At 41.9% G+C, this 122,349-nt stretch overlaps 7 protein-coding genes across 14 annotated transcripts in view; 4 read left to right on the forward strand and 3 right to left on the reverse strand.

Annotated features, from left to right (window-relative positions):
* The window catches only part of dock8 (dedicator of cytokinesis 8), a 49,786-nt gene extending 13,613 nt beyond the window's left edge, over window positions 1-36,173 (reverse strand). Inside the window, exons 1-36 of one of the 4 annotated variants that reach the window (XR_012956156.1) lie at window positions 35,996-36,173; window positions 28,485-28,584; window positions 24,504-24,679; window positions 24,187-24,258; window positions 23,543-23,651; window positions 20,052-20,261; window positions 19,048-19,133; window positions 18,317-18,383; window positions 14,536-14,685; window positions 14,204-14,284; window positions 13,944-14,106; window positions 13,708-13,844; window positions 13,380-13,473; window positions 12,717-12,879; window positions 11,887-12,004; window positions 11,373-11,443; window positions 11,014-11,158; window positions 10,644-10,745; window positions 10,351-10,446; window positions 9,871-10,105; window positions 9,182-9,346; window positions 8,872-9,047; window positions 8,287-8,379; window positions 7,281-7,376; window positions 6,550-6,699; window positions 6,144-6,257; window positions 5,837-5,992; window positions 5,224-5,363; window positions 4,842-5,005; window positions 3,997-4,148; window positions 2,553-2,735; window positions 2,191-2,317; window positions 1,618-1,705; window positions 1,378-1,474; window positions 752-886; window positions 357-509 (exon numbers count right to left, since the gene is read on the reverse strand). Coding sequence is in view for 3 of the 4 variants with exons in the window: in XM_076099728.1 (XP_075955843.1) it covers window positions 357-509; window positions 752-886; window positions 1,378-1,474; window positions 1,618-1,705; window positions 2,191-2,317; window positions 2,553-2,735; window positions 3,997-4,148; window positions 4,842-5,005; window positions 5,224-5,363; window positions 5,837-5,992; window positions 6,144-6,257; window positions 6,550-6,699; window positions 7,281-7,376; window positions 8,287-8,379; window positions 8,872-9,047; window positions 9,182-9,346; window positions 9,871-10,105; window positions 10,351-10,446; window positions 10,644-10,745; window positions 11,014-11,158; window positions 11,373-11,443; window positions 11,887-12,004; window positions 12,717-12,879; window positions 13,380-13,473; window positions 13,708-13,844; window positions 13,944-14,106; window positions 14,204-14,284; window positions 14,536-14,685; window positions 18,317-18,383; window positions 19,048-19,133; window positions 20,052-20,261; window positions 23,543-23,651; window positions 24,187-24,258; window positions 24,504-24,679; window positions 28,485-28,584; window positions 35,996-36,048 (4,617 nt within the window). In the remaining variant the exon portion in view is untranslated. Of the gene's footprint in view, window positions 1-356; window positions 510-751; window positions 887-1,377; window positions 1,475-1,617; window positions 1,706-2,190; window positions 2,318-2,552; window positions 2,736-3,996; window positions 4,149-4,841; window positions 5,006-5,223; window positions 5,364-5,836; window positions 5,993-6,143; window positions 6,258-6,549; window positions 6,700-7,280; window positions 7,377-8,286; window positions 8,380-8,871; window positions 9,048-9,181; window positions 9,347-9,870; window positions 10,106-10,350; window positions 10,447-10,643; window positions 10,746-11,013; window positions 11,159-11,372; window positions 11,444-11,886; window positions 12,005-12,716; window positions 12,880-13,379; window positions 13,474-13,707; window positions 13,845-13,943; window positions 14,107-14,203; window positions 14,285-14,535; window positions 14,686-18,316; window positions 18,384-19,047; window positions 19,134-20,051; window positions 20,262-23,542; window positions 23,652-24,186; window positions 24,259-24,503; window positions 24,680-26,469; window positions 26,503-26,533; window positions 26,826-28,484; window positions 28,585-35,995 lie in introns of those variants that run through there. The other 3 variants (XM_076099728.1, XM_076099731.1, XM_076099730.1) reach the window with 3 other exon arrangements.
* Window positions 36,174-37,288: 1,115 nt separating this feature from the next.
* LOC142957749 (zinc finger C2HC domain-containing protein 1A-like) lies at window positions 37,289-39,967 on the forward strand. 2 transcript variants are annotated; one of them, XR_012956157.1, is made up of 4 exons: window positions 37,289-37,364; window positions 38,191-38,332; window positions 38,743-39,189; window positions 39,486-39,967. XR_012956157.1 is itself a non-coding variant. In XM_076099738.1 (3 exons), the coding sequence occupies exons 1-3, from the start codon at window positions 37,338-37,340 to the stop codon at window positions 38,976-38,978; spliced, it is 405 nt and encodes a 134-aa protein (XP_075955853.1). In that variant the 5' UTR covers window positions 37,289-37,337; the 3' UTR covers window positions 38,979-39,967. The 2 variants fall into 2 exon arrangements, 1 of the variants encoding a protein (XP_075955853.1); XM_076099738.1 differs by having other exon boundaries at window positions 38,743-39,967.
* Window positions 39,968-42,654: 2,687 nt separating this feature from the next.
* LOC142957685 (uncharacterized) lies at window positions 42,655-46,755 on the reverse strand. Its single transcript, XM_076099635.1, has 3 exons — window positions 46,549-46,755; window positions 45,603-46,001; window positions 42,655-43,956 (listed from the first exon to the last, which is right to left on the reverse strand). Exons 1-3 carry the CDS (start codon window positions 46,753-46,755, stop codon window positions 43,618-43,620), a joined length of 945 nt encoding a protein of 314 aa, XP_075955750.1. The 3' UTR covers window positions 42,655-43,617.
* A 16,712-nt stretch (window positions 46,756-63,467) lies between these two features.
* cbwd (COBW domain containing) lies at window positions 63,468-76,433 on the forward strand. 4 transcript variants are annotated; one of them, XM_076099230.1, is made up of 16 exons: window positions 63,468-63,612; window positions 63,911-64,046; window positions 64,203-64,289; window positions 64,635-64,731; window positions 65,114-65,205; window positions 67,167-67,226; window positions 67,634-67,671; window positions 68,902-68,948; window positions 69,665-69,751; window positions 69,986-70,030; window positions 70,585-70,641; window positions 72,929-72,980; window positions 74,739-74,807; window positions 74,896-74,961; window positions 75,104-75,230; window positions 75,790-76,433. In XM_076099230.1, exons 2-16 carry the CDS (start codon window positions 63,932-63,934, stop codon window positions 75,861-75,863), a joined length of 1,113 nt encoding a protein of 370 aa, XP_075955345.1. In that variant the 5' UTR covers window positions 63,468-63,612; window positions 63,911-63,931; the 3' UTR covers window positions 75,864-76,433. The 4 variants fall into 4 exon arrangements, with proteins under 4 accessions (XP_075955345.1, XP_075955347.1, XP_075955348.1 ...); XM_076099232.1 differs by lacking the exon at window positions 63,468-63,612 and adding an exon at window positions 63,640-63,775; XM_076099233.1 differs by lacking the exon at window positions 63,468-63,612 and adding an exon at window positions 63,647-63,738.
* A 1,760-nt stretch (window positions 76,434-78,193) lies between these two features.
* On the forward strand, window positions 78,194-79,385 carry foxd5 (forkhead box D5). The gene has a single exon (XM_076099575.1). The coding sequence runs from the start codon at window positions 78,194-78,196 to the stop codon at window positions 79,223-79,225; it is 1,032 nt and encodes a 343-aa protein (XP_075955690.1). The 3' UTR covers window positions 79,226-79,385.
* Window positions 79,386-81,013: 1,628 nt separating this feature from the next.
* pgm5 (phosphoglucomutase 5) lies at window positions 81,014-106,494 on the forward strand. Its single transcript, XM_076099577.1, has 11 exons — window positions 81,014-81,346; window positions 83,193-83,355; window positions 83,530-83,676; window positions 83,771-83,896; window positions 84,002-84,192; window positions 85,246-85,400; window positions 94,095-94,210; window positions 97,678-97,813; window positions 98,491-98,674; window positions 102,611-102,748; window positions 104,889-106,494. Exons 1-11 carry the CDS (start codon window positions 81,089-81,091, stop codon window positions 104,976-104,978), a joined length of 1,704 nt encoding a protein of 567 aa, XP_075955692.1. The 5' UTR covers window positions 81,014-81,088; the 3' UTR covers window positions 104,979-106,494.
* A 1,350-nt stretch (window positions 106,495-107,844) lies between these two features.
* Window positions 107,845-108,873, reverse strand: LOC142957288 (transmembrane protein 252-like). The gene is made up of 2 exons (XM_076098988.1): window positions 108,608-108,873; window positions 107,845-108,073 (listed from the first exon to the last, which is right to left on the reverse strand). Exons 1-2 carry the CDS (start codon window positions 108,871-108,873, stop codon window positions 107,845-107,847), a joined length of 495 nt encoding a protein of 164 aa, XP_075955103.1.
* Window positions 108,874-122,349: the final 13,476 nt, after the last annotated feature.

The raw sequence follows: 122,349 nt of genomic DNA on the forward strand, positions 1-122,349 counted from the left end.
ACTTTCTGCGGCACGCTCAGAATAGACACAGAAGAGACATTAAAGCAGAGCAGGAGAGGAAAAGTGGAGAAGACAGGCTGAGATGTGTGTGACAGACTCCCCGCTTCGATGTGTGTTCAAGAGCACATGTATCATAAGCAATTCTGAACCTTCATGTGCACTTAAATTATATTTGATCCGACATAAATGCAATTTCTTCCGCAAGCTTAGACGTTAGATAAGGTTTTATCTGACAGGGAGGTAACACATGGCTGACATTTGCTTTGTGTGTTTCTTTGTGTCTGTGCATCCTGACAACCCATTGGAGCACATACACAGGATCATCTCGTCTTTTGTGAGTGTGATTGTGCCCTTACGCTGGCATTGCTGTAGCTGTATCTCATGATGAGGTAGAGGGTGGCACAGGCCTGGCTCCTGTTCTCATCGACAGGGCTGCTGCAGTACTGAAGCACCTTCTGGCACAGGTCCGCACATTGCTCCGCCTCCTCCTCAAACATCAGGTCCCCAAACTTCACACACATATACAGACAAATTAAAAACAGGTATACACCGACACACGCGGATATCTACATCAATAATTCGGGCTCGTATCAACAGTTTGCCACCCCCACGAGTAAATAAGAACATTTTAATTTAGACATAGATAGTGTTTCGTATAAACGCACCAACACACACGCCTCCTCCTGAACTTCAAGTGCAACACACACACACACACACACACACGTACACACACACGTCAAAAGGAAACTACCTTGACAACGAGCGCTCTGAGTGTGCTGAAGGTGTGAGAGAGAAAAGTGGTACTCTGGTTGCAGGTGAGGGAGTGAAGTAACACCTTCAACACTCCGCCAACCACGCTGTCCTTACACTCAGCCAATGGCACTGCCTGGACAGGGGACATTAAAAATGAGCAAATCAACAAGCAGTCTACACAGATATGTTTCAAGCGGAGTCTGAAAGACTGTGTCACATGTGTGGATGGTACATTATGCCGTCTTTGTGCTCACTTATTAAACTCATTTAATGTTATGTTTTTTTATCTGCATTCAACCCGTTTTATACTCTGTTAAAGGATGATTCACTGAGTGATAAACACTCTGGTTTGGACAGACTTAATGTTTCGCAGCCATTCTCAAGAAAGCTGATCAGGGTTTGGTTAAACACCTAATCAGGAACTTTGTTTGTATTATATTTTTAATAGGGATAGCTGATGAAAGAAAATCTCAGGTCCCCCTGCAGATGCAAAATATTAAGAAAAACTTACAATATAGTGCAATCTATTACCAAATGCCAAATTTGCCAATGGTCTACATAACATTTTTCATGTTTTAATTTTCTGTACAGTGTTGGGATATTGCTTATAGGTTAGAGTCTGACCTGAACAATGGTTTCCAGCAGATCCAGCACTATAAGGTTAGACTCTGTGGCTAAGTTTCCACTGATCAGAGCCTCCTGGTCCAACTCTGCTTTAGTCCTGATGAACCACGGCGAGAGTAAGGCAGATATTTAGAGAGGAAAGCACAAAAACACTGAGAAAGCGAGCGAGAAAGACTGACAGTCGCTGATAAAACGGGAAATCTTGAAAATTTGAAGGCAGGCGCTCAAGTAATAACTTACTTATCCTGTCTGTCATTGGTCTGTCTCCACTGAGTGAGGTCTTTCCTCCATCGGAGGTTCTCTCTGTGACCCATCGTCCTATCAATTCCTGTGAGGGGTTCAAAAGCAACTCATCATGTAAAGATATCAGGTGGTGAGAAAACTATTATGCATGTTTACTTGAATACAGGTTATATACTAAACTGTATCATAACAATCCATAAAAAGATTAACTATGTTTTATGACAAAAACATGTATTTCAGTGCAACAATTAAATTAGATGATTTTTGTGAAAATAAAAAAATGAAAATGAAAATTTAGAGCTGCATTTACCCAAATAATCAAACATTTCCCTGGTCTCCTTACACACCAGAGTATACTCGTATCTGAAATGCTGCTTAACACAGAGTACACATAGGTTTCCTGACTAACATGCTAACCTAAGCATATACTGCGTAACCTGCAATTGGTTCCGACAGTGACTTGCTGACCGCACATTTACAAAACACTGATAACGTTCACTAGTTTGTCACTCGGTAGTTCCAGTTCTAAACTCTGAAATATTACAGAAAAGCAATTCCAAGATAAAACACCTCCAACTCGTTTCATCATCTCCCCGCGGGCTCCCATTCCCCTCAGCAGGGCTTCTTCCAGCTGCAGCTTGGCCTGCTGAGACTTCTGTAAGGCCTGGGTGCTCACTTTGTCACCGCTCTGCTTACCCTGCAAACACACATTCACCAGCTACAATTTGAATATTTTTAACACTTTGCATTTATCCTTAAGCTCTGTATGATTAATACACACGAGGCCCTAACGTCCCTGATGCAAAGTAGGGCTGTGCGATGATTAAATATGGTGATTTATTATCTAACAATGGAATAATATGATAAAATCATACAATCATACTGCTGCAACTGCACCGACACAAAACAAGTTGATAACTGAGCAAACTGACCCCGTACTCAAAGCAGGACACGCAGATAGTGAGCAGCTCCAGCAGCTTGTTGAGCTGCGAGAGAGGCATATCTATAGTCCAGCGCTGAATCAGACTCCTGTCGGCGTTCTTCATCACCCACAGGAAACACGCCAACAGGTGGCGACTTGTGTCTGCTGCCAGGGTGGCTACGGATTTACCTTGCTGGGAAGAGGAGAGGAGAGAGACACGCGGCATGATACGGCATAATGTAGCTCTCACTGAACACTAAGAGCACACACAAACCTCTATACATGCATCTGCAGTGTGTGTGTGCAGCCAGATCGACAAGTTACTTTGCAGAAAAGAAATGAAAGAACTGAATTCCAGTGTGTTCAGAGGTAAATAAAAAAGAATCTGTGTAAACGTCCTTTAATGGTGTTCTATGTGTATTATAACAGAATGCTTTGATCCAAAATGCTTTACAGCACGATGGATTCATATATTTCTATCATAGAAGACCCTCACTAAAACACATTGATAACACTGTCAGTGGTGGTCTCCTGCTCTGCCCATTGCACCATACAGCATTTATAACAAGTGTATCCAACAAACTAACGGTGTATCATTCACAAGCTTCTCTAAACCGCAAACATGGCCGGCCACTTCTTTCCACACGGGCTTTAGTGAAGTACGGTTCTCTTCCCCCATCTTAATAGGTGTTAAATCTGCTGCAGATTAATTTACCTTCATTCGCGTGATGAATGATTCGCTGCTATAGGAGGCTACTGCTGCAGCACTGTGTGGCAGGTTTGATGAATGTAGCCATTAACCTCCTAGAGCTCTGCTGTCCCACCTAGAACCTGGTTTCCAGGTCTCTGTTTCACAGCAGAGCTGAGAGAAGCTCACCAGGACCGACATCAAATATTAAATTAATATTAAATGTTTATTTGAAAATAAAGCTTCATGTGAAAAAAACAAATCTGTCGCTGACGTTGTTTGAGGGGAAACTGCCTGAAAATGTGGAACAAGCGCCATGTTTGGATTTGTGATGGATTCCAGGCCGATTGGCTCAGTTGTGTGAAAATCGGTTTTTCCTCAACAGTATTTCATGTAACAACGTACAAGGGACTGATTCATCTCCAGGAGAGCAGCAGAGAGAATGGCAGCGTTCAGTTTTAGTGCCTGTGTTGTTGCTGTAGCTGTACTTGATGGATGTGTTTGTCAGGAAGGACGGCCCTGTTCACTTATGATGGCAATTCCTTCCCATAAACCATCTCCCGCAGACGTGTGTGCGCGTGTGTGATTTTTTTCAGGATGGATGAAGTGTGTGTGTGGCTCTGACAGCCAATCAATCAGCTCACCTGTTAGGAGGCAGTATACTCAGACACACAATCACAGGCACTTTTGAACTTTTAAAGATGATAAAACGCAGACTACGATCAGTTACCATTTCATCATTAAGGAATCATTTCAGATTTTTTACCATGGATGCCATGGAAACGAGTGCATTCCGTCCCAGCGTGTTGAAGGGGTTCCCGGCAATCGCCATGGCAACAGACTGATTGATGGGCGGGACATTTTCAAGGTCATCCTCAGGTCCGCCAGTCTTGTTTTTCCCGCCGCGCGTGTCAGAAACTACGGAGACAAACAGGGTTCACATATGTGGGAGAAGGGAGGGCTGGAGCATAACAGGGTTTAAATGACAGCGTTTACTGTGCGGAACTTAACAGTACAGAGTCCTCATCAAAGTTAAAATAGACGTAAGAATCAAGCACCAACACATACTGGATGAACTAGAACATACCACACAATACATAACAAAGAAATATGGTTAAAATACTGCTAGACAAAATAAAACGTAAGCCGTGAGAGGCAAGTGAAGAAAAAAAATGAGCTGATCCATTCTCTAAGTGACATACATTGTACATGAATGTTTTTAGTCCTATTTAGAACATGTGGTAGTGGTTTCTATTGTTCTCACTTGCCTCTCAGGGCTTTCGTAAACAGTGGGTAAGACACTTTGATAAACTAGGTTTAAGTGGCAAAAGACCAATTCCACCGTGTCTACAGTGTAGATACAATAGAGAAAGCAAGTTGACCACCTCACCAACTCAGAAGGGTCGGTGAGTTTGTGAACAACTACGCACACAATATTGTAGTCTTATTGTTGCAAAATGCATTTTCTGTGTGTTAATGTACCATGAATAACTATGTACAGTATATGTATAAGCGTGAAATGACATTAACTTTATGGATCAACAAGGACTTCACCGATAAATTGAATAGTATGTGATTTATGTCTCAGAGCGCTTGTGTGTGTATATATACCAGTAAAGTCCAGATAGTTGGTGGAGTCAATGATAATCCCCACCAGGGAGAGGTAGAGGGCAGCCATCTTGGCTCTGGTTTCAGGTTTACTACAGCGGTTGTCGAGATCGTGGGAACACAGCAGGCTGTAGATGGCATTGATGGCCTTTCTCTGGACTTTTCCCCTGTGAACACAAAGTTCAGTTGAAATTTTTGGCATGTTTGGATGCGGTTTTATTTATTAAAATGTGTCCACATCAAAGTAAATATTCACATGTATGTTTATAAGTCTGAGTCTGTGATTTTCTATTTAATTTGTGCCTCGAAAGAAATCAGAGAGAATAGCTTTGTGAAAACAAGGCAATAAGGAGGTAAAGACTTGAAGGTGTCTAAGTTTCAATACCCCTCTGACTCCATGTCTAGGGCGGCACTGAGCTCTGTGAGCAGCAGACCGGTGAGGTAGTGCTGCTGCTTGAATTCCTGAGAAAGCTCAAACAGCCCCAAGATCCTCTGCTGCTCCTGGTAACTACACGAGCTGGAGCTCTGAATGGAGAGATGAAATGAAGCAGCGACAGACACGATGAGAGGCGCGGGAGCAATATATAATATGGGTACGATTTTTCCTTAATGCAAAGTAAAGCACTTTTCAAACAGCTCTTTTTAAACTGAATCCCATTTAATCTCATCTGCTCAATTTAATGACTCCCTCAACTCCCCTTTTGAATTCTCCTTAGCACTCATTATACTTTCCTAGATGTTTTTCTCTTAAATGGCAAATGTAAAAGCACGAGGGCCCAAACATTTACGCTGCTCCTTTATTGCAGCCATGATGATAACCCTCATCCAAACCAAGGGTCTAAATATAAACCCTTACAGACTGTGAGTAAATAAACTGGACCTGCCACGCATGTCACTTTATCAGATTGTTGCATTTACAATCAGTGATGAAACAATCACCTGAATCCCTGAATTACAAATACACATAAGTGCAAATTCCAAATGACAAGTGGGCAGACCTGTGAGGAGATGGAGGGACAAGGTGAGGCAGGAGCAGAGGCAGGGCTGCTGAAGAAGAGGCTCAGGCTGAGGTAGTGCTCATGACTGCACAGGATTCGCAGGAACTCCAGACGCATGCTGATCAGTGTTGGCATTGACACACTCTTCGCTGACATCTAGAAGGGAAATGGAGCAAAAGGAATATCTAAAATAACTCAATAATACACAGACGCCTCTCTCAGAATGTAACATAAAACAATTCCCTGAATTCATGTATTTTAAAACACATATTAAAAAGGTGTTGGTTTGTAATCGATGTTGTTCTACCTGGTTGCAGTAGTTTTTCACCAGCTGAAAGACAAATCCTCGGTCCATGAGAGACAGCAGGTCATAGAGGAAGAAGGCCAGGCTGATGTTGACTTTCTCCGCTTGCTCTACTTCCTAAAAACAACAACAATCAACAATCCGTAAGCGGCACTGAGCGGATCTTGCCAAGCATCTGGCAGTGAAAGCTGAGCTTTTGATACCACAGAGGTAAATATAATTAGCACTTCTAGCTCCCTGTTGTTTGGAGCACACTGGCAACATGTAAAGGGAGGCTGAGACTGCTTCTACCAAAGCCCAGGAGAACAGGAGGAACACAGACGCAGTGAAGAGCGTTACACTCGTCTGACTCACTGAAATATTGGTGAGCAAAATGTATTGCCACCATCATCATCATCACATTCCTCACCTTTTGTTGTTTGACGAGGATGGTGCCAATCTCGGCAGTCACCACGGAGACAATGGTGGTGATGTCATCTTTAAAGCGGTCAGAGAAGCGGCTCCTCCGGGGGACACTGTACTTGTCGAGATGAGACGCATGCTGAGCCATGCTTTTCACCTGTTGGAGCAAACACGCATCAACACACACGTAACAAATGTGAATCAGGAAAATCATGGAAATGCTGAAAGCAAGAGTGATGAGTGTGCATGTAAATCAAGTAACCCGACGAATGCAAAGCCGATTTGATAAAAAAACGTGACTTGATAATTACAAAGCAATCTTTGATTATTCATCATCATCTTGCGTCCTAATTTTTCATTAAAATAAAAAAGTTGCCTTTTTAACATTAAAGTGAGCATTTTGAGTGAAGTTATTGAAGAAAGAAATGAACTGAAGGGATGAGAGTGATTGTGAGTGATGACACACTTCCAAAAATCCAAAAAGGTGATAAATTGCCAAGTGACTTGACAAATTACAGACTAGAGTGATTTAAAAAATGCCCTTTTGTTCCCCACACAATAAAAACATAATTTATCTTTTACTGTGTGTGGCCACAAGGTCATGTATTGTTTTATAATTTGTATTGCTTCATCCATTCATTATGAACACCCTAAGCAGTCCTCACTTTTTCTCTGCGAGCTGTGTGTCAAACAAAGAAACCCCCTCTGTGATTTTATTTTGTTTAAAAGCACACTGACCAGCAGCTCAAAGAAGAACCAGGCATATTTGTACGCATTCTCTCTGCAGACCCCGGTGCTGACGACCATCTGCAGGGCCAGCTCCTCATGAAACTGCTGCAAGACAGAAAATACAAAAACTGTGGTGAGAAACAACCTAATGGAATAAAGCATTACATAGAGCATCTGCAAGTATTATACCAAATATCAATGTTAATAACATTTAAAATACTGGTTGAGCTTTGAAGAGGAACAAACGTTAAACCATAATCCGCCACAGTATTGGGGTTCTCAGTGTCACACTCCCACCCTGTGGTAAGCAGAGGGAACTGACTCTTCATAATAAACTGTGCAGTGGGATGTTTAAGGTCCGACACATGCAGACTCCTAACAGTAAGACGTAGAATTCCTAAACATAACCGGTTATGCTATGGATACCGATATTTAATAAAATTATTTCAAGGTCAATAAAGTGTCTCCACATTGGGAATGGATGTTATCATTTTAAACAGCAACTATTTAAACACTTCAGCCTAAAATTCAACATATTAACATATTTAATGACAACCATAAAATATGTAATTAGAAGAAAAGCATGTGTCAATTTAAATCATATATCTGGACTCAAACATCACCAGTTCTCTGCTATAACTTGGCTATATTAGACTACAGTAGAGATGTGTTATGCTTTATTAATAACTACATTAAATATTAAATCCACTTAAGAGTTGAACTGACTGATATTTCATATCATGGCAATCATTACCTACACCTCCTCTTTAGTTTTCTCATATCAGGACATCTCGCTGTGCATCACTGCTAACATATTGTTGCATAACTCAAATTTGAATATGTCTCAGTTGGATAGAATATATTAATTTATATTTAATAATGTCTAATCAACATGCAAATGTCTGCAACAAGTTGCTCAGAACTTTATTCATGAAGCTGCAGTGTATCGTCTCACGTGTCGTGACGGTGGGAAAAAGTTAAAGAAAGGGAGAACTTTTTTTTTTTTTTTTTTAACCTTTCTGTTGGAGGGCCTGGTGCTTCCTGAGGAGTTCTGGTGGTTGTTTAAGTCCACAATGGTGGACATGCGGCTGCCTGGGTTGTTGTGGCCCTGGAGACAGAAACACACAGGTTCCATCACATTGAACGTGATGGATGCATTCATTAGAGTGGGCTTCTAGTGGCCTATTAGAATACCTAATGTACTGTGGGGATGAATAGCAAATGACATGTTTTGTGTGTATGTGCAAGCCTGCTGGGATATTTATGTGTGTGTGTGTGTGTGTGTGTGTGTGTGTGTGTGTGTGTGTGTGTGTGTGTGTGTGTGTATAGTTTGTTAAATAAATAAAACAATGCATTGGCCAAGTGAAATATGGACTTTCAGTGAAGATTTATATGACACACTTTTTAAGTCACTGCTAATTTCCCTCTATGTGTAGATGGTAATTATTTAGCAGTCTTTTTCAGAAAACTTCCCAAAACTTTATTCATCTGGCACTCAAACATTTTCTTTGAATTCACTTCAAATCATGGTTCTGTGAGGTGGGGTGAATTCTCTGACAGAAAGATTTCAGGAGCTTTGGTTTGAGGATCCTCTCTGTACCTTGGCAGAGAGGATGTTTTTGACCTCAGCATCTTCAGCAGACGTGTGTGGAGCGGGGATGTCAGGGTTGCTGCTGCTGCGGATTCTGGAATGGAGAAGCATGGAGCCGACCGTGGATGCTGTGGCCCGACCCATGGTGCTGTAACGGCTCTCTGCTGATGGTATACTCCCTGAATCTGAACACAGGTTCATGGGCACACAAAAAAAGATGACTTCTTCATTCTTAAAATAATCACAGCAAATATAATCAAAAGGAAAAAAAAATACAAAAAGTAAGCAAGTTAATATTTATAAATCATCATGTCAGTACCTGTATTCTGTATGTCTCGAGGGGGATCAGGCAGACGAAACACCCAGTAAAGGTAGGTCGCCAAGAGGCTGTTCCTACCCTGCTGGTCCCTGATCAGCTCCTGACTGTTATGAAGACTGTTGACAATAGACACCACTGATTCGAAGGCTATCTGGGCCAGATTGGCTGTAGGACACAGACATAAACAAGCACCCAAAAATGTTACAATACTTACAATATCCAAAGTATTATCATGAAAAAAAAAAACCTGCTAACCTCCTTGTTCTTAAAAAACTAACGACATTAAGCTGTGTATTACAGTCAATAAGGGCTAAAATGATGTGTTGATTAAGTAGTTATCAACAGAAAGTTGATCAACAGAAAATCTATCTTTAACAATTTTGTTCTAATTTTCATTAAATTGAGAAGACTTTAAACAGCTCATCGTCTTGCTCTCAAACATTTACGTTTTCAGTCTGCAAATCTGTACCACAGTGGTGTTTAACTAGGGCTGCAACCAACTACCATTATCATTATTGATTCATCTGTTTATTATTTAGTAATGAAGTACTTGAAAAATCCCATTAGGAGTCTAAGGGTGACCATTTCAGATGTCTCAAAACAGAGAAGAGCAGCAAATCTTCACATTGTAGAAGCTGGAGCAAGGGAATGTTTAACATCCCTGCTTGATAAATGAGCCAACTCCTCACCGGTCTGGCCGGCGATGACCATGGGCTGCATGATGAGGGTGAAGAGTTTATCCAGCACCAGATGGAGGAAGAGAACCAGAGGCTCTAAACTGGAGGAGGACAGGGAGACGATGCTGAGCTTCAGCTCGTGCTCCAGCTTGTTCTCTGGAATCTTCTCCTCCCTGACCCGCAGTGGGAATGTAGCGCCACCCTCCAGGGCATGACAGAGGGTGAAGAAACGCTCCAGGTGGTTGTCCTGGTACAGAAAATAGATGATTTGTTACAGGGCGGTACTTGTGAGGGAAGCACAAGCACTTGTTTCTGTCTTTTCTCTCTTTACACAGAGAAACTGTAAAAAGACAGTATGCCCGTGATGCCTCAGGGTGTGTGTGTGCATTGATGTTTAGACTAGGTGTGTGCATGACAGACTAAAATTGGAAGAGAGGGTGAGCAAAAAAAAGAAAGACAGTCGTTGTGTTGTTGTGTGCAACCACTACTCACCTGTGTGTGTACAGATGACACGGCCTGGACCTCGAGGTTGAAGATTCCTTTGTGACTCTCCATCCACTTGACCGGAGGAGTCTGGGGAGGAAGTTTCTACACAACAGAGACACAGGAACCATAACTGTGTGAACTGTCCTCCATGTCTGTGTTCAGTCTTTAATGTGTCCATAGCCTTCCAAGAATACTCGATGGCTTCTTTACATACAGTAGCATGATATAGACATGCAGAATGTATGTCTAAAATGTAAACATAAATATATAATATATATATATATAATAGATGTGTTTACCTCAGGCGCGTGCAGTGAATAGTTGACAGGTAGTCGCTCCAAGACAATGGGCAGACAGAACTGACCAGTCTGTAGCCGGTCATTATTCACTATGGGCAGCCACTAGACAACAACAACAAGTGAACAATTAGTACGTCAGCTGTGTGCACTTTAATATTAAATACAAGTTCATTTTCTGATGTTAAATTAATTGTTAAATGTGTGGGTCTGTGTTCTAACAAGTCTCTAGACATGTAAACCATCGTGTACAGGATGTTATTAGGCAGAGCAGTACTTTGAGGTAAATGCTAATATTAGCATGCTAGCACTTTTTTTTTCTTCTGTGTGTACATTTAGAAATATGGTCGGGAAGTAAAGGACAAAATCTCACAGAGTATCCAATGAGCGTCTCACAGCTGCCACTCTGGTTCTGTTTCTGCTGGCAGCTGATGTGGTAGAAGGTGAACAGCAAGTGATGTCTCTCTGTAAGACGGGCTGGAAGAGCCAGCTTCACTTCCTCATAGAAGTCTGGGGACCTGAAGATAAATCAAAAATAAATAGGGAGTTGTAGAGGAGGCCAAACAGAGGAAAACAGGGATGAGTGAGGGTGGAGGGGGAGAGAAGAGAGAACAGGGGAAACCAAAAGCCAGAGTGTGACAGCGAGTCAGGGAGAAACAGAATGACTGTTTATATTACTAAAAGAATCTATCACAAACAGTATAATGTGCCTCAATAATGTGAATAACTTGCTTGTTATGGTAGGTAACAGGGGTGTAGACTTCCTGTAAAAATTCAGCACCACTTGATTTCCCAAAAATGACCTGAGAATGGACAGGGGGGGGAAAAAACACAAATTAGAGGTACAAGATAAACATTTGAAAACATCTTTTCACAAAAAGAGGACTGAGGATTTGTTCCCCATCACTTGCATTGAAAGCACGTTAGGAGGGCATCTCAAAATAGCATGAAAAGGAGGAATAATTACAGCAATCAAACCTTTTCTCAACGTTCATAAAGACACCTGACTATTGTTATTAGACTGACAGGAACAAATGTGAACCTGTCCTTTCAAGAGGGATGGTAAGTCTGAAGGGGGGTATTTGCTGGGTGTTAACTTCAGTGTGTGTATTTATTGTTGTTATAATAATACAATTACAAAATGCACACACTTTCATGAGTAAATCCAGTTGAACCATCAGCACCAATCAATGCTACTGTTCTAACAGTGCAGTGAGATCACAGATCTACAAACAGCAGCACTCACAGGCAAAGAGCAGGTCGCGTCCTCTCCGCTCATAAACTGCATTTTGATGGTGATGTTTCTCGCTGATGTAAGCCTGTTGACAAAGTTTAGCCTCTGCGGGTAGACATAGAGCAGGTTCCTACATTGACATAGGGAGAGAAAAAGGCAACTTTTGTACTTAATACATGAAAGCAATCATGCAAATCCTTCTGTATATAAAATGAAGCAGTTCCAATATACATCCCTAGATGGCACTATCTGTGCAGCAACATCTTGGTCATGACAAAACCAGTAATTCACCGGGACCTGTGGTTTTAACACTAGACTGTAATCTGTAATACAGGGAAATACCGCAGATTCCTCTGAACAAATGCTCAGAGAACGTCAGAGTGTAATTACGGTGCACTCAACTTGTTCACACATGACGTTAATTATGTTTCGTTACAAGCGAAAGCATTTCAGAATCGAGTGTTGTTTAAAACCTCCGCTCACACAGGCTGCCCCCTTATTGTTGCCACTATGAGGCAATTATACAGGTAGCCTGGATGGAACGGCTTAAAAATAGACGCAACACTAGAAAGAGCAAAGCGGAGTCAGCTCTTAGGTGACGAGTACAGCATGACTGTTCATGTTGCCTCTGGTCTTTCAGACCGTCAGTGAGAGGAAACAAACTTGTTTACAACTCAAGCTGTGAATCATTTGTTTAAGGGAAACAGTTTCACTTCACTCCGACGAAGAAAATGTAATAAACATGAGTATCTGTGGATACAGAAATGCCATATCTAAAAGTGAATCAGCTGTCTAATGAGTGTGTGACCATTCAGTTATATATATCATGCCTTCTAGCCCACCTGTAAATGTTGTGAGGGACATACACCTCGCTGGATGAGAACTCCAGCACTTCTTTGATTGGCCGGATGTTCTTCTCAGCCACGGGTATCAGAGGGATGAGCTCAGTGGACAAACATGCCAGTGGCGTGTCGTGGACTGGAGACATGTCCAGTTTTATGGAACCTGGAAGACACAAGATAAGTCAGTTTCGGCATGTGTCACATGATATCACGTCACGTCATTTTAATTCTTTGCAATCAAAACACAAACAAGACACACACTGACAAAAAAAAAATCAAACCGAAATGTAGAGGGATGGTTTGATTTTGGGGAAGTCTGCTTCTGCCCTTTCTTGCCGAGAGTCAGTTAAAAAGAGCAATACCAGTCTGTTCAGTATGGCGCTACAGGCAGCAGCCGGTTAGCTTAGCTTAGCATAAAGACCAGAAACAGGGGCAAACAGCAAGCCTGTCTCTGGCCAAAGGTAACAAAAGTCTTTGGCCAGTCTTTGTGCTAAGCTAAGCTAACCGGCTGCAGCTTCATGTGTAAACAGTCGGACATGAGACCGGTATCAATCTCCTCAACTCTCTGCAAGAAAGCAGATAAAGCTAATTCCCCTAATGTAGAAGTATTACCTCAATTTAAAAAATGAAAAATTAGTGTTTAGATGTGATGAGAGAGATGACCTGATATTGTCTTGACTCTCCTCTGTGGAGTGGAGGTTTTCTTGATCTCAGACAAGAACTTGAGCAAATCCTCATCACTCAAACGATCTCCCTCCTGACACACACACACACACACGCCAAAAAAACACATTAAATACATACATACGTAAATGTTAGACATTGTTTTAACAGTGAAGTTATTATGGTGGAAACATTTCCTACACCCTGATGGAATGTCATGTTTGATCAAAGAATGAGACAAGGCCGCCGACGAGGTCGTCTGTCTGTGACACAGTATGTTGTATCTCAAGGAAATAAAAGTCTCCTTGTGTGTGGGCAGCTCTCCGACCTGTTTGAAGATGGTGCTGATAGTGATGGTGGCAGGTTTGAAGGCAGACACGTTACAAAATTGATCATCGATGGTATTGTAACGTTCAGAATTCCTCCTGGGAAGCTGTGCCCTCCGGTCAATGCTGCTGGATTTACCTGGAAAAATAAATATGCACTATAAACAAACAATCTATGGAAATGCACACCATAGTCATCCCCATTCATTAGGACGAACACGCACACACACACACGCACCTCCTTTTAGGCTGTCGGAGTCGGTGACGTCGCGGTCTAGCGTAGCAGTGGAGATGACTTCCATGATATTAACAGTTGCCCAGGCGAACGGCATGCGATAGCGGCCGAGCCTCTGGCAGAACGTCTCCGCCTGACCTCGCAGCTTCTCAAGCTTGTCCTTGTTCTGAAAGACCAAAAGATAAGTTAAGTTATTTATTGTTTTTAAAAGAATGCAGTAAAAAGAATGCCTTAAACTTTAGGAGCAATGCGCCACACATTACCTTTCCAGAGTCACATTCCCTCAGTGTCATGTAGGGGTCAGCACAGTCTCCGATCTCTCCCTGCTGGAGAACCTTTTCAATCTAAAACACACACGTGAAGTTCATGAGCCATTAGAGCAGCTCAGAATAATCAAACTCCAAAATATACAAGTCAGATATCGAGGAGCAAGAAATACAAAGGCAGCCTTGAACTGAATTACAGGGTATAGAAAACCAATCTGGGAGTTTAGGACTAAGTTATTTAAAGCCAGGAAGAAAATAGCCGAAGATCCTTTTACTTCTGCTACATGTTGTTAGGATTTTTTCGTAGGTGCTATGGATTTCTTTATTACCTTGATGACCAGGTAGATATCTGGGGACGGGTAGGTGATGGAGAAGATTGCCGATCGGGCCAGGGTAGACTGATCCACGTGTGGAGTGTGAGGTTTCAAGAAGTTTTTTAACTGTTCCGAGTTCAGATCGAAGTAGAAGTTCTCTGATATCTGGAGGGAGACACGGGAGCCAGAAACAGGTCACATTATGAGGACTCCAGGACACTGGTTTCATGTAAACCTAAGACTGATCCTGGAATACCATCTGTTCAGTCAGCTCCACCGTTTCTCTACTCGCCTTCTTTTATTTGTTTAAATACATTTTTTTTCATCATCCATTTATTTTTGTATGAAACGTTCAATTTTGAAAAATCTTGACAAGCACAGAGAAAAACAAAAAACGGTGAAGAATGTGTGCAATTAGGGAGTGATCTTTTCTTTACCATGTAATGATACACAGTAAAATCCGGCCTACGGGGCTTTACATAGTCTTCTACTCGCCTTGGGGCTAGGAACACAGCCATATGTCCTGGTCTGGCCTGGCCTGGTGTGGATCATGTGATCCTTTTCACTGGAAAGCCATGAAACACTCTCCTTCATTCTGCTCGTCCCGAAGGACCTCCGTTTTACTGACCACACCAAAGCAGACTGCTAGGTCAGCCAAACCTGCCCGAGTTGTTAACTGGAATCCTCAAAACAGTAACCGTGATCAGATTTCAGACTTGGCAAAAGTATTCTAGGTTTTATATCTGAATTTAGTTAATAGTGGTCCGACAAGCCAGAAAGCCAAACTCCAGCGTAGAGTCAGTGATGGAAATGACCCCGGTCACGTCAACACGAGGCACACTTACCACAAGAGTGAGAGTTCTCAAAAGCCTGCTGTGGAGGAGTCCACCTCGTACCGTCATGTGACTTCTTGGAATCCCAGAAATGGCTTCTCAATAATCAAAGCCAGCTGAGTTAAACTGCATATTAATGCTTCATATTCTCATGAAACGGAACTGAGTGCAAGTGTTTCACATTCATACGTAACTCTAACCACATTCACTTGTGAAAATAAACCTTCAAAACATCAAATTTGGATTGAGTGAGAAACGAGGAATGCGACAGCCCTTTGTAGCATGACGTGTTTGTCAGACCACACTGACTGACACACACTGATTTAACATGTTCTAATGCGGCACACTTATGATCACTCCAGTGTTGCCGCGTTAACTACTGTGTGGCAAGATGCTGCGTGTTGTTCGACCCCTTTAACAACCCTTTTTTAAAGCACCAGTTGAATGCCAATTTTTGGGACAAACATCAGCTCCTTTCCCACAAACATTCTTCAAAGCAGCTCCATGAATCTGCAGTTATTCTGCTTCCTGAGGTTACGGCGTCAGTGAGGGAGAAATGTCTTGTCAACCAAACAAACAGACAGACTGAAACACGTAGCTAACTGATAGCAGAGTATCCACTGCCGATATGAAAGAAACGCTGTGGCTCTGATCACTCATTATGTCGTCGGGCTGCAGTCACAGTCCAGCAAAACTAGGCTTGTCTGGTCTTGTAGGAGAATAACAGGAAGAAGATTACTAATGCCTGCAGTAAACCTGGAGAGAAGCTGACATTTCTCCACCCTTTTTACTGTGACGACATATCTGTTTGCATGTCTACTCGAGAACAATTTGTCTTTTTTTTATCCATGAATCTGATATCATAAGCAGGCCCCCTTTGTTGGGTCAAATCCTGCGTCACTACCTTGGCTGATGGACCAGAGAGGCATGATTAATAACTAAAGTATTATATGGAATTATACGAACATCTGCTGCACATTCCACAGATGTGAAACAACAAAAATGATTGAAAACAAAAAAAAAAAAAGCATGCAAACAGAGACAGAGCAGCACAATCCCAATGGGATACAGATACGAAAGCGAGGGATGCAAGGAAACAGAGAGAAAATAAGGCAGAGAGGCAAATACAATATTACACTCTTGAGGAGACAGAGTGTACTGAAGAGAGTTGCAGAAAGGGTAAATGGGTCAGTGGCAAATGCTTCACAGTTCCAACACAATTAAAACTAAGTGATAAAGCAAGCTTCACTCAGACAGAGACACGTTTCATAGCTCTTTAACAGCCTGGATCCGTCTCTGCTCAATGTAATAGGCAGGATGTTGTAAAGACCTCCTTCATTTTAACACGTGATCAAATTATTCATCTTAAGTGAACGACAATGTAACACTTCAGCTCTGCTCTTATGGAGGCAGAACTGAAAATATTCATGTACAGTGCTCTCTTTGACATATTAGGCAAAATGTTCCATACAGTGGAAAGCTCATCCTGCTCGTGTTGTCCCAACATCGGCTTATATAAAGTCCATTTTCAAAAATATGGGGCATTCACCCATCTCACTCCGAGGACCATCTTAAAAGCCGTCCATCCTGCAGACAAGCCAGAAAGCAGCTGGGCAGCGCTGAGAAGAGGGCTAGGCCGATGGCTAAAACCCTTTCCCATCTGAGAGATCCATGAGCACTTAAGTGCCAACTAAATCCTTCCAGTCCCTTCACCCCAAAAAAAAAAAAAACTATCCAGCTGTGTAAATCCACAGAAAACATGCAAACAGCCGTGGCTCAAAATGGGTGACTGGGAAAATGCGGCGCAGTATTTGTAGTTATAGAACCAAAACATGACGACCCCCAGGGGCGCAAATATGTGAGGATGATGAGACGTAAAACCTTGTAGATTACACTGATCCCTCGATGTTGACTGCCAAAAGAAACTAGCAGACCTCCCTGCATGCAACAGCTACCGTGAAACAAGGGTGGAAGCACAATCAATTAGACAAACAGAACATCCCAGTTTGATGCCATTTATACAACACCTAATAAGTTTAATTCAATCAAAAGGTATGAGAGGTATTGACTCAATTCGGTCATTTTTGGGGCCATCAAAGTCACTAACTCAACTTCCTGTTTATGAGGGTTTCCTTGTGATCAGCGTTCCTCTCTGTCAAAGACGTGTTTTTCTCATATGTCATCATGATGTTTGAGATGCCTCCTCGAGCTGCATTTCAACAAATTGCAGCTCAGACAAAGAGACCGACAGTTAACATGTTATGCTTTGGTAAATGGACTGCATTTCTATAACTCTTTCATCCACAGCGCTTCACAATTTGCCCCTCATACACCCATACACCCATGCACACACACACAATTGGGGTTCCATGTCTTGCACTACAAATCTACGATTTACTGCCGAAAGATGAACCTATGTTGCCTTTGAACCTCCTTTGTGAAAATGGCAACTGTCTAGAGATCTAGAGACCGACAGCATTTTGTGTTTCTCAGCTGATTATGACTTAAAATAATGTCCCACTTATGTTACAAGCAGTAATGATGTAAACAAACATTGCATATCATGGGTTTTTCACAGTTTAAGAAGGCAAATTTGATAATGATAGCAGGTTTTTGATATTTTTGATACCATTTGGTTACAATTTTACATGGACTGTGCTTTAATAAGAATCACCTTTGTTGGGATTTCCCATTGTTGCCGTCACAATAACTGATGCATCGATCACAAACACCATCAACTGTGTAATATAGCAAGGTGAAGAGTCTCAAAAACAGAGAACCTGTGATCACAGGAAGGCCAAACACTCACACACTAGCATTTACTGCCGGGCTATTGTTCTGTAAGAGGTTTGTAATTTTGTCCTATCCCTGTATTGTTTGTGACAGGGTGAACATACCGCACAAGTTTCCAGGACATAAGTCATGACATGCTTTTAGTCAACCATGAAGCAATGTGTTCTTACCTTTTTCTTCTCTTTCAGGTCGTACAAGGCCATGGTGGCAAATATGGGCTCAATGTCAACCTCAAACCTATGAAGCCGAGGAGGAAAAGGACATTACTCAGTAACTAAAAGCAAGAGAGACAGATATTTAACATACTCAACATTGATTCTCTGGTTATTCCTATTCTATTGTTTCCTTTTCTATTCCCGTAGATTATTGTTGTATAACATTTAGCACAGTAAGTGATAATAGGTCTGAACTGAGGGTTAAAGGATAAGGGATGAAGTTGCCAAACCTCTGCAAGAGGAGAAGTGAGTTCAACTAAAACATTTGCAAGGACGAGTGAGATCAAGGGTGAAATGCAGAGCAACTGTGTGTGTTTGTGTGCATGAATGATAGAAATGAAGAGAAAGGAGACAAAATCCCAGAGAGAGGGAGGGACGGGGGTTTTCAGGAGAAGAACGGCAGCCACTGTACAGCTCAGCCCTCCTCCACTCTCCCATACTGCGCTGTCCGTCACATCTACCGCAAGCCTTTCTGAAACAACGACTCAGACTTTTAAGTCATGATCAGATGTGACGGACAAGAATGTACTGTATGTTGAATGCTTCGCAAAAGGTCATTTTCATAAACTAGGGGGTGTAGGAGTAATTTCCCTTTAACACTGCTAACTGATGGTTCCTTGTCCAACTTAGGGCAGCTGTTTAAATCCCCCCCCCCTCCTACAGTATTATGAAAATGTATGACATACTTGATGCCCTGGCATCGGATCAGGATGCGGTCTCCAGTGTGTTCTTTGGGGCAGTCAGGGATGGGCCGGATCTCCACTGCGTCTTCCTGGAGCACAACAGCAGAGAACGTTTTCAAACCATGCAAAACGAAATGGACCAGTTGTTACATTCGGAGGAGATTTAGTTCAGATCTTAAACAAGAGTCACTGGTGTTTATGAATTTGGGGGGGAGGTGAAAATAAATTTTAAAAAAAAACACAGAATGGAAAACTTTTAAAGTGTTAACAAGGTATAGAAGTAAATCGATTTACAGGCAAGAGAGGTGTAAACTGATGCTCTTTAAATATATATTTTCCTCTTAATAGTGGTGACATTAGAGTCGTGTCTGCAACTTCCCAAAACAAACACAAATATTGTTCAAAGGCTTTTTGTACTTTTCATGTGTACTTTAAAGTCCATTTATATAGTGAACACAGCGGGAGGAGGGGTGCAAATACATGTCAGAATAGATGCATCTGCAGATTATTAATTCGATGAATCAGTTAGTTGATAAAATGCCAGAAAATTGAGACGGTGGTGTCTTAAAATAGCTTGTTTTGTCTGACCAACATCAAGATATCCAGTGATCCAGTATCACAATAAGCAAAACTTCAACTCTGTAAAGAATTAAAAAAATACTTTCAAAGAAGGTTTTCTATTTACAAAATGAAGTACTATGGTAAAGAGATTATTGTAATGTTGTTAACATGTCTGGCATGTTTTATAGATATTGATTGACTGTATATAAAGAAACCAGAGACAGCCTCGTATGACCTGATGAGCCGAAAACATAAAGCATGGTGTACATTGGAGAGGAGTTGTATGACTTGAACAAGTTTGTATTGACGCTCACATTAGTCCGCATCTTGGTGCGTATGCCTTCTTAACAGTGACAGACCAACCTTTACACACATGGTTCCCCTATGCACGCATGCACTGGTAATAATATTACAGCACGAGAGGACCAACTCTCTCCATGTCTCACCTCGTCGGCTGGTGGGTACAGAGCAAACAGCTCGGGGTGTCTGTTCCCCTGCCGTGCCTCCTGGTTGAAGCGGTCTAGCTCCTCGTGGCTGCTGAAGGCCAGCAGCCCCTCCACTCTCTGGTCCGGGGTCAAACACCGCAAGTTAAAGTCGGAGGAGGTCAGCGTGCGGTTGGAGTCATTACTCAGCCCCGCTAGTGTTGGAGACTTGACCTGGGGGCAAAGACAGAGAGGGTAAGGGGTTAGAGGTGGGGGAGGACCAAGAGAATAGGGTGAGGGGAATGAAATGTGAGCGGGAGGAGAAAAAACAAAGGCTGAGCAAAAGAGAGAAGCTGAGAGACATTAATGAAATCGGGTGCAGGGTAAGGGATACCATATTAATGGATATTTGGACAACGCCCGTTCTTCCTCCATGTAACTTTATTATTATGGGGTTTGAGTAAACAGGAAAGAAAGGCATCCATACTCGACAACCCCATTGACCTGTTGCCCCACGGCTAAATCTACCTAAACTAAAATGTGTGACCACAAATGATCAACCGTATACGTCCACAGCATTTTATGAACCGTCGACAACATCGAGGACATTGGAAACGCAGCCGCCGTGTTCTCAGCAGACACGACAAACAGCTAACAGGCATTTACGCAGTCTAGACAGTTTCTGTTTTGGCCCGGAGACAATGACAGTCTCCCGTGTGTTTCTGCCTGATCAGGACTTACTTAATGTAGACAACACACAACACATCGCTCATGCTCATGTTCACTGTATGCTACACAGAGTGGAGGGACATATGTACGTGACGATAACGTTCAGCAGCTGCTGCCTTCTGCGTTATAAACACGCAGGTTTCTTGCTGTATTTTCACAGTTAGATACATGTGTGTGCATCTAATGTGGGATATAAGGTCATTGAATTTTGTCATACAATAGGGTGGTATGACTTACTCGTCACTAGTGGTATTGATGCATTGTACATTAGCTGATGGAGTTGTGTAATCAGAGCTCTCCCAGCAGGTTGATGGCATGCCTGGCTCACTGACGCAGAGCAACAAATAGCCATGGAAAACAAGCTTGCAAAGATGCTGCATATTTTTGACATCCAAAGGCCCTGCCAGCAACAACACAGGCCTGTTGGAAAAGAAATGAATTAACTAAGTGAGCATAGCAGTGTGATATGTAAATGTATCTCTCAGATGCCCTGAAGTACGGTGAATCAAGCCGGAGATATGCACAAAAGATCTCTTCTGCTGTAAAATATTTATGTTGCCCTTTGGCTTCTGAGAGCTCCACCTTGTTTTCTGCTGTGTTGTTTAAAATACACAGAATTCGTACCTTTAGTGAGTGTCAATGTATTGATACCACCAACCTCAAGCACCTTATACAAATACATCCAAACTCTGACATTAATATAAACCATCCTAGCTTTAAAATCATCTGTCCTTTGGGACTCTGGGGAAAGGGAAGCAAAAGCAACAAATACTTTCTTTTGAGCCTGCGGCTTAAAGTCAAGCACAAAACCACATTATCTCAAGTGATATTTAACATATCCAGAGCTAGAGAGAACCTTTTACTTCTGTTTAGAAACAGATTACCATTAAACTGTGTTAACGTTAACTGATTGGAGCCTCAGAGGTCTCTCAGGCCGGCACTGGCACCATATAGAATTAGTCAGACTGCGCTACAGGGTAGGGCATAACCTCACTGCTCCCATTCTACATCCTTCTTGTCTCTTTCATTCCCATCATCCATGAGTCTCACATCCCAGCTCTCAAACCACTGGCAAGGACGGACCGAGCTTCCACCCTGGCGAAGCTTCACCCTGTTGGGGCTCCGAGGGACCATCACAATAGGGCCGTTCTTTCCCTCTCTTCCCCCTCCCTGTCACTCTCTTTCTGGCATGTAGCTCATGGGAAGCCCGCAGCGGTAATAAGGGCCTTTTGGTTGGGGTGATTAACCAGAATTGGCAAGGATGGGGTGACAGGGGGGGGGGGCTGGTGAGACTGGCTGGTGGTGAGGGACGGCTGGGAGTGGCGCTGACTGGGACTTGGATTGGCTGGGACTGCCTGATGCTGGGAGCTAGGGATTTGGCCCCGGTGAGACAAAAGAGCTGGAGAGAGGGAAGTGAGAGAGAGGATGGGAACTTGGCTCCAAATAAAGCCAGTCGACTACTGAGGCAGGGATCCGTGATGAAAGTAAAAGACTGAGGCATGCAGACGTAAGCTACCGATTCGAAAAAAAGTGTAGAGTAGAACACAAACAAAAAGAAAAGCACATATTCAACCACAACATCTCCTCGACTGTCAAGCTAAACACACAGAGGTTACAGGAGTTAGAATGAATAATATTCAGGTTTAGTTCTGTGCAAGCCAGGCAGAGTCAACTTGAAAGAGTCGCTGCAGGGGAAAGAGTGGCGGGAATAACAAAACACCGTTGTGTGCACTATTAAAGCGCCCCCAGCCCAGTCTCCCACTCCTCCCTCACATTTCACATCCAGGATCCAGATCGTCTCTCAAGCCTCGATCAGTACAGACTACTGCTCTCACTTAATGACGTTCCTCTCACAAACGACACTTAAACTATGTGCAACATATTTGCATTCAAGGACAAAGCTTATTTTGTAGTTCTGCTTCGGAGTTTGACATTATTTGCTTTCTTGCATATTTTTGGATTAGAAGATCTGTACCGGCCTTATGTTTGTGAGCAAAGTAAAGAGCAGGGAGGACGTTATTCTGGCATGGCTTCCACATACCAGCACCTCTGAAGATCACTTGTCACATGTTTTTTTTTTGCTGTGTAACGTTTTCATTTTATTTCTTTTTTTTGTATGTGGTATGCGTCCTATCCATTAGGCTACCGGGGCACACCACACTGTATTGTGTTTGTTTAATCAGTACACAAACAAGAGAAGATAAAGAAGAAGAAAAAATGCTAATTTGTGATCTTTAAATTTTGGATAGAGCCAGGCTACTAGAATTTCTGCTAAATTAAGATAATCTGCCAAAATACAACAATCCTCTACTGGCTCGAGCTTCACATAAGAGTGACTCATGAGAGTGTTATAAGGGCAAACGTTCTCAGAATGCAAATATGAGTATTTCCCAAAATGTCAGACTATTCCTTTTACATTTAGAGTCTTCAAATGTATAAAGTAAATACAACCTATTAAAGTATACGAAGCTGTATCGGGACTGGGATAGTTCCATTACATCTATTTCTCACTTTAATGGGACCTAAACAGGAGGCCTAGCTTAACTGTGTCAACAACAAGCAACCGTAGAATATGATCTGAGAAAACAGTAGACTGACACAGCAGCAGCAAGACAGGTCTTAAGAATGGTGAAAGACAGGACTGGAACAATTCTTCACTTCTTTCCCCCTTCAAGTCAGTGCGTCTACGCTGCACGCCACGCTGCACAAGACCGGCTCTGAAGAAGGCTTTGTGAATACTTCTCTTTTATTGGTCTGTGTATGTCGGCTGTGTTTGTGTTTCTTACTGGCTTCTGCTGGTTGTCTGGCTCGACGTCGGACTCAAAGGTCTGTTTCCGAAGGAGTTTGTGTAGGCCTTCCCGCTCCGAGTACGCACTCCAGCCATCGCCCTGGCACCTACACACACACACCAGGTTAACGACAAGGACACACACACATAAAAGTAAACTAACCCCTTCTAATCAAACCAGATCAGACAACAAAAACAGAAGCCTTACGCAACAAAGTGGATGTGAGTGTGCGTGTGAGTGTGTGTGTGTGTGTGTGTGTGGGAGGGAGAGATAAAGAGAGCACTACAATGTATCAGATAGGATCTCCTAGTGTTTAATGTTTACCCGGCTCTCTCAGGCCTCCTTTTTCCTGTTTCACTGACATGTTCAACTTCTCAGACAGTTGGCACCTGTTGCTCAGTGTGACGGCTAAGATACCAGCGAGGGCATTCTTTCTGTTATTTTGAGGATCTTTAGTTAAAATACTGCAGCTTGGAGTACATCTAGTATTCCATTTCTAAATTGTGAACTCCAAAGACAGATTCAGTTTTGTCATTTTAAGGTATCTGTCAAGGTATCCGTGTGAAAACATGAGCTACATGAGCTCTACCGCTCCGAGCGTGCTGGATATTGTATCCGTTGTTCTGTGGGAGACAGTTTACCTTCTAGAGACCAAAAGCCACGGCTGAATGTAGCTCTTCACGCAGTCTCTCACATGTGGATCCAACTCCAGTCTACAACGAGAGGGATGAGGAGGATGAGACGACACACATTCTCGAGCCCACAAGCACGCAAACATTCACAGACAACTGGAAACTTTACATTCCTCCTCTATCTTAATCTGTACTTCATGGTCAAGGTGCAGAACAAGTGAATGCTCTGAATAAGCCGAGACAGCACGTGTTGGCGGAATAACTTTAGAGTGACAACGTCGGAGGTATTTTAAAACATGAGGATTGTCAGATTTCCTGTGACTCACCCATCTTCGGGGACAGAGTGTCTAACAGTGCGACACTCCTTCTCCACCTGCTCCACCTTCAGGTCATCATCGGGGAAGTCCCCAAGTTCCTGCATCAGGGCCGAGTCTCCACTTCTTAACTGTGATATCAGGTATTCCTCCAGGTCCAAGGGCTCCACCGCTTCATACGAGTGAGGCTGCAGAGTGAAGGGATGGAGGAAGGGGAGAATTAGGGCCACACAGCAACAAATATCACAATATGAGGACATTTAAGGATCCTTATAGAGTAGAGTGGAGAACTTCTTACGAGTAAATATTAACTGTACTGAAGAAAAAGAAAAGAATGGAAGAGAGGTGGGACCAGACATGTTGAATCATGACTATTTTCCAATACCTCATACCTGTAGTGGGATAATAGACTGGAGCACAAACTAAAATAGAAACTGGAACAAACTGGTCTGTATAAGACAGCAAGGACATCTTTTCTGTGAACCTATTTTTAGACAAAAACTCTTATCAACCTCCAGAGCTCCAGCAGATCAAAGGCAAAGCTGTAATCACTTTTATGTACAGTGCAAACGGGCTGAAATTTCCATTTGGGTCTTGGAATCAGTACATATTGTTCAAACCATCAGTGCACACAGTGGGACAAATTCCCACTGGCACTCCAAGGGGAAGAACAGACACACTTTTCATCATTAGAGAGAGCTGAAAGGAAAAAAAACAAGCACAAGCGATGAGATAACAGCCGGGCCGGCTCCACAGACGGGAGCTGGGAACCTTCATGGAGCAGGTGCTTCTGTGAAAAGTGGCAGCAGACCGGGCACACCTCCAATCTGATTACAGTCGGCAGGCTGTGCAGCTGATTTAGGGAAAAGCTTGGATTTAAATCACAATATCCTCCTGAAAGATTCCTAGATTATCAAGAATTTGTCAAAGTCTCTTAAGATATACAAAGCGAAGTGTTCAGAGAGAAAATGTGCCTTAGCTCTACCCAAAAAGAATATTTAAGCTTTTAATGGTGCACACTGTCCCACACAGGAAGTGTTTGCATGACAAACAGGTAGTGTGTGTGAATGTGAGAGAAGAACGTGTGTGTACAGGAGAAAGAGAGAAGCCAGCCACCGTCATACCAACTAACAGATAATATGTAAACACAGAGGACTAATCACTGCTGTACGCAGAGCAAATTCCATTTGCCTTCAGACATGTTTTTGCACATCAATTCACCCGAAGGGATATTTTTCTCTGCGCCACATGGGTGAGTATCAGCGTGCAACGCAAGTAAGCAGGAACACACGGACGGCCAGATGGAACCACTGCATCATCATCATGCCGAATGACGGGTCTATAATGCAGATGAAACCTTCGACGCCTCCTTTCTATAGAGGAGGCGTGATCTTTAACAGCGCCTCTTACAGTGGCAGCCTTCTCCATTATGTGCACGTCTCCGGCTCTCTGCCTCAAAGTTCAAACAATCACTGTAGCGTGGCCTCTTCTTCTCGTCTAGTATGGAGGCTGACGAAAACAAATGAATGCAAATCTATGCATGCGTCTGATCAACGCCTGCTCTGTGGAGTCATGAGAGTAGGTCGTAAGAAACAACAGCCAGACTAGTTTCTTTTCCGCTTACTCATTTTTTTTTTTGTATTTTAAAAGCGGCGCCTTTGCAACTACTGTATTTATTATTTTATTACCTGCTTCCTTCTACAACGGGCATACTTCTGTGCAGACACATGCAACGATAAATGAATAAAACAAGCTTTACACATTTTTTAAATCAATAAATCACTATTGGAGCCTTATTTGCGTAAAATATATCCATTTAAAAAAACATCTTGCACATCAACCAACACCACTGTTCTCAATGTGTATCGGCCAAGATGAGCAGGAACACAGACATGTAAAGAAGTCATGACAAGCACTGTCCCTCCAAAATACTGCCCCATGTGACCTAAATAACCATGTTCAAGACAATCAACTTTACCAATAATCTCATTCTCAAGTATCTCTAAACGGCAGCCGTGTTCATAAGGAGATTGGAGACTTACCCTGCGCAAATCTGAAAACTGAACCAGAAAAAAGGAAGCGAACAAAATGGCGCTCTCCGGAAATGGGAACCTACAGTGTGCACCTACTGACGCTGAATACTTTTTGCTAAAACTAAGCCACAACGCGGTGCCGGGATCCTCTTTAAATTGATGCTCATATTCCTAGAAGCTCAGAACTCTGGGAGATCTGGGAGGAAACAATCGGCGATACCAAAAGAGGAAGAGGTGTTTCTAGCTTTTAGTATAAGTTGAGCCTGACTGAAGTTTTGACAGCAGTTCGAGGCAAAGCTTCTTGCAGTGGAAACCGCAAGACATTAGAGGAAGTGACATCAAGCAAGGCGTCCCTCCATCAACCGGTGTTTCAACAGACAGGAACACAAACTACAGACACAGACACACACACACACACACACGTGTGCATGCTGCTTATGCACACATACAAAAGGAGCTGCACACATGCGGCTTTTCCTCTTAATCTCTCAATTTGTATATGAAACCGGCAACATCGATTAGTCGACGTTCCTCATATTTAGGCAGTAAAAATAGCAGGAGAGTAATAGAGGGAGAATTATGATAATTGACAAAGTGATCCTCCTCCTCCTCCTCCTCCTCCTCCTCCTCCTCTCAACAAACATCTCTCCCTCACCCGTGTGCTAGACGCGACTGCTGAATAATGGGAAACTATCATCCCGGAGATTATAGTATTAAAACCGCTCTCCCGCATCCCAAATCCAGCCATATTAAAGATTTGCCATTGTAAGCTGCAAGGTAAGCAGGCCCCGTCCAGTGCCCGTCGGTAGCCAAGGCACTGACCCACATCCCAAGCAGGTTAGAGATTAACCGGGTTGCATGCCACAAGCCGGGGTGGGATGGACGGTCCAAGTACTCCTCCTCAAGCCCCGTCAGCTGACGAGCTCAAGGATCATCACTGGCTAAGTATCGAAAGGGCCTCGGCTCAGTTAGCCATGCACACAGATACGTCAGGAGACTTAGCGCCTGAGAGCTTTAGGAAACTTAAAATGAGAGAGATGTAGGGCGGCAGAGAGAGAGAGAGAGAGAGAGAGAGAGGAAATGACAGGAATAGAAAAGAAAGGCAGGAAGACTGACAGCAGAAGAGATGACTCTGGGAGGCAGAGACAGAAGTTCAGAGGGTACCACTGAGAGACTAGCAGAGTAGTGGGAACAAATCCCTGCAAAGGATTACAGTGCATCATTCTGTCGGCTTGAGAGAGAGAGAGAGAGAGAGAGAGAGAGAGAGAGAGAGAGAGAGAGAGAGAGAGAGAGAGAGAGAGAGAGAGAGAGAGAGAGAGAGAATCACTCAACAACTGTCTGCTAGGCTTCAACTGAAGAGGCAAGAAAACAACCCGTCTGACGGTGTTCATTATATAAATCTCTGCAGAAACTAAGAGGTACTAGGTTACAGGCAGTGTCAGCCCACTTTTAAGCCACGGCTAAGTCCTCATCTCATCTATTGTAAGAGGAAGAAATATTCTTTCTTATATAAACTCGGCTCTTTTGTAGAAATGCACAATGCAGACAGATGTTTTTTTTTTTGCAAAAGCAGTAAGTTACGTTGTGGCATAAATGTCGATGATTCACATTATGATCGTCGAGACTACACAGCACACCGAGTCAGACATTCTCAGCACTAATGGCAGTAAAGTGGATGTGAAGAAGATTTGCTTACAGCCCTTTGGTGGTGTGAGCGTAAACACTAAAGAGTGTGTGAGTGCAGTATTAGAGGAAACCACAGCGCTGACCACCAAGTCACAGAGTTTCTCATCAACTAGCATCAATTCACTAGCATTAAATGGAGCAGCATTGTATTAACAGTTTTGCATCTTTTTTCTAGGTGGCTGTGAATGATTGAATATACATATCCGGGATAATGTGACAAATACCTGCCGGGTGAAAATAACTGAGTTCTTTCTTTTCATAGAGGGGAGCTCACCACATTCAGGCACACTGCGGCCGAAGCGTTGGAGTTGGTTCGGCTGTGTTGAGAGCTGTAGGTCCCGCTGAAGTTTCGTCTGATCTCAGCAGAAGAGTGCCTGGAACGAAACATGGACACACATGGAGATTCATAAGGTAAAGAGGTAGAGGATCAAATTTACAACACTATTATATCATATCTGTGGACTATTTGATTTAATATTTCTAAAGAAACGGACAACAAAATATCTACGACCTCATAGCTTTTTGTACTATTCCACCAACATGCATGCACACAGTGTATCTTAATGAGAGATGCAACAGCAACTCCACCATTGTTCCCACTCAGGATTAGTTTGAATTGGTCAGTCACGGTGATTCCATTCAAACGATTGTTTGCTCTCTGCAGAAGCGCTTCTCTGCTGGCTGTGTGAAGGCTTTGTCTGGCTGGCAGTGGAGTAAATAGGGTGTTATGATTTAAGGGTCAGACTGAGCAGGAAATCAACATGACATAGGAATGGAGTAGTATTCAAATATATTGGACTGTTGGAGATGGTGTGTATGAGCCTGTAGCCCTCAGAGGAGGACAAGAACAAAGCTAGTCCCAATTTGTTGCCCACATTTCATCTCTACGCGACCCTGTTTCTTTGCAATTAATCTAGCATATCATTTGAGCCCTATAACTGCACAATGACTGCTTTATTCTCTGCGGTTCAACTACGAAAGGCCAGTTTTGTGTGCACAAGCATGTGTATTTACTATTTGTGTCCATTTGTGCGTTGTGTTAAAACAAATCCCTCATATTTGTATGCATTTCTGTGTGTGCCAGTGTCTAAAACAGTTTGTTGTAACATTGCCACACAGGGGAGAGTTAGAGGGCAGAGACTTAAGTAAATGGGTCACATTCCCGACTGCTCCCCCTGTGGTAAATCTCATGGGTTAATCAAGTCCCCACAGCCATTGTTACGACAGCCCTGTTACTAATTACCACCACAAACTAATAAACGCCACTGCAATGGAGGACTGCCCGCATGTCAAAAGCACTGAGGCTGCAGAGTCATGAAGCATGTTGAAAAAGTCTGTGAGCTCTATGCAAACATCTGAAAACAAATGTTCTGCAGCAACACCCAATCGCCAAAGCAGTTCACTTTCTAAGAATATAAAAAGCTGCTTTACATTTCACGTGCGTTTCTGATGCTTTACAGTTCAATCTGAAAGGGGCACACCGAGTCTGGCAACACTTTCCCCGCCCCCTCCTGTCAATCACAAAACATGCCGAGTCAGTGCAACAACTGTATGCCAGGAAAGGTTGAGGCATGGGTGGGAGAGCCGTGTACAAATTTACACAAAGAGCAAAGTCCAGCAGCGCAGCACCGTTTTACTTCAATTATGTCATTTAAACACCCACAACGATGCAAGAATGAAAGTGAATTCGTGGCCTCAAATGGCATGAAATAAAAACTGATCTGGTGAAGCATATTACATCACACATAAGCATGCTGACTTCCACAATGAACACACACACAGAAGTGTGTTTGGCCAGTGGCTACATTATCAAATTTTACTCTTTTATCACTTGCAACAACAGTTCTGTTACGCAACTCCAGCTTGTGTCACTGTTCACCTTCTGCACATTGTCCTCAACATACCCAATACTTAACCCTTAAATGACTCATAGAGCAGACTGAAACAGGGGGGGGGCAGGTATTTACTGCACAAACACCTGAAGGCCGCTCTGTGCAAACAACACTAAGCAGGTGTTTATTGGAGCAGTACGTATTATGCATCGGCACATGGAAATCGGTTGTTGAGGGCTCTCACATACGCAGCCCACCTTTCACCTGCACATCAACAACCTCAAGTCTCATCAAAACGCCCGCTTTTTACGCTAATGTCTCAAAAGGACTGTGCTGAGCAATCACATAAGTCTGTGGAGCTTAAAGGGGCTGTAGTTAAGAAACTAAAGCTCCAGAAAGCTTCAGGTCAACACACGGAACGACAGTCCTCACTGCCTCACCTCAGCAGGTGTCTGGAGAGGAGTAGCCGACAGGCCGGAGTTAGGACTTCTGCCTCGGACATCTCCTGTTTGCTCCGATTGGTTTTTAGCGTGTTTCACTTTGACGTAAGAGAGGCTACTGCTGAGATTCACGTGATTCCGATGTTATATACGGCTGCAAGCTTGAGGGCAGACGGGTGCATTGAGCTTGTGCCCGAGGCCATTTAAACCCCGTAAAAGCTTCTCATAACTTGGCTTCAAAGGAAACATGCCCTACCCTGTGTGCAGACTGAGCCCACAGCCACTTCCCCACTAACGTAGTGCCCTCCCTCTATATCCTTCACTGCCACTGGAGGGACAAAGCCATAACCAACCCATACTATTACCAAACTTACACTTTGTGTTCGGGATTTTTTGCATTTACACACATTCACACTCTTGTCTGCTTACTTGCGAAACCCCTGACACACATTCAGGATCGGTCTTTAAAAAATACCAGTCAGCTCTCGCTAGCAGACATTATTTCATACCGCGAGCAGACACACAGCATCTGTCAGTCTCTTTATCGGGCCCCTGTCTTGGCATCGTCTGTTACATAAAACCAAAGCTGCTTTTGTCAGGAAGACAAAAAAGCAGCGCTTTGGATTTTGGTGAAATTACAGCAAGAGCAGCTTGTGTCATCAACCGAGTATAAAGCAACGTCCTGATAATGCATTTTTCTGTGAAACCACCAAGCCTGAACATGTTACGAATTCTTGTCACGGATCAAATATTTGAACGTCAACAATACCTGTAAAAGCTTTTAGCTGAGAGGACGCAGAGACCGAGGTCATTGTTGAATGAAAGGTCGAGAAGACTGAATAGGGAAGGCTCAGTGAAGCATAGAAACTCCATCTTGTTCTAATCACATCTGACTCGGTCTGTAAAAACAGCTGTTATTGAAGTTGAGAGCAGCTTCTGTGGTTTGTTTGCCTCATCGGGTAACAGGGCCTCAGATCTCTGACAATGACCGCAGTGGCATTCCCCGAGAGGCACATTCATCAACACCACTCTTTCAGTGTGATGATGTTGTCCCAGAATAACACACGAGCAGACCCAGCATCAGAGAGTCAGCGTCGGCTGCTCTCTCTCCATTGAGCAATGCATAAAAGACTCTCGAGCATCTTACACGCGCGATTCAAAATGAAAGGCTAAGCTGAACACCTACAGCACAGTAATAAGAATTTGAATTCAGATCATACTGTTCGGTTAAGGTTGTCTTAACCAGTCTTTTACCGGCAGTGCAGCCACTATAATCACAACATCATCTTGGTCCTGTTGAAGGATATTCTTTATTACAACATAGAACAATAATGCAGTGTTGGAATCACTAAAATACACTTCAAAGAGTAATCCGCGGGTGCACGTTGTCCGGTTTCCTGTGTGCGTGTAAACACAGTGAATGTCACGACATGCTGCGAGGCCCTGAGATAAATCAATTGCAAAATCTCAATAACAGCTCCCTCGTTGGGATCGGACATTTGAATTGATATTGAGAGAGAATCCTCCAAGCTGATCACAAAAGCCTGATGCCAGAAATGTTTGTCTCTTTTCATGAGATATGATTGGAATAGGTAATGGACACTGATGAAGCTGGCTCTCTTCCAAAACCTGCTACCGGGGAATTACAACTGACCTCAGACTCCAGCTATAAATCAGGGCTGATGAAACATCAGGCGCTACTTTTAGCACTATTATCCTGTTTGTCAGTAAAAAAACAACTTCGTAAAAGAATATCATAATTCATATCAGGCTCATCAATCACTACAGCATTAATATGTCATGTCATAACACAGTAGTACGATAAGTACTCACGAATGGAGTTGAACATCTTTGGATGATCACGTATATCATTCATTAATACACAACAAAGGTATGTTGGAAGTAGAATATAATAACATGTTCGATTAACCAGACCAGGAATCTATTAATAGTTTCCTCCACGGATTGATGGTTGTGATGTCGTCATAACCACAGACCTCATGCCCGCTGTCACACTGTGCTAATTAGATCATCTTGCATAGAAAAGACACTTGATCTCATTCAGAGAATGACAAAAGGCCACGAAAATGTTTCCATCAATAAAATGAAATAACATTTGACAAAGCAGCTTTGTGAGTGACCCCATTACTTCAACTCTTTATGAGCTATCAAACTCACCTCTAATCTGTCAGTAATGCTGTTGGACCTCAATCTGTGCAGTCATTTAATGTGAATACCACCAGCTGCCAAACAGCTGTTTCATGTTCCGTTAGACAGTGTAGTTAGTACATTGCAGCATGCTGAAGGAGCACTTCCTAAAAGATGAGAGTGATGTTTGAGAGGTGAAAACCTTTTATCATGCCCTCCCTATAGAAAGACACTGGCCCCTTTTTGTCACGTCATGCTGTCTATGGCAGGCCTGCACTTGCTGTGTGTGCATATGGTGCGTTCCTGTCAGCATTTCTGGGCAAGCATTCCTCAGATTGAATCCTGCTCTAAAACTGCAGTTGCAAAGCTTCTCGTAGCTACATTTCTGATTAATAACCCCCCCCCCCTCCCTCAGATAGCCAAATCTATAATTTGACTCATGATTATCTGTATTCACTCCTCATGACGTGACTCCCACCAGGCATGGTGCTCACACAGGCAGTCCACTATTATCCCTATTATCATCAAGTCAAGGGTGGGTGGCTCCCTCAGCTTGCATGTTATAGCCTAAAAAAAGACACCTCCACCCCCGACAAGACCTCTCTCCCTCAGCTGAGCCAAAAAGAAACAAAGGAAAGGTGGTGTGTGGTGTACATGACAAGAGCAGGAAAGCGGACCAAAGGGATGCCCCCACCGTGTGTCTCATACTATCATATGTCTCCAGACTTAATGGGTCTCGCTGCTATCAGCATCATCACGACTCAGCTTCCTGTCAGAGGGAGGCACGCGTAAACACAGCAGTCATTTGGCTCCAAGACAGAAAGAAAAGTGACTTTAAACAGGAGTCCTAGTAGAGTTTAAATGCTTTAACTATAACGGGGCAAGTCATTTATCTAAAGGTTTCTTTTCCCCCCTACCCCCGCCCCCCCCCACCCCATCACTCAAAAGGCCCACCAACAGCCACGAGGGTTAACAGATGTCATTAAGCAGAGCCCACAGGAAATACAGATGTAACTCAATCCGGGTCCGCCTGCCGCTAAGGAGGATTGAACGACGGCTGCCCCCACGTCCACAGCTGTCCCCACACCTGTTACCATATGCTAGTAAGTAACATCATCAAGTGTTGCTATCATATTGTCACACCTCTTTTTCTTTCCTCTTTTCATGTGCTTATTAAGAAACAGACGTTTCCTGATTTAAAACTGCCATGAACAAAAAAAAAAAAAAAAAAAAAGTGAAGTGAAACCCGGAGCGACACACTGTCGTGTCCACAGTGTGCAGGATTTCCTTCACACTCCATCCTGATAAGAGAGATCGAGAGAGGAACTGCTCATATAGAAAACATACGGTGGATATAAGAACATTACTTATTAATTCAACCCTGAAATAACAAATCCACAAATATGAGGCGTATTAAGTTTGTTAAGAGGTTTTCCGGCCTGTAACATATTGTTTCAAATTGTGTCCACTGTTCCTCTTTGTCAGAGCGGTTTGTTTGTGTCTGGCTTTATCTAGGTTGTTTCAATTCATAAACTAAGTCTGCAGTTTGTTCGACCAATGCGCGTTGTATCAAGGTTTCTACAACGTACACATATCGGGGCGTCCTATTGGCCGAGGTGTTTAAGACGCTGAGCATGTAATCACGATGTCAGCGGGTCTGGTCATGAGACTTTTGTTGCATATCATCCCTCCCCCCTCATATTTTCTCACCTTTCAACTGTCCACTAACATACTTAGTGCTTAAACTAAATCACACTGATTGTCTGATCTATTTTTGTACAGCTTACACTACCTAAAATGACCCGCCTTAGAGTCAGAGTCCATTTCCAGGAGGTATTGACATTATTCTGTGAGCCCAACATGTGCTGTTACATTACAACACCACAAAATGATAAGAAATGGGGATATTTTCAGATAGTTGAATACTACATAATATATTTTCAAAAGGTTGCTGTGTCAATATAAAATGATTTCACATTAAAAAAACAACAACAGAGTTTCCTCACTACAACAACAGTTTGAGAAATCACCATCAACGAGTATGAATGGTCTCTTGCATCATCTCTTACTGGCTGTTTAACACTTTGCAACCACACATTCCACAACCCCGTGCTCTGCTACAGCATCCATCAACCGGCCCCTCTGCTGGCTCATCACTGGGTCCAGACTTGTGACCCAAGATCCCTCAGCAGCTGAGCTCAGCTCTGCACAGCACAGCACGGATCCGTGATTTCTCCTGGCTGATGAAAACAAGGGAACGGTACATGCACTGTGGTGGTGGTGGTGGTAGAGGATTTCACACTCGCATGAAAAAAATTGCTTTTTGAATAGTTGGAGACTGCCGTCGCACAAAACATAGAATCCTAAGACGTCATTTTGACAACGAATCAAGAAAATACTTAGCAGATTGATCGATAAGTTGAGAAAATCGCTACTTGCTGCTCTACTTTAAACCACTTTCAGAGACATTTTGCATGACTTTTGCATCCTTGGTGATTCATTAAATTCCATAACGTCAGAAAATATTTCATGAATATTTGTTGTCATCCAAGTTACAAAAGGTTTAGATGGTACAGCTGCAGAAACAAGGAAACTGATTTAAAGAGAGGATCAAACCCCACATCAAATCTACAATGTGAATAAGGTTAAACTGCTGCAAGATCACACACGTTCATCAAGTACTCACTCTGTTCTCCCTGGAGAAGCTTTACAGTAGGCCCATACATTCCTGTGCTGCCAACCATAGGAAGTATATAAGTGTATTTGTTTTAATGAGTCGCACCACAGCGGAGGCAAGGTACACAATAGACTTCCATGTACATACTTCCTCCACACCTGGCCAGTGTCACAGCAGGAACTATGACCACATCCCTCCTCATATACAGCAGCTCTAAGGGGCCAGTCAGACCTCACACACTACAGGAAATGATCATATTGGACATCATAAATATAGAGTCAGCATCCTCGTGGGGAGGAAGTGAAACTGGTCAAATACAGATGTGTCAATGTATAAGCTTCAGCATTGAGTGTTAGGCTAACTGTGTGTAAATGACTGCTCACACGGCTATAGTCACTATAACCAGAAGTTAGCCATGTCCTGTAATAATTCTTGGGAGAAAGTTGGAGAAAAAGTTTTTTTTTTTATCCCCCAGGCTAGCTTTTTAAACTAACCTGCAGCATTAACATTCATAACATGTGGCTGCCTGCTCCGTTGTTGAATCCTCTCCAACTGTCAAGACGGAGCTCCCTCCCTCTCCCTCTCTTCCTCCCCCCGTCCCTCATGGGAGGCAACACGAGTTCGCATCCACTCCTTAAACTAAACCCGATACCAAAACAACCTGAGCTAACACACGGCACAATGTTACCTGTTGATTTTCAGAGCGAAAGCCCGTCGCTCTGCGCTGTTCAGAGAAGCCATGAGCGAGTCTGAAGTCCAGTTCAGCGGCGTTGGCTTCGGTGTTTCCTGCGGTTTATCTCCGCCTCGCTGTCACCCACGCGCCGCTACGTCTCCTCGCTACAGCTCAACTGTCATGTCAACACTCATCTTGGCTGTGGCGGCTTTCCTGGGTGTCAACTTCCGCATTTGATTTGAGCCATCCCGTAGAGAGAGGAGAGAGAGCGCGCGCGCGCCAGAGAGAGCGAGAGAGAGAGAGGCGCGAGGGGTGGGAGGGGATGATGGGACAATCTGGATAAAACGCGCGCGCTCCCTCGCTGCCGACATAAGCTTTTGTGTTTACAAGCAGTCTCCGTTTTCTCCCCCCTCTCTCTCTCTCTCGCTCTCTCTCTCTCTCTCTCCATCCAGTTTCTGTTGAGGGACATTAATAGTAATTAATAGTTGTTACACATTTTAAGTAAAATCAAGATTCAAGACATATTTTATAGACCTAGTCTGTATACCCTGCAAGCAAATATACAAAAAAATAGACTTACCTCGAGGGATTGTGTCCAGTTAGACGTCTGTTGCCTAGCATTTATATATATATATATATATATATATATATATATATATATATATATATATATATATATATATATATATATATATATATATATATATTAGTGCTGGGCAACGATTACAAATTGTAATCGCGATTAATCGCATGGATTTTTTGCCATTAATCGCGATTAATCGCATTGTTATGGCAAAGTTCAATAATGAATTCAAAAGTAGTGTATTGCGCACTTTTATTTTAAAAGTACTGCTATATGAACAAAAGGTCAATAACATTTGGTTTGCAAACACTTTAAACAAATAAGGTTATTTTTAGCAGCAGTATTCCCTTTACACAGCAGCAGTTCTATCTCTTCACTATCTGTGCTCAGTGTGTGACTGTATGTGAAACGTTCCACTACTGTGCAACATGAATAAAATGTTTCAGCACGTTTCAGCAAAAATGTCTGTCTTCATGACAGTCAGAGCATGTGAATGCAGCTCTACTGTTCATCACTATAATGCTGTAACTCAGAGGTGATGATGGTGACCCAGCGATCAAAGAATAAAGACACTTTACCCACAATTTAGGTGTATTTTCCCTTTAACTCACGAGATGCAGGTAGCATGTTTTATACTTAATGTGAATATAATTCATACTTTATCTTATTCTGAAATATCTTATTCTGAAAACCGGATGTTCGTCTGAAGAAACCGGATGTTGTCTCACATTAATCTTTCCGCTAACTTTCTTAGCTCATTCTTGAGGCTCATACATGCCGTCATTCGTTGCGATCCTAAAGGTGAGTTCACACCAAACGCTACGCAAATACTAATCAATACTAATCAGCTGCAGTTTGTATCCACTTCTCTGTAGCATCTGTTAGCTTGTCTTGCTTTTGTTTATCTAACTATACTTCTCCCACACGCTGCGTTAACGCGATAATAACGCGTTAACTTGCCCAGCACTAATATATATATATATTGTTTTCTTCTTTCTATGGTCTTTGCTTCAATTAACTGCTGCACACTCAATCTGCCCTCCCTCTGGAATAACAGTATTCACAGTTTCCTGGCATTAACAGGACATCACAGAACATTGTTATCCTCCTTGTTTGTCAGGCACACATGCTTAATTAACTGTGAAGAAAAGCTTTATAGGAGGATGTAGACGTTCAGTGCCAGAGGGGCTATCATGTTGCCACAGAAACAGCTCAGAGGAAACTCAGTGAACTACTTCTGTCAGAAATCATCAGCTTTTGGTAATAGACTGCCACGATTCTTTTTTTTCTTTTTTTTTTTATAGAAATGAAAGTCGGAAGCATGTCGTTAAGAGCTGCATTCATTACAACCACGAGTTAAATTATAGGAATTTTCAGGCTTAAATAAATAAGAACTTTTAGATCATTTAAAATAGAGAGTAACGAGAGACACTTAGGTGACCGTATTTTCAAAACATCCAATTTTCAGTGTGCACATTCAGTTCAAGTAATAACAGCACTCTCTGAATGACAGTTATGTGTTTTACCATGACAGCATCAATAGCTGTCTCAGGTTGTGGTGAAAAGGAATCAACATTAAAAACAAGCTGGTGTAACAGCACATCTGCTCTGTGTTTCCTCCTGCCAGCCAGAACCTCCAAAGAAGCCGTCCAACTGGCGCAAAAAACATGACGACTTCATCGCTACCATCCGGGCAGCTAAGGTCATCACTCAGGTCATGAAGGATGGCGGACCATTACCTCCACCTCCTCCTCCTACTTATGACCCAGGTAACACATAGAGGAATTAAGCAAGGAACAGAAGAATGACAGGAACACACTGTGACTGTTTATGGTTACTGCTTAATGATAAGTAACTCTTTATAGTGAACAAATTAGCTCTTTACCAGTGCTCCTGATCGAGGTCTGGTGATTATTATTTTTTTAAACAGTTAAGCAGGTGAAAGTAGAAAATTTTACTGACAAATTATAAAGATGTGCTGGAAATGTTTCTGCCTCAGAATGTCGAATCCCAAATAAAAATGTAACTTATTGAGTTTGCAGTTGCAAGAGAAAAGAAGAACACACGTACAAGGCAGACCTTCCCCACTTAGCAGTACTTACAAGTCTCTCTATATCCAGGATTCAGGTCACTTGAGAGGTTTTATGTGTATTTTCTCACTAACCTGTCTTGTCTTCAGACTATGTCCTGTGCCCTTGCTGTGACCGGAGGTTCAACCAGGGTGCAGCTGACAGACACATCAAGTTCTGCCAGGAGCAGGCTGCCCGTATGCCAACCAAGGGCAAGTTAGGAGATGCCAAGAAGCCTCCTGGTCGCACACCGGTACACACATGCACACACCGCACCGCTACATTTGTGTGCACGCGAACAGACAATTTGTGTTTCTGTTGGAAAATACTATTTTACTTAAGTTGACTTTGGTTGAATTTTCTAAATTACATTTTCTTACATTAATTTCTCATTGCAAATCTGGTTGTTCTAAACGTAAAACATTGAAAAGTGCACTGCAAAATTTGACAGTATGAAATAATATTTATGACACATTGCACATGCAGCTTTCATCTCATAATTAGACCAGCTGTGTAAGGGTACAGACCTCCCCACGCTCAAACCCCTCAAACCAAAGGTAAGACTACACTTTAGGGGGGGGGTTAATTTGATTTAATAGGAAGAGAAAAACTGTATTAATCTGCCTGAGTGAGGCTGCCCTTCAGCAAATTTTCACTAATTAAAATGATTTTTTATTTTTATGTATACACTTGTAAGAATACAAAAACAAACAAGCATTACTGAAACTTAATGTCCCTTTTTGAGTTGTTTGATTTTTGTTTTTACTCTGTTTTAAATATTGGGGTTTTAACTAATAAAGAAAATTGATCAAAAATTACCTTCGCTCTTACATCCATTTGTGGCTATTTCCAGAGCCGAGCAGCCTGTGATTGGCTATTTCTGGATGCCTCCTATATCATCATCTGAGCATGCTCCCACTCAGCTGTCATTCTGAAAATGGTGTCAAGACGGGCAATACTCAGACGGTGTCCATATATACAATTGTCAGCGTCAACACGGGGACGCAAGAGACACAGGATGATTGTTCTCCAATGTAAAAGCAGAGAGTTGGTGTCAGAGGCAAACTGTGATGCTGAGTCAGTGGCAATGGTGTATTTTTGCAAATGGTACAAATATCTGCATGATAAAGACTATACTGTTGGACCATTTTAGAGGATAAATGGAAAATGTTGTGTTCAAACCAAAATCCAACTGGATAAAGTACATTTAGCCAATATAATTGATCAGAAATACCAAACATGTCTATGCTACAACAGGCAACCGCGCACCGATGTCCAGAACAATTATTAGCAAATGTAATCATGATCAGAAATAAACTTGCCCTTTGTATTACTGCTTGTTTGTCTTGAAATAGTATGACTTTATTCTCATTAAATTATGAGTCTATTTTTGTTTCTCGATATTGCAACTTCTCAGTGCGGAAAGTTTTGAACATGAGCAGGAATCTTGCTGAAATGCAAATAAGCTCTGGGGTTAAAAAATTTATTTAAATGCCACATGCACATTTAAAGAGGTTAATTCCCAAAACAAGAGGATGGAAGAGTAAATCATGCAGACATGTGCTCTTTACCTCCGAATAGTATTTGAAAGTGATATAGAAGAGCCTGAAAGCCTTACTGCATTATATTTTGAGTTTTCACCTTTTGCCTGAATGTTTTCCTTTACATAGAAAAAAAAAACCATTTCCACCATAAACTTGTGCATAAAAGAAATCCACTTGAAGGCAATTTCAATGAGGTACAGAATTCTTGTCAAAATCTATATAGAACATAAGCGCAATGCTACAGACAAATACTATACAGTGGGTACGGAAAGTATTCAGACCCCTTTACATTTTTCACTCTGTTTCATTGCAGCCATTTGCTAAAATCAAAAAAGTTCATTTTATTTCTCATTAATGTACACTCAGCACCCCATCTTGACAGAAAAAACAGAAATGTAGAAATTTTTGCAAATTTATTAAAAAAGAAAAACTGAAATATCACATGGTCATAAGTATTCAGACCCTTTGCTCAGTATTGAGTAGAAGCACCCTTTTGAGCTAGTACAGCCATGAGTCTTCTTGGGAATGATGCAACAAGTTTTTCACACCTGGATTTGGGGATCCTCTGCCATTCTTCCTTGCAGATCCTCTCCAGTTCCGTCAGGTTGGATGGTGAACGTTGGTGGACAGCCATTTTCAGGTCTCTCCAGAGATGCTCAATTGGGTTTAGGTCAGGGCTCTGGCTGGACCAGTCAAGAATGGTCACAGAGTTGTTCCGAAGCCACTCCTTTGTTATTTTAGCTGTGTGCTTAGGGTCATTGTCTTGTTGGAAGGTGAACCTTCGGCCCAGTCTGAGGTCCAGAGCACTCTGGAAGAGGTTTTCTTCCAGGATATCTCTGTACTTGGCCGCATTCATCTTTCCTTCAATTGCAACCAGTCGTCCTGTCCCTGCAGCTCAAAAACACCCCCATAGCATGATGCTGCCACCACCATGTTTCACTGTTGGGATTGTATTGGGCAGGTGATGAGCAGTGCCTGGTTTTCTCCACACATACCGCTTAGAATTAACGCCAAAAAGTTCAATCTTGGTCTCATCAGACCAGAGAATCTTATTTCTCATAGTCTGGGAGTCCTTCATGTGTTTTTTGGCAAACTCTATGCGGGCTTTCATATGTCTTGCACTGAGGAGAGGCTTCCGTGGGGCCACTCTGCCATAAAGCCCCGACTGGTGGAGGGCTGCAGTGATAGTTGACTTTGTGGAACTTTCTCCCATCTCCCTACTGCATCTCTGGAGCTCAGCCACAGTGATCTTTGGGTTCTTCTTTACCTCTCTCACCAAGGCTCTTCTTCCACGATTGCTCAGTTTGGCTGGACGGCCAGGTCTAGGAAGAGTTCTGGTCGTCCCAAACTTCTTCCATTTAAGGATTATGGAGGCCACTGTGCTCTTAGCAACCTTGAGTGCTGCAGAAATTCTTTTGTAACCTTGGCCAGATCTGTGCCTTGCCACAATTCTGTCTCTGAGCTCCTTGGGCAGTTCCTTCGACCTCATGATTCTCATTTGCTCCGACATGCACTGTGAGCTGTAAGGTCTTATATAGACAGGTGTGTGCCTTTCCTAATCAAGTCCAATCAGTTTAATTAAACACAGCTGGACTCCAATGAAGGAGTAGAACCATCTCAAGGAGGATCAGAAGAAATGGACAGCATGTGAGTTAAATATGAGTGTCACAGCAAAGGGTCTGAATACTTATGACCATGTGATATTTCAGTTTTTCTTTTTTAATAAATTTGCAAAAATTTCTACATTTGTTTTTTTCTGTCAAGATGGGGTGCTGAGTGTACATTAATGAGAAATAAAATTAACTTTTTTGATTTTAGCAAATGGCTGCAATGAAACAGAGTGAAAAATTTAAAGGGGTCTGAATACTTTCCGTACCCACTGTATATGACAATTTGTTACTGCCTGTAAATGTGGATATTTTAGACTGAAGAGGTAGTTTTATTTGTAGCCAAAAGTGACAAAACATTCTTGGCATTGCATTTCATATGCTCATATTCTATGAAATATGAATTGACAGTTTACATAATTTAGTCACGCTGTTGCCCCTATGAAGCAGAACATAAGCTGTGTGTGTCCTGCCCTTGCAGAGGCAAGCTCTGCTGTAGTTACTGCCTCGCTCCCAAGGAGGAACTATAGAGCGCAGCTGGCCTGAACAAAAATATATCTAGCACATACTCCAAACAAATGTTTCCAAATCAAATCCCTGAATAAGACAGCAGGTCAGAGTGCTCTGTCCTCTCTGTCACTGACTAAAAAAAAGTGCTCCTGGTCTGCTACCTTTTTGATTAGCTGTCTAACAGAAAAGTGTCAGGGGAGTGAAGGAATCGAGTCGCACAAACTTAAACCAATGTTATTCTAATAGGTGTGTGTGTGTGACAGGGTTAATAACGTAGCCAATTACATGCCATGATTCTGTATGAGCTGTCATTCGTCCATTGCAAACCTTTTATTTGAGCAGTTTTAAAATGTCATATTAAGGGCTAAGTGGAGGCACATCAAGTGTTCTCTAATAAATCACAGTAAAGACCTAACCTTTATAAAGAGACATGCCATTAATGGCGCAGGAATATAGACATGCTCAATGTGTTTCTAATAATTAAAAAAAATCTACAGCAATATGTCTGTCACCGTTAACAAAGACTCCCATTGAGATCAGTCAGTCCCTGTTAACGCAGCCTGCATGGTGAACGTTACACATTGAATTACGATGCCGGGCATGCACACTCTATTCCTACTATTATCAGCATGGTACCCGTTTGGGTCGACGGGCTTCCCAGTAGTCGCAGGGGTTAATCACATCAGCTTGAATGCCACTCTAATTATTCCACAGGACAGAGGATTTACCAACGTCAAGCCGATGTCAGAATACAGCGACTTCCGGGTAAATTTCTTTTCAAAATAAAGCCCTTTTTAATGTGAAGTAAAACAGCATGAAAAAGTCAGGGCTCGGATGAGTTTTATTTTTATTTTTTTGAATTGATGATGTGACGGTGATCTGGTGTCTCCTGGATCAATAAAGGGCATTTGAAAACCTCCTCTCCCTAAAAGACAAATGGAACACAAGTTATCTTATCTGAAAATAAGAAATGATACTTATGTGACCCTTTTGCATAAAAAGGTTCACACCCCTCTCTTCATGAAAACAAATAGACAACAGGAAGTAGACCTAACATCTTTAAAGAATAAAGGTGAACATATAAATTATCCATCAGTATCAGAAAAAAAAATATGAAAATTAACATTTACCTGTTTTATGAGAGGATTCACACTCGCCCTCCACCTCTCCTCCTCTCTATAAAAACAAATACAGACAAGAGGAAGTGGAGTTAAAATCTTCACAGAATAAAGGTGATCATATAAATTATCCATCAGTAACAATGAAATTATGAAAGTTAATAGTTACCTGTTATATGGGAGTGTTCACACTAACCCTCCACCTGTCATCCTCTCCTGGTCACTGAGGACTCTTGTCGGAGCCTCATGTTCCTCGCCCACTCCGGCTCAGGGTGGTCCTGTAACGGCCGTAACTCACCGGGACTTACCTTTAAAGCCTCACCGGGTCCCTGAGTCGGTTTAGGGGGACTTACCTTGATAGACCCACCTGGAGGTCCAGAGTGGCACCACCAGCTGTTAAACTGGTTCCTCCACGCAGGATTAAGCCTTCTGTTCCTTACCTCTTCCGACTCAAGGTGGTCACATACTAGCCGACGCTTACCTGGACTTACCTTCAAAGGCTCACCTGGTCCCTGAGGTTGATTAGAGGAGCTTTGGAAAACAATCTAATAAAAAACACAATCAAATACAACAAAACACAATCTAATACAACTTAACACAATCTAATACAACTTAACACAATCTAATAAAACACAATCTAATACAACTTAACACAATCAAATACAACTTAACACAATCAAATACAACTTAACACAATCTAATACAACTTAACACAATCTAATAAAACACAATCAAATACAACTTAACACAATCTAATAAAACACAATCTAATAAAATACAATCAAATAAATCTTCCCTGGTCCGGGCGAGGTGGCTAAAGTCCGTGGGCTACTTATCATAAGGGTCGTTTTGAACCGCTCTTAGTCTGGGCTCTCCCCTGAAACCTGTTTGCCTTGGGAGACCCTACCAGGGGCTAATGCCCCGGGCAACATAGCTCCCAGGATCACTGAGCCACTCAAACTCCTCCACCACGTTAAGGTGGCGATTCGCGGAGGAGACTATCTAACACAACAAAACACAATCTAATACAACTTAACACAATCTAATACAACTTAACACAATCTAATACAACAAAACACAATCTAACACAACAAAACACAATCTAACACAACAAAACACAATCTAATACAACACAATCTAATACAACACAATCTAATAAAACACAATCTAATACAACAAAACACAATCTAATACAACACAATCTAATAAAACACAATCTAATACAACACAATCTAATACAACTTAACACAATCTAATACAACACAATCTAATACAACTTAACACAATCTAATACAACAAAACACAATCTAATACAACACAATCTAATATAACGTAACACAATCTAATAAAACACAATCTAATAAAACACAATCTAATAAAACACAATCTAATATAACGTAACACAATCTAATATAACGTAACACAATCTAATATAACGTAACACAATCTAATATAACGTAACACAATCTAATACAACACAATCTAATATAACGTAACACAATCTAATAAAACACAATCTAATACAACTTAACACACTCTAATGCAACTAAACACAATCTAATACAACAAAACACAATCTAATAAAACACAATCTAATAAAACACAATCTAATAAAACACAATCTAATACAACATAACACAATCTAATAAAACACAATCTAATACAACACAATCTAATAAAACACAATCTAATACAACAAAACACAATCTAATAAAACATAATCTAATAAAACACAATCTAATACAACTAAACACAATCTAATAAAACACAATCTAATACAACAAAACACAATCTAATAAAACACAATCTAATACAACAAAACACAATCTAATAAAACACAATCTAATACAACGTAACACAATCTAATAAAACACAATCTAATACAACACAATCTAATACAACAAAACACAATCGAATAAAACACAATCTAATAAAACACAATCTAATACAACGTAACACAATCTAATAAAACACAATCTAATACTGTCACTTCTTTTAAATCAAGGCTGAAGTCTTTCTATTCACCGCTGTCCTTAGTCTTGTTTTCTATTCCTCTTATTCTATTTGAGCTTGTCTTACTTTCCTGTTGTCTTGGCTCTTTAATGCTTTTAATTGTATTTAAATGTCATTGTGTGTCGTGTTACTTTTGTCTCAATGCTTTTGATGTCTTGTTTAGAAAACTTTGAATGGCCTTGTTGCAGAAATGTGCTGAATAATAATAAACGTACCTTCTCTTCCTTTGAGGGGAACTTGGGGGGATGGTCCAGGAAGAACTAGAGGAGGAGCTAGAAGACGAACTAGAGGAGGAGCTAGAAGAAGAGGGAGAAGAGGAGTTAGAAGAAGAGGGAGAGGAGGAGCTAGAAGAAGAGGGAGAAGAGGAGCTAGAAGAAGAGGGAGAAGAGGAGCTAGAAGAAGAAAGAGGAGAAATAGGAGTGGAGAAGACCCAAGGGGAGGGAGGAGATGGGTCACAGCGAGTGGAGGAGCCAGTCCTGCGTTGTGAGGCTGGGATCCTACGGAGGATGATCCGTGGGGCGTCGGGGCGGTTGGGGTCCGGGACGAGGAAACTCCTCCACGTGAAGCGTCGTCCCGCCTGAAGGTTTAAAAAAAATAAATACAACCATCAGACCACTGCTCCACATCATGGAAACAAACTAAGGACTGTTACATCATATAGACTTTCTCACATCACATATTGAATTAAGGAGGATCAGTGCCCCTATGCAGTAATAGATCTCTCCCAGGTGTGTGTGCAACGACCACTGCTGTAATTTTTGATTGAATAAATACAACCCAAAATTGTGTATCAGACGCCTTTTAAATCGCAATTTAATCTACGCAGACGTGTGAATCAGCTCTGTGCTCCTAACCGAGACTTCAAGTCTATTTCTTTTGACAATACAGAAGTAAACGTGATGTTGATGCCCAATAAAAAGGCTCAGGATAACTCTGTCTCTGCAGGCAGTTCTGTTAGCTGTTAGCCAAACACACCGTCCAAAAACAGTTAAAGATGAGCAAACCGTTTTCTTCTTCTTTGGACATACACAGCACATTCGGAATATGAGTCTCAATGGGAGATGATGAAGAAACTTATCAAAGTGTTCAAATAACTGTGTGACGTTCAGGTTCTTTGTTCTTACCGTGCTCCCGGTTGGAGGGACTGTGTCCGTGCTGCCAGGGTTGTAGTCTGGTGGGGGACTAGGTGAGGAGCTCATCAGATCTGTGATCCGGAAGATGGTCCGTAAGACGCCGGGCCGGTAAGGGTCCGGGACCTGGACCTGGACGAAGGTGCACCGTAATGCCATCTGAGGGTAAAAACACACACAACCCTCAGAGCACTGATCCATATCATAGTCATTTCTCACATCACATATCACATTGAAAGGATCAGTAGCACAAAGCAGTGTGACTAGATAGAAAGTAAATGTCATACAATAAATGATACGCTCGCAAAAGTATTAGCAGAAACAAACCCAGTACAGTGCAACATGTTTGCATTTGTTTCAGTGTTGTTACTGCAGGAGGCCTTCCATATGTCTACATGCTGCATGAACACAGTCACCACTGATACAGTTTCACTGAACACAACACAGTTTACCGTCACATGATTAAAATGACACCTGACCTGCTCTGATATTCACACCACCATTTTGTTTTCATAATTCATGAGCACATGGATTAGGCTGTGTATTGTACTGATTTCTATCAGCTGTTTATTGTAAACATTAATATGTGCGTGCACTTAAACACGTGTGTATATAATTACTATCAGTCTGGAAGCTTTATTACAGTTTACACAGAGTACATCTACACTCAGATACATTTTACACAGCGAGGTTTACGCCAGAGCTGTCTTGCTGATTGACTAAAAGTCAGAAACATATCAGCACTTTTTCGATAGAAAATATCTTTTAGTGGTTGTTTCACTCTCTGCTGTTCATCGTGTTAATATTCAGGGCACGAAGACATAAAATTGACACATTTATGAACAACTTTATGTGTAAAATAGCCTCATATATGAAAAATGTCACAAGTATGTAGGAAATGTGTGAATTGTGAGTTAATATGGATTAAATATATTATCATGCGTGCATCACTTGTGATCCGTATCACCTAGAAGTTATATAAATATAAAGAAACAATATTTTTATTCGCATTTCTCAGTTTAAGCTAACGCTGGACGGTCGGGTCTATGAAGCTAACGTTAGCTAACCAAGAAAGCAGCTTTGGTTCAGATAAACTTGTTTAAACTTGGTCTCAACAGTCAAAAGTCAGTCCTAGTGGATTAATATACACTGATAACTGAAAATATTATCAATATTAGGATAAACATCGGTTCAGAAAGTCTATAAATACATAGAGAAACACAAAAAACAGTGGTGGAAAAAGTATATAGATTTTCAATTTCAAACCTTTATCAGTAAGTCACCAATGCAAAGAAATCCTGGTTTGAAGGTGTTTCTTGGTAGAGATGCAAAAAAAATCCTGGTTTGAAGGTGTTTCTTGGGAGATTTCGTCGAGTGAAAGTAGATATCTCTGCTTTTTCTGACTGATCAACTTGGAACAGACTGAATTTAGAAAAATTTGAACATAAACATGGTAAACATGGTAACGATGGAACGTTCAGGTCGCTGCTGAGAACAGCTAGTTCTCGCCTCAGAGTCTCCATCAGGTCCTCAAAAGTCCTCCGCTGCACAAACAGACATTAAATACAACTTTAAGAGGAATATCCATATCCACGTGAGCTCAAATAATACAACTACTCTCCTGTCGCGTTTGAGAGTCAGGTGACATGCCCAGGGGTTCACCACACATTAAGTCTCCACTCAGGCCTATTTAAAAAACACGGTCTCATATAATGTCCAATAATATAGAGATGCATGTTTGCATGGAGGTTTGAGGGTGTCAGGTTGGACCCTGTACTTGGTCCTATGTGGTCCTCCAGTGTCCACAGATTGACAGCACGTGGACCTGCTGTTTCACAGCTTTCCTACATTGTTGTGATATATTTTTTAGCGACAGGAAGCCAGATTTTCAAAATAAGTGACACAAACATCAGTTTGAAATAAAATGAAAACATATTTTCTGAGGTTTGTTTACTGGTCCACATCCTGTCTGTCTTTGGGCCATCGTTGGACAAATGTCTCTCCAGAGACATTACATTTACACACCCCTGCATCACACCTGTATTACTCTCTTTGATCCATTTTGTTTTGTTAAAGTAGAAACTTGATGTAACTTTACTAATTGATATTGTGCATAGTGGCATGTATGCACATGTTAAATTTGTTGTTTAACAAGTACTTGTGGGAAGAAGCAAAGTTAGTAATGTGCACGAATGGGTTCTTTGGTCCGAAATACTCTGCTAGGATGAACACTGTACACACTTTGGTGAACTTTTTGTCTGGTATTGCTAAGTTGGCCATTTGGCTAACACGCAGGAACCGGGCTCAGAGTGCGGGAAGTGTGGAGCTGGTACCGGTTCTGGAGGGACTGCTGAAGGCCCGACTGAGGGTGGAATACACTTACTATCAGATGATGGACAATGTGCAGGTTTTCAGCCGCATTTGGGCTGTTGGGGCGGTGTCATGCTCCGTGGGGGAGGAGGGAGAGCTGATTGTTAATTTCTGATAAGTTTATATTTTTCTGTCCTCAGATGAGTTGTTTTATTATTTATTTATTTTTAATTGATGATGTGACAGTGATCTGGTGTCTCCTGGATCAATTAAGGGAATTTGAAAACCCAAACCTCCTCTCTCCTTCTGTCCTCCTCTCCTCTCCCCTCCCTCTCTCTTCTCCTCCGGTCTCTAAAATATAAATGGAACTCAAGTTATAGTTTAAAAATCAGGTGAACAGATTATTTATTCATCAAAAAGTGTGTGTGTGTGTGTGTGTGTGTGTGTGTGTGTGTGTGTGTGTGTGTGTGTTAGACAGACAGAGAGAGAGGGAGATCACATAGAGCAGAGAGCCAGTGTGAGAACAGTGGTCTTGTTGTGATGAAGGCAGCGAGGCCATAGCCAGTCAGCATCTGGCTGTGAATTACTTCATTCAGATGACACATGTGCTCAATATGCCAAACTGGGAACTTCCGAGTGCCCTGGGAAGGTGTTTGAGCCAACAAATGCAACAAGGGAATACACTAGTTTTATTATTTGGGAGCTATGATCACAGTCATCTCATGAGGTCCATCAGCAGACGAGGTTGACATATAAAAAGTCCAACCAATTTGTAAAAATGTGTGATTGAATTATGCAGGAAGTGTATATAGGCATACCTACAATAAAATAAATACATATTTTTGTATCTTATATGCCAACGAGTACCTTTCTACTCACTAAATCACTGAATCAAGCTAAAGTTGTTGTTCAGCCCTTGCAGCTCAGAATTTACTAGATTTCAGTAAAATTAGGTAGGGTGATCCTTGCCTGATATAAAAATTGTTTATTAGTTAGTTTTGTAAGAGCCATTTTGTTGTTTTTGTACAACCTCCCACCACATGGGGGCGTAGTGCCGGTGTGAATCAGGCCACAGGTAATATAATCAGTGGGGTCATTGGACACAGGTGGTTGCCAATAGGTAAAAGCAAACAGTTTTTGACCGTGCAGATTTAACGAATGCAAATGTTATGATTTATTGGTATGAGGAGAAAACGGATAACTGAAGAGAAAGTGGTGAACTCTGATTATGTGAGGAATAAAATGCCTATATTCGAAACTGGACTTTGTTATTTATGGCAAGCGTCAGAACAAGCATTACAGCAACCGTAGTGACTTTTTATTGGGAAGCAACGGTCACTACAATAAGTCAAAAACTGCTTCATTGAGGAGAGCTCTGCTGGCGTTTGACTGCGTTCCGGGACCAGCTGCTGGAGGCTACTGATCATCATGTCCTTTGGACCGGAGCTGAAGGAGCACCGGAGAGAGTCGGTGAGGGCACCGGAGCTGGTTGGAGCTGTTGAAGCGCCAGAGGCAGTCGGTGAAGCGGCGGAGCTGGTGGAGCTGGTGGAGCGCACCGGAGCTGTTTGAAGCGCACAGGAGCAGGTTGGAGCTGCGGTTGTCTCACGGAGGAAAAAGAACATAAGAACTGTATGCAGTTCAACGCCAAGGTATGTGTATCGCTACCTCCAACAAAGGAATGGCCATCGTTGTAATTGTGTGCACACATGACTTTGCGCGTAAAATCCAATGCATTGGTGGTGACAGTATAAATGAACTGAGCGCGTATTCACAAAATTGAATGTGCGTAACTGACAATGGAAGAAGATCACGCCGCCGGTTCTGAACTCTTAACTGATGCCCTGTCCATACTACTCCGTTTCTACTTGGATGCAGATTTGTCAAATAGAAACGATCTCTGTCCACACGGGAGTTTCAGCATCATTCTCGAGTTGATCGGCGTCCACATGGCAGCCTTCGAAGGCGGACAGCACGTGACCATTAACGTACACTGGGCATGCGCGTGACGGTGTAAACAGGAAGTGGATTGCTTGTTTATGTAACATAGTTGAAGAGGTTCAGGTTAAATCCCGCTAAATGGGAAAAGTACGCCACCTGCTGTTGTAAATGTGTACCTGCACTGAATGGTAGACGCAAAGGACTATGGGTAATCCTGAACGCAACGGAGGATTTACTGAAAGGTAACGGGTCCGTGAATGTCCGTGGACAATATAATGATAACTAACTTTAAAAGTACATAACGGTTGAGCTGGCTTTATTTTGTTGAATATTATGTGTCTTAGATAATATTCGCCATGTTTTTATTAAGTTAACTATACGTTTTTTATGTGTTTTATTGCTAGTAAAAATGTCTCCAATACAGCTAACGTTAGCTAACACTAACTTGATGCCGTCTTTCTAGACAGAGCATGCGCAGTTGTCCGCAAGATGACCCATTCTTCTATGTTGTCCTTTGTCATAAATGCAGGTATGTTACAGTATGTTCTATAGAGTGTGATACTATTTTAAACATGCTAATGGTGTGTTTTCTACAGTCTACATGTTTACTCAGTTATAGAATTGTTATTATAAAATGAAAAAGGTAACAGTTCAGTGTGAGAAATCTGTATAAATATATTTTTGGTTATATATATACTTTTGTAATTCTCCTCATACATTTAAGAGAGACAATTTATGTTGTATTTCGGCTATTTTATTTACATGAAATTAAACCCACTATACGATCACTGTATCAATGTCACCACTGTGTTAGTGTATTTCAAAATGGGTAATTCTGAACGCAACGGAGGATTTACTGAAAGACAGAGCATGCGCAGTTGTCCGCAAGATGACCCATTCTTCTATGTTGTCCTTTGTCATAAATGCAGATGTGGAATAAACCTGCTGTTACCACAAGCCTGACCAGCTCCAGGAGATTCATTTAGCCAGGAGACATCTCACAGAGGTTACATTGGTGCCGTGACCCGTCCATGACTACGCCGGACCGGGCAGATGTCTTCTCACCACTGCATCATTTTGGGGCTGCAATTCTTTCTTCGCTGTATCTTACTGTCAGGTTTATTTAGCTAACCCAGCCATATTCCCTTGAGACTGAGTGAGTATTTTGCTATTAAGTATGAGTCTCAATGAATTTGGTACCTCCGATATGACTCCTATCAGTTTTGGCAGGGGTAGGGGGCTGCGTACCACACCTGTTCCATTTTCACTAGGTGACCGTCAGGTGGGGGATAGAACAGCTTATGGTGAGGATTTGGTGCACAGTCCTTTCAGACATAGGGAAGTAGTGACACCTCAGAGTCAGCCAATAGTTGAGTTACATCCACCACAGTGCACTATTACATCAGTTCCAGACCCTCCCCTTGATGCTGTGAGACTAGTTGACCAAATGAACACTATTGTGCAGCAGATAGGGCAACAGCTAGCTGATAGCATTATGTCACGCCTCAACACATCAAGCCCTGCAGCTTCTGTGCCTACAAGTCATGAAGAAACATTCCAAAAGAAAGACTCCAGTCACACTGGATCTCTCCCAAGTCCAGCTGGTAACTCAGAGAGGAGTCAAGGACCCACCTGTATTCCGAGGGGAGAGTTTGGATACGCTGGCTGGTGACGAATGGGAAGAATCAATGAAGAATTACATCACAAAGAGTGGCGTTCAGCTCGAGAATCAGGCTGAGGAAATTCTCATCCACCTGAGAGGCAGAGCAAAGGACGTTGTGAGATTTGGAATAAGAAACGGTGAAGTTAATGTCCGGCATAACCCACAGGCCATCTATGGACTCCTGTGCAGACATTTCAGTACGAGCTATTGCTCATCTGTGCCTCTGGCTGACTTTTATTCCACCACAGCAAAAGAACAGGAGGATCCATATGAGTATTGGCTTAGACTGAACCGAGCAGCTGATGTTGCTGCAAGTGGTCTTGAAGAGCAGGATAAAATGTTTGACAACCCCAGTGTTGAAGTCACACGGATGTTCATCAGACACTGCCCCAGTAAAGATCTAGCTCTTACCTTTAGGTCCAAGACAATGGATAAATGGTCAGCTCGTGAAGGTCAGGAAGTGTTAGATGAATACCATCTAGAGAAGGGACTCAGGTCTTCTACAGAGGGGGGGTAGCAGAATCAACATGAATAAAGTTGAGGTTAGCGCTAATGCTACTTCAGTTTCAGACATCCCCGAACAGAAAAAGGCTGTGAGTCAAGAGACCTCTACTCTGGAGAGGTTAATTGGAATGCTAGAGAAAGTGTTGCTCCAGGGCCCGGGTTATGCTCAAGCCAACAAAAAGCCACATTCCAACAACAGGCTTCCAAGAGTTGAGGGATTAAATGAGACGCCATGTTCCATTTGTAAAGACGGCTCTCACTCTGCCCTCACACACTGTCGAGAGAACAGGCTCTGTTTCCTGTGCCACTTACCTGGCCACCCAAGACGCAACTGCCCAGAGGGAAGACGTCCTTCTGACTATGGTCAGCAGGGAAACTGAATGATCTGCGTGCAGGGGAGGACAACGCAGATCAAGTGAGTGAACCTCCCACCTTGGATTTGACAGACATTGATGATTATGAAACGTTGTATCACACCTACAGCAGCATAGTGCCATCACAAAAAACACTGATTGTGCAAGGCTTGCAGAGACTCTCAAAGACTGACAGCCTATTCTACACAGATGTGACTACTGATGGAGAGCATGTTCTCAGAGCATTAATAGACAGTGGATCTATGGCATGCACTATAAGTGAGGCAGCGGCCACAAAACTTTCACAGTCCATCCCTAACATTGAAAAGAAATCAGCTGAGGACTTTGTTATTGTTGGCTGTGGGGGGCACGTGATCACACCTTCTGCCATGTATGACCTCACTGCATCAGTTTATGGCTATAAGGTGATAATTCCTGTTCTAGTTGTGCCAGGCCAAACTGATGAAATGATTCTCGGCAGCAATGCTATCAAGTGGCTCATACCACGGATGAAAGAAACTGTTAGTGGCCAAAACATCACGTCTCCAGTGAACAGTGCTCCAAATGATAAGTTGCCCCATTTGGCATCCCTACTTTCCTACTCGGATGAGTGGGAAGGTGGTGCAATGCCAAACAGGATCGGCACAGCTAAACTCAAAAGATGTGTCACTCTACAGCCAATGTCTGAACATTTAGTGTGGGCTAAACTGCCTGCATCTGACATCACTGGAGTGGGGAGTACGGTCATCATCGAACCCACCCAGTCCAAAGCCAGGCCTGCACAAATTATGGTGGGGAGAGTTGTTACTTTCTTATGGGGAGATGGTTGGGTTCCAGTCAAAATAGTAAATCCCAATGACAAGCCTCTCACCATTAAAAGAAATGCAAAGGTTGCAGATGTGTCCCCCTGTCTTTCTGTGCAGGACTTACCTGAACCCGATCGCATCCAATCCAGTGTGCAATACACACAGAGCTCACCACCTGCACCAAGGTCGGAAGAGGAGATATCGCACATCCTAAATGACATGGGCCTGCAGGACGTGGACCTCTCATCTTGTGAAGTTTCCCTCGAATGGAAGAATAAGCTGCTGCAGCTCATTGAGCAGTAGGAGTCCACCTTTTCGAGGCACAAAATGGACTGTGGTGAGGCGACAGATTTTTCCACAGAATCCGCTTAGTGGATGACAAGCCCTTCAGACTTCCATTCAGGCGGGTCCCACCGTGCCATTATGACAAGCTTCGTACAGCTCTGAATGAGATGGAGGAATTGGGAATAATTCGTAAATCTCAGAGCGAGTATTCATCTCCCCTCGTCCTGGTTGTCAAGCCGACAAAGGATCTTCGCATCTGTAATGACTTCAGGTGGTTGAACACAAGAACAGTGAAAGACGCACATCCGTTGCCTCATCAGACAGACTCCCTTGCTGCACTTGGTGGCAATGTGTTCTTCTCCACAATGGACCTCACATCAGGGTTCTACAATGTCAGGCTGCACGAGGACGACAAGAAATACACAGCGTTTTCCTCCCCATTCGGTCTCCATGAGTATAACAGGATGCCCCAGGGCCTGACAAACAGTCCTGCCACTTTTATGCGAATGATGATGTCCATCTTTGGCGATGAGAACTTCACAAGCCTGTTATGCTACCTGGATGACCTTATGGTCTTTGCTCCATCTGAACAGGTTGCGCTTGAGCGTCTGCAGATGGTTTTCTCACGCCTTGCTGCTAACAACCTGAAGCTCTCGCCTAAGAAGTGCCACTTTCTTCGCTGGTCTGTCAAGTTTCTGGGACACATCATATGTGGAGATGGTGTAAGGACGGATCCAAGTAAAGTACAGGCTGTAAATGATGTGCAGGAAGCTGATCTGATGGACTCTGATGGGAAAACACCTTGTGCTAATAAAATCAGATCTTTCTTGGGAATGGTTCTCTACTACCATCATTTTATTGAGGGATGTTCAGCTAAAGCTAAGCCACTGTTCAACCTTGTGGCTGAGCCTGCCACACCACACAAAAGAGGAAGAGGCCATAAACCAAAATTCAAAAGAGGCCATGTTAAACTGTCCCGGACTGACTGGACTGATGAGTGCAGGGAAGCATTCAGAACTTTGAAACATGAGCTTGTGCACAGTGTCGCGTTGGCCCATCCAGATTTTGATACACCATTCATCCTCTCTGTTGACGCCTCCTTTGATGGCCTAGGAGCTGTACTCTCACAGTTGCCTCCTGATGGAAAGATTGCCAGACCAGTGGTGTTTGCCAGCAAGACACTGTCACACTCCCAGCTGAACTATCCAGCACATCTGCTGGAGTTTCTCGCTCTTAAATGGGCGGTCTGTGACAAATTTAGCCATTGGCTGAAAGGGCGATGTTTCTCAGTCTGGACGGATAATAATCCATTGACATACATCTTAACTAAGCCTAGGTTAGATGCATGTGAACAAAGATGGGTTTCAAGGCTTGCAGCATACAGTTTTGACCTAAACTATGTCCCTGGCACAAAGAATGTGGTTGCCGATGCACTGAGTAGGGAGCCATTTGTCCAGTCATGCATAGGCCACCGTCTTGTGACTGAACCGTATGCCTCATTACTGAACAATGTAAATGGAATGGTGGATAGGACAGTACAAGATGCATTCAGATGTACTACTAACTGCCAGTTGGTTGTTGATCAGTCCGAGGAGGGAGCTGTTGTCACTCCACCTCCTCCGCCACAGGGGTCCCTCTCTTCACAGGATGTCTCGGCTGTGTTGGATGCACATGACTCTGGAGGTGTCAGTCAAGTGAGAGGCACAGGACCAGCTATTCTCCAGCTTGCCGATGTCAACCAGATTGATTCGCTACCAAAGAGTGAACTGGTTAATCTGCAAGAGCAGGATGATGTCTTAAGCAGAGTTTTCTTTTACGTCCGGCGTCGCAGGAGACCCTCTAGGCGTGAACGTGCTGGTGAGTCTCGTGCGGTGATGAAACTGTTGAGACAATGGCCCAAGCTCTCCATAAAGGATGGCATGTTGTACAAGGTAAAGAAAGACAGACAAATGAACATGACAATTCACCAGGTTGTTATTCCAGACTCCCTGAAGACCCAAGTCCTCCATGGCCTCCACGACTCATCTGGTCATCAGGGGCAGGCACGCACACTTTCTCTCGCCAGGCAGAGGTTCTTTTGGATAGGGATGGAACGTGACATCATCAATCACGTGAAAAACTGCTTTCGCTGTGTGGTTGGAAAGACCCCAGAGCCTAACGGCCGTGCTCCTCTTGAAAGCATTTGCACCTCTGAACCAATGGAACTAGTGTGTATTGACTTCTGGACTGCTGAACAGACTGACAAGAAGAGTGTGGATGTTTTAGTTGTCACGGATCACTTTTCCAAACTGTCGCACGCATTCCCATGCAAAAATCAGTCAGCGAAGCAGGTTCCCCGCCGTCTCTGGAATGACTTTTTCTGCATATATGGTTTCCCTAAACGCATCCATTCGGATCAGGGAGCCAATTTTGAGAGTCATCTCATTAAGGAGCTCCTGGAGATGGCTGGCATTCAAAAATCACATACCACCCCGTACCATCCTATGGGGAATGGAGTTGTCGAGCGATACAACAGGACTCTTGGGAACATGATAAGGGCTCTACCGCCCCAGTCCAAAGCTAGGTGGCCACAAATGAGAGGGACCATATGCAGTAAGAACTCTACTGGGCTGGGTGATTAATGGACCTCTTCATGGAAACGGTGCAAAGCAGTGTAAGAGTAGCTACCCTGCTGTTACTGTTAATCGGATTGGTGTTGACAAAGTGGAAGAACTGTTGATAAGACAGTACAATCAGGATTTCAGTGAAAATGTCTCTAATGACAAAGAGATGTCAATAGAAGAAAGAAAGTTCATGGAAATAATGAAAGGTTCAGTACAACTTAAAGATGGCCACTACAATATTAAGTTGCCTTTCAAGACACCCCATGTAAACATGCCAAACAACTTTTGACAATACAATCTAATACAACTTAACACTCTCTCCTCCTCTCCTTGTCACTGAGGACTCTTGTCGGACTAAGGGTGGGCATCGACAGACATGTGAACCCCCTTGATATGCTGTGGACATCCTATAAATTCTCTGCACAGAGGAGCTTCCCTGGAGGGTCGAAACACGTTGGAGGTTCACGCTATTCCCCCCAGACCACTCGCTGTGTGCAGACACCCTGCCTGAGTCTCGGTGCAGTGACAATACAATCGAATACAACTTAACGCAATCGAATACAACTTAACGCAATCGAATACAACTTAACGCAATCGAATACAACTTAACACAATCAAATAAAACACAATCAAATACAACAAAACGCAATCAAATACAACTAAACGCAATCAAATAAAACACAATCTAATAAAACTTAACACACTCTCCTCCTCAACAGTTCAAGACTCTAAATAAGTAATTTCAAAGTCAGCTAAATTTAATTCAAATGAATAACGGTGCTTTTCTGGATTGTGGTGCTTCACATTACCTGGAGGTTCAGTGTGTCTGTTGCGCCACCAACTGTCAACCGGGTCTCTCCACTCCAGATAAAGCCTCATGTTCCTCGCCCGCTCAGGGTGGTCCTGTAACGGCCGTAACTCACTGGGACTTACCTTTAAAGCCTCACCGGGTCCCTGAGTCGGTTTAGGGGGACTTACCTTGATAGACCCACCTGGAGGTCCAGAGTGGCACCACCAGCTGTTAAACTGGTTCCTCCACGCAGGATTAAGCCTTCTGTTCCTTACCTCTTCCGACTCAAGGTGGTCACATACTAGCCGACGCTTACCTGGACTTACCTTCAAAGGCTCACCTGGTCCCTGAGGTTGATTAGAGGAGCTTTGGAAAACAATCTAATAAAAAACACAATCAAATACAACAAAACGCAATCAAATACAACTTAACACAATCAAATAAAACACAATCAAATAAAATACAATCAAATAAATCTTCCCTGGTCCGGGCGAGGTGGCTAAAGTCCGTGGGCTACTTATCATAAGGGTCGTTTTGAACCGCTCTTAGTCTGGGCTCTCCCCTGAAACCTGTTTGCCTTGGGAGACCCTACCAGGGGCTAATGCCCCGGGCAACATAGCTCCCAGGATCACTGAGCCACTCAAACTCCTCCACCACGTTAAGGTGGCGATTCGCGGAGGAGACTATCTAATACAACTTAACACAATCAAATACAACTTAAAAAATCTAATACAACTTAACACAATCTAATACAACTTAACACAATCTAATAAAACACAATCTAATACAACTTAACACAATCTAATACAACTTAACACAATCTAATAAAACACAATCTAATACAACTTAACACAATCAAATACAACTTAACACAATCAAATACAACTTAACACAATCAAATACAACTTAACACAATCAAATACAACTTAACACAATCAAATACAACTTAACACAATCAAATACAACTTAACGCAATCAAATACAACTTAACGCAATCTAATGCAACAAAACACAATCTAATGCAACAAAACACAATCAAATACAACTTAACACAATCTAATAAAACGTAACACTCTCTCCTCTCCTTGTCACTGAGGACTCTTGTCGGACTAAGGGTGGGCGTCGACAGACGTGAACCCCCTTGATATGCTGTGGACATCCTATTAATTCTCTGCACAGAGGAGCTTCCCTGGAGGGTCGAAACACGTTGGAGGTTCACGCTATTCCCCCCAGACCACTCGCTGTGTGCAGACACCCTGCCTGAGTCTCGGTGCAGTGACAATACAATCAAATAAAACTTAACACACTCTCCTCCTCAACAGTTCAAGACTCTAAATAAGTAATTTCAAAGTCAGCTAAATTTAATTCAAATGAATAACGGTGCTTTTCTGGATTGTGGTGCTTCACATTACCTGGAGGTTCAGTGTGTCTGTTGCGCCACCAACTGTCAACCGGGTCTCTCCACTCCAGATAAAGCCTCATGTTCCTCGCCCACTCAGGCTCAGGGTGGTCCTGTAACGGCCGTAACTCACTGGGACTTACCTTTAAAGCCTCACCGGGTCCCTGAGTCGGTTTAGGGGGACATACCTTGATAGACCCACCTGGAGGTCCAGTGTGGCACCACCAGCTGTTAAACTGGTTCCTCCACGCAGGATTAAGCCTTCTGTTCCTTACCTCTTCCGACTCAAGGTGGTCACATACTAGCCGACGCTTACCTGGACTTACCTTCAAAGGCTCACCTGGTCCCTGAGGTTGATCAGAGGAGCTTTGGAAAAACAACAAAATAAGTTATCAAAATTATGCAGATAACACACAATGTTACATAACCATATAACCAGGAGACTATTGTCCAGTACAAGCACAGAGTGAGTGCATTGGACCAATCAACAATTGAATGTGGTAGATTATTCTTCAATTAAACAAAGACAACACTGGTGTAGTTGTTTTAGAGTAAAAAGTAGAAGTCAGCGCTCTGCTTAGATCGACAATGTTGAAAACCAGAGACCAAGACAGAAATCTAGGTGTAGTCATGGACTCACATGAAGACAACCACAAAGTCGGCCTACTAGCATCATAAGAATATATCAAGGATTTAAGATTGATGTCTCAGCAGGATTTATAAAAACTTAATTTATCTGGAATAAACTACCAGAGTCGGCTACAACTGTCACTTCTTTTAAATCAAGGCTGAAGTCTTTCTATTCACCGCTGTCTTTAGTCTTGTTTTCTATTCCTCTTATTCTATTTGAGCTTGTCTTACTTTCCTGTTGTCTTGGCTCTTTAATGCTTTTAATTGTATTTAAATGTCATTGTGTGTCGTGTTACTTTTGTCTCAATGCTTTTGATGTCTTGTGTAGAAAACTTTGAATGGCCTTGTTGCAGAAATGTGCTGAATAATAATAAACGTACCTTCTCTTTCAACAAACAGTTGGGTGATCCTTGCCTGATATAAAAATTGTTCATTAGTTATTTTAATATAATGCCATATTTGGAAAAAATGATAACGAGGGAACGGGGTTACCTCCAACGCCCCATCGCTGTTCAAAGTACACGCGGAACCCACAGGCTGGACCGTGCGGTAACATCCAATGAAATACTCTGATGTTAGCACATGAAGCGGTACAACACAATCCAGTTGCTATTGGAAGCCAAAGATCAGTAATGTCAAGACGCTTCGCTCTTATTTCCAGCCGATCGTTAAAAGCTCTTCTAATAGAAAACTGCTGGAATGAGTCCTAAAACCAGAAAATGAGTTAGTTCCCTTGCCTGAAAATCAAAGAGTTTGGTTAGATGCCTGAAGAGATTTTAACATTTTGTTCTCATAACTGTCATAAACTACATTTGCAAATACAATGCTCGTGAATTTTAGTTGGTAAAATAGTTAGTTTTTACTTCTACTGATTGCATTTACGCTTCAAAAATGTGAAAGTGGTGTTCATTTGTGAAGATTATCTTGCTGAACAAAACGTATTGCATATGCAGGATATAGGAGGCTTCTGTGTGGTGTTTTTAAACGTGAGAATACTTGTTCCGAGAAAATGTTTTGTTCCTCACAATCAATGTGCTTCTTCAAATAAAAGATGCAGCCTTTATTTGTCTTTTTAAGGAAAAGGAGAGGAACCCATTCTATTTGAAGGACAACGAATCGTCTAACACATGCAGGCTGTACACAGATACATAACACATTAAAACAGGATTGTTGTGTAACTCAAAATGTTAACTATGTTAACTGACTATTGTATTAGTCTATGTACACTGTAGTCTGCTGGGGGAGCAGCATTGGAGCCGGAGACACCAACAGACTTAACAAACTGGTTAAGAAGGCCGGCTCCATCATTGGCTGCAAACTACACACTCTGGAAAAGGTGGTGGAGAGGAGGACACTGAAGAAACTATTATCCATACTGGATAACCAAGACCACCCTCTCCACCTCCTACTGCAGGGGCAGCAGAGCACTAATAGCTTGCGGGATTAATAAAGTATCTATCTATCTATCTATCTATCTATGTACATGAGATTTAGTAACGTTAACTGTCAAATAAATAACCAAAGTATAGCATGTGATTCCTGAACTCTCATGTTGACATAGTTTTCAACTATCCTATGTATACCACAACAGTATAACAGAATTCCTGACTGCTGAGTCTTAGACTCAGATTTAATGTGAGTAAAGAGAAACTTCAACAGATGCATGTGTGAAAACAGCCGGTTAGTGTCAGACTCTGCACATGCATCATTCTGCACAGTGAAGCTCGGACGGAAGTGAAGTTTTTAAAAGTAAAACACATTTCAGAGTGGAGGGGGACTTTAAAGGGGAACCACCAATTTCAGGGTCAGTTCACTCATCATTGGGAGCTTCCTGTTTTGTTATGTGTTTGCTGTTTCACATTTGCATGTCAGTCTTGCACAGGGGCCCGGCGGGAGCTTTCTACCCAGCGATGCCATTATGTCATCGCTATCACAGTTTGGGCTTTCAGTCAACACATTTCTAACTAACAGACAGGGCTACTACCTGGGGGCCCAATGGTGCAGTCAAACCGGATCTCACCAGGTGAAACTCACTCACGTGCTGTGGTTTAAAGCCAGTTGGACAGGAAATGGCATCGGTAGAGTTGTCAGCATGAATAGCGGTCTAACATTATTCAACAAGTTTTAAATAAAACATCTTATCACTCACTTGATTGTCAGTGCCCTCCTTGTTCTTGCACCAACTGCAACCGAGCTGCGTCCCGTCTTCTCTGCTGTTTGTATTATTGTATTGTGCAGTGATAAACTTGTACATAAACTTTTACTTTGTTCTTTTTAAAAATATATTATCTTGTAGAAAATCAGAAGGAGCCATTTTCCACCAATACCCATTTAGGCATTGCACAACAAGCCTTTGTCACAACAATCTTTTGCGTAATCGCAGAAGGGTGTCCTGTGACAGGCCTGTAATATTCACATCTATAAGATGCAATCATTTATATTATTAGTTACACGTGTGTTTAACTTGCTATAAAAGGCTGAACTCCTGCTGTGAAAACAGTGTTAGGAAGATATACTTTTTAATTTAACAAGTGTCATTTAATGGCTAAATGAGCTAGGCTAGTTAAAATAGTTTTAAGCAATTGCAATCATTATGCTTCAGTTGTAATGTCCATTCTTTGCTCCGTTTTCCACTGCTTATCCAGGCAGCAGGTTGAAGGATGCCCAGAGTTGTCCTTCGCCCGAACCACTTCTCTTCTCCTCCTCCTCCTGGGGGTCCCCAAGCTATTCCAAGGCCAGGTTTGATATAGTCCCTCCATTAAGTTCACAAAATATACATCACATAGCATATCTTGCACATAAAGAAGGCTTATATAATCATATGAGCTATCTGCAAAAAATGGACAAAATGTTACAGCTGAGCCTGAGCTTTCCTATTGTAACATTTTGAATAATTGATAGAGAGGCTGAGTTTACACTTACCTTAACTCCATTTTTAAACAAGACTTGAACAGGCAGTCTTAAAATAAGCGTATTTACATTATTCCTCGAAGGCCTTTATACGTTTCTTAATACCTTATAGCCTCTTTTGTCTGTTAAATATCAGCAAGAAAAACAATTGTGTTGGAATTTGAGCGTTTACATTCAGGGGGTAGCCACCATATCATGCATGCCACAATCTAACGTCCAATACAATATACTTGCCATATTTTGATATCATTTTTTTTTCATTGCAATATTATTATAACAATGTTTATTATTTGTACTTTTTATGCTATGTACTATACCATGCTCCTTTAAAAAGGTTATGTCTATGGTATTAGACAGTGTTTATAGTTTAAGTTACACGTTATTGTACTGTGACACAATAGTATTACTATAATATCCAGAATCCTAAAAGTGTTGCAGGATGACTATGTTTTTGTTGGTGTGAAGTATTTCTGGCAGCATGGCCCCTCATTAACATGTTTGCCATCAACAGGTTTCTGTCGCCCTCTCGTGGTTGATACTTGTCATCAAATCAAATTAGTCTGCCCTGAGAAACTGAAGCCGGAACGGACAGAAACTAAACGTTTGCGTGTTTATTGTCAAACGAAGTTGTAATGATTAGTCATTTCTTCGTCGGTAAACTCCATTATAATTTGTAACCTCCTTCCGGTCCTGGAGACTTTCTGTTCCGACCGATGTGAACGAAAGCGGAACCATTGTCGCCGAGTCCGGATTTGAACGGAGCCTCTACAGTGTCGCACTCTGTCAAAACAGAAATCAACAGCAGTGTGAAAGATAGCAGATTCGGTGGAAACTTTAAATATCTGCACCCACAAGAGGAACAGTCAGGTAAATCCTTTACAGCCTGCGCGAATGAAGGGAAGTCGGTTTGTTCTGCGCACCGTGGCGCATTAAGAAAGAATTAGGAGGAGATTAAGTCCATGTTGGCTGTGCTCGTACTACTACAATACTGAGGCGAGAGACTGGATGTTGTTCTGTGTTGCTTAGACTTGTGAGGATGTTCATCTTTATGCAAATGATTCCGACTAAATATTTAAAATATGTGAAGTATATGATGCTTTTGTTTTCCTCTCCCTCTTGTCTAATCCCACTCCTACGTGTTTTTTTTTTTGTGCCGTTTCCTCAGGTCCAGCTCGTTATTTCAGGTATGGATGGCATGGTGATGGAGGAGGAAGATGACTGCCCGGAGTTGGTGCCCATCGACACCCCGCCTGGTCCTGCTGCGGAGCAGATACCTGTCACCATCATCACAGGCTACCTCGGTGAGAGACGTACTGCACTCACAGCTTTAACGAGGAGATTATGGCCTCAGACTCTCAGCTCATCACAACCAAAAGCTGGTGCAGGCTATTGTTCAGCTAGTGATCGATCAGCTTCATGCTTCCTCATCAGTTCTGTGTTTTTGTTTTTCTCTCTAGGTGCTGGAAAGACTACACTCCTGAACTATATCTTAACAGAGCAGCACAACAAGCGGATTGCTGTCATCCTCAATGAATTTGGAGAGGGTAAACCAATAATGTCCTTCACAGAAATCAAAATGTCTAGTTTTTTTTTGTTTTGTTTATCTCAAACAAATATGCTTCCAACTAGGTATTATATGCTTGACGCCAGGCTGATGATTGTTGTGTCTCTCCCTCAGCTTTCCACAAGAGAGCAGCATAGTAGCAGCTTTGCCTGCAACTAACATACTTGTGTGTGTGTGTGTGTGTGTGTTTCTTTACTCTGTGTCCAGAGTTTTTAAGGCTACAAACTCCTTGCAAAATAAACGGCATCTTTGGTAGAAATTACCGTCTTTATCAGCTAAGCTCATTCAGTTTTTTCTTCCTTCCTTCGTCGTGCTCCGCCTGCAGGCAGCGCCCTTGAGAAGTCCCTCGCAGTAAGCCAGGCAGGCGAGCTGTATGAGGAGTGGCTGGAACTGAGAAATGGCTGCCTCTGCTGCTCTGTCAAGTATGTAGAGTAACTAGAGTCCTGTAGGTGTTAGAGTGTTGGTTTAAACAGAAATGAAAAGGTTCAACTTGTTGCTTTGCCTTAGTTTCAAATAAATTCAGACAGTTTAGAATCTTAAGTTAATGCATCTGCTTTTTACACGTGTGTATGAGCTGCTGTGCTAATGAGGGTATCAGTACACAGTAGTCGTGTTTTATGGTTATTTTCTTGAGGTATAATGTTTGTCTGGCGTCCGGTTCTTACAACACATTCTCACTTCATATTACAGTTTGTTCTGTGTTACTGTAGACATAGTGCAAGTTGGTGTATTTCGTTGACATTTTGTTCAAGAGCTCTGCAGGTGGCATTTTTAATCATCAGTGTCCGTTCCTTAATTCTTCAGGGACAACGGTCTTAAAGCCATCGAGAACCTGATGGAGAAGAAAGGAAAGTTTGACTACATCCTGCTGGAAACCACGGGACTCGCTGATCCAGGTGCCACACGTTCTGCAAAGTTTAAATAGGAGCATTTATCTTAAAAAATCTGTGTGATTGTTGTTGTTTTTTCAAGTTCTGACCTTGGGATCATATAGTTATGAAGTTATATGCCTCCTGTTGAAACCTCACGGAGTCACCAGCTGGCAAACAGCAAATCCTAATTTATTCAAGAAATGAGAGGATAATGTGACTTCTATAAGATACCAACACCACACCTTCATGTCGGGGGGGGGGGTAGCTCATTGCCAATCCGTACCTTCCAGGCCTCTTTGAATGGGCTCCCACCACTGAGCCCTCATGGTCACACAAGATCAGAATAAAGACTTTTCTATAGGTGGGATCCATACGTTATCTCCCTAAAGACCCCGCAGCCAAAAATGTTGCATTCAGGAGCAGCCATCAGTATTATGAGGACACTATCTGTCTGTGTCAATACTGGCACAATATTTAAGAAGGACTTACGGATCAAGCAAAGCCTTTTACTCTCCGTGTGTCTCAGTGATGGTTGAACTCCTGCAGGTTTCCTTCTAAAGCCCACATCTGAAGTGAAACATTTTGTAACTCTGAGGACCAGACTTGTGTTGCTGTGACAGGAGCATCCAAAGAGCTGTCCGTTCAGCTCTCAACTTTGAATCAGGAAATCAATATGAGGCCGCGACAGGGCGAGCGCCATGACAGTCGGGGCGTGTCGCTAAGTGACAGGTGTCAGGAGGTAGTGGTGTGTGCAGACACACACCACTTGGCCTCACAGACAGAACCAACAGAGCAAGCTCCGACCGGGGCTGTCCCCGCTCCTCTGCCGTGTCATTGGCTGAGACAGGCTCGTTATCGACTAGGACAGGTCTGTCATTGGGCCTGGCAGAGCTGTCAATCATAAAGGCTCCCCGGGGGGGATTCTCCTCTTCCATCCGGGAAGGGGTTTGGATGAGTTGTGTGAAACGTGCCACTCAAAAACAGTGTTTTCATTACGCACCCATCAAATATTTACAATGCTTTCTTATTCTCGCTTGGCACTTTGACAAAAAGTGCATTATGTGAACAAGCTGTGGCTGGCTTGGTAACATAGGGTCTTGTAATAACCGCGTTCACAGGAAGATGGAAACAAACCAAATGTACCGGCAGGAGATAAACAATTGAAAGCTTCTGATATTGGTTTTATCCGCTCCACAGAGCTCCGACGGAAAAGAACGCACGCAGGGTTTCTGAAAATAATGCAATGCCGACTTTAAAAACAAAAGCCAGGGATGTCATTAAATATCGTTTATTCACTTCATGTTGAAATTATTACGTTATCGTGACATTAATCCTCTGTCACTTATCGAGAAAACAATGTCAGAAATAGGCTGATTTCAGCTTCTCAAAAGTGACTTTTGCTGCTTTTCTCTGTTTTATATTATTGCCAATTGAACATGCAGCGTTTTTGAAGTCATTTGAAGATGTCACCTTGCACCTGGGAATCGTGATGTGCATGGGTCACTATTATCTGACATGTTATAGACTCAAATGATAAATTGAAGGCAATTCTTCAAATTAACCAAAAAGAATAATAATTCTGCGTCCATAAATTAATATAAATAGTATTAGCAATGTATTAGCAATATGACAAAGTTAGATATTGCATTTCCCCACAATATTTAATATTTAATGTTATTGAAGATTGGCTCTTTGAGCAGATTTCCAACAGATGTGAAACATTTTACATCAGTCTCGTAAATTGTATCGATCATCTCTGATGTCTAACAGTGTGTACTTAATTAACCACAGTAATCTGTGTGCAACATGCCAGGGGACTGCATGGTTATGCTTGGTTTTCCTTATTATTTTGAAGGCCTCTTGGGAAAATATAGTCTAATGAGTGCATTAATGGAAAAAATGACTAAAAACAGCCTCGACCTACATTTCATATCTGACATTTTGTGTCAGCCACTATCTAACATCCCGTTCATGTCGTTTGGCAGGAGCCGTGGCCGCCATGTTCTGGGTGGATGCGGAGCTCGGCAGTGACATCTACTTGGATGGTAAGATATGTGTAATGACGCAGTGTGTATTTGTACATCATGCACTGGAATTGGTGGAGGCGATACTCTTTTTACCTGATGGAACTTTTCATTTTGGTTCTGCCATTTAAAGACATTATACAGATCAATGGAAATGACATACTGTGTGTGTGTGTGTGTGTGTGTGTGTGTGTGTGTGTGTGTGCGTGTGCGTGTGCGTGTGTGTGTGTCTTGCTCCTCACACTAAATACTCAGCTGTCCGCTCTGTTGTGACAGGCTAGCAGACCAAAAGTGGACTTCCAGTAACTCAGAGAAAGGGCTTTAGGCAAACGGACAAAACGAAGCGCCAAAAGGCAACTCGGAACAGAATGTGCACAAGTTGTGGCTCAACATTTGATTCCCTACACTGATCTCTTTGTTCATCCTAGGCATCGTCACTGTCATCGACGCCAAGTACGGACTTCAGGTATGTGCTAAGAAGATGTTCAAGAAGCCTCTTATTTCATATTAAAATGTATTGTTTGTTGCTGAAATGAATCGACGGAAAATTTAAACCACCTTCTGGTTCGGGCTTCATAGATGTCTTGTAAATTAAATATACAGTATATGGGTTTTGGGCCGTTAGCCAGACATAACAAGCACTTTAAAGTTGTCGTTATAGGCTGTGTTACATTGTGATGTGCATTTTTCGCAGTTCCTTGACATTGACACACGATTAATCCATTGATCAAAAACCTTTTCGGTATTGAAAGTAATCATCAGCAGTGTTGGCCTCTGAGATGAGATATAACCCACTACATTGGGCTTATTGGGACTTTCAATCCCAAATAAGCTGTTAAACTTGTTAGATTGTTCCCCAGTGAATAGCAGCACACACACACATCCTGCCCTCCCTGTGGTACATAAAAGGAACGGGACAAGTGACACCTAGATAATGGGCTCTAATTTGAAGGTGTCATACTCAGTGAGGTGACACATTTCATGGCCTGTAGGTGCTGCTCTGTCTTCTCATTGGTGGGAGACGAGATGAAGGAAATAATGACAGAAGGAGAATATAACTGATAGTGAAGGAGTAATAGATATCCGGGATGTGACCATTGTAATAGGGCTGTCACATCCACTCGCATGCCTTTCCCCTCATCTGTCTGAGAGGGTTTTAAAGTTGGCCTCACATCCTCTGAGAGGCCTTTTGTCTCTTGGTACAGAGGTCGTTTAACTAAAAAAAAAAAAAAAAGAAAGCAGCAAGTGGCCATTCTATTAAGGGTCTTTTAAAACATTTTTGTCATTCGTTCCTTCAGAGATGAGGCGGTGATGATGCACGCGGTGACAGCTTCATGTCAGATTGACGCTCAGGGGTCATGATCCAGATTATCACCTCCTGCTCTGTCTGTTGTTACATATTAAACTGTTTTCAAGAAAGCTGCCCGAATCCCCAGTGCAAGTCACAAAACACAAGCGAAACAAATGAAAAGCCGTCTCCTGTGGATTCATGTGTTGAGAAAGTCGCCCACTTCACGAGGATGAAAGACAGGCCTTTCTTTTACCAATTTATCCGTCACATTTTGTGTTGGCTGTTGCAAACATTAACCAATATTTATTTATTTTAAAGTTTTATGCTCAGCTTGAGCAGTCCTCTGTTTCCTTTCATTGTCTGGTTGCATGTGTGAGTCACGTCCACCGTCTCTGCTTTCTGTAGCAACTAACAGAGGAGAAAGCGGATGGACTCGTCAATGAAGCCGCCAGGTATGTTTGCTGAAGATTTATTTATTTATTTAATTTTTTTAAATGAATAATTTGACAGTTTGGGAAATACATCTGCTCGCCTCCTTACAGAGAGAAACCACACTGCCATTTTCACTCTTTTCTTTTAACATTAAACAAACAAAATGATAAAATAGTATTAATAAAACATCTAATTGAGTGAGCCAAAGAGAAGCTGGTAGGTGGGTTTGGAAAGAGCCAGGCTAGCTGTTTCCCCCTGTTTCCAGTCTTTGTGCTAAGCTAACAGGCTGCTGGTGGTAGCCTTACATGAGCGAGGTGTTTTCATCGGCAATAAAGCGAATAAGGGCGTTTCCCAAAATGCCAAGCGGTTCATTTAAGGTTAAAGAAACGCTCGGTGTCCGCCACACTACGTCTCATAGCTGTTTGTCTCTCCCAGCAGCTGTGTGGTGTTGTCGTTGAACAAATACACCGATGAAGAAAGACCAGTTGCATGACCCTTTGCATTCTCTGTCTTTGTTTGTGTTTTCACCTCCAAACTAAACAGCGCTCAGCTCCCATTTGAGTCTGGCATGCGCTGCCCATGAACACTCACACACTCACAACTGATCACGTTACCAAGCATGAACGAGGCGATGACTGCCTCGTTAGATGATTTCAGACATGATCTTAAAAAATTAGGAGCGCACAGAAGTTATGTAAACCGTATAAACTTAATGTTGTATTTAATGTCCTTTTAGGCAGATTGCTGTCGCTGACCTGACCATAATCAACAAGACAGACCTGGTGAATGAGGAGGAACTCGCTCAAATCCGAGAGGCGGTCAGGTCAGCTTCACATACTTTTACTCTTTATTATCCCCCTTTTTCTAGTACAGTAGTATTCTGTGTTTCTATCCGTGCTCTTGTGTTTGAGCTCCGTATGTAACTGTGGGACAGCAGCACATTTGACCTCCTTTCTTAGGGCAGGAATAACAAAGGTTTAAGGGGATAGTGGAGTAGGAACAAGGTCCAATTTGTCCATCATCTAAGTGTTCAACTTTTTTTTCCCTTTCACTGCAGGTCTGTAAATGGTCTTGTCAAGATTCTAGAAACCCAGAAATCAAGGTACGTTTTTTCGTTTGTGTATGTAACTTTGTGCCAGGTTCCCTGCTTTGTTTGAACTCCACGTGCTGCTCCTGCTCAGATCTTTACATCAAAGATTAAGCCGTTCAGGCTTGACATTGCTCAAGAGAAACCCCCCAACACACATGTTCACATACACAAACTGCTGCACCCTGAATAAACACCAAACCTTCAACGGTGTCCAGTTACCCGCAAGTCTTTGCTCTTTGACCCTTGGTCTTCAAGTCGGGGCGGTTGCATGTGTGTGTGCAGATATGTGTGTATACGCGCCCTCTGTGTTAGCATGTTGTGTGTTGTCGGGCCCAGGTAGCATCTGGCTAACACAAGCGGTGTGTATCAAAGGTCTGGGTGCGTGTCGGATCTGCTCGTGCCACCCCACAGAGTTCAGACCAGGGCGAGCAGATGAAAGACACCGTGCAGTGAGGGGTTAATCGGAAAAACATTACCACAACTTGTTTAGTTCGAGTCAGTTCGCTCGGTTACCCTGAATGTTAGTTTTTAGCCAACAACTTATAACAAGTGATCTTCTTCCACAGGGTGAATCTCTCTGAAGTGCTGGATCTGCATTCCTTCGACAGTAAGGATGGAGCAAAGTGAGTTGGTCTCCTTTAAGGTTCATGTTCGCAGAATTGATTAATTAAAAAATGAAATACTCTATGTAACAGCCAAGAAATGTACTTCTAAAAAACGGTACTGTATTGTTAAGCCTAATACCAACATTGATATTTAAGTCAGCTATATATCAGCTGATATTTGTCACGTCGACATTCATGACGATCCCTGAAACTTGGTCGTGACCAAGATAAGTGCTGACTGGCACATTTTACATTTGGAAGAAAAAAATGTCAAAAACTGCCCGTGCTTTCTGACAGTGATGTAGCGGTGACAATGTTTCTAAATTACATATAAAGAAATTACCACATATTTCTTTAAAAACAAAAAGAAGACAAAGACGGTAGGTCCACTCTCAAGAAAATAACTCACGTAGTCACTGAGGTCATTACTGTATGTTTGAGGCGGATACCAATGTCGAATTTCAAACATTTGACAAGGATGTAACACCCGAAATTATTTAGTTTTTTTAAATATGTAGATTTATATGATATACTCTATTTCACACTTTTGATGAAAGTAAGAAGTAGAAGAAAGGAATGTGACTTTTCACAGCTGAAAAGTAAAAAAAATATGAAATGGAAACACTGTTTTTAAATTGCCTTGAACACGTCTTTGGCATTTCTTCACTGCAATTTCTTATCGGTTGACATACCGTAGGCTCCGATACCAATGTGACCCGCTGATATTATAGTGCCCATCGTGTTCTATTTGAGAACTTGCAGTGAAAGATCAAGACTCGTTGGACTGCGTCGACGGCCTTTGTTGCTCGTCGGTCAGAGCGGTGCACCCAGCAGTCTTTGATACTGTTACTCATCATGTTTCTCTCTAATTAACACACTCTTTTATTGAGCGTCCCCCTGTTACACCGCAGGGTGGTCATCATATTGTGTCCCCTGTAGAATGTCATGCTCATGAATAGAGTCAGTGTTCATCCTTTCATGTGAATGAAACAGGCCGCGGTGTTAAAGCTCTCTTACATGCCCTCGGTCAGTGTCTCTGAGACCAGCTGCGGAGGATTAGAGCCGTGTGTGTCCACTGGCTCCCGAGGAGTCCCCCCCCTTGTCCCAACAGATAGCTCCGTTCCCCCCCCGGCCTTTGAGAGTCCAAGCCCCTCCTCCCCTCCATCCCACGCTGGCTGTTTGAAGCGGCCCCCCGCCGCTCCGCCTGTGTGGTACTAACAGCACGCAGGGCTCAAGCTGCTGGACGCTGCATTTAGCCTCCTTGTGAGGTCAGGGAGAAAGGGGGGAGGATGACGAGGTCCGACCCGGAGAACAAGGGCTGGAGTTTGTTTGGGGGTGGTGGTCGGTGTTTCGTAGGATTTAATTGCCATTTCTAAAGTTTTCACGAGTCCATTCAGAGTTGTGTCATTAAGCACTGATACAGCATGCAGTGTGTTATACTGTGAGACGGAAGACAAAAGCCTAAACTGTATCGAGCAGCAGAGACGAGAACGTTTCGAAAAAGTACATTTGTTGCTTCACATGGTCCTTTAATGTAGCCAAATGTAAATATGTCACAAATCCAAACTATTCAGAAAATCTATTATAAATTAATGAATACGATAAGATTGAAAACAATCGTGTAAAATATGTGATCCCATAAACGACTTCAACGGCAGCTTAAAACAGTGATTCCCTACTTTTTGGTTTGTGAGCCCTACAAATGAAAGCAATATCTACTTGCGAGCCCTCAGCACTGGTGTCCACATCCTGCATGTACGTACTGTGTGCGAGCACCGCATCCTGAAAACGTAGAATAAAGTCGTGCAGCAGAAATGGTGGAACCACAACCTAAGAGTTGTCTAGAACCATAACTAAGATAATATCCAAAACAACAACTTAATGAGCCGAACACACCAAGATTATAAAATACCCCAAAAATATCTGCAGCCAGAACAAAGAGCAGACATTCTCTGCAGCATTATTTTAATAATAATACTAATAATATGTAAGAAATATTGCAATTATTCTGTCCACCTTTCCATTGACACAGGGTGTAAATACAGCTCCAACAATGATTTTTAAAAATGCCAAAAGAAATTGCAAGATGTAGCTCTGGTCAGTCCATCATGATTCAATGTGCAAAAGCAGCCATGTAGCACAGCTCACAGATACATAAATCATCTTTAAATGTATAAAATTACTGAATTTAGTTAAGGTAGTCATGGCAGCGTGGTTATCTTTTGAGGCTTTTGAAGTGGAAATCACGCTGGATGAAAATGGACAAATATGTTGTGATGTTTATCGTTTCTCTCCTCTGAAAAAGTCTCGCAGAGAAGCTCCAACTTGTGAAAGACACGAGACCACATCTTGATAAGGTATTGTTTGTGTGCTCCGAACGCCGTCTAGTTTATTCTTTCATTCATCAACTGCCGACACTTACGCATCTCTTATGGTTTTCCTCGTTTTGTTTGCTAATTTTCTTCAACACGTCATTTCCCACAGGATAAAGGGAATGCATTCTCCTGAGGCTAACATTGTGCCTTGCATTCCCCCAGGCTGTAGCACGGGAATGAAAACTCCCTCCCTGTTTTGGTTTTTGTTTGGAGATCGACTCGAGGCTTTTGATGTTTCCTTGTCACCCAGTCTCGGTTCCTACATAGCATCATAGACATTCAGTAGACTGTGTTGGCTAGACTGACGAGAGTCTTTGCTTCGTGTTATGGCTTTGCAGTTGTTTGAACCGAATCCAGATGTCATGCAAAGTCATATACAGACCATGTTTCACCGTTTTAGTTAGCGGTTGAATATCAGATATGAATAGGAAACCTCTGGTGTGTCACTTTTTTAACAAATATGATGCTCCAACGTCCAAACATCAGTTAAATCCAGCTCTTTTCAATGAAGATGTAAATTATGAAAAGATATTTATTCCAGGATTAGTCCCATACCATTTGTCTTGATGCTTTCATCAGACCAAACGACTCCTCGTGGCAATTAGGCCTCATCTTGTGCTTCAAACCCCACGACCTTTTATCACAGGATGAGGAGAGATGAGGGTTGTTTGTGTGGGTAAATAACGGCATTGTTGTCTGTTTTCTCCAAGTTTCCTTTCCCGCATGAAGCTCAATCGTCCCTACAGGCCCTCCCCCCTTTATCCCCCTCCTCCTCCTCCCCCTCCTCCTCCTCCTCTTCCCCGCGTTGCTCTTTTCATGTAAATGTGAATGCTGTTTTTCTGTTGTTATACCAAATGACAAGGAAGTGTGTAACCTTAACACTCCAACACAAAACCCCCAAATATCTACAAAGTGCCCTTTTAATGCTGTAAGGAAGTATGGAGAGGTGTGTGTGTGTGTGTGTGTGTGTGAGAGAAAAACAGCAAGAAAGGGGGGGATGTAGGCAGATGAAGAGAGGTTTCAGGTGCCGAGTGGAGTTGTGGTTTTTGACACGGTCATTGACGGAGTCATCAGCCGGGGCGTAAAAACACTCCTTTTGTGTAACGTTCATAATGACTTTGCCGGTTTCAGTGAACTGAGAAAATACGTTAAAATATATTTCGAAACAAATGTAATCAGTGAACTGTGACTCTTAATAACAGCCTGAAAAAATATATCTCAAAAACATTAAAGCATTGATGGAAAGCACATTTATCCAAGTTTAACAATTTTATACTTCTATATACTTCAAATATTGTACTACATATGATCAGTGTATAAGATATGCATTGTAATAAATTGCCAAACAGTACAGAAAATGGTTGAAATTTGCCTTGACAATATTAAAATGCTGCTTAAACATTACTGGAACATGAATTCAAATATAAATTAAATGCATATAGATGATGCATATACTCTTTGCATTGGGCATTTTGCTTAATGGGTACTTTTACTATTTACTACTAAACTTACAAGTACATTGTGCTGATAATAGTTTTGTGCTTTTTTTGGTGCTGTAAGATCAGATCAGATCGCTTCAGATCGTAATTTATTTGTCTTTCAGTGAGTGAAAAATCTTAGAACTTACTACAATTCTGAACCACAATTTCATCAAAGCTTTTCTTCTCAAAACCACAAAATGTCTAATTTGTTGTAAATATATTGATAGCAGTTTCACCTTGTGTTTAATGTCATCCTCAGAGTATTTTAACTGTGACGTTTGAAGTGGCCGGAGACCTCTCTGAGGATGCTCTGAATGTCTTCATCCAGGTTGGTATCCCATCTCGCCATTACTAATTAGCTCAAACACAATACAGTCCTTTGTAGTAGAGTAAACACCCATTTTGCACTGTTTCAGGAACTCCTATGGGAGAAGATGTTCAAAAACAAAGAGGGGCAACCCATGACGGTCATTCGGTTAAAGGTACAGTAAGTGGCACAATAGCCACCCGAGTGGCAGCAGTGATCAATAACTGCCACTTTATTATCTGTATTAATCAGTTCCAGGCGCTTCATTCAGGGTCGGTTAATGTGTCACTCGTCACTCGTGACTTGTGTTTTTTCAGGGCATAGTATCATTCGCAGGTAAAGCCCACCAAGTGATGCTGCAGGGGGTCCACGAGCTGTATGACCTGAATGAGACTCCACAGCTTTGGGAGGAGAACCCGCGGATCAACCGGCTGGTCTTTATAGGTGAAGACACGCACACTTCTTTCACATGTGTATCTTTACACAAGTCTTTACCTCCCACCCACCGTGAAGGCAGCCAGTTCATTCAATTGCAGTAAATTGATCAAAAATCTTCTCATATTATTTTCTTTAAAGTCGTCTAATGTTTCACTTTGTGGAGGTATTACAAAAACATGAATTGACAAATTCCCTATTTAGTAGCTTTCTGATTCTAGAACACATTTCCATGAGTTCTCTGCGGTAAACCTGCATCACGCTTTATTTTATGTGTCCTCAATTTCCTTAAAAGTGTCCCAGGAATTTTCCTGTTCATTTGAGTCTTTTACTCATCGCACAGCAGGTCAGCTGAACCGGCAGAAAATGTGAAATTTATCAACACGCAAGCAAACAATTAAACAAAATGGAGAGGAAGGTTTCCAATGATGACTGAGTTTAAATAAGGTTTCGTGTGAGCTTTTCTTTCAAGGGAGTTTATCTGGATTGAACTCTAAACTAACTGAATCATAATTTTGTCCCAATTTCATCATGATTAGTACCATCTTACGTTGTTCTTGTCCTGCAGGTCGGAACCTGGACAAGAGCATTCTGCAGGAACAGTTCATCTCTACAGTGGTGGAAGGAGCACAGGGAAATTAGCCACAAGCTCTTCTCTCCTCTTTGCTCTGAATCCTGACGATTCTGGGCCAAAAGTCGTGGCTTTTGGCCATCCGTGAATCTGGCCAGCGTGTCTCAGATGTTTACTCCTTTCCTACGTGAGAACGCCGTACGTCAGTGAATGGTTACGGTTACAGTCATGATCAATACAGTAGTTTGAAATTGTGATAATCCACAACTACCTTCTTTAAAAGCTACAGCATATCAAAGAGTGTTTATGTTGCTGTAGTGTCTGAGCTAAATGCTGTGTGTCTCCCTGGAGACCTACTATGAACATGGACACAATGTGTACACAAACACAGATGCAACAGAGGTCCAGACATTTAAATCAATACTTTTTTTTATTTTATTTTTTTCATAAAGATGGCTTTGTAAAAATCTGCCATTTTTTTAAGGTTGGGAGCTCAAGTAGTGTCAGAAGTTGCAAAGTGGCGCACATAATATATCAAGTGTGGTACAAGACTGTACTTTGTTGACTTGCTTATGTTTCTGGCTTTTGACATCCTGTATTTTTTTAATTATTCAAAATAAATTTTGTTTTTCCTGAACAAATTCTGAGACTGCTCTGATGTACCTCGACAAAATAAATGTTTTAAGCATTTGTAAAATTGGCTAGTTCTATCTGACAACAATTAACATAACAACAGACAAAAGTGCCTTTGTGTTAAAGTGGTAAGTTCACCATGATACTCAACAAAGTGTGAGAAATGCCTTAAGAGCATTAACATCTTAGCTTTTATTGTTATGAAACTCACACAAAGAGGTTTTTTTTAAACTTCTGCATCTTGTCAGTAGGCCATGGTTATAATCAAGAGTGTTTGTTTCATCCGGGTGATGACTCAGATATTGCAGGTAAAGTAAACGTATAATTGGCTCTAATTATTGTTCATTAATATTTGTTTAGTGCCATGCAAACCTGTTTCCTTGTGGTCTATGGATAAACTGGTACATTAAAAATGTATTCAGCTTTCCACTACAGTGAAACTGTTGTTTCTGGTTATGTTTAACATTACATTCAAAACTAGCTTTACTCGTTTTATTTAAATTAATATTGTTTTAATGATCTGCTGGTCTTCTCACCCATATTGCCTTGCTTCACAACTCAGACAGTTTCACTGCATTTAAGACTAAACATTGAACTGCAGCTTCAATAAAGTTGCAATACTTGACATATTACTGCCACTCGGGTTTCAGCTATTTGTTACTTTGGCCTTTATTGGTACCGTCATGTGAGAACCATCTCTCTCGCACACAGTAGGCGCAGTAAGGTGAGGAAATAGGTGGAGTTTTCCCAACGTGGTCATTTGCAATGGAGATGGTTTAGCAGCACGGTTTTAGCACATATCCGCAGTAAGGCGGGTTTGCTTTGAGGATTGCTCTGCTCATTCATCCCGGTCGTAAAGCCGAGCTGAGCCCTGTAGCCCAGAGCGCACCGTTCAGCTGAGCCGTTTCCTACTCTATTCTGATGCTGATGGCCTCGTTAAGGCGACTATTGCCTCTTTTCTCCGCTGGCTGCGGGGAGCTCTGCCACGGCCATTTTCATGGTCACACCACCTGCGGGCATCCAGAGGTGGCAAACTAAACGAACCCGCGGGGGTTCCGAGGGAGGGGGGACACTTGGTTTCTTAGCGCTGACTAGGCGTGGTGTTAAAACTCCCAAGAACACCCCACCTCCGACTGTGCTGCTGTGTGTTCTGTAATATCAGATGATTAAAATACCAGGGGTCAACTTTAGCATCGTCAAACGCATACATGTTGGTTGGCGCGCACACCAACCATCGTGAATGTGCACTGAGTGTGCTGCAGGAGTGCAAAAAGTAATGGGCACTGTAGGGATCGATACTAATCGTGGCATGTTTTAAAAACAATTCTTTTTGACATGTTTTTATTATATGTAATGTTGTGTTGTCACTCACTCTTGCCGTTTAACAAATGGAATGAAATACTTTGCCATATTGGCTCAAATACAACAATTTCAGCTTCCTTTGCATGAGTAGGCCGTGCGCACTTCAGGACTACCCGAGCCCCCCCATCTGTGTGCTTGCCTCCTCTGGCTCCCCACGGCGAGGGACCACTCTGATAGGTCCAGAGGGTTAATGGGACTGGCCTACAGGACAGTGGTCTCCCAGCATATAAAGCGTCAGACCTCCTTTCCACAGTAAATCGTTACACGAGGTTTGAGAAGAACCAGGCGGTTGATGCGCTTTTACGCACGAATAGGGGCCTCTTGGTTTTTACGCAGGCGAACTATTAATGCATCTTTGGCACAGTTGTGTTTTTTTTACACGTTTTTGAACATTCCGCGTGTGACCATGACTCTGTCCAGTGAGTTTGAAGCTTCCCAACACGCTGCTTTGCCTTTGGAAGAGGATGAGCCTAGCCACGGGCGCTTGTATCGAAGTGAGTGCTCTACGGACCCCGGGTCCTCGGCAGAATCCGGTGCTGAATTTGACTCTTCAGAGCCGGACTCCTCGGGGGAGAGCGAGAACAGTTTCTGCGCAGACGCACCGCCGTCCAGGAAAGCCCAGAGCAGCTCAGTAAAGCCTCCCTACTCCTACATCGCCCTCATCACCATGGCCATCCTGCAGAGCCCGGTGAAGAAGCTGACGCTGAGCGGCATCTGTGACTTCATCAGCAACAAGTTTCCATACTACAGAGACAAGTTCCCCGCGTGGCAGAACTCCATCAGGCACAACCTCTCCCTCAACGACTGTTTCATCAAGATCCCGAGGGAGCCTGGCAACCCGGGCAAAGGCAACTACTGGTCCCTGGACCCCGCCTCAGAGGACATGTTCGACAACGGCAGCTTCCTTCGGCGAAGGAAGCGCTTCAAGAGAAACCAGCCCGAGTTTGGCAAAGACGGACTTGTGTTTTATTCCAACTTGAACTGCTACCGGCCGTACGGGCAACCGTACTGCGTCCAGGGCCAGGTAAGCCCCCCGCCCGCTGCTCCTATCCGATACATGCCTGTGGAGGGCATCATGATGCCTCCCTCCTCATATCACCTTCTACCACAGACTTTGAACAGTCACGGGAAGTGCAGTGGGCCTAAAGACTTCAGAGCGCAGCTTTGCGCAACACAACCCGCTGAGCCAAAGCCTGGCCCGCAGGCAAAGTGCTCCTTCAGCATTGACAGCATCATGAGCAAACCCTCCCCCGTTGGTCCACAGAACCAAAACCCACAACAGAGCCCTCGCAGCGCCCTCGGGTACGGTCATCTCATGTCGGGCTGTTTGGTTCCGACGCTCCTGCAGGCTCCCAGGACTCTGTTCTGCTCCCCTGCCGTGCTGAGCACTGCTCCTTTAAGAAACGAGCGTCTCAGACTCTCTTACCATCACTGTTGAAGCCTTCAGTGTCTGTGTGTCTGGTGCTATGTGAAGACACGTTGGTGTGGCTCATTTCTTAAAGAAATGTTTTAATTGCATGATATTTATGTGCGTTGACATTCAAAGTTATGTCTTTAAAGAAATCCCTGTAAATAAGAAGAGTGGTAATATATATATATTTGTGAGATTTGTTGCTGTTTAATCCATCGTTGTGTTTTTGTTGGTAATTAACGTGTCAAAAATAAATGTCTGAAAAACATCTGTAATGTTCCAAGCTCTTTATTCGGTTAGTTAAAGCAGCCATTTGCAGTTTGTACATAACTGTTTGGGATCAGGGCGCAGTGGAGTTATTATTATGATATTATTATTATTATAACAACAGCCTACTAGAAAAATCACCTGATATTAGTGCTTCTCTGTCTACATTATGAAGTCAAAAACATATTACGATTTTGTTATCTTGAGATGATGCAGCAGGTGTCAGTTTCATTCGCTTTACCAAAGTCACAATATCTTTATTGAAGGCAAACATTTCAATTAACAAGCCCACATCCTCCCAGTCAAGTCCATTCACGTCCATATATTTTCTTAGTGATATTTATAAACTATTAAAGAAGTCGACCCATCCTTAAATACCATTCAAAACTTCTCTTTACAATCATTTGACTGGACTTATGGGGGGAAAATAACTTTAAACACATTTTCCAACCAGCAGAGTAGTAAGGATGATACCAGTTCTCCTCAATAGCTAAAAAAAAAAAAAAAACTCGCTGATATGAGATTTGTATGTTTTTTAAAATAAACATCTGCATATATTATAACACATTGAAAGCTCACACATGTATTTAAAATTGGTAAAGTAATTATAATTTATACAATGACATAAATTATTTTAAAAAACATAAAAAACATCTGTTCAGTTAGAATAAAGGTTCTGTGAAACATCATAAGCGCTCTTTTAAATGAATCAGAAAAGTTCAGTTCTTTCTTCAGGCCACAAGGTCGCACTGTTTACCAAATAATGGCGCAGACATAACGCAGACTGCTGCAGCCGTCTGCTGATGGCCTAACCTGCACGTGTAGCAGCAAATAAAAAAATGCACTGTCACTGATTCGATTCCTTTTTTTTTGCATTAAAAAGCCACACTAACATACTAACACACTAACATACTAACACACTAACATACTAACACACTAACATAGATCCTGCAAGAGAGCTGAGAGAACTGTAGATCCTGAAACAAGTTTCAAATGAAACATTTAAAGGAGTTTAGTTCAGTGCTCTGTCATTCCCCCACTTATAAACTCCTATAAGTGACTACAGTCACGGCTCGCGCCTTCATGCCGGGCAGTGTGGACGGCACAGACACGAGCAGTGTCCGGTTGCAGAAAGGGTCCCGACACAATTCCCCCCCGCCATCAGTCAACGGTCTATTTTTGGCCGGAGGCTCAGCTGATTGTGGGCCTTGAAGATTCTGTCCCTCCCTGCTTTTTTTTTTCTCTTGTAGTCAGTTGTTCGGGCTTATTAGGAAAAGAGGGAGTTGTCTAACAGCTAGAGGAGAGTTTTGCTGAATGTTATTGAGGGATGCAGCTCTGAAGGGCGTCCACGTACATTGCCGAGGGGCTTTTTTGTCTGGGTGTGTGTTCATCCCTGCGTGGGACTGCTGTCACTGCTCTCCTTCTCCTCGGGCGGGGACACAACGACTGTAACTTCACTTTTACAGGCCCACGAGGTCCATCTTTGTGCCGCTAGTTCGCCACATGACAACAAAGCTGCCGTGACTCTGTGGTCGGAAACCAGCAGAAGCCAAACTTCAGTAACTAACTTCCGTTGATTTGATCGGCGTCTCCCCCCCCCCGCTGGGTCCCATCAAAAGGAGGATGGAGACGAGCCCCATCCCGGTGGTGACGGTCCAAACCGCCCCCTTCGACGACCAGAGGCCCGGCACCAACGGGCTGCGGAGGAAGACGGCGGTGTTCGAGGGGAAGAAGAACTACCTGCAGAACTACGTCCAGAGCGTGCTGTCCTCCATCGACCTACGGGACCGACAGGGCTGCACCATGGTGGTGGGCAGCGACGGCCGCTACTTCAGCCGAGCTGCCACCGAGGTGATAGTGCAGATGGCAGCTGCCAATGGGGTAAGAAATAGGGAGGGGGGGGTGACCCACAGTCCCGACATAGGCCCACAGAGACAGGGAAGCATTTGTTCCAACATATCAACATACTGGAAACCCTCCCAACTATGCACGAGTCTGACGTTTTTGCTTGTTAAAACTAAAAGTGAAATGAATATATGGTAGTATATCTTTAATAGGAGTTGTTGCAATTAATCAGTTATGAAGGTAAATCCAAATGTGATAGCTGCTTATTGCTGCAATGAAGAAAAAGGGATTACATCAACTTAATGAACCTGTTTTACTCAAAGAAGTGCACATTTTGGCTGAAGCCCAGTGGTTCACAACCCCGAGGGTCGCGAGATCATTACCAGAGTAGGAAATAAGAAAAAACGAACAAAATGATGCTTTTTTTCCCTAATATTTTCATTTTTCTTGTAAGATAGTGTATAGTTATATGTCTCCAAGTCTTTAAAAGTAAAAAAAAATAAATTTAACTCCGAGAAGTGGAAAATCCCTCTTCTATTGAAGTGCTCTCAACTCATATAGACATGCACCTAAACATTGATTTAAGGGCTGTAACCCATAAGAACAGCGATTAGGTGACCTTTGAGTTATTAGGCTGATAAATGCTGTCAGCAGATTGCTCCACAACTTCTTAGAAAACATAGGCTGGTTAGTTGGACTTTGGATTTTTAAATCCCACATATTGCATTGGTCAACGTTTTCTTTAGCATTACAATCACGGCTCACGATATCACGTTAGCTCATCCTCATACAGACGTGACCGCGTCACTTTAGGGAAAAGTAATAATCTGTGGTATTGGCACACGCACACCCGTCCAAAATGCGTGTGAACTCTAAAGTGTCGGCAGCAGATAAATGAGGCAGCTCATGTTAAAACGCTTGCTCTGAGGTCTTTGTGATTGGTTTGGAAAGGATCCAAAGGAAAATCTGAAGGGAATATAATTTGTTTTTGAGATCAGTCTGTTTTTTTTTCTGCTGGCCAAGCCAAGTGTCTCTTGGTGTCGGCCTTATCAGCACTTCCATCCATCCTGCTCTATTTTCCTGCCGACGTATGTCCCCCCCCCCCCCCCCCCCCTCTCTCGCCTTTCCACCTCTCCAGGGCCGAAGTTTATGCTTCGTGGGATCCCCTGTCATATGGCAATGAAACAAAAGTCAGGCAACACTTGCAGATAACCCACCAAGTGCAGGGACTATCTCTCTTACACTATTGCTGACTTAAATGTAAACATAGTGGGGAATAATGGATTGCTTTATACATGTTCTATAGCTCATTCATTACACACAATACTATGAAGACTAAATGCACATATCTTAGTGTAGTCCCTCCCTTTCCCTGTCTTTATATACACACATGCAACATGCCGGATGTTGGGAGGATACACTGACGTCGGGAGAATAAATTCCTCTCCAGTGAGGATACTTTTATTTAGAATAGGTGATATGCAGGGGAATTATGGGATGCTGGTGGTATTACCACTTTAAAAGTAGCATACACATTATAAATAGCGAGTGCAGCTTTGTTATTTCGGCACCCTCTTGAGGCAGATCATTTTGCTGTTTTAAAGCTGCCTGTCAGTTAGTCACCTGTAGAATGATGCAGTGCTTTGAGCCCGTGTTGCTTTTAGACCCAGTTGGACAGATGGGCTCTTGAACTTTTTCAGGTCAGCATAGTTTTCTTTTCTTCTATTTTTTGCGTCACAGCGATCTGAAGAAACACTTCCCCTGACATCAGTTTTTTTCCTGCTTCATTTCATTAGCTTCTTAGAAAACATTATAGCAATAGGTGACTGCCTGGATTGATGTGCAACTGACGTTGCTCCTGTTTAAAATCTGCTCCGTGCAGATCGGTCGTCTGGTAATCGGTCACAACGGCCTCCTGTCCACGCCTGCTGTTTCCTGCATCATCAGGAAGATCAAGGCCATCGGCGGGATCATCCTGACAGCTAGTCACAACCCCGGAGGCCCCGCTGGAGACTTTGGAATCAAGTTCAATGTGGCAAATGGAGGTGAGCACTGAGAAAGAGTGCTTGTGTTCTGATTCTCCCAGTTGCTTTTTCAAGTCAAAGGTAGGGGATTGAAACCATCTGTGAAGTCAGGGATCGCTTGTTTTTTCACTGGACAAAAATGACAGTGTTCGGTACGTTTACACATATTCATGTATGTCTTTCTTTGCGTGGTAGGCCCGTCTTCGGACACAGTGATGGAGAGGATCTACCAAGTGAGCCGGACGCTCGAGGAGTATGCAATCTGCCCCGATCTCCGCATTGACCTGTCGAGGCTGGGAAGACAAGAATTTGACCTGGAGAACAAGTTCAAACCTTTCAGGGGTACGATGCTCACTCGCTGTTTTCCTCTTTCTTAAATACATACAAACAAACACATTGCCATCCGGTACTAAGAATCTCTTCTCCGTGTTTCTAGTGGAGATCGTAGACTCAGTTGAGGTGTATCTACAGCTGCTGAGAAGCATCTTTGACTTCAATGCCATTAAAAGTCTTCTCACAGGACCAGATCAGCTCAAGATACACATAGATGCCATGAACGGAGGTCAGACAATTCATCCTCTACCTTACATAGCCCCTGAGCTGTTGTAAATGTTACTGGAGATCAAACTGTTTCTGTCTTTTCTCCTCTCCTCACGTTGTGTTACAGTGATGGGCCCCTATGTACGCAGGATCCTGTGCGATGAGTTGGGAGCTCCTGCTAACTCCGCTGTCAACTGTGTCCCCCTGGAGGACTTTGGTGGTCGACCTCCAGAGCCCAGCCTGACCTACGCCACCTCTCTGGTCGATGCCATGAAAGGAGGGGACTTTGGCTGTGGAGCTGCATTTGATGCAGATGGGGTAAGACGTCTGATTTCTGTCTTAAAACATGCCTGGAGGGGATATTAAACGTTTTTTAATGTCAATTTGAAGCGTTTATATGTCATGTGTCAAATTCACTTTGTTCTCTTGTAGTAGAGGAACACATCCCCAAAAAGGCTAATAGTTTTCTACCCGAGGTAAAACAAAGTACAACCATGTTTTTTCATAACTGTGAACTATTCAGATTTTTTAAATTTAACTGATTATGACTAATTCTGTGTCATTAGACTCCACCCATAGATACCAGAGAGAGCCTTATTTATTTTTTATTTGTTATTGTTTGCTCATTGATAACAGGAAGACAAGCAACGGGGCTGAATAATTCTGTATCCACGATGATCCAACAAGCAGCTCACTTTTTCCACCATGTCATCCAATAGTCATTTCTACTGCGCACACACACACACACACACGCACACACACACACACACACACACACACACACACACACACACACATATGAACACACCTACACACCCTTGGCTGAGTAAATTAGCTTAGCATCAGGAGAATTATGTCATATCTGCTCTGTTTCTCCCACCAGGATCGCTGTCTTCACAGTCATTAGCACCAGTGGTTGTAATCTTACTGTGTGAAGGTTACTGTTACATAATACCGTAACTAATATCCGCCGAACTTGAAAGAGTGATTGTGATTGTCGGGGGAAAAAAAGTTTTTCAATTATTTGTGTCAAACATTTCTCTTTGCAGCAGAACTGCAAATCCAACTTTACTGATGTTTATGGCAACCCAATGGCTATGCTTTGCAACTGTTAGCTGAATGGATTTACACTCATAATGTATTGAATTCATGTACTATATGCAGAATTATTAGGACAACAAAGAAGTCTGTGAGACATAGAAATAAGCTAGTAGGATAAATTCATTGTTAGTTTTGGTCTCTTCATGGTATGAGTTGACAGTCAGTAAAATATAGAAGATCACCAGCCTTATTCTTTGTCAAGTTTAGGATCACTTTATTACACTAATAAGTAGACTCACTCTCTATTGTATTGTACTGTGCTGTTGTCAGGACCGGTACATGATCCTCGGAGAAAACGGCTTCTTTGTGAACCCGGCAGACTCGGTGGCCATCATGGCCGCCAACCTCTCCACCGTCCCCTACTTCAGACAGCTGGGAGTCAAGGGCTTTGCCAGGAGTATGGCCACCAGCATGGCCCTCGACAGGTACAACACACACTAACGCGCGCACACACACACACACACACACACACACTCTCAGTAGATCCAAAGTGTCCAAGGGTAAAAAGGGACAGGAGTAGTCTGATTGATTTGCAGCCTTTAACAGTGCAATCAGACCAACGTTTTGACTCTACTGTGTTTTTATCAGAGTCAAAGTGGAAAAAGACACAAGGCAAAAACACATATATAGTCAACCTAGACCAGGTGTACAATTGTCATTGGATAATTGGTCGAAAAAGGATTTCAAATCTTTTGGGCAATAGATATTTCATCATGTAGGCACCATATGTGCTGCTGCGGTTTACGTTGAGATCTAAGGGCTTTTACCGTCACACCACCTCGACCTCTCTCCACAAACTCCTGCAGCAGCCCAATCTCTGATTAAGACTCGCCCACTATGAATAAGGCTGTGAGATCACATACAAACACCTCCCGACACACACACACACACACACACACACACACACATTTACTCACTGCCTATAAATATTGCCCGTTATGTAAGACTGGAACCGAGCAGAGGGTGCTGAGTGGGAGGATGTGATCATCCAGGAGGAGGGATCCCAGCACTGCACCCCAGTGAGGTTTCAGCAGAATGCTGCTCAACGGAGGAAGTGTGTCATTTAATACGATGAGGGAACCAGAAAAGATTCAGTGTTCATGCAATTTTTAGTTTTCTCCATAAAATATCACTTGAGTTCATAAAAACTATTATAAAATATTATGTGAGTATTTCATTTTAAAAATGAAACTATTTCTTTTTCTTAATTTGCAGTGAAAATCCAATATGGGTCTCCTATCTGACGAATATAGAAAGAAGAACGCGTGCATGTGCAACTGTGTCTCATAAGAACTGTATTCATATGCAAAGATTTTGCATTATCAAAGTATATTTTTTTGGGGGGAAAATATTGATCATTCTCTTTTGCCTATCAGGCAGAATGTTCATATTGTACATGAAACTTCAACTTGATTACATTTCTTTCATTGTAATATTGGCAGTCCTGGACTTCCGCAACTGAATGGCTGAGATTAGGCAAATAAAATGGCTTGCTTAAAGAATATTTCAAATCATTCTGACGGTGTATGTTTTTGTTTTGTCTAAACTGAATGTGGTGCCGTCAGGTAGCCTTAATTCTTGGCAAAGAGTCTGTAGCGGCGGGAGTTGCTGTCTGTCACGTTGTCTTTTTTAATCCAAGTGGGGGACCCAACATGTGAAATGTCCACATTCTACACAGTGGCTTAAATGTCAGGGGAAATGGTTGAATAAGAAGAATGTAATTCACCACCTTAACTTCCACACCCATGCTTTCTTATGCAGTAAAATATTTGACTGTTCGTTTTCAGTAAATTACTGGCTACTAGTTGCATTACTTTCACAGCAATTTACTGTAACATTTTTAACAGTAAATTATAATAAAATGACAGCTTTATATTGTGACTTCACAGTCAGTCGTAACATCAAATTACTGCGATATAGCAGTATGTTGCTGTAGCATTACTGCTTTGAACTGGGATTTTACAGTAAAATACCCATCAGATAATTAAAGCAGTTTGTCGTAGATTTACAGTATAGTAATCCCACAATGCTTCAGGAAGTTCAAACTAAAATGTCCTGGTTAATAGTCCTACTGCATTGATTTCACATTAAAAGTACATGTATTGTGAAATATCACAGTTAAAGCCTGTGAAGTGATAAAAGTGTAATTTATTGTGAAATATTACAGTTAAATCTTGTGAAATTCAGGAAATAATTTACAGTGGTGAACATCAAACTATTTCTCATATTGGTATCGTACACTGAAACATTTAGTAAATCACTGACTAGTTGTATGAGCAGGATTCATGTATATGTGTGTGTGTGTGTGTGTGTGTGTGTGTGTGTGTGTGTGTGTGTGTGTGTGTGTGCATTATTAGCACTGGCAGACATTAAGGAAGTGACCTAACTGCCGATCCCGATCTCTCTGGGTTTCACAGTTACAAGTGAAGCTTAAATATGTGAAGTAGGATGTTACATCACAGACAGAATTATTGGTAGAGACTCCAACACACACACACACACACACAAACACACACACACACTGGCTGAGACCTGAGACACAAATGTCACATGTCCCGCTACAACCTTGAGCAATGGACCTCTCATACAGCACACACACACACACACACACACACACACACTTACTGTAGATAAAATGGCCTTTTCATCAGTTACGACTAAAAATATCTCCTTCATCTCTCTTTGTCCATTTTCTCAGCATTTGCCTTTTTTGTATTGATAAAAGCCTAAATTTAATTTCCTGGAATCTCGGTTGTGCAATCTCTCGAGAAGTAAAATTACCTTACAGTATGATGTCTATCACAGATAATACCTAAACTACAGATAATATCATGCTCTGGGCTTTCTGAAGAGCTTCGTCAGAATTAAATTACATTATGTTAAGATCTTCATTTTTTCCTTGTTAAACCCAATATTCCCCAGCATACTCTAGGGTATGTGGGCTTATGCAAAGCACACTTACCTATTCAATGAGCATTTATCTGATAGTTACTGGTCTTGTAGCAGGACAGGGTCACTTTGTTCAGCTTCCTAACCACCCCTTAAGTTCCTAGTGTAACACCGCTGTCTCTGGAAGCAGAATGTTCATATCTGCATGTCTTCGACAAACTCCAGGAAGTGTCGACGTACTTACCAGTGTGGTGTCAGACCCTGGAGTCGATCCAAGTGTAGGCCTTTTTAGGAGAGCCAGTGGCCCCTGTGTGTGTCTGTATGCAGAGTGTTTAGACTGAGCAGTCCTCCCTGCCGTGTGTTTATGCATAGTCAAGCAAACTGTGTTATAAAAGCCTTGATAAATGTACCGTTTTACGGACTGTATGTAGTTGTGTGTGTCCAGAGGAAATAAGGTCGAACGACAGAGAGAAGGAGGGTGCAGCTGGGTTCAGATGGACAGGAGGCCGGAGTTTAAGGTGTAAAATCTCGGGTAGGCTGAGGGTGTCCGTCGGACTGTGTTGTGTCTCTCTGTGCAAATACAACAAGTCAAGGCTGATGCAGAGAGGGAGGGAGGGAGGGGTCGGAGGAAGAGAAGGTGGGGAGGGGAAACTTTGGTAAAGGAAACATCTGCCTCTCTTTTAACCGTTCCAGGGGATGGGAGGATGTAGGGAGAAGAGAGGGCTGAGCTGCTGGTGTGCCCGTTACCAGGATGAAGTCCGACTTCTTGTACTGAATCGTTGATTAGCACGGCGAAGTGGAGTGGTCAAATGTTAAATGCTGTTTGTTATTGTTTGTTATTTCTGTTGTGCTGGTTACTAGGATGATCAAGATCAATCAAAAGACTGTATTGTTTCGCACATCTGCCTACGCTTAAGCCCTTGTAAGATATGATATGCTACTACTCCAGAGTGTGCTTTTTATGGATTCATGTTCATAATACGCGCAGTATTGTGGTATTTGTATAATATTTTTCATGTGCGTTGCATAATGAGGTGCCCAACAGGGATGTACTGTCGATGTACTTTGCCGAGCAAAGATCCCATCCATGTCCACATTTCTCAAGCAGAGACACCTTTGCTGGGGACCTCCACCGTATGAGGGATTGTACCAGGGCGGGTACAGCTACGCAACAAAGACGTGTGTCAATGTGACCTGAAAGTCACCAACATTGACACAATTGTTTGGGAAGCCCCTGCAAAAGGAAGGAATCCAAAGAGGTCTGCAGACTTTCAAAGAACAGCAGGGGATAGGATGAGGAACTGCAGAGGTGCAAGAAGCCCATTTGAATGACCAGCCATCCCCTAAACCTGCGACAGTGACAGAAGGACTACCACTCCCGTGTGGGACTTTAAAGTCAAGAGGCTCTACTCCAGCACCCCAGTGGGCAACCAAGAGCTCTCATCCAATGTTTCCACGGGACTTAAGGATCTGTCTAATATGGCGGAGAATTAGAAAAACAAACCAAGAAATGATAAACTCGATAGATTGGCACAGATGAGAGTCATTTTGGCCTGATTTGGCATCAATGTGTCATTGTGCTATTATAGAGCACTGGTTACCAACTATTTTTGCCTAACAAACCAAACAAGAACCCTTCAGCAACACCAGTTATGTTCCATATATGTTCATTTAAATTGACTTTATGCTAGGTGTTTTTTTAGAAGTTTGTATTTGGACTACTAATACTACTACTACTACTACTCTTAATCGTAACCCATGTTGTAAAGATGTTTCAAACTGAGAAGTGTGTCCTGAGCAGTCCGCATGATCCCAACCAGACCATACCAGTGTTTTGATAGGGCTGGACTTGTGTCCCAATGTTAAGTTGCCACGGTTTAGTTTATTTGTAGAGCTGAAAATCTGAGCAATGCTAAAAATATAAACCTACTAAGAAAAAATGTGAAATCCTGTCATTTTGCTCACATTTTGTAATATGCACCAATATTTTGATAGGAAGCAAGCTGCAGAAGGTAGCCAACTTAAACATTAACCCAACAAGCACAATCCTCCCCCTGATAAAATATTATTAGATGAAACATTTATATTTTGACACGGTTTTGGAAAAAGCCCAGAAAACAGTTTTGAAACACTGTCAGAAAGGTATTTTGATCACGCAAAACAATGTAAGTAACAGCCATGACCATTTACAGAAATCATCTCAACTTTCATTTAAGTTCTTCACTTTCTAGGATTTTCAGTGTTGGCCACCATGGCAACATCTTCAGGGTATTCATTTCATTTATTTTAATGTGTAGTCCAGTGAGGGTTCCTGGTTCAGGTCAAGAAGAATATTTCAAGCCCAAGTAAAGCTCCAGCATGCTGCACTTTTTGTCTGAATGCCAGCCTAAAGCTTTTAAGTTCAGGGTGAGCTCTCTTCAGAGGGGGGAGGTGAGGAGAGAGAGGCCACTGGAAGCTATGTTTGGTGAAATATCAAGCCAAGGCCAAAAGCTGGCAATATTTCACTCCACAGATTCTTCATACCTCACATTACTCCGTTCTATATCCTGATACATACACGATAGAGATGGAGAGAAAACAAAGGAGATATTGGTTGATAAGTGTGTACACGTGTGTATTTATTATCTGTGAAGTCATACTGTAGGTGTGTGTGCGTGTGTGTGTGTGTGGTGTGAGTTTGTAATCCTGAGCTTTGAGCCCAGAGAGCGAGGATGATGTTCATGAAACCTCTGTCTGCTCCTTCACCTTATGGGGGCAAAGCATCATTCTCATGACAGACCTTTTTCTATCTCTGTTCAATTTCATTTCATCAGACTGACAGGAGAGGTCTTGCAGAAAGTTTTTTTTTTGGTCATAGTAGTAGTAGTATCTCTCGCTGCAGTGATTTTGATTTGATTTATGGATAAAGAAGACAGAACAATCCAAGGGATGACATGTAATGTTTGAACCCTTCTTTCCGACGTGGTCCCTGATGTCATAGAAAACAGGACAGACAATTACACATAACATGCACAGAAGCAACAAAACCAAGGACGTCCTACGAATGAAAAACAACAGAAATTAACGTAACAAGGAGCTTTTTTATGCGATACGGAAACTTAAGTTTAAGGCGGAAGGCACTCTTTGATAGTGCTCTCCCATCATGAAGAGAAATGCATCAGGCATCTTACAAGATCTCTGTAAGTTAAAGCCAGATGAGTTTAAAGATAAAAGCAAGCTCATTTAGTGTCAGAATCATCATGATCTTCACCCAACATGAGACTTACTTGTCAAAAATGAACAAAAATACTGTACAGAAACTGATGTACACCACTTGAATAGATAAATACATGTTTAAAACCTTTTTTAATTCACTTTGTATTATAACCATTTTGATTTGGCACATTTATTGACAATGATGGTGATGTTCTACTAGTGTGAGAAAATGGACATCAACAGACTTTAAAGCCTTACAGTTGAGAGGTCACACCGACACACGGGGGGGATTACAGCCCTAAATAGAAACCTTCCAAGTTTATTCCACGTGTCTGCCAGCATTTTTTTGTTTTGGCAAAGCCTGTGAAGAGAAAGGCAGAACCCTCTGAGCCTGGCTGGCCTGAAACAGTGTACTGTATCTCAATAAATGTGCTTGTGTTTGAGTATGATTGGATGCATTTGCCTCCATTTCATTTCCAAAGGAAGCTTATTCTGGTGGATCTAAAACCAGACAATAACGTGTGTTTGAGTGTGTTAATGCTGTTGTTCAGTTCAATCCTCAAACTTGAGTAAACAGGATTTTCTCACACTGTTTGGCCCCTACACTTTTGCAACACAAATGGAGCACTGGTGGGGTCAGTTTCAGTGCTTATGTTGGTCGTGTACGTGCCGTTTGAAACGTCAAAGGCTCGTCAGGCCAGAGTTTCTGTTTTCCTTTAGGAATGCCAGGCTTTCTGTTCCAGCTCTCGCTTCCCCAGAGGGGAATACAGTTGGTTACTCTTATTTGGTACTTTATCCCATTCTCATGTAAACAACTGTGCCGGGCACTGATGAGTTTATTTATGTGCATGATGATTGTGTGGATGTGTACGACCACTTAAAAAACCCTGAAACCCACCCACATCCGCATATATATATTGCACTGTGAATTCCAACAGCATCCAACAGTTAAGCATTTGAGATTGGCAGCTCTACATGTTTGTTTCTTAGGGAGCAACAACTGTTTTGTTGCGTTGAATATTTCTTCCAGCCATTCTTAGCTGAGTCTTGGGAATATTGTGTTTACATTTCGCGGCAGTTACTGAGGAGGTGGGGATGATGTGGTTGAGGAGTGATGTGTGGGGATTGGGGAGGACACTGAGCAGTCTTCTTTGTTGCAGACTAAATATCTCTGCAAGCAGGCTTAGAATGGTAACTTTCATAATACAATATTATAGAGATTGCCCACCCTCTCACCTGTTTCACAGAGACTCAATAGACTTCCTCATGCAGAGTGTGTTTAATCACTTTTTCTGAAAAGATGAAACATTTTAGTTTGGTTCTTTGTCCATAATCTAAGCTGCATCGGCATCTATTACGACACTGAACAATACAAATATAAGAGCCTCATATTAATAATGATAAAGCAATGATTATTTTGCTAGCATTCAACAGTCAAAATACTGTTTCAATGATTTTTTCCCCACACTGTCAGGAAGATAATTTCTTGTTGAGAATTTTAAAAAGCCTTAACCTAAAAACAGTTACATTTAAACTTGCATTAAGTGATTGTTTGGCCAATCCTGGGCGGCAGAAATAAGCAACACAAAAACAACACAAACATATCACCTTTATCCAGTTGGCGTGATGAATTTCTCTGTTATGATGATGAATACTCACTTCTTTTATAGCTCCTGAGGAAAATATCCGGCTCTTAATAGCTGCTAAATGCTCCGCTATGTTCACCGGCTAGTCGATAACTTTGTCTGACCTGCCGTTTGGTGCTGAGTAGATAGCGTGCAGTGGGTTTATCAGAGCTTCTTTTGCGGAGAACAGCTGCATGCTGCTGCTGGAAACTATGCTATGAGAGCGTTAAGAGTGAACCAAAACAGTTGCGCGTCGTAAACTGAAAACAATCACATGAAAGTTGCGGAAATGCTCCGTAGAGCTGAGGGAGACTGCAGAGTTGGGCGATAACATGCTGAGTGGGTTCAACACTACGTGAGACTCCTTTCACATTCAAGAGGTCATTTGAACTATTCTTATTAGAAAAATGTTGATTAAAAAGCACCCTTTAAAATAAGGGTTAGTCCACCGTGTATACTTTGTGCACGTAGCTGTAGAATGTGAACTCTCCCAAAGGTCAGTGAAACCTTCAGATTCCAGAAACAACAATTAGGACATGGCCTTGGTGTCTTTAACTATAGCTACGACCTTGCCCGCGACACTGCTTTGACACTGTGCCAATGGCTGACCCACTTGTTGTTGCTGAATGTAAATTGTCATGGTTATAAGGATTATAGTGAGTTTAGTTCAGAAAACCCAATGAAAAGCTTTTTAGTTGATGCAAGTGGAACAGAGGCCCGCTAGAAGAGGAGGTGGGACTTTAACTCCATGTCAAAGTGACAAGATCTGATTCTTTTAATTGCTGCTGATTTTGTTTATTATTTGATATTGTGTTATTTTAATTTCATTTTATCCAAACGTGTCAACCCTCTTCTCAAAATGTACTGCTTTGTATCATGTTACAGTAACTCCATTGTATTCAGCCAAATACTTCTCTGTATATTTGCACTGACAAGTTTTATTAGACTTTCTCTTTGCCCTTTTCCCCTCTCGTCTGATTCTTTGTGATGTCTCTCCTCCCACATATTGCAATGTGTTCACCTTTATCCGTCCCCGGGACCCAAACATACAGATATACACACTAACATAGAAACTCTCCCCCCCCCCCCCCACACACACACACACACACACACACACACACACACACTGCCTCTGCTTCTCTCTCCATGCGAGTATATGGCTCAGGTTCAAAGCAAACATCGGCTAAAAGGTTAACTCACTTTATTCTTGCTGCCTTTGCCTTATTAAGTTATTGGATGAGCTGGTGGCAGATTACGCTTGTCATACAACATTTGGTTTGCTTTATTTCAAAAGGTCAGAGGATTGTTTGTATCAGAACTGAGAAAGGCTGGCGTTAGATATTAGAGATGAATACATTGTGTGTTTATGAGCATAAAGTACTAGCTTTGTTTCTCTCCGTATGTTCGTAGGGTTGCCAAAGCCATGAAACTGGCGCTGTATGAGACTCCCACGGGCTGGAGGTACTTCGGGAACCTGATGGATTCTGGGCGTTGTTCCCTCTGCGGGGAGGAGAGCTTTGGGACAGGTACGATCTCTTCTGCTACGGCCCACTCACTCACAATCCAAAAAACACACTCCACTCATAAAGACAATGCTCAAAGTCATCGGAACAGAAATCTGACAACTACAGACACAAAGCAGGAGTAGCCTTTTAGCGTGTGAGGAGAAGGTCACTGATTCAAATCCCTGGACCTGTTTGGAAAATGTGAGCGGGTGTGCGACTGAGAAATCCCCTCCCCTCAGCAGCAACTTTTGTTGAGGTTTCTGCGAACAAGGCCATCGCTAGAAGACTGCACTGGCCCGCTGCTGCTAACTGTTAGGGGCTTGCTGAAATATAAGTGTGGTCAGTCAATTTTCTCTCTAAATTAAAGGGAAATTGCAGTTTATAGCAATCTTTGATATTAGTTATGATAATACTTTAATCAGTTATTTCAGCAACTTGGGAATACCAGTGACATCACTATAATGACGTCCAACGGACAAAGAAACATAAGCGGTCGGACATTCGGACAGTCTGTAACTGGATGTTGTGATGGCTGCGTTGGTAGGTAGGTTTAAGAGACTGTGAGACCAGAAAGCCTGGTCTGAAGTAGATCCATGGGTTTAAAAGCTTATCAGATTCCAAAATACTGCACAGCGGTTTGAATAAAGACAGGATTTTACAACTCTGGAAAGTTATTAAAGTGGAAATCATTTTATCCTTCAGGAATGTGCCCAACACGGTGCATTGCCTAATGATGTTGAATTGCTTTGCTGGAAAAGTTGAGCCAGGTTCAACTTTTTGTGATAGCACTTTGTCACAGCACACCTGCAGCGGCAACGTGGTCTCAATGAAATGAATGTGGGTTTGTGTTTTTTTTATGCAGTACTAATATCTGTCTCAACAGCTTAGCCAGATTTTCGAAACCACTTTATTTTGAGGTGAAGCTGAAAGAGAGCACAGATGAAATGTCGGTAATAAAAACATTGCGCTCTCGTCCATTTTATTTATATATCCTCAAATCACAAATTGCACACCATATGACACCCACTACCCTCAGGTCAAAGTTGAACCAGAAAGTGGTGCTGTCAACCGCGATGTTTACAAAGATCTCTCTGTGTAACCATTTTAATACTTCAACTGTTTACTTTTGTTTTATCCTCAAAGTAAGTTTGAATTACCCGAGGGGTTGTTTGAAACCGGCATCATCGTCCCTATTCCCCTCTTTTCCACACTCAGCAGCCTGTTCCAGGTCTAGGGTTATAAGCAGTGCATCCTCGCTGCCTGTAGCTCCAGTCAGAGTCGTGTAATGGATGTGAGGGCTGTGACCCTGACTGCATGTGTAAATAATCCCCATTCTTCTGCTATAAAAGGAGACGGGGCTCCCTGAATGGCTGCAACATGCAGACAGGATTCCAGTGGCAACTTCTGTGAATGTAGACGCACACATACACGTTCAGAAAATATAAACAACGTGCATGCACACATAATACACGCACCTATGCTCTTGCCCTCCGCACTTCTATCTGTTTACAGCTGTTTTAATTTCACTTTTATCTTTTCTCTTCTCTTTGACATTCCTTCTTCATTCATGCTTTTAATTGGAGATGATATCTAGCTCTAAAAACCAAGGGAACAAGGAAGAACAAGCTCTATAGGTGAGAAGAAAAATGGTAGTAGGTATGAACAGGATTGAAGAAAAGCTGGAAAGAGGGTGGGGGGGGGGCGAGTTGGGAGAGTCTAAATATGAGAAGTATTGACGAGGAAGAAAAGAAATGGAAGGAGCCGAGAGCACGGAGGACTACGGGAGCTTGCTCGTTGTCTACCCATGTAAGGCCAAAAGCTCAGAGAGAGTCCTGAGTAGTAAATCATCAGAGCTGTACACCACTCCTGCTCTTTACTGACTCTCATACACTTATTCAGACAAACACAGCATGAACTATTTTTTGCAAGTCTAAATTTTGCCAGTTCTGTCAAACTTTGCTGCGTAAGTTTTGGAGGTTTTGTGATTGTTGCCAGCTTCAGGATTTTAAAATGGTAATTCACACGACATACAGTTTAAGGCCAATTGAAAAGACAATAGCAACATACAAAAGATTTGACCACTAAAATCAGTCTCCCCCAAAACATTGGGATATCTACAGCTCTGACTTCAGGGCTTCCTTGTTGCAGCATTACACCGTTTATTAAGCTTTATTGTAACTTTATTTTAACAAGATTAACACTACAGAGAAAATATTCGACAGTGTCGTAGGAAAGTTCTGTTCGTTCTTTGGTGGTATGAAGATTAGATTAGCAAATTCTACTCCGTCTCGCTCTGTGTCAGAGAGTGAGACAAAAGTAGACAGACAGTGAGACAGGGATTAAATAACGACAACTGTCAGTTTCCTAACAGCTGTATACCACTAGAGCTGGACCTAGAGCAAGGAAGTACACTTCTTGTTGTCAGTGTTCTGTGGAGAAAACAAAAGCGAAGAATTGTTTATGCTATAAAACAGACGTAATGATACCTTCATGTCCTTCTCGTAAAATAAATGTGCATGTAGTTTAAAATGACACCCAACCGCTGAGTTTGTTTTTCTGCTCCAAGCTCTGCCGTGGAAACATTACTAACATATTCAATCTTATTAAAATGTCAAAGTGCCCCCTTAACAGATACCTTTACTGTGCAGCTGTTTTCGATACCAGAGTGATTACTCCCCAGTGAAGGAGGCTGATCAAGGGTGTGAACTACTCCTCTGTTGGTGTGTGTGTGTGTGTGTGTGTGTGTGTGTGTGTGTGTGTGTGTGCGTGTGTGTGTGTGTGTGTAGGCGTGTGTTTTAGGGTGGGCAGCAGGAGACATGTTTTTTTGTGTGGGGATGTTCTTCACCAAGCCCAAGCACTCTCCCTGACCTGTTATTACATCGGGTTGAGTTGAATACTAAGTTAAAATTCAACTACTATTTTACATTTGGTTGTTGTAAATTGTTGGATTACTACACCATTGTCTCAACAAAACACGATAAGATTCCAAACCTGCAATTGGAGCTCTCAGTAATTAGTGAAATTGCCAAAGAAGGTTTTTACCAGTTTTCGATACCGCACTAATAACTTGTTAAGTATGGAGCTAGAGCCAGGAGATGGCCAGCTTAGCATAAAGACGGGAAACAGTGGGGAAGCAGCTAGCTTGGCTCTGTACAAAGGAAAAAAACAATTAGTAGCCTACCAGCCTCTAAAGCTCACTAACTACTGTAATGCATCTTTGTGCTAAGCTAAGCTAAGCTACCATGTTCTCATAATTACTGAAAATATATATTTTGAATGTCTTGTTAATATATTATATTATATATGTTATATATTATTGAAATATATATTGAAGTCAAAAAAGTGAATTTGGTTCTAGCTTTAGCTAAGGCTAGCCCTGGCTATCTCACCGTCTAGCTTTTGTGTTTGCGTCCTGACTGAATTTCCACAAAGCATAAGAAGTTTATTAAGAGTTGTGGTATTTTGTTTTTTTTAAATTTCTCCTCCAGGTTCAGACCATATTCGTGAGAAAGATGGTCTCTGGTCGGTGTTGGTGTGGTTGTCCATCGTAGCCACCAGGAAGCAGGGTGTGGAGCAGATCGTCAGAGAACACTGGGCCAAGTTTGGACGTAACTACTTCTGCAGGTAATCAGCTAAATAAGTTCTCTGAATATGGAGCTGTGCTTTCAGAATGAATTCAGTCAGTGATTTATTTATTATTTCCCGATATTTATTGGTCTATCTACATTGTTACTTTCCTTGTTTGAATCATTATTGAATTCATCTCAATCAACAAGCCCTGAGATTGACTTTGCTTTTCCCAAAAGTCTCAATCCTTTGTATCCCTACCAAAGCCAAATATGTCTCCAAGGCCTTCACCTTCGTCCATTTCTCTTCCAGTCCTCCTCACTGGTTGTCAGTTGTTCTTATTTTAACCTCTCCCATGTGACAGGCAGAGATAGTTCCTGCAGTCAATGTTCCCACTGACAGTTGCTGCAGCTTTTCATGTTCCCACAGAGAGCGTTCCTAATTTGATGTAGATTTCCCACAACATGAAGATGGAGAGGCCATACAGGACAGGCCAAGGACCAGATCCCAAAACAGTCCGCAAAACACAAATATCTGTCATCATTTTGAGGAAAATCAATAAATCACCCTGATGACTCTTGCAGTTTAGGGCCATTTTAAGTAAAAGCAATGCTGTACAAATGTATGTTTATCTGAGACAAATTGTTTTCCTGAAAGATTTTCCTTTTCTGTGTATGGTGGGCATGTAAGTGTTCTACTAAGCATCTATGTGTTTGTGTGTTGGTTCTTGTCAGGTTTGACTACGAAGGCCTGGAACCACGCGCAGCCTTTTACCTGATGAGGGATCTGGAGTCAGTAATCACAGACAAAGCATTCACCAGCCAGAAGTTTGCCGTGGGAGACCACATATACAGCGTGGAGAGGGCCGACAACTTCGAGTACATCGACCCTGTGGATGGAACAGTGGCTCGAAACCAGGTCAGTCTGGGATAAGAGAGGGAAGATAGAACATGGAAAAGAAATAAATCCAATGAAATTAGACAAGTGGAAAAGGAGTATTACTTTCATAATACATACAGTACAGATAAACATAACAGTCATATTATAGCTGCTTAACGTCACTGATAATTTAGCTATATTTGTAGATATCTTTCTAATATTTGAGCTAGAACTGAAAATCTAGATCTACTTATGTCTTTTTTTCTTTATGTAGAAAAGTTTAAAAAAAATATGATGTATAAATATTATGCATTTTGGCTGTATACCTGCTCATCCTGATAGAAATGTCTCACCCTCTGTGTGATAGTTACCATTAAATAGCATGCAACTACATAAACATGTCTCAAGTGTATTGTTCTGGTAGCATATGCCACTCGTGCAATGTTTCTGGCTCTGGTCCATATTTGGACAGATACGAAAGGCCCTGTTAAGATTCAAAAAGAATTGACCAGTGTGGTGCTGTATCATATATTATCAAATATATTGCATAGTATGGCTACCCAACGGCCAAAATAAAATAAAAAAAAGTAACAGGCACATTCTTTACTTTGCTGGCGCTATATTCAAACCAGAGATTTGTTGTATTTGTAAGCATCTGGCTTAAGATGCAGTTTGTTAGGTCCTATTTTTTTCACTGACCCAAGACCTGTAGCAATTCCGATCAACCAACTGGAAAATGAGGTGGATCCGAAAATGTGTTTCAAATCAGGTCGTTCAGTTGTCATGGGGTCATGAAAGCATCTTAAACATGCACACACACTCACACTAACACCTTCTTTGTGCTCCCTTTCAAACACTCACTCGTCAGCCTTTTGTGAGCTAGACCACCCACTAAGCTTCAATGTTGTCTCATTAGAGAGGTTCCATGTTTGGACATGATAGTATATCATTAATTTCAAACCATAAACATATGCATACACACATAACATACAGCACACACACACACACTCTCGGTCATATACCCTCCTCTCTCCCTCCCTTTCACATTCTGTGAAGTTTACCCAGCTGACTCCCTCTGTTCTGCCCAGAAATGTGTGGAAACTCATTCCTGGCGTCGACACTTCTTAGCCTCTACCCCGCCTAACACCACATACACACACACACAAACACACACACACACACACACACACACACACACACACACACACTGTGCACTTTGGTGTAAGCACTGTCAGTTGTCCTGTGTATAAGTGTGAACACATGCATACTCTTGCATGGCCTTCACATGTTCACACTTGTGTTTACCAGCAAGGTAGTGCCTGCAATTCGTCCGTCAACTTCCCCTTATGTACCTTCACAGCAATAAAGGTCTCACTGTCCCGCTGTGATTACTTATCTGTGTTACCATGGTTACAGCAGCTCCACAGCTAGTTAGTCAGTCACCCCAAAATGTGATTTAACCTCAGTGGCAAATCCTCAGCATCCCAGTCACCCCAGTGTGTGTTATTACAGTACAGCAAACATTCCTGCCAGGACAGAATTATATCAGCTGTCGTCTCACTTGCAGTCTCTCCACTGCAAGTGTGTTTAAAGGGGGGGACAAGTTGGCACATAAACACACACCCACACACACACACAGACACTCACACAAGACAAAGCATGGGGGATTTACACAGCAGTGGAATGGCAGCCTTTTGTAGTCGACTACTGAACTAATTCTGCATTGTCTGCATATCAGACAGATAGATAGTGGATAAATATAAATCATTGCCATAGAACCTACATAATACCTAAATGCAGATACTGCACTATTGCAGATGCTGCACTTTTGGAAAATTTGAGAAGGCCTATATACCAACAAAATGTGTTTTGTTTCAGTAAAAGTCAGAAATATTTGGTTTTGCTCATTTACAGTTGTAGAAGTTAAGCGTGTCTGTCTGTATATTATTGATATTCATATTGAAATCAATACAAAATGAACAAATAAATATGTGAATAAAAAGGAAGCGATTAGCTACACAAACTCACTTAAATTTCACCAGAGTCAGAGGCTGATTTGGCAATTACTGCGATCTGCTAATTAAGCTAGCTACACTTAGCAAGAGTTTAGCTGTGTTTTTTTGTAAATGACTATGGCTTCATTAGTTAATAACTGAATCAACAAACTGAATTACCATTTTCAGTCGATGAAAATTTATATATATTCAATATACAGATAACAGCTAAGGAAAATGGACAAGTAAATGTAGTTTTAGCTTTAGCTAAGGCTAGCCCTGGCTTTCTCACCAGCTAGCTATATCGTTCTTGCGAGCTATGTAACATTAGCTAGCTAGCTAGCTAGAGTTCAGAGGTTTGGCTTTTACCTCAAATTTGTATATAGAATGTTTACATTTCTATGCTATAATATTTTGTATCTATTAAAACAGATGTCAAGTTCAGGTCATCACTCAATTTTGGCCAGAAATGTACTGCATTTTGCCTTTGTATAACTAAATAGATAGACAGAAACAGACATACACACACTGTGGTTGGTATGCGATCCCACTCAGGGCCTCTGAACTTTGCAGCGGACATTGTTTTTAACAGGCATTAGTCAGCCTCCTGATAACTGCTTCTCTATTGTTAGAGATGAGCTGACACACTCACAAATAGAAAGACAGGCAGGCAGACGGACGGACATCTTTCATTATCACTGTCTCTCCTCACCTGGACTCTGACATGGTACACAGCTAAACTCATTATGAGGAGGGCTTTACTTTACTTTTATTAAGACTGTCTATAAACTATGAAGCTGAGTCACAGTTTGAAGAGGAGTAAATTGGTCTGTGATGGGGTCACTGTCATACTGGGGCAGTACGCCCACTTGACTTTCTACTCCTATAATAGTTTGTTAAACTCTTCTGTACTATACTAAGAATAAACTACACATCATTTGTCAATATCAAGACGCATGTAGCAGCCTACTTTTTTTAGCCCTTATGATGATTTGAATGGTTTGACAGCACTACCTTGGACAACTACTCTCAGTCAAGTTGATCAGATCATCCTGTAAAAAGTGTCTATTAGGTGTGTTTTGTTAGAACCATTGGGACATTTTACTTATTCATGCTCTTTGCTTTTTCTCAAAACACATTGCTGTCTTTTCCCTGAGCTTGTTTTTTGCTCCAGTGGGATAAGGGAAGAGGCACTGTGGAATTTAGGACAGATAAAAGCCATCACACATCCATTAGTCAAAGAGTCTTATCTTGCTTACGTCAGCTAGCAAGAGTTGTGGTTGGTTACCCCAATGCAACAATATCCTGTTTGTCTTGAAAATGTAGATGTTGAGTTCACAGAGTTAACAGTAAGCTTCTACTGTTAACTCTCTGAACTTAACCTCAACTGTAAAATTGTTCTCCGGTGTCAGAATTTTAGGGAAACTGTGTAAATACAACCTCTATGAGGTGCTAAACCAACTCAATGTGGGGCTGTAGTTTATAAAGTTCCTTGGGCTTACACTGAACACTAGTAGTAGTTATGACCTTACATAACATAAAGACATTACTATGGGTAAACAAGGTCCTAGTTGAACGCAGTCCCAACAAATCACATAATGACATCTAGTGGACGGTTGTAGTTACTGCACATTTAAGAATTATTCTCTTTACTGACTCTTTAACCATTATTCCTGTTTTATATTAACAGTATTGCCAATTTACATCATTGAACAATTATGAATAATCATATTTGAATTATAGGAGTGTATACACTTTCAATACGTCTGATACTAAAAGATTTGTACGGTGTGATTTTAATTAATATGTAGAATTAGGTTCCACGTGTAGTTTAGTATGCAGTGCTAATAGGATTCTGTTAGACAATGGCCATTCCGACCCATTAGTCATTGTGATAATTTATCAAGCAGATGCACCATGCGCTGAATACAAAAACAAACAAAACAATTGACAATGTGAACATTGGTTTGTATATTTCTAGGGTTTAAGGATCGTCTTCACTGATGCGTCCCGCCTAGTGTTTCGGATGAGCGGGAGCGGTGGAGGGACGGGTGCCACCATCCGCATTTACGCCGAGAGCTTCGAGAGAGACCCCGAGAGACACAACAGAGAGACACAGGTACGGAGACAGTGGGATGGTGTGTCTGATCTGTGTTGGTGTCTGTTTGTTTGTGCACATAAAGGCTTTGTCACCTTACAATGGCACGACCTAAGATCACTCATCCAAAATGAGTCTTTTGATATGCAGTATTCTGGCATTCCAGTCCCCATAAAACAGATAATATCAAATCTTTATTGAATGATATGAGACCGTTGCAGAAGTAATGCATTATGATGACAGTGCTCTTGTCAGTATATATTATGTTCTGTAGACTGTAGAGACCTAATATAATATACATATAATAGATTCACTATTGGCACACCATTCTTTGAGTGATGGGATACATTTCCGATTCCGATTACTAAATATTTAAAACTACATGAATGAAAACTACCACACACAACCAATCATCTCGCCTGTTTTTGTTCAGCTGGCATCATTTTTGCATGAAGTTGCCTTTTTCCTTCCTTCGTGCTATTCATTTCCATCACCGCTTCTTTTGTGTTCACCACCCCAGAAGCCACTTGAGTTGAAGTGTAATGTTGATCGGTGGTTCGTATTGAATCGAACAACAACAAGAAATGTCACTGATGGTTGCAGAAACAGCCTAAGCTGTGAAACGCCTGCTAATTGACCTGTAGACTTTGGAGTGATTAGAAACACTAGCTTCTTGTGTGGTTATGGATGTTGGGATAGGTAGTGTACTTTAACCATACGCAGGGGTTGTAAAGCTGCAGTCGTGATGGTGAGACAGCCTCATTTAGGTTTGGCCACCTAACCGTACAGCTTCATCCAACAATGTGTGCTTACTGAGGTTAATGACCCCACTTTGTGCCCTTCTGTCTACAAGTCATAAGACAACCAATGACTTCCCCTCAGCTTGCATAAAAATGCTAACTGGAGCATGAAAGTTTGCATTTGAGCATTACCATAATTCAAACTTAATTCAGGTGTAAGAATGTAAAACACATGGGACAGCATACACATCATCAAACTCGTCTTCTACTATAAACTGATTTAACTTCAAAGTGATACCACAAAGTCAAATTTCAAATCCCCAACTTCTAATCTCGGGAAAAGTGAATCCATTCATCAAGTATGGACCACCTATTGATGAGTTACACACAAACACACCGGAACGGTTTTAGTTGCATCATTTCAGTCAGTGAAATGTATTTGTTTAATCCTGTCATTACATTTCCCTCATCCGCGTTGTGTGACCTACACGTAACCCTTGGACAATCCGTCATTAATGTTAGATCATAAATTAAATTCCTAATCCTTCTGCCCCTTACCCTACTATATGGTATACCAAATGGCGTGTGTAAGTGTGTGTGTTGTATTCCATCACACAACCCTGTGAAATGAAGGGTTAAAAACAACATAACACAGAACTCCTGAGTCATATCATATCATTCTTGAGCAATATTAGTGACATGTGCAGTGCGCCCAGTTATTTTAAGATGTTTTTAAGAAGGTTTTAAATGTTTCAAGATATTTAGCTGCATGTAGCTCAGGTTATACACCTGTCATGAGGAAACTCATGTCCTCATAGCTAATATCTTTATTACCCCACCATCCCAAAAATCTTCAAATTAATCATCTCTAGCAAGTTACAAGAACTGGTGGACAAACAAGGCAAATGCCTCTTGACGTGCTAGTTGAAACAGTTTTCATAGGGCAAAGTCAAACGAAGTTATCTGCTCTGGAATCTGTTTATCTGCACCGTGTTTTTTAGGCCCCAAACTCACATGTCTACCACGTATGTGCTGTGTTGCACAACAAAACAAAAAGACAAGGTCTGCTTGAACCACTGTAATTTAATGTGAGAGCCTCAGTGTTAAGACCAATGCTCTCATAATCTCCTAGTTATGTGTATTTAAGCTGTGCTATACGGATGCTTATAACAACCCCAACACTATATATATATATATATATAGTTTATATATAGCAGCTAGATAAATAACAGTATAGATAACAGATAAATAATAATACATTTTTTTTATTTATTTTTTATTTGATATGGACATCACAGTGGCATTAGAACTGTAACATATATTTATGCACAAGGACCAGATGCACTGTGTTTAGTGTTTTTTTTACAACACCTGTCCACAGGAGTCCTCTTTATCATTGCTGAACATGTTCTTCACTGCAGGTGGTGCTGGGTCCTCTCATCGCCATCGCACTGAAGATCTCCAACGTCCATGAGAGGACAGGGCGCCGCGGCCCTAACGTCATCACATGAGCCACCAGGAAAACACACAGTCACATGCACGCACGCACATGCATCTGCTCACACATACAAAAAAATAATAATTTCCGTACTTATTATTTGCCATTTAAAAAAAATCCTTTCTCTGTAGCTTCACTGTCATTTTTTTTTCTTTTTTCTTCAGATGATGACTACACTGAGGGTGCTTATCTCTCAAACAGAAAGCACAGTGTTCTCCTTTTTGTTTATTGACCGCTATCATCTGTCAGCTATCGAAAACGTAGACTATTTAGTGTCCACACCATGCAGGCTATTTCATTTTTGCCATGAATAAATAATGGGAAAGACAGCAAACCTATTATGAATGTGCAGACTGACTGTTAATGTTTGTGGCTTGCAGTTATAAAGACTTATTGACTAAGGGTGCCTGAGATGTTTTTTTTATTCACTGTGCTGTTTTTGTACAACAGTGCAGTGTTTGCTTGTCATATTGCTCGTACCTGTCCTCTCATACATGTCAATTTTTCAACCATTTAATGCAGAAGTTATCAAACTTTTGTCGAAGTATAAAATACAACAGGCGTTGCATCACAACTAATATAATAAGAAGAATAATTGACTTACAGTTAGTTTATGTTTGATATGAAATTTATGTTAATGCATATCTTGCTATGAATAGTGGGAATTTGTCAGACTTGTGTTTACTACCTAGGGAGAGGTTTTCAAAATGTAAAATAAAATAGCAAACGAGGCCACAGGTAATGAAAAATAAAATACATATTTTAGATTTGTTTGCTAATCTGGGTTTTGCTTTAATTTGTCACTTAAGGCCTTTGGGAAATTACATTTAACAATATTTGAATATATTCTTTTTTTTTTTTTTATCCAAATAAACTTTTTTGTGTGTGTGGTATTTGCCTTTTTTAATTGAAACAGACAGGTCTAATGGGGACAAATACAATACATGAGATACGTATATGTTGCCTTTAGGCATTCCGTGATTTTAATTAAACATATTCGTCATAATTAGGAGCACCATGTTGTGCTGATGCTATATATCATCTGGCGATTGAACATCCTTATGGAAAAGGAGGCTTTTGTTCGTCGAGCACAGCGCCGGCTTTTGAGCCGAGTGTGAGATGCGTTGAAGCTGTTATGTTGAGATAAGAAATGAAGAGGGTTGATCTTTATACGGCCTGAATGGGACGCAGAGAGCAGGAACTCATAAACACACTGATTGCCGTCATTATGAGTCGAGGATATGCCAGTGGATATCCTCGAGGATGTGTTCACTCAGTCAGCCAGACACTACCTGTCAGCCATTACAGGTTATTGCCCCATCCAACTGTTTTATAATGTCAGGGCTTGTTCCTGAGGTTGGACGTGGATCAATGCCAGTTTATCAATGTGTCGCGAAGAAGACGGTTTACGCTTTGGCTGAAATTGTTCATGTGTCAGAGACAAGTGTCTAATAGGCATACTAATACATCTTTTAAAGTACTCTGTAATTAAAATGGTGCCAACAACCTCCCTTTTCATTTATAATGTGCATGAACACGAGCAAGCCACACAGTTGAATTGTTGCTCCACCATTATCTTTATTGTGGTGAACTTTTCAACTGCGCTGTCAGGTGTGCTTGAGAGAAAACCCATAATCTATTAAAGCAGTCTGTTAGGACATCATGGTGTCTTCCTTTATACAGTCTGTGTGTCAAACACAGTAACGGGTACAAATTCACCGCGGACTGAAACGATTTGTTTGCCTCACAAGTCTCTGGGTAGACCGTCCATTATTGATACGCAATCATTATCTCAGATCACAAGACATATATCTGTTGTCTGTCCTCGATGTGTAGACAGAGATTGGACAGAAAGCCGTCATGTTTCTGGTCCAGCTACTAAGACTAGTCTGCACAAGGAATTTAAATTGATGAGTCTATTTCAGTATTATTTTCTGTTTTAGTATTGTTTTGTCTGATTTTGGATCGTTTTGATGTTGTAAACTGCAACTTTTCATGCAGCCATCTTGGTAATGTCTCCCTTGGAGACTTTCCTGGTAAATGAAACGCTGTATAACAATATAGAAACAATTAAATGTAACTTATAGGACATTGTGGTGGCCGATATGGTTCTCCGATGTTGTCCATGTAATCCTATTATCACCGGTTCAAGTCTGAATATTTGCTGCAAATAAATTGAGTGTTTGTTTGACCTACTTTGAAATTAGATAAAGCTGCCGGTTAAGAAAATGTACTTTTAAAAAGTCATTTATTAACAATTATTATAAAATCTATGCATTCATAGTGCAAAACAAGTCTCCCAATGGTTGGCTTTATATTGGGAAAGAAACAAATTGAACACAAGCTTAGTGACTTCATATTTTTACTTAAATAATACAAATGACCCTAGAACAGGCTTAGCATCATTAACTCCAATTCAAACAGCTGTGTTATACTTGCAATAATTTAATAGTGTACAAATTGGAGCTATAGTGCGGCTAAAAGTAATTGCTGACTGTCGATTCAGACATCTATGCATCCAGCTGGATTAATACTGTGCTCGGTTATTTATCACACCACTAAGCAGCAACTCAAACGTGAAGCTCATCCTGAGTCAAAGACCAAAACCATTTGAGCAACATCAACACAGAACCGCAGTTCAACCTCTTTTAAGACCCCTTAACGTACTGTGGGGTCAGCACAGAGAGGTCAGGGGGAAGACTGATGTCAGCAGTACAACCGCATTTAAAAGGCATCTCCCATTCTTCTGGAACTTTATGTCCTAGCTCGGTCAGAAAGCAAATTTCTATCTACGATCGCCATTCCTGCTTTACTTGCTCAGCCAGTTCAGCGGAAACATTTCCTCCCTTCAGTGTCCCGACAAGGCCCCCCTCCGCCCCTCATGCATCCACCTCTCCCTGCTGAACACGCTCCACCTGACTGTACCGAGGAGGCTGCTCCCAGCTCCACGTGCAGTCTGGGGTGTCCGAGCTGTCCTGGCTGTACAGAGGAGGAGCGAGGCGCATCGCCACATCCACCCCATCAACCACGACCTCAAACTCAGGGGCTGTATCGGGACTCTGCTGGCTGCCCTGGGACTCCTCGTACGATGGAGGGAAGGAGCTCGGTCTGCAGAGGAACATACGTACATATAGTTTTATTTTACTGGGACAACGCTTATTGATCAACCTAGCCCTCGTCCCAGGCCAAATGTTAGAAACACAGCCTAGAGATAGAATAATAGTTGAAAAGACGTGTGGGATACCTACTGAACAAACAGTATGTGAGAAATTCTATTTGTATTGACTTTTGATTCCAAAACATTTTCCTGTGGTGCACAAAGTCTCCATTCTTCTGGAGCGGAAGAGTTACTGGAGTACTTTGATATTTTTTCAATAGCTATAGTTATTATCTTGCAACAGTGATTTGATTACATAGAATAAAAAAAAAAAAATGCTTGTTTGTTTATTAAAATCAGGTAATTACCTTAACATTCTTTATGTTTTTACTCTAATTCTTTTTTTAAAAATATTTTTCTATTATTCTTTATTTATTTACTTTGCCAGTGGCTTTGTATTTCCGTGTTTTGATACAAAATCAATAAGCAGTTTCTTTTCTCTATTATTGTCGTTTCTCTTTTCGAAGTGGCACAGGCGGTGTTACCTGTCAATAGTGTAGACCCGGAGGTGCTGTTCACGTCCTCCTCTCTGGTACATCTTGCTCTTCATGCTGTGGCAGATGGCCCAGAATGCTCCGATGAGCACAATCAGGATGCCAAACACAACCATGACGTAGGCAGAGATGGCCCTCAAAGAGTACATGTACTCTGTCTGCAGAGACACAAGGTAGGCCCCGATGCAAGTCAACGCAAATCCCAAACCGGGCAGCACCATGCGGGCCAGGGACCACAGCTGCCTCCTGACATCCATGATCATTTAACTCACTTGTTGTTTCTTTATTAGAGTTTTCAGGTGCCCTTTTCTTCTTTTTCCAGTACACTGATAGAGAGAGACACTGGTATCAGGCAGGTATTCAACGATGTTTATGGGTTGATCTCTGTAACACCTGCTGATGGAGAATTTTAGACCTGCCTAAACTTGAATAAATCCTCTAACCAGGTTTGAGCACCAACAAGTGTGGTTTAGACATAGAAGGTGTGTGAGTCTTCAGACATTGGGGGAGGCGGCTAGGATGTTCCTGCCTCCTCGGTTTTATATTAACATCGGCTGATAGTTGTTTGGCAACAAGATGGTCATAGATTTGAGAATTCATTTTATACGTTTGAAATATGTGATATTTGTTGTTTAGTAGATCCTTTGTTCAAACTGCCTCAAGCGACCCCATTAAAGTTTGTATGCATACAACTGATATTAGAAAATATTCAAGATACTACAGAAACAGATAACAGGAAGGACATCGTTATATTTTACTTTGAAGTCGTTAGATTATGTTGACAGATGTCAAATCTTCCCCATCATTCAGATCAACTTCATTACCAGATAACATGCAATATTACAAACAGACCAAAACCTCTTCAGAACTTTCTTTTAGAGACATATCAGATTGTTTTACTGATTATTAATCCAATGCACACAGTAGACTTATTCAAACTTTAGAAAAAGAACAAAATACTATTTCAATAGATTTTAAGCAAGTTGTGTCCATTTAAGGAAATGCATGTTCTAACTTACTTAGTCATCACTTCCAACTAAACAATATGTCCTACTCTGTTATTTTATTGTATATATTGTGCATTTTTTAATACTTAATATTTTTGGTTACTCTGTTACTTTGCTTACTTTGTATGCTGCTGTAACATACACATTTCCCCCTGGTAAAGTATCTATCTATCCAACTACCAGCTGGCAGTAAGCCTGCAGCATGAGACAGTTCATGCTAGTAAAATGTTTCAGTATTGCACAACATTTTTCTTTCACACGGCATAGTGGAGAAGTCATAAGGTCATCTTCACATGAAGTGATTCACATGTGTGCAGCATGATAGTGCACAAACAAGCACTATTTGAAATTTTAAATATTTTATCAGCTTTGACATTATCAGAGTTATATTTATTTATACATTTTACTTTGAAAGATGAATTTACATGTAGCTGGATTCATGTATTGTATTCATTTGTTTGGGGGTAGTTCTATATATGATTTTACATTTAAAACAATTTTCTTTTCCACCTTCTCTTTCTTCTCAAAGATTATGTAACTACTCCAATGAATGAAAATATGTCTAAATGCTCTGCATGTACTTTGGCCTCGATACTCATAACTTATAAAGCTGTAATGTTCAAACTTCTTTACAGTGAAAATGTGACTTCCTTGTTGCATAAAACTGAATAATAAACAAAGTGGTAAGCGGGTCAAACACGGAAGAAGCTCAGGTGCTCAAAACACCAATTTTTACATTTTCTGTTGAAGTCACATGTCGATCTTTTCTACATCGTCCTCGTCAGTGAAAGTTTTGCATGGACCAGATATCTTTGGTTTCAATGTGACAAAACACATCTGTGCTGCTTCGCCGTGTTCGTGGGATTTGTTTTTTTTAAAGGAACATATCAGACAAATCCTAACTTTTGTGCAGTTGTAACATTTTGTGGATTGCTCTGTAGCGTTGTAGAGATGGATACTTGTAAATTAATTGTAAAGGACATATCATAGTATTATATTATATTCTGCTACGTGGCACGTGTGAGTTTATTCCCCCTTTCTGTTTGCCATTGACCTACAGCCTCTACTTTGCACCTTCCTCTTTGTATATAGGTCATAACTAATCATTTAATGGGGCTTCATTATGAGTAGGATATTCTCGGATGGTGTTATAAATGAATATCTATCTGCTCCCATTCAACGCTTGTTGTGAATGCAGCACAGTCATCAGAGCTCTTATTGGCACTCTGAGAGTTTATTGGTTTTATGAACCTTATCAGTCTTATTATCAGCGTGGAGTTAATCCTCTGAGTTCAGCTCTTTTAAATCTAGATATTGCACCACAGCGATGTTTTTTCAACAGGTTAACACAACCCTGTGTCTGATGCCCAGGTGAGTTAGAGTATTGGCTTTTTAATTGGCAGGAATCACCAAATAATGAGTGTTAATAGTGTCACTTATAATTGTTAAGTAGATTATAAATCTTTGTGGTGACACATTCAGCGGTCTGATGTAATTGGGGAATGCCCGGTGAGAGGGCAACGTTGTGGTACTTACAGTGCAGGCACCTGGTCTGATAGCACAAAATAAGCTGACCTGTAAGAGCAAATAAAACAGGAGCATGACACTGCAATATGCTGCACGTACAGTTGATAGAAGATAGTCAGCGAATAATCAGTTCATCATCTGTGCCGTGGTGTCATTTTCACCTGGGAATGCGTTATTGCTCATGGGGATTTCAGTGTCTGTGTCATTATAACAGATCCACTGCAGGTGAGAAGTTCTATTTCAAAGCGTGTCTCTCCATTCCTCTGGAGGCTTGTTGTATTTGTGTAGAATGAATGTATGCATGTGTGTTGTGGGGCCTTTGTGGCCACATTGGAGGGAGCTGTTGGTGGTCTGATATGCAGCGGTTTGGCAAAAAAAGTGGAGGAAAAAAAAAAAGAAAAAGATAATGTTAGGGACCTTGATAGCCAGACACAACAGCCTCATTATGAGCGTCTCTATCATTAACAGATTAGTTGGCGTTACAGCTGTACAGCTGCTACACAACGATAAGATTACAGTGACGTGTTTTTCCACGTGCACGTTTAGTCGTATCCGCCATTGTAATCAAACAACTTAAAAGTGGTGCCTCAGAAATCTGTTCACACATTTGGGTGAACTGACCCTCTAAAGGTGGAAGTATTCAGATATTTTAAATTAAAAAAGCAAAACTGCAATCTAAACTTTAAAAAGAGATGCTAAGGAACCAGGTCGATAAGCAGGAGTAGTGCAAAAAAACAGTTGCACTTATTAACAAAAACTTAACTGAAATGGAGGGCAAAAATTAAACCCATGCATTTCAATATAACTCAGTTAAAAGCCTCACAGCAAGCTGTCACTTCTTCTCCTCCTCACTCCAGTGAATGGGATTTTATCTTCTCAGCCTCATCTAATTGGAACCTGTCACCTGTCCAGGTACAGTGGGTACGGAAAGTATTCAGACCCCTTTACATTTTTCACTCTTTGTTTCATTGCAGCCATTTGCTAAAATCAAAAAAGTTCATTTTATTTCTCATTAATGTACACTCAGCACCCCATCTTGACAGAAAAAACAGAAATGTAGAAATTTTTGCAAATTTATTAAAAAAGAAAAACTGAAATATCACATGGTCATAAGTATTCAGACCCTTTGCTCAGTATTGAGTAGAAGCACCCTTTTGAGCTAGTACAGCCATGAGTCTTCTTGGGAATGATGCAACAAGTTTTTCATACCTGGATTTGGGGATCCTCTGCCATTCTTCCTTGCAGATCCTCTCCAGTTCCGTCAGGTTGGATGGTGAACGGCCATTTTCAGGGCTCTCCAGAGATGCTCAATTGGGTTTAGGTCAGGGCTCTGGCTGGGCCAGTCAAGAATGGTCACAGAGTTGTTCCGAAGCCACTCCTTTGTTATTTTAGCTGTGTGCTTAGGGTCATTGTCTTGTTGGAAGGTGAACCTTCGGCCCAGTCTGAGGTCCAGAGCACTCTGGAAGAGGTTTTCTTCCAGGATATCTCTGTACTTGGCCGCATTCATCTTTCCTTCAATTGCAACCAGTCGTCCTGTCCCTGCAGCTCAAAAACACCCCCATAGCATGATGCTGCCACCACCATGTTTCACTGTTGGGATTGTATTGGGCAGGTGATGAGCAGTGCCTGGTTTTCTCCACACATACCGCTTAGAATTAACGCCAAAAAGTTCAATCTTGGTCTCATCAGACCAGAGAATCTTATTTCTCATAGTCTGGGAGTCCTTCATGTGTTTTTTGGCAAACTCTATGCGGGCTTTCATATGTCTTGCACTGAGGAGAGGCTTCCGTGGGGCCACTTTGCCATAAAGCCCCGACTGGTGGAGGGCTGCAGTGATAGTTGACTTTGTGGAACTTTCTCCCATCTCCCTACTGCATCTCTGGAGCTCAGCCACAGTGATCTTTGGGTTCTTCTTTACCTCTCTCACCAAGGCTCTTCTTCCACGATTGCTCAGTTTGGCTGGACGGCCAGGTCTAGGAAGAGTTCTGGTCGTCCCAAACTTCTTCCATTTAAGGATTATGGAGGCCACTGTGCTCTTAGGAACCTTGAGTGCTGCAGAAATTCTTTTGTAACCTTGGCCAGATCTGTGCCTTGCCACAATTCTGTCTCTGAACTCCTTGGGCAGTTCCTTCGACCTCATGATTCTCATTTGCTCTGACATGCACTGTGAGCTGTAAGGTCTTATATAGACAGGTGTGTGCCTTTCCTAATCAAGTCCAATCAGTTTAATTAAACACAGCTGGACTCCAATGAAGGAGTAGAACCATCTCAAGGAGGCTCACAGGAAATGGACAGCATGTGAGTTAAATATGAGTGTCACAGCAAAGGGTCTGAATACTTATGACCATGTGATATTTCAGTTTTTCTTTTTTAATAAATTTGCAAAAATTTCTACATTTCTGTTTTTTTCTGTCAAGATGGGGTGCTGAGTGTACATTAATGAGAAATAAAATTAACTTTTTTGATTTTAGCAAATGGCTGCAATGAAACAAAGAGTGAAAAATTTAAAGGGGTCTGAATACTTTCCGTACCCACTGTATGTAAAGATGAGCTAAACTGAACCAAACATCAGCATTCGCACAGAATAATTATTAAACCATACAAGATTTATAAGTTACTGCTGACATCACAGTTCATCTATTGGCACTCATTACATACCAATGAGCACACCGAATAAAACAGAATATATTTACCTTCCCTCTGTTCCTAAATCTTATCAGGGCCCAGCCCCTCCCTGCTGAAAGGACAAGATTAGCAAAACCTGTTAACACTTTCCTTGATTGAGCTGCTGAGCAGCTGATCTACTACAACATGCAGGCAAACAAAATCCCATGAGCCCATGAAACACGCAAACTAAACAGGCCTGTGTCATTTATACCCTCTGAAAAATAAACTCAAACATTTGACTGTAATTAATACCTAAGCAGACAAAATAACATTGTTGTTGTTGGGGAGCAGGGACTTATTACCTGATCTGCCCAGGTGGAGATCAGGTGGTTTGACGATGGGGGAAAAAAGGGATGCTGAAGAACCAGGACGATAAGCAGGAATTGTGCAAAAAAAAAAGATGCATTTATTGACAAAAAGTTAATCCAAAAAAAGGCAAAAATAAAACCTGTGAATTTCAATCTAACTATAAAGCTAGAAGGAGTCTGTCTGTTTGTCTCTCTGTGTGTCTTTTGCATATCTCCAGAAATGCTCATTCGATCTACTTTACACTTGGTGGGTGTATTGCTGTGGACCCAAAGGGAGAGCTTTGTCAAATTTGGTGCAATTTGGACAAGCGACGCGTTCAACATAAACTTTGAATAAACAAGCAAACAGCTCTGTGTAGCAGCGGGGGTGGAGCTTCAGGGCTCTGCAGTCCAGCATGTCGTCCAAACACAGTCTCTCGGTAGTTTGTGAAATAGTCACGAAATGTGATCTATTGGTTTCATGTACAGGACCATGAATTGTTCTTTTTTTAATTGTCGCTCGGCTGGACTTCTTTTTCAGGACGACGTTGAGCTTCAAAGCGGAAGTTAGATTTAGCTTTAGGAAAAACATCATAGTTGTTAAAAAATAACTACGCACAAAACCATGTGGTTAGCTTTGGGGAAACTGTCACGAACGTTAAGTTAGGCAAATAAACCACAACAACACTTTTGGACACAGTGTCTAGACCTGGTCTTGTAGTTTGAAAGTCCTGTTTGTTGGACTCATCCACCTCACCATCCATCCACCATAAGTGGTCTTTGTCGATGTTTTATTAACAGGTCACTATCTCTGCTGTTGCATGTTCACGTGGATGATTTAAATTTGATTATTTTCGTGCTTAGCGACTCAAAGAAAAAGGAAACGATTCCCGTCCATGTACACGAAACCAATAGATGTTGGTTTGCCGCTGGCAAAATAACTCCGCTAAGCCGGGCGTGGCCACCTGTGCCGAAGTCCCTCGGCTGTGTTTGAAGTCGCATGCTAACGTAGGCATACTGTATACTACGTACTCACATCAGTATGTTCTGCATACTGCCTATTAAATGTATGATTAACTCTGATTTCACCAGCAGACTGTTGACACCATGAGTTCACTGAAATATGCAAAGTGACGGCCGGGCTGGTTTCAAGGTACTCTGTAGCAGCTCTCACATCTCCGGAAAAACAATCACAAATTTCCAAACAGGCGTTTTTTTCTTTTTTCTTTCCTGAAGTAAAACTATTTGTAAAACTATTAATACCACACAGTAAAAGTTCTGTGTTCAAATTTTTACTTCAAGTAGAGTGAAAGAGAGATATTATCAGCACAAAGTACTTCAATTTACTTAACGTCTGTTCAAGGTGGATTTTTTTATTTTTAAAGCTGGATAGTTCAATGAAAAATTACCCATTATATTTTAATTATATGTTTTGTGAGCAAATATTTGACTTTGCAATGTAACCATTCTCTCTGTCAGGTTGATGAAGTACTGTAAAGTTCTCATCCGAAGTAGAAGTACACAGTAAGTAGTATACAGTTGAGTTGCTTATTCTTTAGAGGCTTTTGGGGCCTTTTTAGGGTGAAATGAGTGAAAACATCATTCAATATTTTTCATAGCATCAATATTAATCCACAGCTTTTTGGGGCCAAAGGTCCAGGATGCCTCCTTTGCCTAACTGTAAAGTCTGTTGTTTTTTCCTGAACCAGAGTTTTTTCACTGGGGTTTCTGATGCAGCTGTGTCACAGCAGGTGTATTGCTGAGGACCCAAGGAAGCACAGTGCTGAGAGTTGTTTTTATGAGCATGTCTCAAGGAATCTACACGCAGCACCACCACAGGCCAAGCATTTTTTGAATGCACGCTGCACCAGAAAAATAAAAGAACCCGAACATCAAATTAAAAACCACTGTTGCCTCATAGCAAGCTGACAATTTCTGCCCCTCCTCCTCACTGCAGTGAATGAGCTTTTATCTATTCAGCTGCACCTAATTGGAACCTACCACTTGCCCAGATGCGTACGGGTGAGCTAAACTGAAACAAGCATCCCCATTCAGACAGAATTATGAACATACCATTAAGGCAAGATTTCTCAGTTACTGCTGACGTCACAGTTCATCAATTGGCAGTCATCGCGTACCAATGAGCACACCAAACAAAACAGAATATATTTACTGCAGAAATACCTTCCCTCTCTTCTTCATCTTAACAGAGCCCAGCCCCTCCCTGCTCAGAGGACATGATTAAGAAAACCTGTTAACACTTCCCCTGATTGAACTGCTGAGCAGCTGATCTACTAACATCCCAAGCAGAACTACAGGCACCATCCCAATGTCCCCCCCTAAAGCCTTAAACCCTGAACCTTCAGGGACTAAAGTGACGTCACCTGGTGAATGCTTGAGTGTGAGAAGCTACAAGGGGTTGTAATGGTATGAATACGAATGGGACAGCGCTGCGATACATCACGTTTGATGACGTTTTGATTTATGTACAATTGTGGGCTTTTATTTTACGTGTTTTGCTGCCTGATTTTAACATCTTCCAGGCATTTTCCTTACGAGACGAGTTGTTACGTATAGTTGTCAAATAATTTCAAGTAACTTGTTTTTGTCAAAACAGCTTCAATAAGTAAAACTGAAAGAAATGGTTGATGAATAAACCAGGTGTGTAATACAGCCTATGCTTGCATTCCTCTGGTTGAATGTGGTTTTATGTACCATTCTAAATCATTAATGTTAATGGTTGTGTGTATTTAATATGCCAGGCTGAACCCCCATGTGCCATGCCACCGGGATTCCCCTTTAACCCCATGTTTAATGTCACAACACTATGAATTGTGGGTAATTCCCTCAGGCAAATTCTGCATACATGCAGACTTACGGAAAGTGTGCATAAAAGGGCTTAAAATGTTTGCGCGATAACCCTCAAGCACTCAACGATTTGACAGTGGGACAGACCTAAGCCCTCATGGACTTTGCGTTAACGGGCCTCAAAGTCTGTGAGTCCTTGAGTGGACATTGGGATTGGGCCCTAGAAAGGTGCACTCAGTGGAGAGCAGATCTCCACCAGATGTGTCTGCAACGACCGCTGCTGTTTTGTGTGACTGAATTAATATATCTATTGAAAAATGTGACTGAAATTAATAATGAAACCGACACAGGAACACTAATGTTGGGCAACAAGGCCTTTCGAGAAGGGAGAAAGGAAACCTTTCTGTTATTGGATAATTATTGCTGATGCAGTGATATGTAAGTAGCATTCTACTGTTGCAGTTGGTCAACATGGAGCAAATTGTTTTTACTCCTTGATACATTTTTGAAAGATTAATCTCTAACAATAAATAGATTATGTTATAGAATATAACAATCATCTATAACAGTGATTTTATTAAAATTCATAATTTCTGACGATAGCTGTCAAATGAATCTAGTAGAGTGAAAACTACAATCGTCTCTCTGTTTTGTTGCACAAAATGGAAATAAATGAACTTTTTGCACATGTAAACAAATATATAATATGTAAAATGCGGTCTGTAAACCTCCAAATTTAGCTCTCTCCTGCTTTTACACACACACACACACACACACACACACACACACACACCCTCTTTTAGACCTCATTATTGAGTGATAATTATAGACAGGGTGAGACAGAGAGCCATTAGTTGTGAGGGAAGGAGTGAAGGGCCAGTTATTAATCAGCTGCACTCTGGACCTGCCGTCCCCTTTGTCATTAATACACATCACGGTCAGACTGCACACTCAGCAGTACTCACATATACTCATTATACGGTCACTAAATCTGGATGGAAGACACACACAGAGTAGGTGGATATCAATTATTGGATTGTTTAGATGATCGAGTAATAAACACATGGTCAGTTTACCATGAAGTACCATGAAAGGTCCAGTGGGGGCGACGTTGCATTATTTTCTTTCACCAATGCCAGTGGCTAGTGCCCTGCAGCACTGCTTGGTAAAAACTATTTAATTAGGGAGTAATTAAGATATTTAACTATGGCTCTCACTTTCTCCTAGCACAGCAGGTCCACTGGGTGGCTCCTGGAGTAACGTTATCTCTCAATCATTCAGTCCCATATGTGACTTTAATGTCATCCACTTGCAGGCAGGTGTGAAAGGTCCCGCCTGCCTGGTTTCGACAACCATGATGCTGACCAGATTTTTCCCCGTTTTGTCACAGATTATAAATCTCCTCAGTTTTGGATAACATCTTTATTCTGTAAAACCGCTCACTTACGGTGTCAATTTATCATTTGGGAGGTGTTGTTAAAGATAAAAGGAATAGCTCAAATGTGAGATGTTGTGTATGTTGAAAGAAAAAGAGTGGTCTTAAAACTTCATGAAGGAAAGAAGGGGGGGGGGGGGGGGGGGGGGGGTAGCAAACGGTAAGAGGGAAGAAGGAGGGAGGAAAGGAAGGTTTTTAAACTTTTCAAACTTTCACTCCCACTCTGATTCTCTGTCTCTTCTTCAAAGTGGCTCTCTTCTCTCTTACCTCTCGCTCTGTGTCCATCCTCTGGCGTTTCATGTGCTCTTGGCTGTAGTGTTTCACTGCTTATCCCTGTAGTAGCTATATAAACCGCTCGCAGTTGTCTGGACTAGCCTAGCAGGAGGGGATCAATGAGGAGATCGATCGGGTCCCTGGGAGTCCTAATAGCCCTGTTACTGCTCCCCGACTCCCTGCCTGGATACTTGATATAGCAGCACACTGGGGGGGGGTATCTGTCTATGTGTGTGTGTGTGTGTGTGTCATCCAAATCCCTGTCTACAACCCCCTGCTGAGTCTGTACTTACACTTAGGTCATGATACAGCACAACAACTTCTCTAGTTGTGCTCATTGACGGAGCTGATGGCTGAGGATGATCTGTATGTGCTACGTGGCCTTCTGCTGTGCTCACTTTCAGTCTGCAGTCCTGCTCCCCGAAAGGAGGGAATAGTTGACTTGACACACTAGTGATGGAACATATATTGTACTTTAATAAAACATTTGAAGTACCTCTACTTTACTTAAAGGGGCACTGCACCAATTATACAAACCCATTGTCCTGGGAAGTTAGCTCACATTGAGCGTTTCAGCAACTCATGATTTGAGTCAAGTGATGAAGCATTACAAGATGCACCAATGGTGTGAAATGCTACTTACTGTGTCCTAAGTGGGTCACAGCATGTTTGCACACCTCCCATCCTAATGCTATATTTGGCATTACGACAATTTGTGTGCGTTGCTGAGACAGAGGATTTTATTTCTGAAAAAGGCCATTTTATTGGGCGAAAGAATGACTTATAATCTGCGTTCAAGTTTATTTCTCCCATTGGAGTGAATAGGGGGGCAGTGGTGAAACCCATGTGACACAGACACACAGGATACATACGGAGGACACAAAGTAAGGGTTGTAGTTGCCATGTGCATATTGTAGAGAGCGGGATTTTGAAAAACTTTGGCGTTGGATGTATAATACGTTGTCACTACTTAGCCTTTGAAAACAGTTTTAGCCTATAATGTCAGTTCTGTGGCTCTGGAGGGGCCTCAGTGTCTGAAGTCGGAGAAGAAGCCCCCCCCGACGATGGTCGCTCTACAAACTGGAGGCGTCGAGTCTGAAAGACATGGGTGTTCACCAGGGTCTAATGAAAGACATATACAGTAGCATTGTGGGTTGTCTAGGATCCAATGTTTATGGAGGGTTATTCAAAGTATGAAAAGCCAGAATATCTCGGCCTCTGCTGCATAAATCTGGATCATTTGGACCTTCCTTTGCTGCATTTGACTTGTTGCTATGTGTCTGTGCTTGTGTCTGTGGATTCTTTTTTACACTTTCATGTGGTTGGGTGGCTTTTTTTGTATCTATCTATTAAATTCTTTTGTTAAATGTTAGTGGTCGCTGTAAGTTAATGTAAAGCACATTGAGCTTACTTGTAAGGAAATGTGCTACCTAAATAAAACTGTCTTGCCTTGCCCGAGAACACCTTTAAGTATTTCACTTTTATGGTTCTTTATACGCGACTTCATTTCAGAGGGAAATATTGCACGTCTTACTTCATTACATGTATTTGATAACAATATTTTACTTGTTGCACTACAAAATTTTTCATCTAAACCATGTAATCATCTTATAAAATGAGAGACATTGTTATAGATGAACTATCGTATAACAATTAGCCTTGACCAGCTACAACATTAAAATGCTGCTTAAATGTTAATGCATGAGTAATAATTAATTGATGCACTCCAGTTCATTAAGTACAGTCAGCTAAACTAATACAACAGTTCTGCAAAACATCCTACCAGTTTTTGTTCCAGAGAGGCGTTAATCATCAGTTTGAAAGCTGCAGGTGCTGTTGCATTGTGTTGGATTTCACTGAGAGATGTTTCTATTATTTTGTCCTTGGTAGAAATGTGTTGGACAAAATATTACAAACACATGACTTCAACTTTTACTTTTACTTCTTTAAAGGGCTTCACATAATACTACTTACATTACTAGGTGATGACACATCTTCAGATGGAAAAAGCAATATAACTGCACCCTCAGCTCCACCTGGTGTGCATTTGGTTCTACTCAGGTTTGACTAAGAACAAAGAAATGCGATGCTGTGTGTCAGATATTACAGGAAGGAATCTGTCAGGGAAAACTTTTGCAAACTCCCCAGAGAAATCTCTGACTTGTAGCTGAGATGATGAAGCCTGCTGCATTGCATGTGTCATCCAGCACTTGTCTGCTACCCCCTCCCCCCCTCTGTGCCTGCATTGATATTTACAGGTTCTCTCAGTGCGCCCACCCGAAAATGAGTTGTGAAAAAGTACAATATATCAAGGCAGCCAACGCTGTCTGCTATCTGAACACCCCACTGATTTCCCAGATTATCAGGCTTCACACCGGCACCTCAGTGGTAATAAACATGTGCAGTGGAGGTGTGTTGGTGAGAAAAGGATCAACAAGGCTAGTCCAACGTAAGGGATTTTTACAGACGGAATTTCAGGATACAATTTGTGCCGATTAGATCAAAAATCAAGATCGATGAGGGTGAGAATTTAGTTTAGTAACCAGACTTCTTTGTAGTCGGGTCAACGCAGGGTTTCCCCCCGAACATCAGAAACAGATGGGAAGAAAAAAAGACTACAACTAATAAGCACGTAGAAGCAGCAGCATCTGAGGGGCCAACAGAATGTGGGCTTTGCACTTCACACACATTGGAGACGCTTTTATATTTGAGGTGCGGTGGAACAGACAGACTAAGTTACAGGGCTTGGAAAAATAAAAATAAAAAGGTTTGTGCTTTAGCGCCAGAGAGAATAAGTTCAGAATTTCCCATCATGTAGGGATCAGTGAGTCTAATTAAATGTACAGATACAGCTATGTGGAATATCCACACCACCATCAGACAATAATCACACTATAGCGCCTCACAAATAAGCCTGTGATCCTGCAGCCACATACATCACATATACTCTGGATGTAAAGTTCAAAGATCCGCAGAGGAGTCATGTTGAAAGCAGATGTTGCGCCGTATATCAAGAGTCCCTGCATTACGTTCCTCCTGGGTAAGATGATAAGATGATAAGGCCACGGCCGTCCTGCATGCATGGGCCGGGGGGAGAGGTAATAATCGCAGCGTATAATTCAGGGTAATGAAGGCTCCGCCACTAGATCAGCCATAAAGAATGATAGGGGAGGCAGACGGGGAGGCGTTCACGCGTTTGACCTCCACTGGCATCCCTCCACTTTTTATAAATTTTGTGCTGCAGTCTGACTCCGGGCAAAGGAGAGGCGGGAGACGAAAGGAAGGAGATGGGCAGATGTAGAGGAAGAGGGGGAGGGGGAGGAGGAGGGAGAGAGGAGATGAGTGACAGAGCAAAAGAGAGAGAAGGTGCGCATGATTTAGCCTCAGCCAAGACACAGGTCAAATCTTGTTCTCTGATCTTTGGAGAAATATACTGTACTTCCTGTGTCCTTTGAGACTAACGGTCCCGGAGAAGCGCTCCATAATGCATCAAGCTGTGTTGAAACTTCTATGAGAGGGGAGACGGATGAAAGCAAGAGCCTCTTTTGTTTTAATTTCTTTAGATTGCAACAGTTTAAGGATTCTGTCAGCTGTGAGTGACAGATGAAAACATCCCCAAAATAAACTACGGCATCTATTACCATCAACAACAACAACAACAACACAAAAGGAAACATTGTGCCATCTCTCACACAACTCTCGTCCCTCCCTCTCTGTTTTCACCCTCCA

The sequence above is a fragment of the Anarhichas minor genome, unplaced genomic scaffold, assembly GCF_050575085.1.
Source record: "Anarhichas minor isolate MPS153535 unplaced genomic scaffold, ASM5057508v1 ptg000025l, whole genome shotgun sequence".
Lineage (NCBI taxonomy): Eukaryota > Metazoa > Chordata > Actinopteri > Perciformes > Anarhichadidae > Anarhichas > Anarhichas minor.

Excerpts from the sequence above, each read along its gene's own strand:
- cbwd (XM_076099230.1), top strand. The coding sequence starts at position 63,932 with ATGGATGGCATGGTGATGGAGGAGGAAGATGACTGCCCGGAGTTGGTG. Across the intron at positions 74,808-74,895 it reads CTCTGAATGTCTTCATCCAG|GAACTCCTATGGGAGAAGAT; the intron begins GTTGGTATCCCA and ends GCACTGTTTCAG. Across the intron at positions 75,231-75,789 it reads CAACCGGCTGGTCTTTATAG|GTCGGAACCTGGACAAGAGC; the intron begins GTGAAGACACGC and ends CTTGTCCTGCAG.
- LOC142957288 (XM_076098988.1), bottom strand. The coding sequence starts at position 108,873 with ATGGATGTCAGGAGGCAGCTGTGGTCCCTGGCCCGCATGGTGCTGCCC. Across the intron at positions 108,074-108,607 it reads CGGGTCTACACTATTGACAG|ACCGAGCTCCTTCCCTCCAT; the intron begins GTAACACCGCCT and ends GTTCCTCTGCAG.
- pgm5 (XM_076099577.1), top strand. The coding sequence starts at position 81,089 with ATGGAGACGAGCCCCATCCCGGTGGTGACGGTCCAAACCGCCCCCTTC. Across the intron at positions 83,356-83,529 it reads GTTCAATGTGGCAAATGGAG|GCCCGTCTTCGGACACAGTG; the intron begins GTGAGCACTGAG and ends TTTGCGTGGTAG. Across the intron at positions 97,814-98,490 it reads GGACGTAACTACTTCTGCAG|GTTTGACTACGAAGGCCTGG; the intron begins GTAATCAGCTAA and ends GGTTCTTGTCAG.
- foxd5 (XM_076099575.1), top strand. The coding sequence starts at position 78,194 with ATGACTCTGTCCAGTGAGTTTGAAGCTTCCCAACACGCTGCTTTGCCT.
- LOC142957685 (XM_076099635.1), bottom strand. The coding sequence starts at position 46,755 with ATGGATCAGTGCTCTGAGGGTTGTGTGTGTTTTTACCCTCAGATGGCA. Across the intron at positions 46,002-46,548 it reads TCCCTCCAACCGGGAGCACG|GCGGGACGACGCTTCACGTG; the intron begins GTAAGAACAAAG and ends TTAAACCTTCAG. Across the intron at positions 43,957-45,602 it reads CAGCACATTTCTGCAACAAG|ATTGTTTTCCAAAGCTCCTC; the intron begins GCCATTCAAAGT and ends GTTTTTTATTAG.
- LOC142957749 (XM_076099738.1), top strand. The coding sequence starts at position 37,338 with ATGCCGTCATTCGTTGCGATCCTAAAG. Across the intron at positions 37,365-38,190 it reads CATTCGTTGCGATCCTAAAG|CCAGAACCTCCAAAGAAGCC; the intron begins GTGAGTTCACAC and ends TCCTCCTGCCAG. Across the intron at positions 38,333-38,742 it reads TCCTCCTACTTATGACCCAG|ACTATGTCCTGTGCCCTTGC; the intron begins GTAACACATAGA and ends TCTTGTCTTCAG.